The sequence below is a fragment of the Nelumbo nucifera genome, chromosome 4 (genome assembly GCF_055504915.1).
Source record: "Nelumbo nucifera cultivar China Antique chromosome 4, China Antique-T2T, whole genome shotgun sequence".
Classification (NCBI taxonomy): Eukaryota; Viridiplantae; Streptophyta; class Magnoliopsida; order Proteales; family Nelumbonaceae; genus Nelumbo; species Nelumbo nucifera.
The window spans coordinates 79,425,335-79,569,513 of NC_142652.1; the positions used below are offsets into that span (position 1 = coordinate 79,425,335).

At 38.9% G+C, this 144,179-nt stretch overlaps 3 protein-coding genes and 2 pseudogenes across 13 annotated transcripts in view; 2 read left to right on the forward strand and 3 right to left on the reverse strand.

Annotated features, from left to right (window-relative positions):
- LOC148800762 (leucoanthocyanidin reductase pseudogene) overlaps window positions 1-90 on the reverse strand; it is an 838-nt pseudogene extending 748 nt beyond the window's left edge.
- Window positions 91-17,069: 16,979 nt separating this feature from the next.
- LOC104605143 (putative galacturonosyltransferase-like 7) lies at window positions 17,070-20,575 on the forward strand. Its single transcript, XM_010269776.3, has 2 exons — window positions 17,070-18,718; window positions 20,435-20,575. The coding sequence occupies exon 1, from the start codon at window positions 17,596-17,598 to the stop codon at window positions 18,703-18,705; it is 1,110 nt and encodes a 369-aa protein (XP_010268078.1). The 5' UTR covers window positions 17,070-17,595; the 3' UTR covers window positions 18,706-18,718; window positions 20,435-20,575.
- A 9,334-nt stretch (window positions 20,576-29,909) lies between these two features.
- Window positions 29,910-94,022, reverse strand: DUO3 (Homeodomain-like superfamily protein). 7 transcript variants are annotated; one of them, XM_088903265.1, is made up of 11 exons: window positions 93,755-94,020; window positions 93,556-93,609; window positions 83,372-83,516; window positions 64,379-66,088; window positions 63,906-64,269; window positions 53,042-53,126; window positions 52,203-52,259; window positions 48,823-48,882; window positions 48,491-48,706; window positions 45,000-46,565; window positions 29,910-30,617 (listed from the first exon to the last, which is right to left on the reverse strand). In XM_088903265.1, exons 4-11 carry the CDS (start codon window positions 65,985-65,987, stop codon window positions 30,036-30,038), a joined length of 4,539 nt encoding a protein of 1,512 aa, XP_088759391.1. In that variant the 5' UTR covers window positions 65,988-66,088; window positions 83,372-83,516; window positions 93,556-93,609; window positions 93,755-94,020; the 3' UTR covers window positions 29,910-30,035. The 7 variants fall into 7 exon arrangements, 5 of the variants coding, with proteins under 5 accessions (XP_088759391.1, XP_088759390.1, XP_010268079.1 ...); XM_088903264.1 differs by lacking the exon at window positions 83,372-83,516 and adding an exon at window positions 93,372-93,449; XM_088903266.1 differs by lacking the exon at window positions 83,372-83,516 and adding an exon at window positions 44,286-44,386 and having other exon boundaries at window positions 30,400-30,617; window positions 93,755-94,022.
- Window positions 94,023-105,948: 11,926 nt separating this feature from the next.
- On the reverse strand, window positions 105,949-112,890 carry LOC104605181 (rhodanese-like domain-containing protein 4, chloroplastic pseudogene; annotated as a pseudogene).
- Window positions 112,891-135,970: 23,080 nt separating this feature from the next.
- The window catches only part of LOC104605146 (Galactose oxidase/kelch repeat superfamily protein), a 25,406-nt gene continuing 17,197 nt past the window's right edge, over window positions 135,971-144,179 (forward strand). The window contains exons 1-2 of one of the 5 annotated variants that reach the window (XM_010269786.3): window positions 135,971-136,109; window positions 136,646-136,711. In XM_010269786.3, coding sequence (XP_010268088.1) covers window positions 136,674-136,711 — 38 coding nt within the window. In that variant the 5' untranslated portion in view covers window positions 135,971-136,109; window positions 136,646-136,673. Of the gene's footprint in view, window positions 136,110-136,195; window positions 136,555-136,645; window positions 136,712-144,179 lie in introns of those variants that run through there. The other 4 variants (XM_010269781.3, XM_010269782.3, XM_010269785.3 and 1 more) reach the window with 4 other exon arrangements.

Consider the following 144,179-nt stretch of genomic DNA (forward strand, 5'->3'; position numbering starts at 1 on the left):
TACCGCGACGTGTAGGATGATGGTTCCTTTGTGTCGGAAGGCTCCGATGAGTTTGGCTTTGGCCTCCTTCTTCTTCATTGTGCTCACCATGTGTGCCTACCTAATCCGAAGTTTAATATATAATGATAGATGTGTGGCAATCAAAAGTTGGTCGGATGACCCCTAACATGATACAATCATACAATACAATGAACAGCCAATTAAAAAAAAAAAAAAAAATGGTGGGTACTGGGCAATACTCTGTTTTATGGGCTGCTATTTGCTTCTGGAGGCCCAACCCACAAGATGTAAAAAATCAACTAATCAATTCTTGTCATATTGTGGTACAAGTTTATTTTCTTAAAAAACTTTGGCTATTATTCTATCAGAAAGAAAAAACACTCTGCCTATTTTACCTATACCCATGCTAATGTATCATGCACAAAACTTTAAAACAGCTCAAACTGTGTTTTCTAAACAGTTGGACTATCCCCATGAAGGGTAATAGAACAATTGGAAGTAATAGTCTTTCAACCAAAAAGATAAACAAAAATCTGATTAAAACAACATGTATCATGAAGATGAAGCTCCAAAACAACCCGGCCTTTTTAAACAGCAGAATAATTTTCCCTTCTATTTTTTCTCATTTTGGCGCAACAGATGCAAAAGCTACAATAGAAAAATAAATCAGTAATTAAATGAAACAATGCGAAACATTCTATCCTTTCTAGTCTCTCTCCTGTTGAATCCCCTCCTTAGTGGTTCCCTAGCACATTCACCACTTGATAGCCGAGTGTGCAAGTCTTTTGCCACTGTTTTCTTGTTTTTCAATCTCAATTGTCTATTGCACGGCTCATTCTATTGCAAAAATGGCTTGTTCTTTGTCTACCCAAAGAATTTGATAGCCAAGTGCGGGAGTCTTTTGCCACTGTTTTCTTATTTTTCAATCTCAATTGTCTATCGTACGGGTAATTGTGCAGCTCATTCTATTGCAAAAAAGGCTTGTTCTTTGTCTAGCTAAAGAATTTGAATGATGCAATGAGATTTAGCCTACGGGCTTTCATCCTTTCAGTCGAGGTGGGTATGGCCAGTAGAATGTACATCGGGCCGTGCTGAGCCAGCATGGCACGGCTTGTGTGCGGCACGTGCAAAGTGCCCAGCCCGTGGGCCGTGCTTTCCTCCCCTGGGATACCTTGGGGGTTAACACAGAACAACCCATGGCCCAAGCTCGTGAGGGCCTGGGCCGAACCAGGCCAAACTTCTGTTTTTTTATTTTTTATTTTTTTATTTTTTTGCTACTTAGTACTTCACCTTCCTTAATTCAATAATTCATTTGAGCTTTGGGAACAAATTGGAAAAAAAAACTAACAAAGAAATTTAAAAAATACTTAAATAATTAACAAAATACAAAATGGACAACAAATTGAAAAAAAAAATAGGATTTTTATTTCTTGAATTTGAACAATACAATGGTCAATGGACAATGGAGGAATGAAATATAGAAAATGAAATAAAATATAAAAAAATAATGCAATTATAAATTGGAAATAAAAAATTAAATTGTTAACAAATAACAACTAATTTAAATAAAATTGAAAAAAAATACAATACTTGAAATAATAAAATATTGAGTATACAAAAAAAATAAAAAATTGTTGGTTTCATCATTTTTCTTCAAGTTTCACCTCCACCTACATCTTCATCTAATCATCTCCTTGATCCTCATCATCTACTTCAGGTGAAACATCAGGTGTAATGTCATGCCCTCCTTTGTCTTATAATTTATCCTCAACAACCAATCAATCTTTAAGGCAGATGCACATTTCCAAACTTTCATCATTCATACAATTTTTCTTGTCTTCCAACACCCTAGTATCTGTATTAAAACAAGACTCCGATGGAACTATAGACACTAGAGGGGTTAGTAGATCACATGCCATGGCAGCAAAGACTAGATAGTTTTTTTTTTTTTTTCATGTCCTCTCCACCAGCCTAAAGTATCAAAATTACCCCATCCCTTATCGTATGAATCAATTAAAGTAGAAACACTTGGTTGTAAATAAAAATTAAGTTCACTAAATGAACTTGCAAATGAACTGCTAGTATATTTCTGCCTCTTTTGTATTATAGATCGAATTTTGTTTTTTCCACTACTGGAACTAGTTGTTTCAGAAGTGGAACTTGTACCTGTACAGGATTTCCTATGCCCTACCACTCGAGATTCATATAAACAATACATTTCAAATAATAAACTATTAGCTTCTTTTATTTTATTTCCAAATTCAGTATTTATATTTTCACAATATGATTCAAGTAAAATTTCTAAGCCATCTTTCCTAATCCTATGATCTTATATTATAGCTAAGCAATAAAGAGGAGAAATTTTCTCCCATTATTTTTTAAATTTATTTTTCATTAATTATTAATACTTTGAAATTGTGAATTTTTCCTATATTTTATAAAACATTCACTAATTATAACTAATTGATTAGCTAAAAAACAAGTAGTAGAATAATAAACACCTGAAAATTCATTAGTTGCACCATAAAAAAAATTGTAAAAAAAAATCTTTTATATAAATTACCATTTCCCAATTTTCCTCAAGTAAAGGATCATGTGGCATTTTTGCATTATAAAAATCACTAAAAATTTGTTTGTAAGCAATACAACTTTGTAACATAGAATAGGTAGAATTTCATCTATGTTGAACATCTAATACAAAATGTTTATATTTTAAACCATAATTTTGACATAAATATTTAAATCCTTGTTTTTTTGCTCCATAACTTTTAATATATATTATACAATTTCTAATTTCATAATTATGATGAGAAATAATATTCAAAGCATCTTGAATATGTAAATTTAATATGTGGCATGCACAACTAATATGAAATCATTTACCATTTAAACATGGTTTAATTTTAATTGAGATTTTAAAATATTTATTGCTGAATCATTATTACTAGCATTATCAAAATTAATAGAAAAAGTTATTTTCAATTTCATAAATATGAAAAGTATTTAAAATATTTGCAGCAATAATTATGCCAGTATGTGACCATTCAAACCTAGTAAAACTTGAAATTCTTTTATGTAAAAGCCTTTTTTTCATCAATAAAATGACCGGTAACACAAATATAACTTATGTTAAATCTAGATGTCCAAATATCATAAGTAATTGCAATTTTAGAATTAAGATTTGATAACATAGAAATTAAATTTTTTTTATATAAATAAAAAATTTTTAAAGCATCTGTTCTAATAGTATTTCTATAAACTTTTTTAAATTGTGGATTTATAGATCTACGTAAAAATTTTCAAGTTTAGTATCTTCAACTAATAAAAACGGATATTCAGCATGCACAATATATTTTGCTAATTCTTGCCTCATTTTTTTCTTGTGAATATTTAAAAGTACCAAAAATCTCACTTCCTATGTGTTCTTGTGATGTTTCTTTTCCTTCTTTTTCTTCTTCTTTCATCAAATGGCATTTCAAATGTTTGCCCAAGTGGCCAGTACCACCAATACTACTATAGCTAAAATCACTCCTACATTTTTGACAAACGACTCTCTTTTCTTTTCTCTCAACCTCCTCTATTTTAAATATTGTCCAAACTAGGCTAATCAACCCAGTGTTCTCCTTTTTCTTTCCCCTACCTCTAGTAACAGTACTAGGGGTGGGAACGTCAGCAACATCAACAACATCCATATTGGCGTTAACACTATCATATTGCAATTGAACATCGACATTGAGCACATTGGGGATTGGGTGTCAAAAGCTAAAGGAGGAGCTAGCCATTTTTTTAATTATAAAAAAAAATAAAAATTAATTTAATTGCAATTACCCAGATTGTCGGTTTTGAATTTCAACTTGATTTCAATGGTTGAAGCCTCCAAGTCTCCCAAATTGCTAAATTGAGATACCCAAACAAGCCTTCTTCTTGTTGAAATTTGAATCAAATTGAGAATTGGAGAGTAGAGAGAGTATGAGAGTACATGGTTTTCAAACCGTCATTCGGCCTGGGAACTATCCAAGCAACCAGTTCCATTTTACCCTAAACCCAGTCCTTGGCCAAAAACTATTGAATCGCTCAACAATTGGTTAACCTAGGCAGTCGACCCGTTCCAACAGTTTTTGGCCAATTTTTTATTTTATTTATTTATTTTAATGTTTGTTGTTAGAATGGGTCATCCGTTTAAAACAAACAGTCCAACCATCGACCAGAAACCAGTGGCAAGAACGGTTCCATTTCCAGGTCGTTTTTTAAAACCATGTGAGAGTATGATGTATGAGAAGAGATTAAAATTTGAGAGAGTATATAAGAGAGTATGAGAATTGGTGTGATGAGAATAGTGGAAGATAAGGCTATTTATAGGAATTAAAAATAATTTAATTCCCCAAAATATCCTAAAAACTAGCTATTTGTAATTATTGTGAGGGGTATTTTGGTCATTATAAAGGCATTTTTCACTTTACCTAAATACCCCCCTAAACTAGCTGTTTATAGTTGTTTGGGGGGTACCATTATCATTTTATCTCTCGCAAAGTCAAAATACATAAATACCCCCTATATAATTGTTTATAGCTATTGGGGGTATTTCTATAAAAAAAAAAAAACCCAAAAAGTTGAAACTATCCATTGGGGGGTGGGGTCTCCAACAGTAGGACATGTCTTTAAATCATTAGGATAAACCGGTAAAAGACTTAAACTTGGGTTCGAATTTGCCATTAAAGAAAAAAAAAACTTGAGTTAGGATCTGATCCCAACAGCCATTATAACCGTGCATGTGAAGTCATGGCCTGCTTAAAATTTTAAAACCCAAAACCCTATATCCAAATCACATCCTCTGTACCCTTGGTGTGATAGATTTATAGTGGTCTGGTGGCAGAGCTAAGAATTTTCTTTTGGGGGCAAGTTAAACAAGAAAATGAGGAGGAAAGAGAAGAATTGGGTTTGGGAGAAAAAAATAACCTGATTACAGATTCTTTAAAGAAAAATAAATAAGTTATTTATTTATTTATTTTGAGAGTTGGCAGAGCCTTTGAGAGTGATCCTTTACAATTTTAGTTCAAATTTGAAGGAGAGTCAAGAACTCACTAGGTAACGATGATTTTAACAAAAAGTTGGGGGGACCAAGGACCCCCACCAATAGACTTGGCTCTGCCCGCATTTGATAAACAGTGCCAGTTCATTGTCTCATAGGTGTTTATTTTGAAATGTCATTTGGTAAAATATTTATTAAATAAATATTTGTTTTAGTATACCTAAGGCCTAGTCTAAAACACAGTCTTGGGGTAGAGACCATATAGCATCAAGTAAAATAAAATGGTTAATCCCCGGAGGCGGGGAGTGCTAAATTAGCCATGAAGTCCGCACATGGATTGGCTTCTGTAGCAGTGTTTGCTTTGGATGTCCCAGTCTCTCTGGAGCAACTCGTCCACATCCTCCAGAGTATGTTGTCGGTGTGGTTGAGGAGTTATATGGTGGAGAGAGAGTCAGATTCTAGGATAACATTCTTCTGTCCCAGATTTCAAGCCAGCTTAAGACCTTCACAAATAGCCCAAAGTTCGGCCTTAACCCAGTGAGCTTCTGGAGGTTTCCATTTGATATCTTTTCAAATTTTATTGATAGTACTATTCTCAATAGAAATATTAAAGTCTAAAGCAGCAATATAATTATCTAAATACGAATTTGTAAGAAATATCAGAATGGTGGGGCTTGTAATTTTGTTATTGAAAACTGTCTGGTTCCTTGAATTCCAGATCAGCCAGTTATGTAGCACAAAATAGCAATAAGGTCCCTACTCTAAGCTGTTGAAGATTAATTTTCAGCCAATCCTTGAGGGGTAAATGAGGATCTTGAATAGCATTCAAGTGATTTAGCTAGCTCGTTCCAGATGTGTCTGTTAAACTCACAACTTCTAAACAGGTGGCCTAAGGTTTTCATGCTGTAAGAGCAGAATTCACAATTTGTGGGGATCACGAAGCCTCTTTGGTCTAAGGTTTCCATTGTAATGGTATGATGCTTCATCACCAACAATTCTATAAGGCAAGAAGCAATTCACGATAAAGAAATTGATTGATGGGCAATGAAAGACATGACTAGTGAGGATTCAAATGAAACCAATTATAAGAGTGATTCTGATAAGAAGAATGAACAAGTAGATATACAAGTAGCCAGTTTTAGGGATAATATAGCAAATAGGATGTGGGAGAAACATTAGATTGAACAGTTTTAGTTTTAATTTTAGATAATATGGTTAACATATTGGATATGTTTGAAACATTTTGAATTCACTTGTGGTATAATACATTTATTTCCCTTGCTTATGTTAATTAATTGTATCTCATACCTTTGTATTGATAAATCGATACAATGATGGCCAGACATATACGCACACCAATGTATGCTCATTTGGTAAGTAGGCCTGTCAATCATACTTGAAAATCTAAGGTCCAATTTAACATCCAATCTAATAATCTCGGATTCACAAGATGTATTTATGTAATCGAATTGGATTTGGATTTTGTAATCTACATCTTATTAATAATCGGATCGGATTCGGATTTGACTCCATCTCATCCGACTAAAATCCGAATTAGATTATATTATAATAGTTATTGATTTTAATATATAAATTTTATATAATTATATTTAAAATTATAAAAATATATATTTTTATATATTATATTATATATAAATCTATATATAATAAATTTAGTATGTATATTTACATCAATATATTATATATAAAACTTGAAAAGTAAATAAAATTTTTAGTTTTTTTTTTGTATTTTCATAAATTAAAGTTGAGTGGATTAAATTTGAATCTGATCCTAGTCCGTTAGGATTCGAATTCCAATCAAAGGTTTTTAAATCCGATTGGATTTTGGATCAGATTCAGATGCAAGATTTCCATAATCGGACTGAAGTTAGATTTTGCTGAATTCGATCCAATTACAATCCTAAGGCATGGCAAAAAACCAACGCCAATTATGAATAGTGGTTCTTCCGTTGCCCAAAATGGGAGTATCACACAAATTCATTTTATTGGGTAGATGAATTTATTGAATATGATGCTCATATAGCCCCACACAGGAATTATACGCCCCATCATCAACACGTTGGACATCATGCATTATGAAGGCATACCAAATTACACAAGTCAAATATTGTTTTGCTTGCATGTTGTGGGTGCAACATACTTTGCACTATTCTTCTTATCTGCCTTGCAATATTGGTTTGTTATTTTTGTTTAAATACTAACTGTAATGTTGGTGGTTTTATCCACACTTGTACCGGAAACCAATGGACCAACATTTTCATGCTACGCTTGTCTTATAACAGGGTCTTTGTCGTTTGATTAATTTTCATAAATAATTTGATGCTATGCTTGTTTCACAATAATTTGTTATTTCATCTGTTTAAATTTTATTTTAATATTTTATCAATAACATAATAATTTTATTTTTTAAATTATCTTATTATCATTTTTATTAAAATTAATATTTATTGGTATTAATTTATCGATGTTTTTTCCAATTTATTTATTTATCATATAAAGTGTACAAATTTGACATTTATGGTCCATTGTGTAGATCACTTTATAAACTATATATGAGATGCATGGAAGTGTGTACAAAGCACAATTGTGGACATTAACTCATCAAGTTCACACAGTCTATCTACCATTCAAAATAGATGTAAATTGTGGTGTGGTGTGGATTGATTCCTACCACATAGGTGAACCCACCAATCTTATCCACGTTAAAGAACACACCCTAAATCTTTTACCCATTTCTGATTAGAAAGCCCCTAAAAATCTGGAGCTAATTGTGGAGAGAGTTCTAGTCCCAACCACCCACTATATGAGCTCTTATATGGGTGGTTGGGATAAGTACCTTTTAATATGGATCATAGCCACCATGATGGGCCTTAATCCGGGTCTTACATAGATAGTTATGATTTGTAGTTTAATCATCCTATTAAGATAATATTATTGTTTGTAGTCAAACTGATGAAAGAATCCATGGAGGAGCTTGGAGAATCGGTGAGCAAAGTGTTGAATGAAATTGATCTAGAAAAATCACGATTTCTCACCAGCCCGTCTCGTATTTACTTGCTACAAATAGGGGGTGTAAACGGATTGAATTCGAATCAGATCAGGCAATATCTGAATTCGAATTCGATTCAATATCCAATGGATATTAGCAATTAATATCCAAATTCAAATTTGATTAAATATTCAAATATTCAAATATTCAATTCGATTTAAATTCGATTAATTAATTATTTTAGATAATTAATAAAAATATAAAATAAATATTTTATTGATATAAAGTATATAAATATATAAACTATTTATATAACTTAATTATTATGTATAAATTACATACAATATTTATATATTATATAAAAATTAAATAATCAGTCAAAATCGGATATTTATCGAATCGAATCAGATCATATCCGAATTCAACCGATTAAATATTCGAATTATCCGAATTCAATTCGATTATGTCGAATATCGAATTCGAAATCAGATTTTCGAATACCGTTTACACCGCTAGCTAGAAACCTAGGGGCATCCATCTTCTTGCCATCAAACAACAAAATGAGCTCTTAAATTTTCAAGAAAAAAATGAACTAAATCCAAAAGAGTATAACAATGTGATCAATAAAGAATAGGGGTGCAAATGGATGGATCCAATCTGATATAAGCTGTATATATTATTTATATAAATACTAGTAAAAGTTCACACGTGTTGCACGTGGCAATATCAAATGATGATGATGATCATAGTCAACAACCAAATGACCATACTAGTTGAATCATTAACCTATTTAACCAGGAAAATAGACTATAATTAAGACATTAATTCATTTTTTTTGTATTTTAGCCATTTATATCTTTACTAACAATAATTCCTTTTTTTCAAACATATTTTTGTTTAATATGAAGAATATATAATATTAATGCATGTTCAAATTTTTCTATAAAATTTATTTACCAAGATGAAATGCAATTCCAATATATTGTTTGAATATTGGTTTTTACTATTGTGGTCAAATCAATTATATATATATATATATATATATATATATATATATATATATATATATATATATATATGTATGTATGTATGTATGTATGTATATGTATGTATGTATATATTGCATTTTTGTAAACTTCTTATGTGATGAAAATAGTTGAAAAATACTTATATTTTTTTGTTTTTCTTTATTTCAACTATTATATTTTTTTTCCTTTTAATAATTTATGATTTTTTTTATTTAAATTGGATCATATCAGATTCAGATATTCAACATGTTGATCGGATTCAGATTCAGATCACTATTTATGAGATCCGATAAGACCTTCGGATCAAATCAAATTTAATCCCTACCAAATCACTTGCCTACAATGACCTAGCTAATTAAATCATTAAACCATTTGACATGGTTAGTGGGGTCATGTGTTAGACATTAATGCTCTTTATTTTTTATCCCATTTCTACCATTAATGAAAATAATTCTCATTAATCACACTTTTTTATATAACAAATATATAATATTATAGGATGTACTCAAAATTATCTATAAATTTCTATATTTTCTAGAATTTTATGTATTTTATTATTTAATAATAACATCATGTGTTGAACCATTAACCCACCACTTGGATGGAAAAATAATTTTTTCTTTTTTGGTCGATTTTAAATCATTTATTACATTTTCATCATCAATAAAAGTAATTTTTATTTTCACATTTATTTTTACACGTGATAGTATCAAATGATGATGATGATAATGATGATCAACAACCAAATGACCATACTGATTGAACCATTAATCCATTTAAACCAAATACTAACCCACCATCCAAAAAGAAAAATAGTTTGCTTTCTAAGTTGACATTAAATTTTTTATTACATTTTCGTAATTAATAAAATTATTTCTTATGTATAATACTTATTTTTGTTCAATGTAATAAATGTATAAGATTAGAGATGTACCCAATATTTTATTTTTTATAAATATTTAACATTAGATATGTACCCAATTTTTTCTCTATTTTTTTTTTTATTTTTGCAATTCTTTGTATTTTCTATTTTTAAAAACTTTATTATTTGACTATGACATAATTTCATTTCTAGGTTGATTTTAAATTTGGAATTTCATTTTCATCATTAATAAAAATACTTCTTACGTTTCATATTTATTTTTGTTTAATATAATGAATGTACAGAGATATGTCCAATTCTTTTTGTATTATATATTATAAAAATGAATTAATTTTAATTTCTTATTATTTAATTATGGCATTATTTATTAACCCATCTGACCCCAAATGGTTGAATTGCTTACCCACCACCGAGAGGGAAGAAAATGGTTTTGTTTTCAAATTACTTTTCAAAATATTTATCTTTATACTATTAAAGTTAATGTTGTGGCTTTAATCAGTAAAATTTAATGATTAAAAAATATATATCTTAAACATAAGATTTAATAAGAGAGTATATCCAATTGGATTTAAATTTTACGTTCCATTTCCATCATCAATAAAAATATTTCTTATTTATCATACTTATTATTGTTTAATATGTCGAATATGTGATGCTAAAATTTTTCCATTTTTTAATATATATATATATATATTGCATTTTATATATTTTTGAATTTTATTATTTAATTGTAGCAGCATGGATTGGCCCATTTGACCCAAAATGGTTTAATTTCTTACCATCACCTAGATGAGAAAATTATTTTTTTTCTGATAGATTTCAAAAGTATAAGTTTTTATGTTATTGGAATTATTAATTTATTATGTATAGATTTAATTATTAGAACTTAATGATGAAAATAAAAAAAATATATTTTAAATATATGATTCAATGAAGGTGAATGTAAGTTAGTTTCTTAAGTGTTGGATTTAATGAGAGAATTGAATGCATTGAATGTCTTAACATTATCTCTTTTCAACTCATTTAATATCATTAACCGATTACCCTATTTTTATCAATAAATTTAAATATAGAGGGATAACTTTTGTTCTTAAAAAATTCAAGAAATATTCTTGAGGCTATTCATGCTTTTTAAAGTAGTATAGATATATAGATTCAGGCCAAAAAAAATTCCATTCCATGGTCACAACACTTCTTTGGGACCCCAATGAAATGCGGGCACATCAGCTATTGAAATTAAAAATCATTTAGGTTTAAATGTGACACCCTTACACCGTGGCATTTCCAATTCATGTTGTGCCTTAGGGGGTTTTTTGGGCCAAATTCATCTAAACTTGGCTCACAATTGACCCATAACTATAAAAGGCCATTAATTCACATCAGCGCCCCACAATCACCAACGCAAGGGTGGTCATTTTGATGAATTGGGATCTCTTCCAACAAAACACGTTCCAACACCTTACCAATTTGATTGATACCGCATATCTCACTATGAAATTGGAGCCTATCATAAAAGTTGGACCTATCATGTATGAAATCTATGGTGTTAGATGATGTTGGTAGGGTGTTGTAACATCTCACATCAGCACCTCATTTTGATTGGTGAATGATGATTAACATAACAGTCCTAACACCATAGTGACATGATAATCGGCTTCTATCAGGGAAAATCTGTGTTCATAGCGTTCTAACAGCATTTTACAACTTTGTATTGGAAATAACTCCCCATGAAATAAAGCATACAAATACGAAGATATTCTCAATGCAATGCAAGACAATAAATGCTAATCAAATGGGCTTTGCCCTGACTGAAGCCGAAGTCGACTCGACAGCCCACATCTTGGAAGGCCTTTCATGCGGTGGCTTTAGCCTTACAAGGTGGGCCCCATATTGAAAGAAAGCCTAGAAGCTATATTTGGTTAAAAAAACAGGAAAGACAGGATATCCTTTAATTGAGTAAACAGATTTTTTTTTTCAAAAAAAAAATGAGTTAATAGATCAATTATTCCGTGAAGTTATTTTCAATAACCTAACAGGGTCGGGCCTTGGATGATTGTTTTTTTTTTATGCTTAAAGGACACGTCCATATCTTACCTTTAGTTGTACTTTAATAGTCGTTATTTTAAAATTTTAAAGCGTCAAATTGGCTGAAAGCCTGAAACTTCAGCCTAGGGTTCTTCACTTTTCATATAAAACTAAAGTTGACAAAGAAATTGTAAAAATTGACTCACTTAAGCAACTTGTGCTTTACCTAAACCCGTCCTCAAGGGACTGAATCCAATTAATATAATGTGCAATTTTGTAGTTTAAGATTCTAAAGTAGAGTGATCACATTATGGAACATGATGGGTTACCCCCTTCTTAACTTGTTGTGTTCTCCAATCTGGCAATCTCCATTTTAAATGATGGTGGCCTCTGAATTAAAAAGAGATCAATAATAAAAATAAAAATAACAATATTCTTTAAAATAATTAAACTTATATTACTCAATAAGCAATAATTAATTATAGGTGTAGTGGGAGTTTAGTAATAAAAAAGCATGTGGAAGGTTTTGGCTTCGGTGGAGTTAAAAATGTTAACGCAAATCGATTTTGGAATTTGTAAATACCTAAACGTGCACTCTCGATACCCCCTCTACCCGATATATGGTCACTTACTAAATTATACTATGAAAACAGATTGGATCGGATTCGAATTAGGGTAATATCTAAATCCGATTCAATATTGTTAAGAGTTTATATCGAATCTCATAAGTATGTATTTGAATTTGAATAAAATAAAGAAGTCGAATTCTGATCAAATAGGGGGTGATCCGATCTGATTTCTGATCTATTCCTATTTTCTGATCTGGTCCAATCCGAAAATTTGGACACGGGAGATCTAAATCCAACAAAAATAAGATTGGATCAGAATCTGATCCATTTGCACCCTACCAACAAATTAGAACTGTTTTTAGAAGGGGATGTAGATGTGGATGTGGATTTTGATCTTAAATCTCTTTATTTAAAAAAATAAATAAACTTTTTTAGGTCTCATTTTTTCGGTATTAGTGGGTTTTATGGAAAAGAACAAATTTCAAGTGATTCATTTATAGAGGAAGTAATACTCTCCTTAGACTTACATAAATTATTTTACCAATACACATTGAAAATCGCTAGTACATGTTGGAATAATATTACTATTTTTTGATAAATCAGTCATTATACACCTTTACCTGGGGGATAAAAAAACACAGGTAAGTACTCTTATTTGGGTAAGTAATTCCCAGAAAATATTTGTCCCGATAATTACATTTACCTAGGTAAATCATTTTATCGAAACACGAACTAGGCCTTTACATGTACCTAGGATTGTTTTTAACACATCACACTCTCAATTTTCACTTCTAGGGAAATCACTTAAATTTTCTCCTATATTTTCATCCTGACTTACACTCCCCTACTTTTTAAAAAGATCTGAAAATTATGTTAACTATATGACAAAAGATATTTAATTAGATTTGTTTTAATACAATGATAGTCACCTCTGCTCTCAAAGGAGGTTAGTGTCTTAATGGTGGCTCATTCCAGATCTACTGCCCACATAACTCAATTGTCCTGTATTGAGAACATCTACTCATGAATAACAAGGGAGATATCAAACTATAATACCCCATGGGTAGGGATGTGGGAATAATTTGTACATACTATGAGTTCAAATCAGCCCCCCACAACTGTCCCACAATACATTTCTATCTTGTATTAGGAATAAGTCCCGATGATAATACTAGAAATGATGATGTCATCATCAAGAGATGTTTTCAATATACGACACGGATATACTGTGGGATGTTGTGGGGGATAATCTTGTGAAGGGATGATTTATTGTTACACACTAGATCCAAGCCCATTATGATTACCTACATTGAAAAAGGAAAAAAAAAAAGCATCGTTGCAAATGAATTTTGTATATTTTATTTAATCTTTTAAATAAAGTACAAAAAATCTCTATATAAAAAAATATTCATACTATTATAAAGTAAATACTTGTCTGCAAGCTGTAAAAGTTAAATTTGATAACATATTCCTACCGTAATATTTTTACCTTTACTTGTACACATATATAAAATGTGCACTTACACTAGTTAAATAAAATTAATCTAAATTTACAGCATAAATAATAAGTATAAAAAATAGCCGAATATTAGTTTATAAGCTCTTAAACTATCAATATGCCTATATACATTTTACCTAATTCATCAAATAAAATCTGATTTACAATCAGCAAAAAAGAAAACCGTAATCAGTGTTGTCAGACTTGGATTGGACACACACTCGGATGAATTGGGAATCGGAATCTAAAATGGGTATTTTTGGGTTTACAGTTCTTACAAAGATTTCTTCGGTCATTTATACTCCAACTGCACGCTTTTACACCCTTAAGCTTATTTTATTGTAAAATTACTACTTTCTACTTTTCCTATTCTTAATTTCTCTATGTTTCTGCGGAACTTTTTATTTTGAAACCGAACTAATTTTGACTGGTTTGGTGGGGTGGGGTGGGGCTAAACGAAAAAATGAGAAAGGGAGGAGAAGAAGTAGGGATTAGAGAAAAATGGAGTGAGGAGGTTTGGGTAGGACTGTCAATGATATTCGAAAATCTGATTTCGAATTCGAGATTTGACATAATCGAATCGAATTCGGATGATTCGTATCTAATCGGTCGAATTCAGATATGGCATGATTTGATTCGATAAATATGCGAATTTGACCAATTATTTAATTTTTATATATAAGATATATAAAATTTTTAAATAATTTATATATTTATATTTTTATATTAATAAAATATTTATTAATTACTTAAAATAAATAATTAATTGAATTCAAATCGAATCAAATATTTGAATATTTAATCGAATATTAATTTTCAATATCTGTTGGATATTGAATCGAATTCATATATTAAATTTTTTAATCGGATTCGAATTTAGATATTGCCTGATCCGATTTAAATACTGATACCTTAAATTTTTCCAAAAATATTTTATATTATTTTATATATATTTGCATTTATACTCTTTCCAAACTGAGCCAAATTTTTTTAATTGGGTTCAATTTTCTATTTTTCCGTTTGTGATGAACACTCCTACATGTATTAATAGCTTATTTTTGAGTAAATATCCTTCTTTTCTATTGACATTTTTGTGTCAATATCCTTATCTCTTCGTTTATTTGGTAAAATATTTTTGGACCAAACAAATGTATGTGATGGGGGATATATTTCCATTTATTCAGAAGCTAGGGAAAATTCGTATTCTCTTTCTCTTGAGTATCTTGAGTCAATGAGTATGAGGGAGACGGACCACCAACGGCTACAAACACACACATCATCTGTTGTGAAAAATGAAATAAATAAACTAATAAAAATGGCCAACTTTAGTAAAAAGCTCGATGATCAATGCAAGGTCCACTCTCTGACTGACCACGGCTAGCCCCACCGGCCAACATCTAATTCACAACGCGACCGACACCGTCAGATTACGGAGAGACTCACTTTTCAGAGCCCAAAAAAAAAGCCCAGAGCCCAAAAGGGGAGAGAGGCCCAAGAAGTTCACAGACGACAGACGGGTAGAGAGAGTGGAAACCAGGCTGGCGTACATCCGTACTTGTCATACGGATTCGTAGCATATTACTGCCGTTTAACAAGGTAAAGGCTTTGGGTTCTCGGGCGGGCCGGGCGCGAGTATCATGACCTCTCACGCATGCTTCTTGTCGGTGACGGAGCCCCCGACCCCGTACGTACCACTAACTGATACGGGGCTCGGGAGTTGGGTCTCGGGTTGGGCCGGAGTGCCGGAGGACGTGTAAATAAGTTAACATAACACAACCGACACAGTGCTTTCTTTTCATCATTTCTCCGCCACGTTTCCTGTTGATGATGCTCGTCCAGGAACGTAGACCCCGTGTTCCGTCACCCGTGGATCTCCAATTAGACCGACTTCTGTCGTTTTATAAAAATGAGATTCGCCTTTTCCTTTTCCTCTTTACTTAAAAAACTTACATCCTTTGTCTATAATGTCCAACTTGTCCTCTCTCAACTCCCTGATTCGACGTCGTCGTCAACTGTCAACCACGCCCGGATGGCGGGATGGCCGGAAGGCCCGGATCCAATTCCTTCCCCTTACAGCCATAACCTCAACTCTAGCTTTTGCAGGGCCAGGGACAGATTCGTCAATTTCAAAACAAAAATGCATTTAAATTAATTACTAGTATAATAAATAAATTCTGGTATTCATTGATTAGTAATATCATTATGGTAGTGCGTGGTTGCATGGTGCCATGGTTGGGCCATGGAAATTGCTAAAAAGAAAGATTTTAATGATACCATCTGTTAACGTCTGAGATCGCTCAGATACTCCTTTAAAATGTGAGCCACACGTTACACAAATCTGTCCAACTGTCTCTCCCCCGGCCCCCGCACCACACACACACTCAATTAATGCCGCATTTAAGAGATATTTTCTTTAATTATGCAAATAAATGCATAGATATTCTCAAAATTACAGATAGATAATCTTCAGTTCTTCACTCCCCTATTTTTTCCTTTTTTTTTTTTTTTTTTGCTAAAACAAAACCCCTATTTGTATGTTTTTATTCAGGAGGATGAGATATTCCGAAAATTAATGAAGAACAATATTCTCGATATAAATTCTCAAAAGCCGACTTAAACAAATAAACAATATAGATGAAAGAAAGAACTAATTAATAAAGAAATATTTTCGGTATATTTGTTGCCGAATGACTGATTTCTCCCTCGGTTCTTGTCTTGATGAGTTGGGTAGCCACCCTAGGGATGGGGTCTGGATCAACAACATGTGTTCTCATTATAATCGGATGAATTTTTTATTATTTCAAACCGACTAAAATTCGAAACCCGAACAGATTTATTTATGGGCAGTCATTGTAATAATTGTATTATTGACTGGGGACTGGTTCTGCACATTTATAATTTTGCTATTTTATTGATTATTGATTTGATCCGGGATTAGGTCGACCCTGCCCGGACCAGCCCCCAGCCCGACTGACAGCGCTAGGTGAAGAACTGAGAAGGAGCATTATTGTCAATTTAACAACTGAGAATTTATTAATTTATTTATTGAATATTGATAAATGATAACGCTGTGGGTTAGCGCAAGTCCTACGGTATGGTGGAAAAGGCAAAGCTGGAAAAGGGAGGGCTCTACCACTTGTGCCCCCTGCTTCTGCTTGCTTCTTCAGCTTCTCCAACTGCGAGAGCAGACTGGAGAGTGACGGAGACACAAAAAGAGAGTGAGGAGGAGCTGAGACAATCAGCCAACTGTAGAGCACGTTGCCGCAGAGTAGCAGTACTCCGCCCTGTTTTACTCTCGTTAATGGATTCTCTCCCCTTTACCTTTCACAACCCACCCTTTCTCTCTCCAAGTTTGCTTCGTCTGCACGGTGTCTGATTATTAGTGTGATTCTAGCATTCTCTCCTCACTCCCTCCTTCTCTATCTTTCTCAGGCTGGCAGACCAAAAGGGAACCCTAGCGTTCCTTCTCCTCTATCTGTCCTCTCGATTCGCTGATCCTTTCGATTTCAAATCGAAGAAGAAGAAGAGGAGGAACGGAGGCTACCGAGTGAAGATGCTCTGGATCATGAGATTATCGGGTTTCTTCTCTGCCGCAATGGTTATGATCGTTCTGTCTCCTTCTCTCCAATCCTTCCCCCCTGCCGAAGCCATTAGATCCTCTCATTTCGACGGTTATCTCCGTTTCCCCTCCCAGCTTTCCGCCGTCAATACCCTGAATCCTTTTTCTTTCAGAAAGGCATCTTCATATCGCAATGCTGAAGAATGCAGCTCCGCCGACAGAAAAATCTCCGGTCAAAACACCGTATGCGATCCTTCTCTCGTTCACATCGCGATCACTCTCGACATTGAGTACCTTCGCGGCTCTATCGCTGCCGTGCACTCGGTATTGCAACATTCTCTCTGTCCGGAAAACATTTTCTTCCATTTCCTCGTCTCGGAGTCGGAGGCGAACCTCGAAACCCTAGTCCGTTCTACGTTCCCCCAGTTAAAATTCAAGGTCTATTTCTTCGATCCGAAGATCGTGAGGAACCTGATCTCGACTTCGGTGAGGCAAGCACTCGAGCAACCGCTGAATTACGCGAGGAATTACCTCGCTGACATTCTCGAGCCTTGCGTTCGCCGGGTTATATATCTGGATTCCGATCTCGTGGTGGTCGATGATGTTTCGAAGCTATGGACTACAAACCTTGGCTCTAGAACAGTCGGGGCGCCGGAGTATTGCCATGCCAACTTCACCAAGTATTTCACGGAGAGCTTTTGGTCCGACAGGCGGTTTTCCGGCACGTTTGCGGGCAGGAAACCATGCTATTTCAACACAGGTGTCATGGTTATGGATCTAGCGAAGTGGAGGAGGTATGGATACACAAAGAGGATTGAACGGTGGATGGAGATCCAGAAGAGGAGCCGAATTTACGAGCTGGGATCGCTGCCGCCGTTCCTGCTGGTTTTCGCTGGACACGTGGCACCGATCGAGCACAGATGGAACCAACACGGCCTTGGAGGGGATAACGTGAAAGGGAGTTGTCGTGATCTCCACCCAGGTCCCGTCAGCCTCCTGCACTGGAGCGGCAGCGGCAAGCCCTGGCTCCGGCTAGACTCCAAACGGCCGTGCCCTCTCGACGCGCTCTGGGCCCCATACGACCTATATGGACCTTCACCATGACCTTGGATTCCCGGTAAATTCCTCCAGGTTTTCTAATTTTTGTCTTCCTTTTTCTCAATTTCTTGCTTTTTTCCATTGTTTTTGTAACCTTCTCATTTTTTTTTGACAACTTTTTTGCTTTTTGTTCTTCATCACTCTATTGGACATTGTGTATTCTATTCTATTATTATTCGTGCCCCTGAAAATAAAATATTAAATATATATACATACATATATTCAATTCGTTTCAGTTTTGTTGTTAACCATCAGCAATATTGTTAACCATTCAGGTATAAGTACTGTATATAGCAGACTGAATTTGGAAATTCCTGATCAAACCAATGAAATAACAAAACTGACCTCATTAATGTCATGAAATTTGAAAATACTCCCAACTCAAACTCAATAATATTGCCGGTCTGTCCATTTTTGTGGACAAATGACAATTATAATTTGCAGTTGGTGAAGGTGAATTTACTGCCTTGCTTTATTAATTTCTTTTTGGGAAAGACGAATCCGGTGATCTTGAGTACTGAGATGGATTTCGTTGTTCAGTTGTCGGTCTGTGTGGTAAATGAAATACGTTTGGGATGGAGAGAGAATGGGTGTTGGGTTAAGGGTAATGGATAGTGGGGGACTGGAGAGAGAATGAATAGGAAAGTAATACTAATTTGTCCCTTTCGGGTTTGGGTGGCAATCCCTTTCTATTCGGTTTCACTGTTTCTTTCTATGCATAATACTATTTTCCTCTTCATTTATTATTATACTAATACCAAAGTCATTTGCATCAAGGGAGGGACCCAGGCGTCATTGTTGCTTAGAAAGCGTCCAAGGGTGTGGTGAGGAGATTCCTCTTCTCTCTGTTTCTCTCTCCCTCTCTCTCTCTAAACGTGGCCACTTGGCCCTTCGTATTTGATTATAGGGTAGCTTTAATGCTTTATTCTTTCAGGGTTGAATGATTGATTTCTCCCTTTTCGTTCTCATTTTGCAGCTATGTAAAAATATACATACCCTAGATTTTTCTCTCTGTATACAAATATATATATTGGTAGCTAGAATATATGTTTCATCATCAAATATTCAAATTCAAATAATATATTCTAGATGAAACATACATCCTTGTAGGTTTTGTGTTGGTGCTTCTTTTTGTTGTCTGGATTGAACAAGTCTTTTCCGAATTAAAAACGAAAGGAAAAATAAAGAAAGAGGGTATTAGGTCATTAGTCTATTAGTCCTGGTTGGTGGAAGTAGTAGTTTTATAGTTTAGGGGGCCCTAATAACATGGGTGGGAAGTGGGAGCCATACAACGATACACCATCAGTCCGAATTTGACAGCTTCGCTGTCGCAATTATTCTAATTGCAGACCCCTGTGCTTGAACGTGTCAAAAACGCCTAGTTGCTTTTTTTATTTTTGGGCTTGTTGTTTAAGGTTTGGTGAGGGGGAGAGAAATCTCTAATTCTAAAATCTTTGATCTGAGTGAGAGAACCCATAAAGAATCTCTCATCAAAAAAAAAAAAAAAACAGAGAGAGAAGAGAACCTATAATATTTTACAATATGTCTGTCTCTACACTTGGGAGCCCTATCTATCGGCTCTACCTGCTTTGCCACTGATTTGTAACTACCGAACTCTTAATATCTCATATATCCGACTAACAGAAGATGTTACACTTTGTATTAAAATTAAAATGTTTGACCTTTTAGTGTTGGTGAAATTATTGTTGTTTCTAATTTGGACCTTTTAAAACAGATGAGCATAGGGTCCGACGTTGGGGATCAGGCTGTCATTTGTCATCGCAAGTCTTGCAACTCTCCCTCACCGATTCCAATCCAAGTGCAAGTTGAGTGGTTCGTTGGACGAGATGGTGTGGTGGGTCCATCCAGATCCAGGGCGATGAATCTCGGCTACAAATACAATGAAATTCTTTTTTTCCTTTCAAATTGAAGCTGCTGTGTGTACATTTACGAGGTACAACCAAGGACATTCTGCCATTTCTCATGGGGTCTGGGGGCACATGGAGGCTACTTAACACCGATCCACCCACATCCGTCCATCCATCCATCCACCCATCATCACATGCATACTCAGTGGGTCCCATGATGCCTCTCTCTTTTGATTCCTATTCCTAGAGAAAAAATAATAATAAAAAGATTGCCCCAAATTACAGACTTTACTTACAGAAACTTCTCATCTGATTGCATTCATTTTCTATTCTTTTGTGTATGATCATAACTTCATTTAAAATTTATTACTGTATTATGTCCTGTTTGATACACACCTTATGCCTTCCCTTCTGTTTATTGCATTCCAAAAAAAAAAAAAAAGGAAAACCAGCTGTTCATTTGCTGCATAATTCTCGGCCACAAATATCTAGCTGTTCAATTGGTGTTAACCGAAAGTTCAGTATTCACAGTGTTAAAGGCAAAGCTACGGAAATATGTTGTTATCAGCCTCATTACATAATAGGAAACACTGCATATATAAAATCAAAGGCATATGTGCCTTGGGGTGGCAGTGGTGCACAAGAAAACTGCAGTCTACTTATCCCCCTATAAACAATCATCCAGATCTGATTCTTATTACATCCATCAATCACAATCAATCGAGAACAAACACATGATGTCCAGAAAGACAACGACGAGTAGCTCTGATCCGAACCTTTACAGCTAGTAGAGCCTACAAGTAACACGACTAGTCTAATAAGTAGTACCTGGGCTGAACGTGTGGCGACCGCGACCGGCCATCCAATATGGCCGACCACCACTCCCTTTTTTCCCCATTTACTACATTAATAATGAATATACACCTACATATAATCTTTGCAAGTTGGAATTTCTATTAACATAAAATTTATTTTCAGTGATTTTGTATCAATTTTTTTCCACCCTTGCTTCATTTTACTCGGAAAAAGAAAAGAATTAATATGGCTGACCCTTGACCTATACGGATGCATAAAATTAAATTTTTCTGAAAAAACAAGTTCATCAATGGTGCTGTCGGATAAGTACAGCTTTTCATTGCTTGGGGACCTGGGGTGACAATTCAAATCAATCACCCAAGGCAGCCTGTAATTGCTTAGGAGTCATGTACAAGAAAGCACTGATCTGGATGCCTGGAATCAATCAGATTGTACACATACAGCCTTGGTGGTGGTAAGTGGAATCACAGTGTTTCTCATGCAGAGAATGAAGTTGACATTTACTACAGTGCAGTTGTAAAAATAGTTTAGCATTTGGTAATCAATGGTTCTAGATTGTTACTATCGGCTCCTATGAGTCATATTTTTTGGGCTGAGGATCACAATTCACCCACTGGTTGATACTTCCTATGACTTGGGGGCTATTTGCCAATATATCTGATTTTGCTTCTGAAAACCAAACAAGTGCCTCATGTTGATTCTGATTTATACCTGTAACAAACCGTCAAAGTATGTGTTTTTATATGCTTAAAACCTTATTTATAATCAATTGAGCTGTTGAATTTGTGTTAAGATTTATATGGAGTTCTGTATCAATTATATCGTTTCTTCCATCGGATTCTATATACCCTTCCTTTCCCAAGCATATCTCACATAGGTGTCTTGAAACAAGAGCAACCAGCCAACCATCTATTAATTGTTTTACTCCAATTCATCTGTAATTTGTTCTCCGATGATCATGTAGTCGATAAAAGACGAGCCTTGGTTGAGGCTATATTATGAATTAATGACAGGGACTCCAATTGGTATTGAATTTTGGACAGTTCTCACTCCTCGGCCACACAAGCAGGTCAACCATTATAATATATACCCTTCAGCCCCAACCCCCAATATCTATTAATAGTGGGCAGTAGGTCGGATTATTATCAACTTTTTACCGTAGCCTTTACCGCTAGGTGGTGATGAAATGTTTTTGCCTGTCAGTCATCTTTAGCCTATTTGGTTTGTATGAATAGGGGTCTGAAATCAGAACTGGAATGTGCTGTTCCATTCCAACAGTTTGGTTGGGTGGAATCAAAATTCATTTTCATTCTTGGTGGAATGACATTCTCTTATTTGAGAGAATGGTAATTTCCTCCCAGGTTTTAAAAACTGAATTAGACATGAAACCATTTTGGTGATTGGTTCCTGGGCTGAATGATCCGATCGGTTCGAATGGATGGCTCACTCTGATTTAAAAAATAATAATTAAAATAAAAAAAAAAAACTGTCAAAAACTGTTGTTCGCATCGACAGTTCAAGCGCCTGGTTTAGCAGATAACCGTCCAAGTCAATGGTTTTTTGCCCAAAAATAGTTTTAGGGTGAAACGGAACAAGTTATCTAGACAGTTCTTGGGCAACCGGTCTGGTTTTCAAAACCATGACTCCCTCCCCCTCCCTTGGAAATGAAATCCCTTCCAGCTAATTCCAATTCTCAGGCCCCGTTTGGTTCATAGGAATAGGGGTCTGGAATCAGAATCGAAATGGGATATTTTGATTCCAACTGTTTGGTTGGGCAGAATCGAAATCCCATTCCCATTAATTCCTGTTAGAATAGTATTCTTCTATTTGAGGGAATGGTGATTCCCTGTCTTTCCCTAGGAAATGAAATGCCATTCTGCTAATTCTAATTTTCATTCCCATTCTCATTCCTGTCTGAATCAAACAAATGATGGAAATGGACCATTTCGATTCCGATTCTAATTCTGACTGCAAACCAAATAGACCCTCGTTTGAATCCCTGTCTGATCTAAACAAACTATGGGATGGGACTATTTTAATTCCAATTCCGATTCTAATTATAAACCAACAAAATGGACCCTTAGTTCTACGGCCCATGCCGGGGCTTAATTTTCTGGCCGACTGCACCCAAACTGGTTTCAGACCTACACAAGTTATAATTATTGTGCCCCCTTTTCACTCAATTAGTCAGGTCTAATTTTGGGGCCTTTTAGCAGGAAAATACATGTAGTCCATGCATCAGGCAGTGGCCAGTGGTCCATCCTATCTTCAAGACAGATGTATATCATATTTGTCATGGAATCCTTGAAACCACTGAACAAAACTGGGGTTATCAATGTACAGCACGGCCTGTGGCCCAGTTATTTTTATATCTAACTATGTTTTTTTTTTAAAATGAATAATTACAGGCAATTTCCATGGTGCCGTAGAAGGGTATGAAAGCTGTAAAACCTTAATTAATCAGGTCCCACGTGGATATACAATTAGCTGGGCTAGATACTGAGTGGGTCCAGACACAGCCAGGCCAGCCAGCTAGCCACTTTGACTAAGCCCCCTGATGGGGTTACCAATTTTCATATAGTATTTTATAAATTTCATGTTGAGTTTTTCTATGTTTTATCTTTTAATCCAAATATTTCATATATATATATAACCAGAAGGGGCTACAGACGACGGGGGTAGCACGTCAAGATAATGTATGTAACGATACCAAATAAAATCCTGATTCAGGGCTAGCCGGGCCTTCATATCTTTAATGCCATGTTTGGTTTATTATAAAACAGGAGAGAATCAGAAAGTTGAGGGAAGGTTCACAAGAAATTCTGAAAGGACTTTCCCTCAACTTTCTGTTTCTCCCTTATTTTCTAATAAAATAGACAGATTCTACAGTCTGTTTGGTTTCCTAGAAAATTGGTCTGGGAAAGGAAAGGATGGGAGGGCTGGCATGAAAAACAGAAAATTTATTCTCACTGAGGTATCTTTTGTTTGGTTTGGTTTGTTGAGCCAAATATGTGTGAAAATCAAATTTTCAGTGTTTGTTTAGGGACAAAATTTGTAGAAATTTATGATGAGCCCACTGTTGTTTTCTTTTACGTCAAGGCTATGTTTGGTTTGAAGGAAAAAAGTTAGGAAAGGGAGGAAATTATAGAGAAACCTTTTACAAACCCTCTATAGGTTTTCCTTTCTTTCCCTACATTTTCCTTTAAACCAAACACAACCCAAGTGTACTGTTAACATTCTGAAGAAGAAACCACCCAGAGCCAGAAGCAATTCCATCTTGAGATTTGGCTGGAAGTATCGGGGTTTGCATCTGCAACAGTCCTTGCAGTAACTCTGTTGTACCAAAAATGACTGTCTCCAATCCTCCGTCACTAATGCAATTTCAGGGTTTGCATTTGCTTCGATTCCATCAACAAGGTTCTGATGGTGTATGTTCAGAAACTCTTTCAGGGCTTCGAGAGGAGAACTCAGCATTAGTGATAAATAACTTGGAATCTGCCTTTAATCTACAAAATATATAGTTGAGAAAACGTATAGACATACAAAAACCCAAGCATATTAGCAGATCTAGAAGGAAACCCCAACTCATATATATGCATCGGACACTACCGGAATCAATGGCATCTAGAACAGGGTGACCAGTTATCGCCAGCACCCTAAAACAACAACAAAAAACAAAGAAAAAAATGGGCATAAAAATATGCCCAAAGCAACGAGTGTTGTCCCAGACGAATCATTTTCAGAAACAACGAAAACAGTTGGAAGGGGGTAAACATTGGATTGAGAGAGAAAATATCAAATAAAAAATAAGAAAAAGAGGGCTTAAGCGAACCAACATTAAGTGGTTAGAGTTCTAACCATTGGAGGGCATGAAAGGTTGGATCCAGGAAGAAAGACTAGATGCTATTGTGATTTGGGAAGTCCACCACGTTCCAAGTTTTGGGTAGGGGTGCAACTTGGGCGGGTTAGGGTTGAAGTTTGTCAAAATTTGAGTAAGTCCAACCCGAAGCCTAATCCCAAAGCAGTGTAAAATTTTAGGGAAATTCTCTATTAGTACCTTGTACTTTGGGTTTAGTGCCACTTTGGTCCCCAAATTTTAAAACGTGATAATTCAATACCTAAACTTTCAAAATGTGTCAATTCAGTACTTTCGTTAACCAATACGTTAATCAGTCGTTAAGTAATATTTGAAAAGACACAAATGCTCTTTGTGTGTCATCTAATTTTCTTTATCAACCATCCACATGTTGATAAAAATGAACAGTATCAAATCTTTGACTCTTCTATTCAAAAAAGTTGGGGTAATGTCTCAGTAGGCATTATGGCCCAACTTTCTTGAATAGAAGAGGCAAGGATTTGAGACTGTTCATTTTTTGTCAATGTTTGGATGGTTGATAAAGAGAATTAGATGACACTCGAAGGGTATTTCTGTCTTTTCAAATGACACTTAACAGTTGGTTAACAGGCTGATTAATGACAGGTATTAGATTGGCAAATTTTAAAAGTTTGGATATTAAATTGTCACGTTTTAAAGTTCGGATATTAAATTGTCACGTTTTAAAGTTCGGAGACCAAAGTGGCACTAGACCCAAAGTACATGGTACTAATATGGAATTTTCACTTGGGCCAACCCAAGTTGCACCCCTAGTTTTGGGAAGTCGCATCATGTGATTTCTCCGTCTGCCTCACAACACAAACAAAGAAAAGTAGGTATTTAATGGGAATATTCTTATTTTTTATTCCAGTGGCAGTAACCAAACGGACCATAAGCAAAAACCAAAATAAAAACGGTTTTCAAAAACTCAACACCGTTTTATTGAAATTAAAGATGGCCAAAATGCGAGCAAAACAGCAATGCAAGTCGTCTGGGCCCTGGGGCAAGTTCATTTAGAAGATAGCTAGATTCGAAAAACATGAAAAGTAAGAAATGAATTCACTCGAAAATGCTTTGAAAAATCTTAATAGTTTTCAATTCTTATCAACAAAACTAATTTATTAAACTCCTTGATAATGTTTATTGGTTGTCATAATGTTTATTTACTTTTTCCTTATTTTCTTTTATAGACTTGCTATTAAATCATTGCAGTTGTGTGGAGGAGGTAAAAAGGAATTAGCATGATTCTAACAACATTATCCTTTGCTTTGTTCTATAATATTAAATTATTAATGCCATGTTTGAGTTCGAGTCCCACCTTGCTAAATTATTAAAAGAAAAAACCTTCAATCTGGCTACTTTTGGTCCTACATTGACATCTTGTGTTTCCCAATAATACTTTTATAGCAAATGGGGCTGGCAACGGGTTGAATCTGGCTGTAAGTTGGAACTGATTTGATAAGAAATTTTAAGGAACTAATATTTCTTGAATCTAGCAAATAGGATATGTAATTTTAGACGCAGGATCAAATTGATTGATCGGTTCTTAGGACAATCGGGTCTGATCCAATTGACCCAATTATAATAAATCTGCTGAAAATAATATACATTTAATAGATAGATAGATAGATAAATCCAAACCAATAATAATCGAGATAATATATCAAGAACCGAAAGCAACCGATTTGGGACTTGGTGTGCAGTTGCCCTTGATGGGGTTTTGGGACTAGGTCATTATATAATATGATATAAATACTATGTATTATGTATATATAATATATTTTATATTATATATACATAATACATAGTATTTATAATATATATTATATGCTATTCGTGTGTAGGTCTGATGTGGGCCCAGGCCCAGGCCGGGCATGAATGGAAAATCTATGCCCACGCCTGGGCTTCCTGGGGCAGACTGCCTGCAATTGATCACCCCAATTTGCTGTGCTTACTTAGTTACTAGTTACTGCTCTAGAAGAAAAGAAATGATGGAAGGAGAGTTAAAATCTTATGGCCCAATAGAAAATACGTATGGGAGCCTTCTCGATATATCCCTATAAGGGAGTGTTTCGGATCGGCAAATGGTTTAGAGGGCAGACTGGCCTTAAATCGGCCCCTCTAAACTAATTTCGAAAAAAGAAAAACACATTAAAAACAATACCGCTACAGATTAATACGCCCTGCATCAATATTTTGAACCTTGTTGTGAAACATATTTTTTGAAGATATGATACGAGAGAATTATATCCAGCATGAAGCAAGAAGAATCACAACACCAAGTGAAGGAGGTTTATGCCTGTTGTGTGTGAGGAGCGGCATCAAGACTCGAGAACTAGAGCTTCATTTGGTCCTTCCCAAGAGGCAAGAGGCAGGAGAAGGAGTAACTCATAGTGCCCCTCGTCAGTGCAAAACATAGTTTTTTGGGATGTCTTATGGCTTCACTTGGATCTGGTGATAACCCGACCTCAGGTCGAACTTCGAGAAGATGTTAACTCATCGACAAATGGCACTGGGAATCTATCCTTGATAGTAGGTTTGTTCAAGGCTCTGTAATCAATGCATAAGGGCCAATCCCATCTCTTCTTAACAAACAACAATGGGGGAAGAGAATGAACTGTTAATTGGCCGAATAATTCCTACATTCAGCATATCCTGAACGATTTTCTCAATTTCGTTCTTCTATTGATAATTTGATATGGGTTTCTAAACTCACATCAATGGTTCATTGGTTTGGGCGAAGGAAAACCGCTGGTGGATGTTTCGAACACATTTGCATATTCCTCAAACGGAGGATGCACATGGGAATCATCTGCACCCATCTCTTTCCCTTTATCTTCTTAATCAAAAAGTTGCAGAAGGAAGAAGCATCCAATGATGTGGATAACTTTGTTGACTTGTCCTACATTTGCACCCCTTAGATAAACAGGCTCTTGGTTTTGTTATTAGTGGGCTCCCATGAACCCTCTTACGAGAGCGGATTAGATGAAACTTGTAGCAGTGTTTTGGGCTATAGGACCAATGATAATGCCCCACACCAACCTTAACTTCAAGGGCTCCATTCTCTTCTATTGCTAACCCACTAGAGAGAGAGAGATTCAATCCAAGGTTCAAATTATCTCAGTGTCAGTATATATCATACCATATGTATTTGTCATATGCCCACTTATGAAAGTTAAGGGAAAATCTATGATGCGGAAAAGATATGGTATGGGAAAAGTTTTGATCAATCAAAACCCACCCATGAATTTTGATAAATAATACCTTATAGGCTACCACACTTATGATTCTAGTTGACTGGTTTAAAAATTTTAGATATCATATCTTTTCTATATCATAGTCGAACCCAAGTTAACATCCTTCCTAAAGATGTCCTGACTTGATTCTTAATGCTGTGTTTGGTTGCATTGCAATTTTATTTGCACTAGTATAAATGTATGGGAGTGCCAATGAAAAAAAAATGCAAATATTGGTTTAGTTTTGTTTTGAACTTTACTTTATTCGGCTTTAGTTCTTATTTTACTTCGTTTTTAATGCAACCAAATAAAGTAAGGTAAAATTTGAAACAAAAGTAAATCAAAATTTGCAGCTAAATCATTTGCACTACCATAATTTTGCATCAATGCAAATAAATTTACACTGCAACCAAAGTTACCAAACACAGCCTAAAGTGTTTTGATAAAAAAGACTTTCACCCATTTGAATTGCTCAACATGCAACTTTTGCGTATCACACTTATCCATTGATTGAGCCAAGGTTCAAACAAGTGCAGAGATAGGCTCTCGGTAATTGTTTGGGACTGGCCAAGGAGATTAAGCTAAAAAATATTTGTATGACATCGATTAATTCAATGAAGCATCAGAATGCTGAACCTCCAATAGATAATAGCTTATGTTGAAGAAATTATCCAGGAGATGCACCTTTTTTTTTTCTTTTCTTTCTTTTTTCTTTTTTTAACAAGATTTTATTCCTTTTGAATATACTCCAAAAGAAGCTAACAAACACTAATAAAATTATTATTATTATTATCCATTTGACATGATCCGTAGGACTTACAAGTTGTAACTAAACAACCGGTGTCATAAACACGTTAACAAATTCGGTGGTAATTATCAAAATTTATGAGTGGGTTTTAATTGGTCAATTCTCTTCCCGATACCAAGGTTCAAAGTATCGACAGATATTAGCCCGTATCGGCTGATACGTATCATTTCAAGACCTCTCCAATACGCCCCTACAGTGGGTGTATCGGGGATCTGACCGGTTCAGGGGGTGGAAGAGCTCTAAACCGGCCCCCCTGAACCGGCTTTGAAAAAAAGTAAAAAATAAAAAAAAGGTATCAATTCACCCGATACACCCCTACTGGTATATCGATATTTTGAACCTTGCTCCCAACACCATAGATTTTCCCTTTGCTATAACAAGCCTAATATGCAGTAAGTACTCTTTGCCGATGGAAATTGTATTGCAATACAATCGAGTACCTTTTTGTTTTTCCCCCTTTTTTATGCCATTATGTAACCACTGGACCTTAAAAATACAAGCCCATTCCCAACTCACCAATCCATCCATCTGCTTTAACAGTCTAATGGTCCAATTTTTTCTCGGAATGAACCATAATAATCAAACCTGACCTGACCGTTTCAAATTACTTGGGAGATAAAAAAACGAATATTGATTTTTTTTTGGGAGGGGGGTGGTAATAAGCATTTGGATAAAGACCATATTTACAATGAAAGCAAGGAAAAGAACGGAAACTACAAAGGAAGATTGGATCATCATTCTACCTCCTTAGAGACATGAGATCCAGTGTTGTCTCCACTAGTCAAAGAATCCAAGGTAATTGAATTTGCAACCAACTTTAGATCATCTATTCTGGGACTGTCACAAGAATGACAATCAACCAGGTTATCAATATTAGAACAACCAGGGACACCAGTAATGGAAGCATTTCTAACTTTACGCTTTCTAGCTTTACTTGTTGGGGCACCACCAGTGGTACCCGTACCATGCTGTTCTGCTGTACCAGCCTTTGAGTATGGCATCATCTTCCTTGATGATCTTTTGGGACGAGATGGAAGCCCATTTTCTAAACAACTTTTGCCAGTTTGGTCATTTCCATTTCTGCTTTCTTCACTAGGTCTTGGACTGTTGAGATATCCCAAGGGATCTGAAGTTGACTGTAATACTCTGCCTCTGATGTCTTTGCATTTTTTCGTAAATCCTAACTTACAGGAAGCTGTACTGCTTTCGGTGGCATCACAAGCAATTGCTTGTGGACCACAAATTCTTAGTTCACATTGCTGATCATCACAAGCTGCAGTCCTTGCAACATCCTCGACTGCAACAGGCAGAACATCCTATTTACAAGTACCAAATCTTAATTAACAAATTAGAAAATTTGATGAGCACAAATTAAAGTTCATAAAAAACAAACAGCTAAATATTAAAACAAATTGCAATTGCCATTCTAGAGAGATGGATGAAAATTTCAAAATGTGTGCATGAATCATGTTCACCTCAATCTTGCAACAAGAATACAGTTGGCAGCATTGATTATACAAAGAAGCAGGATAATGCCTAGGAATGTATGATATTCTATTACTATACACAGCAGCACAATGTGTTCTGGGCTAAAGGACAAATTTGCAGGTTTTCAAGTCACATTGCAATTGATCTGATATTTTGTTCCCATTCCACTAACCAAATTCACTATGGGAAATTTTCCTGGTCTTTTTCAGCTGGTGTGGGAAAAGCAAGAGAGTCTTTTAGTCCTACAAGGTGATGGTGAATGAAGTGTAGTATCCCCACTTTAGATGTAATATTAATGATTGGGAAGTTGATATTGAGGACAAGAACATTTGGAGTCTGAGCCCATCTCATTCCTTCACGGTGAAATCCTTTAGAGCCCTCATGCAAGGTGGAACTAGCTCCTTTCCTTGGTAGTGGATCGGGTTTCCTCATGTCCTCACCAAGGTGTATTTTTCATGTTGCCGCTTACCTGAATAAAATCTTGACTATGGACAATCAAGGGGAAAAGTTACAAGTCAATGTGTGTATTGTAATTCATCTTGGAGACAGTGCAGCATTGCTTATTCATTGTGAATTTTCTACCAAGGTGTTATGGCACTTCGAACAGCTGTTGGCCATAATTATGTCATCCCTGGTGGCCTTTAAGGCTTAGTGGACTCATGGCTAGCAAGAGGTTTTAGTAGAAGAGGGAGAATCTTTTGGAATTTAACTCCTTTTGCAATTGGATGATGCCTATGAAAAGAAAATAAACAATAGAATTTTGAAGGGAAGAAATCTGAAGAACAGTCTCTGATTTGTTGCATTGAGAGAAGGATCGTCTCATTGGGTCTAATCCTTGGACTTCAAAAGGATGCAGCATTCCAATCTCTGTAATGAGTGGACATCTATTACTTTTTGTTGCTAGGTGGGAATGTGGTCTTATTGTAATTTCTTGAAAGGTTCCCACTTTCCTCTCATATTGCGCTTTGGCCCCAACTTCTCTTCTGAAATGAAGCTCTTAGGGAGCGTTTGATAACGCTTTTCAGAGGTCTGGTGTCTGAAAAACTTGCTTTTCAGACACCAGACCCATTTGGTGTTGCTTCTGAAAACTGATCTGAATTTTGTTTTCAGATCTGAAATCGAAAGTGCACGGCCGGCTCTTAACGCGCTCAGATGCGTTTCAGAGCTAGTGCAAAGTCGAAATTACCCCCCAATATTTTTGAAATGATGCAGTTTTGCCCCTGTTTAAATCCAAACCAAAAACCTAGGTCATTTGTGTTTTCTCTCAGGGACGGGAAAGAAGATCCCCGCTCGTGAAGATTGCTCCAGGTATGTTTTCATGGCTGAAAGTCTTTCTTTTATCTCCTTTTTCTTCTTCTTCTTCTTCTTCATTCGCACACATCTGATTTCTCTGTATTCTTCACTTTTTTTTTATCAATTCTCTGTATTCTTCACTTTTTAGGGGTTAAAATGTCATCCTTGCACAAGACACCTAGCCAAAGGCTAACAAGTGGCGAAGGTATCATCTTCTTTACTTTGATGTTTTTATGTTTAAATATTTTGATTTGTTTGATTTGTTTATATTTTTTTTTTCAGAAGAGGAACTAGTATTGGTGGTTTTTAAGTTGGTTTTCCTCCTTTCCCTGTGTTATGGTGGTTTTGAGAGCTGTGCTGTAGAGGGTCTGTTCAAGTTTTGAAGGTTGAAGGAGCTAATTTGGTGGTCTTGCAGGGAGTATTCGAAGTTCATTCTCCGTCTCTTGGGGATGGTTTCGCGCAATAACTTTCTGGGTTCTTGCTGAATATGTTCGTAGGTTAGGGTGGTTTTGGTGTGGTGTTTGCAAAGTGGAGTTGCTGCATTTGCAGTTTCTGTAATGGAAATATCTTTTTTTTTTTTATGAATAGTCTGTAATGGAAATATCAAGATGTTGTTCTACCTTCTATGGAGGAAAGAGCATTTTGATTGTTTCTGTTATTTATTTTAATATTTTTATTAGATGGGAATTATTTGTTTAATTATTTTGTATTTTTTAATTATTAATTTCATTAATTTTTTATTAATTATTTTAATCCTTATTAGTGTTAATTATTTCAATTTTTATTAGTTATTAATTTTATTTGTGTTTTTTATTAATTATTAATTATTTGTATTAATTTTTAAATATTATTTTGAATTTGATAAATTATTTTATATGAAATAGTACAAGTTGAGCTCAAATTTACCAAATAGTCTATTCTAGGGGTAAAATAGTAAAATCAGGAAATTTCAGATGTTAATGGTTTGGTCCAACCCAAACAAGCATATCTATTCAGAGCCTCTAAAAAGTAGAAAAGCATTTATGCCTAGATTTCAGACAATGTCTTTTTAACTTTTCAGACTTCAGATTTCAGATTTATCAAACTCCACCATAATTATCAAAAAAGGAGAAGAAACTAGCATGCGAATTGTGAAAACGTTATAAATAAGAAAATAATAAAAGAAAACTAGTATCATCATCATGATCTTAGCCTTGTCCCAACCATATGAGGTCAGCTACACGATCCTGTTTCACCATTCTGTTCTGTTCAGGTGTCATATCCATCTTCAAATTACGAACACTTAAATTCATTTCTTACTACAACACATGTCCTTTTGGGTCTGCCGTAGCTCTTCTGGCCCCTTCAATTTGTAACAAATCACTTCTTATAGGTGTTGTAGATTGTCTTTTATGCACGTGACCGAACCATCTTAGTTACTTTGTCTCATTTATCACCTATTGGAGCTACCCCTAGGTTCCTTCCAATAACTTCATTTCTGAACAATCTGAGCAATGTTCTTTGAGCCATTATAACCTCTTTTAGCCAGTAAAATAACAATTCACACATTCCTATTCCTCACAAACTATGAACTCCTCATGGAATTCACTTTCATCATCTCCACTTTCGAGAACCAGAGGTCACCATATCAGATCTAGTGTGGAGAAACTTCTTGCTCACTCCACCATTTGATCAAGCTCACTTCCACAAAAATGAAGTTGGAGAAACCCCTCACTCTTTCAGTAACCCCAAGCACCGTCCTCTTAAGCTTGCCTCCATCAGTCAGTTCCAGATTACTTGGGCCATGGATGATTCTTTATTTTTTTTAGATTGTACCACCCTGTCCATCCTTGAAACATCCTTTTGGATTCAGTTGTTCATTTTCCTTTCTCTCTACTTACATGGTATATATATATACCATGCACAAAATGGATCCCTGATTTTTTATACGGAAAATTTCTAGGTGGCATAACTAATATTTTCATAATTTTTTCTGCCTTGCCCATTTTCATAACTATATATGAAAATGGAAAGCATTAAAATGAAAACAGAAAGCATATCTGCCCCATCAAAAAGATGTTCTGACGTGCTTAGAACCATCCTGTACATCATTCTGCTGTATGTTATTTACCAAATAGCAAATCCATATCAAAAAGAGAACTATAAGGAACACCCCCAAAACATCTATCATTGGATTCACTGCCACCATTGAGTTTATCCTGCCCCATTTGACCTCCTTTGCAATTGAATCTTCCTAGATGAATTTGTTTTCAAAAATCCAAGTATTCCTTTCTTTCCAAATGGTCCAAACCAATACCAGATTACCAGGGGCATAAACCCCAAATAATTTTCCTCCTATTGAGTCTTTCAGCTGCCAAATCCATAAGAAAGCCCCCATGGTTTCTGGGAAACAAGCTTCCACCCCAAAAATGCCCATCATTCTGGCCCAAATCCTTCTGGTAAAAACAACGCAAAAACAAATGATCCACCAATTGCATGCAATTAACACAAATGATGCATACAACATTAGCATACCCTATTTAATTAAATTATCCACTGTTAGGAATTTGTTTAAAGCTCCTATCCAAATTAAAGAATGCTATATTTAGAGTTGCTATGGTATGCCAAACTCTTGAACTAGGAAACTTAATTCCTTCAATATAGGACAACTTGTTATTAAAAGACTTAACTGTAAACTTACCATCGTTATCCCATAACCAGATCCTTCTGTCTGCTTTACTCCTGTTTGGTATAACTATATATTTTCTGCATTAATTCCAATAGAGGTCCTACCTCCCAATCATTGAAACCTCTCCTGAATGTGGGATTCCATACGCAAAGTCACAATGATGGACAAAAACATAGAAATGAAGATCTCTTTGTTCTGGGCCACCTCAAATAAATTTGGATATGCCTCCCTAAGTGTTGCTCATCAGACCAGGGACCCATCCAAAATCTCACTTTAGTCCCATCACCTACCTCATACTTAATCCCCCTTATAAAATCTGAATATGACTTCTGAGCGCCTCTCCACAATGCACAACCATAAGGTTAGAGATGTCAATGGGCCAGTTCTGGTTAAGGACAGGGTGTACCAGTCCCAAACTGTAATTGGTTTAGAACCAAATCTTTTTTTTTTTTTTTTGACAAGTAAACCTAACCAATTATTAATTGGGATAATCAGGTCTGGCCCAAGTAGACCTAATTATACCTGGGGAAAATCTATGATGCGGAAAAGATATGATATGGGAAGAGTTTTGACCAAACAAAACCCACCCAAGAATTTTGATAAATAACACCTGATTGGCTACCACGTTCATGATTCCAGTTGACTAGTCAGAAGTTTTTCAGATATAATAGTTGAACCTATAAAGAGACTGGGTCGAATGGGCCCTAACAGCCTCTCTTGTAATATCTTTTATTTTATGTTGATGGGCCTCACTTAATGGGCCTGTTATTTATTCTTGTTTTATTTTCTTTATGTAACTGCCAAGCTGGCCGCCCACTTAAGGGTATTCTTGTCATCATCAAATATTTAGATATTAATAAAATAGGGTTAGAGGAGAAGGGAGAATTATTCGACTCCTTCTCTTACCTCTTCTCTTCGCCATCTTCCTCTCTTATACAATTATTCAGACCTGTTTTACTCTGCTAATCACTAAGTTTAATCTTGATATTAGAGGACTGATTTACATCTTGGTATCAGAGCGGGTTCAGTTCCTCTTTCTTCTTTCTCTTTGTTCCTGTACACTCTAAAATCAAGAGAGTGTATGGAGAGATAGGTTCTCTATAGTATAGAGAATCACTTGTTGGTAGAAGGGTTTGGAGAGTTTAGTTCTAGCTAGATTTTGCCAAGTGATGCTGTTTTTCTGCTGCCCGAAACCCTAGCCGACTAGAGATTTTCAAGGTTACCAGGAAAGGTGAAGCTTGGGTGTGGCGCTCTGTGCTTGGAAGGTGTCTTGTGACTGCTAAAGGAGGGTGGTTCAGGTTTGGAAGAGTTTGGGTTAGTTTGGTAGGTGCGGCAATATCTTCTCTTCCTCCCATCTGTTGGACGGAGCAAAACCCTAGTTTTTCAAGCACCCGAGTTCTGGTTTGACTTCAAGTAAGTTTACATAGTCAAAATTTTTTGTTCTTTGATTTCCGTTTGATTAATGGAGGCATACGAAAGTGAGTCCAAGCAGGTGCCGGTTTCTGGACCTGCTTCAGTAGATTCCGTTTTGACTAGTGTTACCACAATTAAGCTTTATGGGACGAACTATCTTGCTTGGGCACAGCCTATAAAAATCTATGTTTGTAGTAGAGGAAAACTCGGGTATCTCACAGGCAGTAAGGTGAAACCCGAAGAGACAGACCCTGAATTTGAAATATGGATGTAAGAGAACTATACTGTTATAGGATGGTTAGTCAACTCTATGCAATCCCATATAAGCCAACACTATCTCTGGATGTCTTCGGCTAAGGAGATATGGGACAGTGTAACTGAGACCTATTCACAGAAACTGAATGTAGCCAAAGCATACAAATTGAAAAGTGATGTGAAGAACCTGAGACAGGGGGAGAAGAGTGTGGAAACCTACTACTCTATACTAAAATCCCTATGGCAGGAAATTGATGTTATGGAGACAGTGTTATGGGAGAGTAAAAAGGATGCTGAAATGTAAAGAAAGCTAGTGGAGAGAAATAGGGTGTTTGAGTTTCTCACTGGACTCAACCCTGAGTTTGATATTATCAGTTGCAGAGTCCACCCACAGAACATTTTGCACATGCGGGAATGAAACCAAAGGGCCCTACTGAGAAAAGAGAGCAAGTGTGTGAATATTGCAAGAAACCACGGCATACAAAGGACACATGCTGGAAGCTTCTTCCTTATAGGTTTAAGAACAATAATAACCCTAAGAAGGGCAGTCAGGTGGGAAAATCCAAGACTCCTAATGCTGCTACAGTGACTGAAGGGGGAGGTAAGGAGAGTGAAGAAAAATCAACCATTGAGCAATTGGCTGCAATGAAGCTGGATTTTGAAAATTATGGGAGGTTCCTAAATCACCTGGAAGCTACGGTTTCTTCAACTCACCCTTCCAATAGTACATCATCTTCATCAGCTTTTGCTCACTCAGGTACTCGTGCTTCTGCAAATCATGCTTCAGTTTCAGGTAATCATAAAATCCCTTGGATTATTGATTCTGGTGCATCAGACCATATGACCAGCCTATCTAACCTTTTTTGCTCATATCACCTTCTCTCTGGGAAAGAGAAAATATCCCTTGCCGATGGGTCCCTTGCCCCCATCTCTGGTAAAGGCGATATAAAGACCTCCGACACCCTGTTCTTATCTTCTGTTATTCATGTCCCTAAGCTTAACACAAACCTCTTATCTGCTAGTAGCTTAACAAAGTCAATGAATTGCAACATAACCTTCTTTCCCACTCATTGTGTTTTTCAGGACCTGTAGTTTCAGAGGATGATTGGGAGTGGCCATGAGGCGAACGAAATATACTTGCTAGACACACCAGATCTTGCTTTGGCCACCTCATGGAGTTGCCTTAGAGTCAGTCGTGTCAGAGTCTGTTAACAAAATTTTATTATGTCATTTTCGGTTTGGTCACTTGTCCTTTTCTGCTTGAGTCATTTGTTCCCAGATATGTTTAAAGAAGTGTCTTTATCGAGTCTTCATTGTGAATTATGTGAGCTGGCAAAGCATTGTAGACATTCCTATTCAATTAGCAATAAAATATCATTTTCTCCTTTCCATATTGTTCACTCTGATGTGTGGGGACCATATCACATGCCAACCATGGGGGGTTGCAGGTACTTTATCCTTTTTATTGATGATTATTCATGTTACACTTAGATTTATCTCATGAAATCCAAGGATGAAGTACCAGCTATTGTGAAAAATTTTCATGAACTCATCCTCACCCACTCATATCAAAATATTCCGCTCTAACAATGCTAAGGAGTATTTTGAAAGAACCCTCTCCACCTATCTTGAAACTTTCGGGGTTATTCAAAAAAGTTCTTGTTCCTACACTCCACAACAAAACGGGGTGGCGGAAAGAAAGAACAAGCATGTGGTTGAGGTTGCCAGATCCCTCTTATTTGCATCCCATGTTCCTATAAAGTTTTGGGGAGATGTTGTTCTTACTGCTACCTTTCTGATCAACCGTATGCCCGCCCGGGTCCTTGGCTTTAAAACTCCTTTTAGTCTTCTCTTTCCGGATGAGGATCTCTTTTCTCTTCCTCTCCGTGTGTTTGGGTGTACTTGCTATGTGCATATTCATAGTCACCAAAGGCACAAGTTTGAACCTAAGGCTCATAAGTGTGTATTTCTGGGATATGCTTCCACACAGAAGGGTTATTGCTGTTTTGATCCAGTTCGTGGCACCCGCTTTGTATCTCGGAATGTCACCTTTTCCGAGTTGACTCCCTTCTTTAGTATTCCTCCTGAGGGGGAGAAATTTGATGAGTACTTTGCTATGTCTCCAGCTGTTCCTCTTCCCATCCCTTGTGAGTCCGATCATGGGGTGTCCACCTCTTCCACTGGACCTACCTCTGATATCCCTGCTCCTCCTCCTGCTTCTGCTCCTGCTCTCCAAAGGTGGTACCAAAGGCAGAGATTCAGACATGTGCAGGTTGTTTCCACTCCTTCAGAAGAGCATCTTGCCACTCCTATCATTCCTAAGGAAGCAGGTCAGCCCTCTACTGACCCATCTCTGACTGTCCCAGACCTTGACCTTCCTATTGCTCTTCGCAAGGGTAAGCGGAAGTGTACAACCCATTGTATCTCCAAACACTTATCTTACAACCTTCTCTCTCCTTCCTACGACTCCTTTCTTGCCTCTGTTTCTTCCCATGTGATACCCAGGTCTGTACCGGAAGCATTATCTCAACCTGAATGGAGGAATGCTATGATGACCGAACTTGATGCATTGCATAAGAACCATACCTGGGATATTGTGGACTTGCCGGAAGGGAAGGAACCAGTGGATTGTAAATGGGTGTTTACCATTAAATATCACTCTGATGGCTCTATTGAGAGGTTTAAGGCTCGGTTGGTTGCTAAGGGTTACACCCAAATGTATGGCATTGACTATCTTGAGACATTTGCTCCTATAGCTAAGATGACTTCAGTCAGGGTTTTACTTTCTCTAGCAGCTACTTTTGACTAGCCCCTACACCAGTTTGATGTTAAAAATGCCTTCTTGAATGGAGACCTGCATGAAGAGGTCTATGTCTCTACCTCCAGGAGTGTATGGGAAAGAAATGAAAGGCAAGGTGTGTAAACTACACAAATCTATTTATGGTCTCAAACAATCTCCTCGGGCTTGGTTTGAGAGATTTCGGGCTGCTCTTGTCTCCTTTGGCTACATTCAAACACAATCTGATCATACATTGTTCTTGAAGAGAAATGACTCTCTGGTGACCTTCTTGATTGTTTATGTTGATGATATTGTGGTCACGGGTAATGACATTGAAGAGGCCAATAAACTAAAAGGATTTCTCAACTCTGAATTTGAAATCAAAGATTTGGGAGATCTTCGGTATTTCTTGGGCATTGAAGTTGCTCGATCTAAGGATGGTATATTCATATCTTAGTGCAAATATGTCCTTGATCTTCTTGCTGAAACTGGTAAACTTGGAGCTAAACCCATCTCTACTCCCATTGATCCTAATCATAAGCTTTCTGCCACAGATGGTGAACCTTTGTCTGATAAGGGAGTGTTTCAGAGACTGCTTGGGAAGTTGTTATACCTTTGCACGACTCGGCCAGATATTTCCTATGCAGTAAGTGTTATTAGTTAGTTTATGCATTCTCCCAAAGATACTCATCTAGCTGCTGCATAAAGGGTTTTGTGCTACTTGAAAGGTACTCCAGGGAAAGGTATTCTATTTGCTAAGCATGGTCACATGAAGCTGGAAACCTTTACTGATGAAGATTGAGCAGAATGTATTGATGATAGAAGGCCCACCTCTGGTTATTGTGCTCTGGTTGCTGGGAATATTGTGTCTTGGAGGAGTAAGAAACAATCAATAGTTGCTAGATCCTCAGCTAAAGTAGAATATAGGGCAAGGTCACAATTACTATGGCTACGATCCCTTCTAGAGGTATTGGGGGTGGACTACGAGAAACCAATGATGCTCTATTGTGACAACCAGCTATCAACATTGCACATAATCTTGTTCAACATGACAGAACTAAGCACATTGAGGTTGATAGGCATTTCATAAGGGAAAGAGTCTCTTCAGGGGAAGTTTGTTTACCATTCATCACATCAGAAGAGCAATTGGCTGATATCTTGACCAAGGGAGTTCCAAGGGGGAAATTGACACACTACATAAGCAAGCTGGGCATGATTGACATCTATGCTCAGCTTGAGGGGGAGTGTAAAGAGACTGGGCCAAATGGGCCCTAACAGCCTCTCTTGTAATATCTTTTATTTTTTGTTGATGGGTCTCACTTAATGGGCCTGTTATTTATTCTTGTTTTATTTTCTTTATGTAACTGCCAAGCTGGCCGCCCACTTAAGGGTATTCTTGTCATCATCAAATATTTAGATATTAATAAAATAGGGTTAGAGGAGAAGGGAGAATTATTCGACTCCTTCTTCTCTTACCTCTTCTCTTCGCCATCTTCCTCTCTTATATAGTTATTCAGACCTATTTTATTCTGCTAATCACAAAGTTTAATCTTGATATTAGAGGATTGATTTACATCTGAACCCTTATACCTGACATCTATAATTACCTATGATAATAACGACCTAAACCTTCATTTTTGATAATATAATCTTAATAAAAATGACAGTAAAATAAAGTTTATATGTTGATAAAACATGTGTTTTTAACCAAATGTATATTGTAAACTGTCTGAAATTTACCCTTTTAAGCATAAAATATAACAAAAATTACAAGAAAACTAGGTACCTATATATATTATGAACTATATAATTGGTTAAGTCTTCGGGTCTTAATCAATTTGAACAGCAACAACCAGGACCGACACAATTATTAATTGAGACGAAACCATAGAACCAAAACCAACATAATCGATTCAGTTCAGTCGAGTAGGCCTCACCCATTGACATTTCTACATATGGTGTACTTACACCACCTGTATCCCAACTCAAGTTGTTTGTCTAGTTGGAGAGAATTATTTGTCTCCATATTCTGTTCGGCTCCTCATTGTATCTCCAAAACAATTTGCCTAATAGTGTGTCATATTGAATGGTTTTAACATTTTACATCCAAACTACCATTAATCCTAGGGCTGTACACCTTGTTCCAGCTTGTCAAATGGGTCTTGTAGTCCTACCCCTGCCATTAGAAATCTCTCATTCTTTTTTCTATCACAACAGCTGCACTAACAAGTATTCAGAATAGAGATAAAGCATAAGGTGGGAATGAGCTTAACACCCCTCTAATAAGAGTAAGGTTACCACCTTTCAACAAATTTAACATTCCAAGTTGCCAACCTTCTGTCCGATCTTTTCAGTACGCTACTGGCTCCCAAACTGATTTAGAAATACACTTCTCTCCTGAAGGGAGCCCAAGATATTTTGTAAGAAGCTTCCTGGTCATGCAACCTAGTATCTCCGCCAGCTGGTTGACATTACACTGATCACCCACAGCCATCAATTCACTTAACGTATATTGATCTGCAGTCCAGAACCACCTCAAACCATTTCAAAATGAAACCAAGATGAACTGTTTGATCTTGTGATGCCTTGCAGAGAAACAGGACTCATCTGCAAATCATAGTAAACTACCGAAACTATCAAATCATTATTTTGTGGCTTTCTCAGATGAGATGCTCCACCATTTCAATTCTGACACCATAATCATCATTGCAATGTATGAAACTTTTAACATTCTTTGTGGACAAGTGCCCAGAGTGATTATGTGAGAAAGGCAACTGGTTACGTCAGAATGGTGACCCTTTTTTATTCTCTCATGACCAGTACATCATTGTAAGAAGAGAAAACAAAGCATTAGACATGATTAAAGATGCAGAAAATGCAGCTAATCAATTGAAAACAGTTCAAGAAAGAGTGAAACTACTAAACTCAAATGCACATAAAAAAGCAAAATGATTAGAAGTAATGCACATAGAAAAGCAACCGTTTACTCATTAGTGTAGTGCTAATGAGTAAACAGTATATGCAGGCTTTCACAAACTACTATATATACCCTACAATATAAATCATTATGGAATGGAAAGTAAAACTAGCTGGAGAAATATATTTAACTTGAGCAGAATTATGAACTTCACAAGAACTTGTATTTGCAAATCAACCGTTCCCTCTTCAGACAAGGAAAAAAGGATTATGTGGCATTGCACTAGGGTAGAAATACTATGGAGTATTTAGTGTAAGGAAATGCAAGAATATTTTAAAACAAAGAAGAAAATGATAGATCTTAGCACAGTTAGAACCATCCATTAGGTATCATCTAGTGATGAGTTCAAAGGCATAACTATGTATAATCTCTTAAGGGTGGCAACACTGCATAAACCTGAGCTTGGAAGGTTAAAATTGAACTTTGATGCAGTCTCAGGAATCCAGGTATCACAGTTGTCAAAGGCGATGCTAGGCAACAAGGCGCCCTTGGAGTCTCACCTCGCCTAATTGCCAAGCAGTTTTCTATAGCGTGTTATAACAAACCTTTGTATTCTTAATTTTTTGGGGTTATAATCATAAAATAGACATTTTTAAACTAAAATTTCATTTTGTGTTTATATACTAATTTCTTTTTGTTATTTTCTTATTTGTTAGGGTTTAATCAACACAAACATTGCTAAATGCTGTATTAAACCCTCAAAGACTTCAAAACCTGAACCAATAAGTAAGAAAGAACATAAAATGTTGTCCAATCAACACATTTTCTTCTTTTTCTTTACTAATTTTGTGTTTTTATATACTATTTTCTTCTTCTTCTTCTTCTTCTTCTTCTTCTTCTTCCACCTTTTCTTTTCTTCTTTTCCTATAACAGAAATAGGGGTTCAGCCCCTATATTTTTTGAATTTTCTTTTCTTTCTTCTTTTTCTTCTCATGAATATGTTGGAAAATGTTGATTTTCTATACTTTAACATGAAGTTTATACTTTTCTTATGAAAATTATGGATATTTATAATATGACTATGGAACCAAGGGAACTACCCTAAGATACATGTTTTTACTTGAAAAAAACCCTTCGCCTAGGCGACTAGGCACCCCCCTGTTGCCTGCCTCGCCTTGGCGCCTTGAAAACTATGCCAGGTATGTCAAGCATAGAGGGTATAATCAGAGAAGAAAAGGTACAATTCAAAGCTTCAATAAACCAGCTGGTTCTGGAAATTCTTTAGGGACATAAGTTCAAGCAGTACTTCAAGGCTTAAAGTTTGCACTGTTAGAGTGTTCTAATCATGCATTCATTAAAGCAGGGGTGGAGGGGTATTCTGTGAGTGATGTGGAACCTAGGGAGGTGTTTGCCATTAAAATTGCATTATAGAATATAATGGATCTGAAGGAGGCTTGCCTTTGTTTGCTCAGTGATAACCAGACCGTCATTAGGCACATTAATAGTGCCGTGGAAGTTTCATCCTGGCTTAGTTAACATATTATCCCTGATATTTATTGGGCTGTACAAGTCCTTTTCAACTATTTCTTTTGATTATGTAAAGAAAAATGAAAATGTTGATGCCCATTGTTTGGCAAAGAATTTTTGTGGTTCTTCTGAGTTTGTTTCATGGTCTGGTTGGCCTCCTGATTGTTTTTCACTTTTCTGAATAAAATCATTTCTTTTAAGTGAAAAAAAATAGACATCAATTGGTCATCTCTTGGGCCAAAAACATCACATCAGCACCTTGGAAGCTCAAGTTTACTTTCAGAGAAATTGACACATTTGCAAGGAAGTTCAACTCTCAGTTTGGTTGGGTTAAAAGGGATGCAAATGGGATGGCGGATACCCTAGCAAAACAAGGGGCAAATAGATCTTCATTGTATTGGGCAGAATTGTAACTGATTGCTGGAGATTGCAATTTCCTATGCAATCTTTAGCTATTGTATCTTAATCTTTCTGTTATTAATTAAAGATTTTTACTGATCAAAAAAAAAAAAAAATAGACATCAATTTTTTTATCTAATGTTGCCTTCAAGTGATCAAACCAATCACCCTCCATGCATGTGCACCCAATTCACCAAATTGATTATCAGCTTCTTCAGTTTTGTGGACAATGAACTTTTACTCACCTTGTTAACAGTACACAGTGGTGGTGGAAATGGAGGCGGACCAAGCATCCCTCTCTGCTCGGAAGCATCAGAACTACCTGACTTTGTGTACTGAGCAATGTCTATCGAACGACAGGAAGGGAACAGAGTTTTAAGGCCATTGATGTAAGGAACAAAGATGGGTTAAAAAAAATCATCTATAAATGAAGTCACATGCAGAAGGAACTTGACAGATTACTAACAGAAGGGAGGTCTTTGTCCGATGACATCACCCAAAAGGGGATGCCTTAGTCAGTTAGTCCATTTTGAAAAGAGGGGAGGTTTCTGTATTTACGAGAAGCGTCAAGGGAGATTTAAGCCATTTACCCATTTTGGCTGAAATTTGGAACTGATGTACCTTGTATTTAGAGGTTTCTGATTAGATAGGTATGAGCTTTGGGAACAATGTTGTGCTCATTAAGGTGGACTTCCAGGTCTGAAAATAGTTTTGCTTATTTACTTGCTAGGTATGGAATCTCTAAGGAAACCTTGTGTTGGGGTAAACTTGGACTAGGGAGGATCACTTAAAGTTTTCTGGTAGCATGTGGAAATGAGTTTGTTAGTTTCTATATGTTGGCTTTGTAATAATACCTTTTATTCCTCATCTTTATAAGATTATTCTTTACTGGTGATTATCAAAAAATTAAAAAAAAAAAAAATCAAAAGAACTTGCAAGAGCTATAGAAGCATTTGTACCTTATTTTGTATGTTAAGGAACTGTTCATGGTCTGTTTCCTCTCCTTCAGAGTCGGCCATTTCCTCACACTCAAACTGTACATTTTCCCCGATTTCATCATCAGAGTCACTTAGCTCTTCCTGTTCCATTACAATTTCAGGAAGAGACTGGTCCCCTGTGTTATCTTCAGTATATATGTTTATGTTCCTGCTTTCTTGAACCATTGCGCGAGTACCCAGAGCATGTTCCTTGTTGCACTGTTTGTTTGAAACAGAGGCTGCAGTATAATGTTTGCTACTTTGGTAAGATGGACTACTGACCTTTCCCACCATAGGTCCACAATCTAGTGCACTAATTTGTTGTCCCTTAGACCTATGTTCAGTTAGACCTCTGCATCCAATTCTAGATGAAGAACTTAGGTGGATCTCCAAGTCGAGTTCATTCGCCTTCTCGAAAGAGCTAGTTGGTACAGTACCAGTAGCCAGTTGACAACATCTGACTTGTGGATCAATCAGCACACAATCAGATGGATTTTGTGATTGAGCAGAATTGCCTTGAAATGAGGTCAAGTTAATGGAAAAGTTAGTGGTTGAGGATGCATCCACAGAATCATTTATATTATCGGTTTTTCGCAAGAGTGGGTGGAAGTCAATACATGAGCTCAAGGAGGTTTCCTTTGACCTTAGAGATTTGTTAATAGAATCAACTTGGGGATTGGGATGGGGCTTACAGAGGAGATTGAGATTTGTTTGAAGTTGATTTTGTGGTAAGAAAGCAAAAGCACTAGAAGCCGTGCCACACTTTAACGGATAGTATGGAAAACTCCCATCTTCAGGGGCCTGGAATAGTAAAGGATGCATCTGAAGATCGGGCTCAGCACCTTTCTCTTCTGGGATATGTTGTTCCACAGGTAGTCCTGGATCTTGTGGACAAAGACTTGCAGTTTTGTCATTGGAAACGACATTTTTTTCCCCAACATTTACTAAATGGGTAAAACCTGATTTTGCAATATGAAGTCTTGGAAGCAGATCTGTTCCAGCAGCACCCACATTCCCACCACAGGCACCACCAGAAATTTTAGAAGAATAAGATGATCCACAGTGGTAGCTTTTGAAAGCAGATTGAGAGATCACACGAACAGATGGAGGAAGATTTACAGGAGGTAAGTCAGGTGCTAACTTGACCACCTGGACAAATTTTCTCCTACGAACTCGGTATGGCCGCAAACTGACTTGGCTTCTGGATGATGTAGAGATTCTCTCAGAAGACAAATCAGTAGAGGCTGGGGTTAATGATGTGTTATAGCTAACTTGAGTTAAATGGGATGCATTCTGCAGATGTTGGGAGTAACTCAAAGCAGGCAGAATTTCATGTGTGGACCCAATTTTTTGTTGAAGTTCTCCTTGCCCACCCAACTGCAAGTTTCTATTGCCAAGGCTTGCCAGAGGATGTTCATAAGATATGTCCTTAGAATTTCCAGGTCTCCAATCTGCTAAGAAGGCTTCATGAACATAAGCTTCATCTTCATCATCTGTGTTACCATCTCCACTATTATTTCCTTCATCAGCATTATCAACCTGAAAGTCCTGCACCCAAAATAAAGTCACCATGAGGACACTAAGTCAGTTTATTAATGATGCAACTGAAGTATTGAACATAGTTCTGTGATAGATTGCCTATTGCATTATTATTATGGTAATGGGCCCATGGCTGTCAAAACTTTAACAACAGCACAAATATGCACATCAAGTATATATTAGACATTCCTATACCCAAGGTTCAAAGTATCAAATCGTTTCGGGACCTCTCCGACACTCCCCTACAGTGGGTGTATCGGGGGTCTGACCGGCCCAAGGGGTGGAGGAGCTCTAAACCGGCCCCCCTGAACCAATTTTGAAAAAAAAAATAAAATAAAGTAAAAAAAAAGGTATCAATTTTCCCAATACGCCCCTACCAGCGTATCGGGCGTATCAATATTTTGAACCTTGCCTATACCTATAATAAAATTGAGGATGGTAACAATGTTTCGTCAAAAAACCTAATTTCCCTCCCCCTTTTATCCCCTATGTCTTTTGTCTTCCCAGTATTTATATAACCTATCATTAAGTGGGCCATACACTGCCAGCCAAAATTTTTTCAATAAAGTGACAAGTACTAAATGTAAACATAGTTGTATCCTTTCATTTTTACCCTCATCAATTTTTGTTATTCCAATGTTTGATCTCTTATAAATGGCCATGCATACTATCCAGTGAAGACCCTCATGCCACCTATTATTTTCATGATTAAAACCCATTGCAACATATTGTCAATTACACACAGGATACATAGGGATTGCTAAATGTTGGTTGGAGATCTCATAACCAATAATTTTACCATTATTTATGTTTTTGCTTAAATCCTATATCAACTACTCTATAAATCCACCCTGATATTTAGAATAAAAAATATAAATTCATGAACCTCACCTAGGATTAATGTAAGGCTACGCTATCTCATAACCAATGATTTTACCATTATTTATATTTTTGCTTAAATCCTATATCAACTACTCTATAAATCCACCCTGATATTTAGAATAAAAAATATAAAATCATGAACCTCACCTAGGATTAATGTAATGCTACGCTATGTCAATCAATGTGTTAAATCATCTACAATTCCATGATATAAAAGTCATGCATGTGGAATCATCTAAACACCAAAACTTGAAAAGAATACAAAAGACACCTCTTATTGAATTAATATTAATTTTAATTAGATAATAAGAATTATGATATTAATAGTAATTTAGGGTTGATTGCATAAGTTTTTTTTTCTTTTTTGAAAAATGGATGAAACATAATAGTAAAGACTCAATAAGAAGGCTTCAATTATTTATTATAGCCATGTTATGGTTGTCTAGAAAGGGGATCCACATTCAATGGACCATAAGAAATATATCTTCTTCAAAGAAGAAATCAACTATAAATATGATTCATACAAAGTTATTCTTACTTGATAGCCAAATTGGGAGCATATAAGAATTATGAATAAGAGCAAAATGTGAACACAACATTATTAAGAAGGTAGATATGCAAATTGCAAACTAGGGCACGTATAAGAATTATAAATCGAACTAAGCATGTGAGTATAGCATATGAAGATAGGTGCACATGTGCAAATTGACTTGTGTTTGAGAATTACAAAATTCTGAACCATGTTTTGTCATGAAGTAGTGAAAATGTGCAAATTAGAGACAATACAAAAAAGGGCATGAAGATGGTTGAGAATACGCATACAAACGGATAAGAAAGTGATAGCAAAGAAATAATCATAAATTGTCAAACATCAATCAAACCACTTTCTATTGGCCTAAATACAAGTCCTTCCAAAGTTGGGGTCAAGTTGATATGTTGCAGGATCAATGTCGTATGCATGCCATCTCAGGTCAACACAAGTAAAATTGAGACAAAACAAAGGACCCTTGGCCACCACAGGTTTTCTAGACACTAATCATAAATAAACTAACCTCTTTGTCAGATATAGTTTGCCACCTGGCCAAAGCTGCTTGCTTTCTTCTCTTGGACTCATATAATCTCCGTTTCTCCTTTTTCGCAGCATCTGTCTTATATGATTTCTGAGTTCCAAGAGCAATACGCCACTGCCGGGGTAGTAAGGATGGATCTCTATAAGGGACAATATATTTCCATATAGACATCCAATCAAGCTTTAGGACCCTGAGTCCCTGGAATAATTAATAAATGCATGAATAGAATAATGAAAATAGCTTGCTAGGTACCACAGAACTGGGCTATTAAATGGTAAAAAAAAATGCAACAAGGGAACCTAATCATATCACACCTCATGAATGCGTGCCTTCTCCTCTACTGTTAAGGGAGATGTTTTCATCCGTCGAACAGCCTGGACAAAGTAAAGCACAGCAAACTTAATAGGGTTATAAACAAGAGAAAGAATCTGAAAGCTCAAAGATCCATATGGTACCCAGGTTTAATTCTGAAAATATAGATGTGGTATTTGCTTATTGGTTAGGGCAATCCACTAATAAGTCAACACTGAGCTGCATAGGGATTAAGTATCACATCAATTTGATAATTGTGACCATCCAATCAATATAAAGTCTATGGGTCATTTACACATGCTGAGAGTGAATATTCCAATCACACAGTGCAAGCCAAGAGATGAATCAACTGTACAAATCGTGCTGGGAGTTTATAAAGGAGAATTTCATGCTTCAGTAGCCTTGAAAAGAAGCCTAAAAATTCTACCTTAATTACACTCACACCAAAGAAGGAAGGGGCTGTGAAGCTTAGAGACTACAGACCCATTAGTCTTATTGGCAGTGTGTATAAAATTAGAATAATCTCCAAGGTACTAGCCTAAAGACTGAAATCAGTTTTGGGCGACATAATCTCTGACAGACAAGGAGCTTTTGTTTATGGAAGGCTGATGATAGATGGGGTGCAAGTGGCGAATGACAATGCAAATTGAAAGCTCTTGGACTATATATTAAACAGAATGAATATATTTTCTCTCAAAAATATATTAAGCAGAATGAATTTTGGTTCAAGGTGGAGAAACTGGACAAAGGCGTGTATCACATCTCTTTTCTCAGTGATGGTAGATGGGGTAGCTTTTGGAAGTTTCAAGAGTTCAAGAGGACAAGATAAGGGGATCCACCATCCCCCTTCTTATTTGTGTGATGGAAGCACTTAGCAGAATGGTGAAGAGGGCAGTGAGGGAGGTTTTGTAGAAGGTTTGGGTGAAGAGGGGAAGTTCCCATACTACAATTTGCAGATAACACTTTTTTCTGCAATGTATCCCAAGAACAGTTGGGAATATTTATGGCAACACTTGCATGGTTTGAGATAGTGCAAGTACAAAACTCGAGGCAGTGAGCAGAAGAATGGGAGTGTAAAGTGGGGAAGTTGCCAAAAAATACATGGATATGCCTTTGGGAGCTAAATGCAATTCAAAATCATTTTAAAAATCTACTCTTGATAAGGTTGAAGACAGGTTGGCATCATGGAAAACTAAATATCTATCGAAGGAAGATAAGACCACCCTACTAAAAAGCATATTATCATGTCTTCCCATACATCTATTTTACATGTACCCAATCCCAACAGGTATGGCAGCAGCTACTGAAAGAGTGAAAGGAAAGAGAGAGAGTTTATGTGGAAGGGATGGAGGGAAGAGAAACATCTTGTCAAACTAGCAAAGGTGTGTAAACCAAAGAAGCATGGAGTGTTGGCAGTAAGAAGATTGAAGGATGTGAATAAGGCCTTGCTAAGTAAGTGGTTTTGGAGGTTCAGAGAGCAGCAGGGGGTTATGGACGAGAGTGATCCAGGCCAAATGGATTGGAACCCTGGAGATCTGAACCAGACTAATGGATGCTCAGTTTGTACAAAAAAAAATGAGAGTTTATTCCGCAGGCAAGTTCGATTCAAGATCTGAATAAGGAGAGAACTTTATCTCTGGGGATTTAGATACCAGTTCAGGGTGTCCATGAGGATGTAGTCTTCTGTTGAGAATATGCAAAATGTTGTAAGGGCTTTTTCTTCTTTTGTATTTGGGCTCCCAAGTAAGGGCAAACTTGTACTTTTCAGCATAACATAAAAGATTTGTCTTGGCTGTGAACAGTAACTGAGACACACCATTCAAACTCTCCTCTTCTTCTTCTTCTTCTCTTCTCCCCTCTTCTCCTCCCTTCTCTTCTTTTTTTGGCTTTACATTAGTTGACTTGGTATCAGAGCAATACCTGGATTCAGGTAGGCTTCTGCTGGTGTCCATTACCCTAGAGACAACCTGCTGTCATCAAACCGTCACCAAATAACATCAGCAGTCAGTACAAGTGGTGGCAATCATCCTTGAGACTGGTATTGTTCCAATCGCCTTGAATTTAGGGATTTTTTGGTGTAGGTTTCACAGCCAAGTGAAACGTCCATGACTTGTTATGATTTTTCCAAAAGAAAATTCACAAAAAATTCACATTTGAGTTTTGAAGCTGTTTCAACGCCTTTAATGAAGTTTTCTCTTCTATACCAATTTCATTTGGCTTGTTTTATATTTCTAGGAAGACAGGAAGATGTCCCATAATTTTCTGAACCCAGAAAATTTTTTGGGCCTTTTCTTCTTATATTTTGCCGCCCATACCGTTTTTGGGATTGTTGTTGCTTCTTAGTTGTGTGTTGGTTCTTCTCTTGGCCTTGTTGTGTGCCAGTGGTGCATTGGAACTCTTTGTGACTCTCAAAATTATTCCTAGTTAAGAAATGGAGGCTTCTAAGTATGTTCACTTGGTTTCCGGAGTGCTTCCAGGAAACATGGCTACCTCCAGTGGCATGATAACCACTGAAACTTGATGGAACCAACTTCGTGGAATGGTCCCAGTCAGATAAGGTCACCATTGGAGGAAGAGGTAAGTTGGGTTTTATTACCGGAAAGGAAACCAAGCCTAAATTAGAAGACCCAAAGTTTGCTAAATGGGAGCAAGTCTGTATATTGTGTATACTTTGTCTATGTACAAGAATATTCTGTATGAAGTAGAATTTTTTGTCTAGGTAAATTTTTTGCATAAATTCCCACTAGAGATGATCTAAGGAGAGGGATGAACTTCACAGCTTCTCTTTCGTGGTATGAACCAGAATTTTGGCTATGTTTGGTGTAAGAAGTTGTTTCCAGCAACTGTTGGGGAGTTTTTAAAGGGAAACGGTTTTCAGGGATTGACTTGTAAAGAGAAAATTTCTCGGAGCATAATACCAGCAGCTATTTTTTAAGTGATTTGGCAGGATAGAAATGGAAGAGTTTTTTTCACAACAGGCATAGTTCAGTTGATACGGTTGTTCAGAAAGAAGTAGGAAAGCTATACTCTTGGTTGGGTATACATAAACTCTTTAAATGAACTATAGCTCATTTTTTGCACATGAAAGTCTTTTTGTAAACAGTCAAGGGATAGTATCCTTGTAAGGAATGGGGAGGCTTTTTTCTATTTTCCCATTGTACAGCCTTTAGTTGTACAGGGGTCTTGTTTTGGATATAATGAAATGACAATACTTTGCCTTTTCTCAAAAAAAAAAAAGATAATCAACTATTGGATGGTACACTTCATAATTTGAACAAATTATTATCCATTTGGAGAGAATTTCAGAGTAAAACAACAAAAGAAGACCTATCACTGTTCAGAAGTTGATTGCCCCCTCTAAGAGGGAAGATATTATACATACCTTTATAGGATTTTCAGGAGCTTTAGAAGAGCAGCGATTTTTCTGCCTAACAAAGATCTACAATAAAATACATGCAAAATAGTTGTTAGTCTTCTGAAAAATAGTTCAACTTCCTCCAATTACACTGACACCAGACTTAAATTGGATTTACCTTTTCTTATTTTTGAGTCAATACAATTTCTTAATAATGGAAAAGATCATTTCAATCAAATTTCTACCCACCAAGATGGAGATCTCTAACATATGTCTTGGTCCCAAAATATAAATATCTCCGCATGACCAATAAAAAATGAATTATAAATCATTAGCAAGTAATTTAATCATGCAATTCATTGCTAATATGGTTCAAGACATTGGCAAGGATAAAAAGTTGTAATAAATGCATTTGCTTTTTTTAGACTAGCTACCAAATTATTGCCAATATATCAAATAGTTTAATACATAAAGAAATATTTTAATCAACCACAGTATGAATTTTATAAACATTTGATGTTACAATGGAGAAATTAAAAGTATCTAGTCAATATAGTATTGACCATACCTCAAATCGCCTCACACAGTCACACTGTTCTATCTTATTAACCATGCAAAATACTCATATATAGCCTTATTTATTTTTTCAACGTATACCTAATTCAATCATTAGTTTTCAAAAAGAAAAAAGAATAGTGAGATAACTCATAAGCCATTGCATGGTAAAAGAAATACTATCATAGAAAAACTGAACTACATTACATCATTTAGCTCAAGCAAAACTAGGGTAAGATTTCGATTGTATAATACCACAAGAAAACCTAAAGTGCAAAGAAAGAAAGCATAAAAACAGAAAAGAACTAAACCTGATGTTTAGATTTGCAAGGAAGAAAACGCTGTTGAATTGCCTTCCAGTCAGTGTTATACTCCATTAATCCCATAGCCAATAATCTGTGTCACAAACATGCAGAAAGGGGGAAATAGGGAAAAGAATAGAATATTAGAAAACAAACTTCATAGCATCTGGCCTCCTAAAAGGAAAAAAAAAAAAAAAAACCAAACTTGGCCCCTAAAAATGCTAAGCTAGATTAGACAAGAAACTTGCAACACGAAACCAGCATTCATCAAAGGATACATAATCTCAAAAAGCCCCAGGACTGAATGGCAAAGCCAATACTAAAAATGTAGATACATATGAAAATCATGCATATAACACCTCCCTACAGCACCTTTGTCCCATGTTATTCAAGATCCGAGTTCTACAGGTGTAGATTGCACTATTGCAGTTGAAGGGTTCTCTTGGTAAAGATTGTTCATTAATTGATCAAGGTCTGGTTTATGGCAACAATTGATTCATGACACCACAGCGCTTTCTAGACATAGAAAGTGGTTTACAAAGGATGAAACAATTCTACTGTGGTTGTCCTTCCCTCGAATAAAAAGTTGTTTGGTCAATTTTATCACTTCCTTTCATGCTGTTTTTTTCAGCAACTAAAACTTCTTTTAAGTGCATCAGAAACATATAATGTATTTGTAACAGTAAGTACTCTCTCTACAGCGTACAAATGCACATGAAGCTAGCCATACTGCTTCCACCTTGCTCCTTCCAATCACTGAATTAGTGAAAAACAGATTGTCCCGCCACAAAGCCTTTCAACTAGCACCTTCACAGGCTAGAGAATCAGCAAGTGTATTAGCAGATCAAGGAATCCAGTAGTTATCTCTGCACCCAGATTTGCTGCCATTTGTCTTGCTTCTCTTAACTGATGCTGAGTGTCCATTGTTCAGCCAGCTCACCTTACAATAAGGATTTAATGGTTTTACAGTTCCCTTTCACAATAATATCAATAAATCCAGAAGATACGGCCAATTTCAGTCCTTGAAGCACAGCATATAATTCTGCTTGTATGGAATTGTGAGGTCCTCTCAAGTAGATGTTTAAATGAAGCTCATTTGAACTGGAAGAAACTAATCAGTTAAATAGGAAGATTGATTTCAAGAAAGTGGTTGACAGTTGAAGTTCAAGTCATTACAAAATTGACTTAGTTTGTCGGAATGAAATTGCATTTGAACTGGACAAGGAAGATACATAAAGAGAACTAGTACATGCTCAAATAATTCCATATGATCAAAATAGGGATGTCAGGTTAACTCACATGAACTGGAGGGGAAATGGTGTTCCAGGGATAGAGAATTTTAGTGGGCATGCTAGCCCAGGGGTCATGAAGGGAAGATGTGCAAATTGGGTTGCTCAATTTGAAAAATTCAACCCAACCTGACCCAAGTTGCACCCTAAGGGAGGGTAGCAATAAAGCATTCCAAAAGTGGGGAAAGTAGTGTCTCAAAAAATGGGAAATGGGTGTTTTGCGAGAATTTTGATCTAGAAATGGTGAGAAACCCAAAGTTGCTGATTGAGACATTTGAGGGTAATTCAACTTTGAGAATCAATTGGAAATGAAAGCTGAAATGTTGTAGCCGAAGCAGTAGAAGAGAGAAGAAGACCAAGAGATGCTGAGAATGTCGAACTGAATGACCCAGTCGACAGTACTATTATTTATATTAGAGTACAGTACAATGTTACAGGAAATGACTGGAATGCCCCAGATTAGTGATGGGACACCCAGACAACTTAAAACACTAAACAAACTTAGGCCCATTAACACAGGCCCAGTACATAACAACTTAAACTCAAATACAGGCTAATAAGAACTCTTATCATCCGAACCATCAATACATGAAAACCTTCAACCTAACACTCCCCCTCAAGCTAAGTATGGATGTCAATCATGTTTAGCTTGCCAAGAAGGTCCATGAACTTTGCTGCAGCCAACCCTTTAGTCAATACATCTGCAATTTGCATCTTAGATGGAGTATAAGGAATGTAGAGTTCTCCCGAGACTATTCTCTCTCTCACAAAATGTCGATCAATCTCAATATGTTTTGTCCTGTCATGTTGCACAGGGTTATTTGCAATGTTAATGGCAGCCTTGTTGTCACAATACAGTCTAAGAGGACCCTCAGCTTTAATGCCAAGCTCATTAAGAAGGGTCCTGAGCCATAGGAGTTCAGCAACCCCGTGAGCCATAGCTCGATATTTTGCTTCCGCACTTGATCTAGCAACTACATTCTGCTTCTTACTACGCCATGTGACCAGGCTCCCTCCCACAAATGTACAATATCCTGAAGTTGATTTTCTGACAACATGCATAGCATAAGCAATATCTGGCCGAGTGAGAGATAAGTATATCAACTTCCCTACCAATTTTTGGTATCTTTCTCTATCACAGTAGTCCTCCCCTACTGATTCCTATAGGCCATGATTCTGTTCTATTGGAGTATCTACTGGCCTACACCCTATCATGCATGTTTCCTCCAGGAGGTTAAGAACATACTTCCGTTGACATATGTAGATTCCTTCTCTTGACCTAGCAACTTCAATCCCAAGAAAATATCTCAAATGGCCCAAGTCTTTGATCTCAAATTCCGAAGCTAAAAACTCCTTCAGTCTTTTTATCTCTTCCAAGTCATTCCCAGTAATCACCATATCATCCACATAAACAATGAGTGTCGTAAGTTTGCTATCCTGTCTCCTTATGAACAAGGTATGGTCTGCACCGCTCCGAGTGTACCCCACTTTCTTCATGGCCCTACAAAGCCTCTCAAACCATGCACGAGGAGACTGCTTCAAACCATATAATGCTTTCTTTATTTTACACACCTTTCTACCAAAGTCATAGCCTGGTGGAGGTTCCATAAAAAACCTCTTCATGAAGGTCACCATTTAGGAAGGAATTCTACACATCCAGCTGATGAAGTTCCCATGAAAAATTTGCTGCTAGTGACAATAGAACTCGAATTGTGCTGAGCTTTGCTACTGGGGCAAAGGTTTCTTTGTAGTCAATTCCTTCTTTTTGAGTAAACCCCTTTGCCACAAGTCTGGCCTTGTACCTTTCAATGGACCCATCCTCCCTGTGCTTTACAGTAAACACCCACTTGCACCCAACAATGCTCTTCCCCTCTAGCAGATCCACTAATTCCCAAGTTCTTGCTTTCATTAGGGCTTTCATCTCTTCATTCATAGCTTCTTTCCACCTTGGATCAGACACGGCCTCTGAGTACCTAGAAGGAACACGTATAGAGGAAAGAGCAGACACAAAGGAGTGATAGGCAGGAGATAAATGTGAGTAAGAAACAAAATCAGCAATGGGGTGCAGAGTGGTACAAGAACGGATAGGCTTACGGAGAGCAATAGGAAGATCCAAATCAAAAGTATGTGAGTTGGAATTAACTTGGATTGCTGAGACAGATTGATCCGAGTCCAACTGGTTGTTGTCATGAGGTTGGGGGCCCTTTTTCCTTCTGTTGTATGTGAGTATCTCTTTTTGTTGCCTACTAGAGCCTTCAGGGACATCTGCAGCATCAGGAGAGGTAACCGATACAGTGGGAGCCTCACTAGGTTGACCCGGGATGCCACAACTAGGAGTAGAAGAAGAGGATGGAAGGCCCGAGGCAGATAGGGGAACAAAAAAAGAGGGAGAATGAGAATCCTCTTCCATCCCACTAGTCTCCCCCTGAAGAGGATTCTGAAAAGACTGAAAATAGGGTTGAGACTCAAAAAAGACCACATCTCTAGTGACATACTTTCTCTTGGAGACAGGATCATAACACTTGTACCCCTTTTGTGTAGGAGAGTACCCCAAAAATATTCCCTTCGTAGCCTTAGGATCCAGCTTGGTCTTCTTTGGATCCTTTACATGTATGAAACATATACAGCCAAAGACCCGTGGAGGAAGAGGAAAGTCTGGAAGAGTGGGACACAAAACAGAGAAAGGGGTTTTCATACCCAACACCTTAGATGGCATCCGATTTATCAGATATGATGCAGTAAGTACAGCTTGAGAGGGTAATTAGAAAGATCAAGCTCTGTTAGGGAAATGGTTGTGGAGATGGCCTTTGGAAAGAGAGAGATTGTGGCATGAGGTGGTGGGAAGCATTCATGGGAGGTCAGAGAATGGATGGGATGCTAGTGTATCGAGGCAAGCTAACCTAGCAGCACCTTAGAAGGCTATTCACAACACCCTTCCTCAATTCCTCAATTTTATCAGGTATGAAGTTTGTTCTAGCAACTCTATCCTTTTTTGTGAGGATATTTAGGTAGGAGACTCACCGTTAAAGGATTTGTTCCCCTCGCTTTTTTCTATTTCTTTGTACAAAAAAGAGGTGGTCTCAAAATTTGTCTCACCCTTGGGAACACCCTTAGATCCTACTTGGGATTTTGGTTTTCGTAGAGGACTTAGGGATGCTGAAATTGAGTCTCTTTCTTTTTTGCTTGGGTGTCTTAATCAGGTTTGTTTGGATCCCTCCAAGCCAGATAAGAGGGTTTGGACTCCTAGACCCAATGGAACCTTCACTTGTGCTTCTTTTTTCAAGTCCATCTCTCAACTTTCTACTCACCAACCCTTTCCGTCAAAAGAAATTTGGTGTAGGCCAATCCCCCCAAAAATTATGGCTTTTTGTTGGGAAGTTTTCCATGGGAAAGTAAACACTTTAGACAACCTACAAAAGAGAATACCTTTTCTCTGTATTTCTCCTAATTGGTGTATCCTCTGTAGAGCTCACGGTGAAGATTGTTACCATCTATTAGTATCTTGTCCCTTTTCTGCAGACCTTTGGGCTTGGCTACTTTCGTTGTTTGGGGGTAGTTGGAGTCTACCAGCAGAAGTTCACATGCTCTTCAACCATTCTACCTTTTATTGGCCTACAAAAATAGGGAGAATTATGTGGAGATGTGCTCGTGCTGCCTTGACTTGGACTCTTTGGGAAAAAAGGAATCTCAGAATTTTTCAAGATAAGGAAAGGAACAGCCAAGATTTGAAAGACTGTGTGTTAAACAGGGCAATACATTGGCTGAAGACTTTGGAAATCTTTCGTCAATTCTCCTTTAATGACATTTGGAGAAATTGGTTAGCACTAGCAAGGTGCTCATCTTTAAAGGCCAAATCAATTACAAGCTGGTCTCCTCCACCCGAAGGCTCAATTAAGTTGAACTTTGATGGAAGCAGCATGGGTAATCCAGGATTATCCGGAATGGGGGGTGCTTTGAGAAATGAGAAGGGAGAGATTTTGTTGCTCTACTCAGGTCCTTTGGGAATTTGGAATTCCATCAGGGCAAAACTTTTAGCTGCTGTACAAGGGGTCCAATTTGCAAACCAGCTGGGGGTACAACAACTAATAATCGAGGGGGATTCCAAAGTGGTGGTGGGTTGGTTGAAAAATTCTGAAGAGGCTATGTGGCAATACAAGAATGAAATGAAGAAATTTAGTTGGTTGACAAGGAATATGTTGGTCACTGTACAGTGGGTGGGGAGATCAGCAAATACCTAGTCAGATGTGTTAGCTAAGCAAGGGGTAAATAGGGAAGAATTATTTTGGGCTCAGTTGTGATTCTTGTTTTTCTTTCCTAGTTTACTTGTAAGTTTCAAGGAGGGGTTGCAGCTCGCGCCTCTCACTGGGATGATGTATGAACTCACTCTAATTTGCTTCTGAATCAATAAACTTACTATTATTCATCAAAAAAAAAGTACAGCTTGAGACCAGTATTGCTTGGGAACTTTGTGCTAGAATAGTAAGGCTCGAGCTATCTCCAATAGATGTCTATTCTTGCGCTCAGCAACCCCATTCTGCTGAGGGATATTAGCACAGGATGATTGATGTAACATGCCAGCATCTTCCATGAATAAGTTCAAGGATTTTTCAAAATATTCAGCAGCATTATCTGATCGGAATTGCTTAATCTTCTTATCAAACTGTGTTTCAATCATCTAGCAAAATGCCATAGTTATCCATGGTACTTCATCCCATCCTTTTAACAGGTAGATCCATGTGCATCGATAATAGTGCTCAATAAAACTGATAAAGTAACGGAAGCCATCAATGGAAACAATGGGTGAAGGGCCCCAAACATCAGAATGAACCAAATCAAAAGGAGCTCGAATTTCATTACTGGAAATTGGATAAACAGTTCTACATTGTTTTGACATTTGACATACTTCACAAATTAAACTCTAACTTGAAATGCCCTTAAACAATTCGGGAAACAACATTTCTAATGAAGAGAAAGACAAATGACCTAGCCTAGCATGCCACAGATGCAACCTATCTATTGACTCCACACTCTCCGAACTACTAGCAGTAGATACTTGTAAGGCTGAACCGATGTCTGCATCAAAATAGTAGAGGCCTCCATACTCACGACCGCTCCCAATCGTTCCCCTCGTCAATCTGTCCTAGAAGACACAATGAGTAGGAAAAAAGGTTATACTACAATTCAAATTTTTTGTAAGTTTTGAAATAGACCAAAGATTTGAGGTAAGACTGGGAACATGTAGAACTGATGATACGAAGAGAATACTAGGACTGCTGAAATCAGTCCTCAACTAGACAGTTCACTTGAGCTTCGAGTACTTCAACTGTAAAGAGAGTTCTCCCCCTTACGGCCAATACTAGGACTGCTGAAATCAGTCCTCAACTAGGTCTGTCCTATACAGACCTCTCTTAGTAGCTGAATAGATACTAACTACTAGAAACAGTCTAGTAGGACATCAGCTTCTGGGTCTTACTTCCCTTGCGCCCTACAACCAAGGGAAACCCTAGGTTCAAACCTTGTGTTGTTCTCCTACAACCCTAGGGTTTCACGGAAGCAACCCAGATAAAAAAGGAAAAGAAAGACAGCAAGAGAGAAGAGATGGCGTCGGCTGTAACCAGGAAGGTGCCTAAAGCTCTGATACCATGAAAGCTGAAATGTTGTAGCCAAAGCAATAGAAGAGAGAAGAAGACCAAGAGATGCTGAGAATGTCGAACTGAATGACCCAGTCGACAGTACTATTATTTATATTAGAGTACAGTACAATGTTACAGGAAATGACTGGAATGCCCCAGATTAGTGATGGGACACTCATACAACTTAAAACACTAAACAAACTTAGGCCCATTAACACAAGCCCAGTACATAACAACTTAAACTCAAATACAGGCTAATAAGAACTCTTATCAGCCGAACCATCAATACATGAAAACCTTCAACCTAACAGGAACAAAAGCAGAATTTCTAGAATTAATTTGGAGGAAGAGGAGCTCTTAAGCTTTGTAGAGGTGTTAGGGTGTGAGATTAGAAGTTGGCCTATTACCAACCTTGGCCTACCTTTGGCCAAGGACAGAAGGATTCCGGAAGCCAGTGGTTGAAAGGTTTGCAAAGAAGCTGGCCACTTGGAAGAGAACTTATTTATCTTTGGTAGGAAGAATTACATTGATTAGGACCACTTTAGCAAATCTACCCATATACTTTCTTTCCACCTTTCATATGCTGGCAAGGATAGCAAAACAATTAGAGAAGTTCATGAGGGATTTCCTTTAGGAACCAGGGGAGGAAAAAAAGGATCACTTAGTCAAGTGGGAACAAGTTAGTAAGCCAAAAGAGCAAGGGGGTCTAGGATTAGGAAACATTGCCTTAGGAACACCGCATTGTTGGGTAAATGGTTATGGAGATTTCCCTTTGAAAGAGATAGGTTGTGGCACAAGGTAATTGCAAGCATTCATGGTCTAGAATCTAGATTGCAATGGCTGGGATGCTAAATTGGCTCATCACTCCACTTCAGCCTCTCCTTGGAAATCTATTCACGAAGTCTACCCTACATTCTCTAGTTCCATCCGTTTTGATGTGGGAAAGGGCAATAGAATCCATTTCTAGGAAGACCTTTGGGTTAGGGAATCACCACTCAAAGGTCAATTCCCTGACCTTTATGCCATTTCTGACTTCAAGAATGAAACCATTTCTAATTTGGGTGTGGCTTCCCATTCAGGTATCAACCGGAACCTTGGTTTTAGAAGAGGCCTTAGGGATAGAGAGTGTATCTTATTGACTGATCTCCTTGGAACCTCGTAATCAGTTTACTTAGACCCCAATTTGGAGGATTCTAGAATCTAGGTAATCTCCCCAAATGAGTTCTTCTCTTGCTCCTCTTTCTTCAGTGATCTTGCTTCTACTAGAGGCCCCAAGGGGTGGTTCTCCCAATGAAAGAAATTTGGATCAGATCTACCCCGCCAAAAATCCAAGTTTTCTGTTGGACCCTTTTCCTTGGTAAGGTAAATACATGTGACTTGCTGCAGAAAAGGAGGCCATCCACTTGCCTCTCTCCTCATATGTGTTTTCTTTATAGGGATGGTGGAGAGTCCCTCTCCCACTTATTGATATCCTGCTCATTTGTACGTCGTATTTGGGAATTTTTCTGTTCTTTCTTTGGCTGCAAATGGGCCCTCTAAAAGAGGTGACAAACATTTTCAATCCTAACTTCTCGAGACAACCAAAGAAGAGAGGGAGAATAATGTGGAAAGCTACCAAAGCAATTCTTGCTTGGGGAGTCTGGGAGGAAAGAAATAACAGAGCTTTTGCCAGAAAATCTAGAACTTCGGAAGAGGTCATTGACAGCATAAAACTGAGGGTCGCATTGTGGATAAAAACCTTAGACAGTTTTCAAGTTTTCTCTGTAACTGACATCCTAAGGGCATGGAAAGAAATAGCACAATCCTCTAGAGACAAGGAAACTCTAAGAGTCAAGTGGAAACCGCCAAAGGTTAACAAAGTAAAACTCAATTTTGATGGAAACTCTATGGGCAACCCGGGAGTGGCAGGAATTGGAGGAGCAATCAGAAATGCAGAATGCAAGAATATTGGCTCTACATTCTAGGCCAATTGGTATTACAAACTCAACAAAGGCTGAATTACTGGCTTTATTATAGGGCCTTCGATTGGCAAAACAAATGGGTTTTCGTCAGGTGGAAGTGGAAGGGGACTCAAAAGTTGTAATCTCTTGGGCAAGAAGTAATAGGCAAGTCCTATGGACCCTCAAGCATATCTTCAGAGAAGTGGAAAGATTATCAAAGGATGACTTTTGGGTGGATCAGGAGGAGTGCAAATGGGTTAGCAGATACTCTAGCCAAACAAGGGGTTGCAAGGCAGCATCTGTGTTGGGCCTCGTTGTAACTTTGGTTGTAATCCTTGGGGATGACTTTTGGGTCATTGGTCTGTAATTAACTCCACATATTTTAATTAATGAAACAATCTTTTTTTCTGATCAGAAAAAAAGAGGGGATTCAAAGTTGGTGGTGGGCATTTCTTGGACAAGATGCAGTACACAAATCCCTTGGGTTTTCTGGTACAAATTTAGGGAGATTGTAAACTTAATAAGGAAGTTAAATGTTTCTTTTAAATGGGTGAGAAGAAGAGCAAATGGTTTGGCAAACGCTTTAGCTAAACAAGGGGCTTTAAGACAGCAGTTTTGGGCAAATCTGTGATCTCTTGTTGTTTGGGGTGGATTTTACACCCACCCTCTTGTAACTCTAAATTTGCCTTAATTCAATTACTTTCTACTGATCAGAAAAAAAAAATGGTGGTGGGGTGGCTAAAGGAACCAGAGTCTATAATTTGGTGTTACAAGGATGAGATGAACTTTAAATCGCTCGTTAGAAATATGAATTTGAGGATGCAATAGGTGAGGAGACCAATTAATGAGATGGTGAATAACCTAGCTAAGCAAGGGCTGAACAAGGATCAATTGTATTGGGCTCAGTTGTAATCTGTAATTTTTTCTTATTATGAGGGGAGAGGTTGCATCTTGTGCCTCACTAAGGGATGCTTGTATTGTCTATATTTCTTGATTAATAAAATTTCCTTTTACTTATCTTTAAAAAAAAAAATTGTGTGAAGAGGTTATGCTTTAAGACTGAAGAGCATGGTGAGCTTCTCATTTTTATGTATTTTTAGACAGTCGGTCTGAATGATGATGCATCCGAAATTTGGTGAGGTGGAAAGTTCTCTCTCTTCCTTTTTTTTGTGGTTGATTAGCTCATGTATAATCTACATGTTTATTTTTTTGTGGGTTAATTTGTTATTCGGTTTGAGCATTTTCTCAACACTCTTCTATACTTTCTTTTAATTTTCTTTATTTTCAATAAATGCTTTTACTTACTGTAAAAAGTTTACTCAACACCACCACAACCAAACTCAACAAAAAAAATAAAAAAAAAAAGTTTTACAATTTAAACATCACATGGAATAAGCAATTAATGAAAGTCCACATGCAACATAAAGTATATAACACCATTACAAGGCACCGCCTTCATTGCTGAGTCTCTTTTTTCATGTTCCTGCTTGTCTGCTACTTCTGTCTGATGTTTTGTGGTTGTTTATACTGTATATAGATTCCAAATCATTTCCATCTTCTGTACTTTCTTCAGCTTCTTTTCTCTTCCCAATCTTTATCAATATTAATCAAAAGAAAATGTCACACAGTATTCTGCTACCCTGTTAACATCATATCAAGAATAACTACTCAAAGAGACTAAAGTAGTTTTAAAAAAGTTTTTTTCCTTATGTAACAGTCACACACTGACATTGACAATATTAGAAGCTATTGCTTTTGACAATCAATTTTCCCACCGAAGAAAAATGTTATTTATTATTCTGGATATAGCATTTCAAGAAAGCAACAACCTCACTAATCAGCATATTGGATGTCATAGAACTTCTGAGACAAATTAAAGAAGATAGGTCATAAACTTCAAAGTTAATAGTTGCACATCCTGCTGTCAACAGGAAATAATAAAGCACAATAAAATTGGATGCCATAAAACAAAAAAAAAAAGAATAATAATAATAATGATAAGGAGACTCACTCATCCTCTGAATCAGTAAAAAGCACCCGATTTGCTACAGCTGCTGGAGGTGGCTTATGTGGAAATAGTGCTGAGTTAAACAGTGGAAAAAACCTCTGTGCTAACTTTGCAATTTCTTTTGGAACAGGTGCAACAGATTGCTTCTTGGTACTTTCAACAAGTGAAGCAGCTAAAGTCTTCTTAGGTTGTTGATGAGCAGGCAAAGAAGACGGTACTGTATTGGGACCTTGAGGGGTAGCCCCTCTAGAAACTCCAACATTAGCCTCAGGAAATGAATGAAAATTAGGAAGAGGAAACAGTGGTTCTCTCTCAAAATGATTAGCAAATTGAGCTTCAACATGGCGCTGTTGATACTTTTGAGCAGCTGTCAAAACAATTTGAAAAAAAATATATATATAAATATCAAACCGTTGAGAAAGCATAGCATTCCATTTTAAGCCAGGTTTATTCTGAGATCTGTTAACTTGACCTACCAACAGAAACATCAGTCATGTATCCCCCAACCAAATTAAGTGGAGCTACATCAAGAATGGATAGTATGGGACCACTTATCAGAGGCATCCACAAAGAAACATCTCTAGCTAGAGAGGAATCCACTTGTCTATCATAAACATTCTCATCATGTCTTCCTTCAGAATGAGAAGAGTTAAGAGAAACTGCCATAGTATTATTATTTGTAGAAGGGCAATCACTTTGCACATGGGATGGGAAAGAAGAATCACCAGTGTGCTGCACCTGACGAAATTTGGGAAGCTCATCTGAAACTGAAGGATGAATATAAGGAGGGTAAAAGAAAATTCCAGGATATGGTATATTCCTCCGAGCTAATTCATCATTGCGTTTATGAACCACCTCTGAAATCATTCTCTGAACTTCACTTGCAATGTGTTGTCGAGAGGGCTCAAGCACACAAAGAGAGAATACCTGAATAAGAAGTTGTATGTGTTCATGTATTAGACAATACAATTGCCCTATTTGATGAGGAGTAAAACCGTTTATTGAATCCACTTGGGCTGAGGAAGGAAAACGCAGGCCACCCTCAGGAGTAATCCTAGACCAATCAACAGCAGAGGGTTCCATTGGTTTGTTCGGCACAAATGGCAGTAGAGGGCGTAAAGGTCTCTTGACCTGTCCTAAAAGCTTTCTTCTATTTTGAACAGAAACTTTTTGCCGTTTATTTTGCCTAGTCTCAGGCCTTCGACCAACTCCCTCATACTTTTCTTTCTGATCTTTATCCTGTGTAGTTTCATCAAGGTCACTTTCCAGTGCTTCCTCAATCTCTATATCAAAGTCTGCATCATTTTCTTCATCTTCATCATCAACATTTTCATTTTCCCGTGTCATTGAATGACCTTCACCATCTCCACCCTGTAAAACAGCTGTGAGAAATTTCCGGTATTCTTCTTCATCATCAACATTCTGAAGGTCGTCATCATCATCTGTTTCCTGAAGAAAAGTCTCCAATTCATCAAGTGTAAAATTGGCAAGTGAATAACGGGCTCTGGTTCGTCTGCAGATAGCATCTTCATCATCTAAATCGATTATGGGATTTCTGGTGTTTTTTAGATCTGGCAATTCTCCATTAATAACATCAATATTGGAATCAGATTCACTGATTGAAGCATTTTTCTTTCCTGAAGAAGTTCCCATATTTGGTTGATCCAAAGCCGATGTCCTATTACATTTTCCTGGAACAACTTCTTCCGACTCTTTTGTAGAATCTCCTTCAGGAGAAACTCTAGTTTGCATCACAACTTCCTCATCATTATCAGAATCTCTGCCGGCAATGTCCTGCATCTTATTGGTTAGTTCTGGTAATAAATTACTATTCTTGGAGGCAGGAGGACTTGCTGCATTGTCCACCACATCAGCACCTAAACCTTCATTTTCAGAGCTCAAGCTAGAAGAGGCTTCTGATGGACTTTCCTTGAGAAAAGGATTGAAATCAACATCTTCATCTTCATCTTCCTCAGGCTCCAAATGCCCTTCACCGTCTTCAGACAAATTCGCATTAGACATGGATGATTTCTGATGACTGCCACCCCCCTCTTCCACACTTTGTACATTTGAACATGAAGACATATCGAAGAAACAATTAAATTTAACCCTGGATTCTTGGACACTTAAGACTGGTTGCCATCCTGACCATCTACAAGAAGCAAACTATAGCCCTGGTTGCCATCCTGCATTAGAAGAAACAGCAAAAAAGCATCTTAAAAAATGTGAAGTATTTGAGCCATAAATAATTCAGGAGAACAGGTCTAGCAGATCTATTCTAGTGATTTTTACAGCAAAAATCACCCAAACTGCTTGAGAAATTCGAGAGAATGAAGACAACAAAGTGAAGATAGAAACAACTTTCTTAAGCTTGAAGTAATTGAATATCCTCCTTTTTCTTCTTTGAACAGCAGCTAATAATGTTCTTATATAGGGGTTCTATTTAGGTCGGCAGCCAATAAAACCCTGAAATTATAAAAAATACCCGTCCCAAAAGAGTAAGGAAAACCCAAAAATATACTTATCATTAATTGAGTGAGAAACAACCTAGAAAATCATCAAAACAAAATTAAAACAAGAAAATAGCTAAAGCATGTGAATGCTCACTTTCTTGTTCCTTCTAGATTTGTCACGCGTTTCTTCATAATTAAATGCTGCAGCCTCTACATCAGTAAACCACTAAGAGAACCAGTATGATTAAGTGGTCCATTTCATCTTATCAAACTCTAAAGGACTTTTCTTATCAGAAAAGAGATTTTATTAATATATGAAAGAGGAACAGTTTGAGATTTTCCATACACCCAAGAAAAAACAAAGGATTCACACTAACAATATAATCTTAGAACATATACCAAAGCAGAACACTAATATAATTAACTATGACTGCATGTAGAATATTGGTAAAGTGTCTATCCACTTCTAAATGCTTCGTCCTATCATGCTAAACTGGGTTGCGGGCAATGTTAATTGCTACTTGATTTCACAATATAGCATAATAGGTTCTTCGGCCTCAAATCCAATCTCCCCTAACAAGGAACGGATCCAGAGGAGCTCTGAAACACCATGTGCCATGGCTCTGTATTTAGCTTCTGCACTTGACCTTGCCATAACTGTTTGTTTCTTGCTCTTCCATGAAACTAAATTACCTCCAACAAGAGTGCAAACTCCTGATGTAGATCTTCTGTCATCTAGACACCCTGCCCAATCAGCATTTGTGCAAGCCTTTAACTTACACTATCCATGGTCAGCAAACAATATGCCTTTATATGGGTGTCCCTTCCAATAGTAAAGTATCCTGTTAATAGCCTCTCAATGCTGAACTCGTGGGGCATGCATGTATTGACTTACCACACTAACTGCATAAGAGATGTCTGGTCATGTCATACATAAATATAGCAACCGCCCCACTAACCTCTATTACCTTCCAACATCCTTCACTAGTTCACCTTCTGAAGCATTTATCCTATAGTTTTGATCAATAGGTGTATCAGTTACCCTTGCCCCAAGTTTTCCCGTCTCCTATAATAGATCTAGAACATACTTCCTCTATGAGATGAAGATCCCATGCTTGGACCTTGCCACCTCAATGCCCAGTAAGTACTTCAGCTCCCCATTCCCCAAGATCCTTAGTCTCAAACTCTTTGTGCAAATTCTTCTTCAAGGTATCAATCTCACTCAAATCATTTCCTATGACTACAATGTCATCCACATACACTATCAACACTGACACCATTGACCCCCTCCTCTTCACAAAAAGAGTATGATCATATTGAGTTTGAGTTTAGCCAAATACAACCAATGTACTTCTGAACATGTCAAACCAAGCTCTAGGTGATTGCTTCAAACCATATAGAGACTTTTTCAACCTGCATACCTTTCTTTTTTCCACATCATTATAGAAGCCAGCTGGAAGATCCATATACACCTTGTTACGATCCATTTGTCCCATATTGGTAGTATGGGATGCTAATGTGAGGTATCCCACATTGGTAGAATGGGATGCCGATGTGGGGTATATATGTGCTTGGGTTCCCTCCCTCTAACGGCTAGCTTTTAGGGGTGAGTTCTCCTAAGGCACATAACACACCTCTTGCAAATCCCCATTGGAGAAAAGCATTCTTCACATCATTTTTCCACATCAGCCTTGTACTTCACTGTATAAACCCATCTGCATCCAATTGTCTCCTTGCCATCAGGTAAAACCCACAATCTCCCAGTATGATTTTTAATCAATGCTTTCATTTCCTCCTACATAGTTGTCTTCCACTCAGGCTTGGAAAGAGCCTCACTAACACTCCTAGGTATAGACACAGAGTCAAGGAAGGAAAGGAAGGCTCGGTAGGACCGTAGGAAGGAGATAATCCACGGTAGGAAAAATAGTATGAGATACAATGAACAATACACTTCCTCTTCCCTTTTCTGAGTGCAATAGGGAGATCGAGGTCATCTGCAACAGTGTTAGGAGCAAGGGTAGTAGTATCAATAGGAACTAAACCATCAGAGGAAACAAGAGGCATACCTAGGTCTGGTTCAGTTGAACTTGAAATCTCTGATGAGCCGATAGGGAGTGACGTGGGTTCCTCTGCTATGGAATCACCCTCCCTGTGTTGTCATAGGCGCTGCCGTGTAAAAAATTGAGAGACAGGATGCAATGGAGGTGGCAACGTGGGTGGAGTAGGTGGGTTAGACACTGGAGTGGACAAAGGAGCTGGAACAGGAAGTGGTATAGATTGCTCACTTCCTTCTCCAAAACACTCCCCCTAAGAAGAACCCCCTGAGAAAAAGGTGTGGACTCAAAAAAGGTGACAACCATAGCAACATACCAACTCCCAGAGACCGGATCATAACAACAATACCCCTTCTGATTCCCGCATACCCAAGGAAGACACGTTTGTACAAACTTGGGTGGGGAATGCACCTCTTAAGGACCAATTTCCTTCTTTGTATGCACTTTTTGATTTTAAGAATAAGCCAGTTTCCTCCATGACCCCTTCCTCTTCCATGTCTGGGTTTGGGTGGAATTTGGGTCTAAGAAGGGCTGTGAGAGACTCCAACCTAGACAATATTTCGAGTCTCCTTATTCTTGATAATGTTTTCTTGGACCCTACTAAGGAAGACTCTAGAATTTGGACCCTCACCCCTACTGGCTTTTTCTCCTGTGCCTCTTTCTTTAAAGTGCTATGCCAGCCTTCCAATCTTGTAACCCCCCCCCCTTCCCTGTTAATGAGGTTTGGTGTAGACCAATTCCTCCCAAGGTTGGTAGTTTTTGTTGGGAAGCCTTTTTGGAAAGATTCAACACTGGTGATCTGCTCCAAAAGAAGAGACCCAATGCTTGTTTGTCCCCTCATTGGTGTGTTTTTGTAAAGCTAATGGGGAGACCGGTTTTCATCTTCTAGTGTCTTGCCAATTTGCAAAGTCTATGTGGGAGTGGGCTTTATCTCTTTTTGGGTGTACTTGGATTCCGCCATCAAATTTGCAAGGCCTTTTTGCTCCTTTTTTCAGGTGGCAAACGAAAAGGGGAAAGACTATGTGGAGAGGACTGAGGGCAGCAGTATGTTGGTCTTTGTGGGAAGAAAGAAATTCTATAATCTTCTCTGATGTAGAGAGAGGGGCTGAAGAGTTGAGGGCCCTGATCCACATAAGGGTTATTCAGTGGATGAAGTCCCTAGAGCTGTTCACGGAATATTCAGTAGATGACTTGCTGAGGAAGTGGGGTGAGATTGCTAGCTGTACCCAGATTAAAGCAGGGATGAGTGTGTCTTGGACTCCCCCACCTATGGGTTTCATGAAACTAAACTTTGATGGAAGTAGCAAAGGGAACCCCAGACAATCAGGAATTGGAGGTGTCTTCAGGGATGAGAATGGGGTTGTTTATGCCATGTTTTCAGGCCCAATTGGTGTGGGTGACTCTCTCAGAGCTGAGATCTACACAGTTTTGGAAGGTGTCCAGAAAGCTAGGGAGATGAAAATTAGAAAACTCATAATTAAAGGGGACTCGAAGGCGGTGGTTGGGTGGCTGAACAAAGAAGATAGCAGCTTATGGAATTATAGTAATTTGAAGAGAAAATTCAGATGGCTGGTTTGAAAAATGAAAGTTAAAATTAGTTGGGTTAAAAGGTCAGCTAATTCTTTTGTTGATGGACTAGCTAAACAAGGGGTGGACAGGGATGTAATGTTCTGGGCAAAGATGTAATTTAAATTTCTTCGTTTTTGTTCTCTCCTCTCTTGCTTCCTCTTTTGGGGCTCTTGATGTTGCTGGAAGACAAGAAAGTTTTGTCTTCCTCTCTGTAACTTATTGTGATAATTAATGAATTATGTTATTGATTAAAAAAAAAGGAAGACACATTTCTTTGCCTTAAGATCCAGCTTTGAGCAATGAGGACCAAGAACATAGACAAAGCGTACACATCCAAACACCCTTAAAGGAATATGGAACGTCTCCCCCTAAGGAAAAAAAAAAAGTTGAACAGAGTGCTATATCCAAGAACACGAGAAGACACCCGATTAATCAAGAAAATTGTTGTAAGATCACTCCAAAAACGAACTGGAACAGTAGAGCTCAACATCATGCTTCTTACTACTTCCACAATATGCTTGCTCTTCCTTTCTGCTACACCATTCTGTTGTGGAGTGTCTATAAACTGCTCTGATGGACTACTCCATGCTCCAATAGGTATGATGCCTAATTTTTTTCAAAATATTCCTTAGCATTGTCTGATCTAAACACTTTCACTCATACCAAAATTGTGTCAGCACCATTTAATGGAATTGTTGAACCAAAGACGATACCTCATCACGAGATCTTATCAAATATATCCAAGAGTATCAAGAATAATCATCCACAAACAGAAGAAAATACTGATAGCCACCCATAGAGGAAACATGGTGTGGCCCCCACACATCAGTATGAACAATATCAAAAATGGAAGAACATCTTTTATTACTCACTTTAAAGGAATGTCTACAATGCTTTCCAAGTTGACAACCCTCACACTCCAAGCTGGAAAAACTGACAGACTCAAACAATTTTGGAAACAAAAAAACACAAAGAAGCAAAAGGCAAATGCCTTAACCGATTATGCCAAAGCATAATTTGACTCACTGACTTTGACTCAATGTTCCTGCTGACATGATGACTCTGATAACTGGGAAGCGTATCAAGAAGATAAATTCCATTCACCTCACGACCACTCCCAATCATCCTCTTTCATTCTAGATCTTGCAAAACACAATGACCAGGAAAAAAAATCATTGAAGGACAGAAGGTAGAGTAATGGTATCGGTTATCCTAATACACCCTTTCCCATCAATGAGAACATGTGATCCATCGGCCGTGGAAACTCTATCTCTGCTAGAGCAGAGGTGGTATGAGGAGAAAATGGTGGAAATGTTGGTCATATGTTTTGAGGCTCCTGAGTCTATAATCCAAGGAGATCCCCCCTTACCTGTAGTGAACACATAATTTACAGTGACATGTGAACTACTTGTATGTGCAAATGAAGTAGAATGGCTACCTCTTGATCCATCTGCACCTTGTTGTCCACCTAATGAGTTGGAACTAGTTGTATCCCTCTGATTTAAAAATTGCCCATATCTCTCCAATTCGACCCTCACTGCAGCTATTGCAATAGACTCTAGAGAGGTTATAGTAGGTGGTCCTGAGCCACTGCCATATTCACATTTCTCTTCTTGTTTCTAAGCTAGATCGATACAAGGTGTGGGTAAAGCTTCCAACAGGTATCTCTAGTATGTTTAGGTTTCTTACAATAGTCACAAATCAGATCCTTCTTGTCCTCCTTCCTCAGTTCATTTCCACCCTTGTCATCACTCGGCTTAGGCTTTCACTGTGCTAACCATCGTTGAATGCTCAAGGCCTAGGTTCCTCATCATCACATTCCTCCTACTCTCTCCAGACACAAAGGCATATACTTGAGAGAGAGTTGCACTGTCTCGAGAAAGAATATGTTGTCATGCAATGTCATACTCAAGGTTAAGTTCAGCTAGAAACTCAAAAACCCTATTCTTCTTTACCAACTTCTAACAAGTTGTTGCATCTTTGCTACTTTCCCAAACCACAACCTCCAAATGATCTATCTCCTGCCTTAAGGTTTTGAGGGCTAAAAAATAAATAGCAACAGACTTGTATCCCTGCCTAGTAGCAATCACTTGGTTTCTCAACTGGTAGGCTCTAGCAGCATTCTCATTTTGTGAATAGGTTTTTGCTACTCCATCCCAAATCTCCTTAGTTGTGTTAGCCCATAAAAAGTTCTTACTTATATGGGGTAACATGGAATTGCACATCCAAGTCATCACCATGTAGTTCTCCTGTACCCACCAGGAGTGATTAGTTTCAGATTTCTTTTCCTCATCGGTGACATACCCCAATTTCCCACGAGCCCCAATGGCTATCTTTGCAAATTATGACCATTCTAAGTAGTTTGTACCATCCAACTTGACTGTAGTGATGGTCCCGGCCCCAAAGAGGTCTCTAGCACCTCCTTCCCCCGATCCCACTTCACCTGTAAATTTGTTTTCAACTCCACAGCCCTCCATAACTCCCAAAATAGATTAGGAAATCAATTTGAGATGAAAAGAAAGGTATCTATCTCCTTTAGAAACCTCAAACACCTTCCTGGTACCCTAGAAACACCTCCCTCCAATGATTCCCTTTACCGTGGGAGCGGGAGAAGAGAGAAAAGAGGCTACCGCTCCCTCTAAAGACCTCCAAAAAGGCTGGGACTTCAACCACCCATTTTAGAAAAACTCAAGGAACCTTGGAAAACTAGAACGCCACTTCCTAGGTCAGAATTAAAGAGTCCTACTAAATCAAAACTCTCCACCTTTCTCCAGTTCTTTCTAATTTTGGTGTTAAACCCTAGACCAGCTACAAGGGATTGCAAATCCACCAAAAAATCCAAAAACTAGGCTTACCTACAGTCTTTGATCATCCCTTTACCTAGTGTTTTAAAAGCACAGGGCACAAAAAAAGCACAAGGGCCAATTTGAGCCTGAGGAGTAAGGCAAGGCACGTGCCTTTTTAAGCAAGGCGCAAAATTACAAAAAAAAAAACTAAAAATTCAAAAAAAAAGCCAAAAAATGCAAAAAAAAAAATCAAAGAATACTAAACATAATGTTAATAAAAAATATAAACTTAAATTTTAAAATAAATGTTTTAAAAAACCTATTATCTAAAATTAAAATACATAAACATAACATGTAAAGTGTATTCAAATGAAAATTTAAAAATGAAAGCAAACATATAAAGCATTTTCAAGCATGTAAAACCTACAATCTCTTTTTCTCCTTAATTGCATTGCTTCAAGTAGTTAATGTGATGTAAAACATATTGCATTCTTGACTCTATGAGTCGCCTTTGTACTACGCCCCTCGAGGCAAGCCCGAACAAGTCTATGTTAGGGTCTGAAATTCTTACTTCTCACATAAAAAATAATGATTTTATAACTTCCATTGCCTTTAAGAAGATATTTTATTGCAATGAATGAATGAACAACATTAGCAAATAGGGGTTAAGAAAATATTTTATTCCCGCAGAGCTCCCAGCACGTGTCACGTGTATGTCTTGAACGTTGGCAGTGGGTATAGAACAACTTGTTCTTATCATGAACTTTCTTGGAGTCATTTTTCTTTCCCATATTATTACCACCCATTGTAGCTAATGCCATCTGTTGCTCCCCCTCAATTTTAACCATCACACTCTGCCTACTTTCCTCAAACTGAACAAGGGCATACACCTCTTGAACTGAAGGTAACTCTTTACTTCCTAAAATCTGAACTCTAAGAGGTTCATATACAGGGTTTAATCCCAACAAGAAGATAAAAGCCCGCTTCTGAGAAACCAGCTTAATATAGGCTTTAGCATCATCATCACGTTTCCATTCTATAGCCTGATAGTGGTCCAATTCCTTCCATACTGATGTAAGGGTTGAATAATAGGTTGACAAACTACGGTTCCCTTGTTTACAGGTCGAGGATTCAACTTGTAATTGGTAAATCTTGGCATAGTGCCTTTGCTTAGAATAGATGGTTTTGGCCTATTCCCATTATCTCACTAGCAGCGTCTGCCCACATAAAGTTCTTCTTCACAACAGGTTCCATGGTTGCAAGGAGCCAAAACATCACCATACTATTTTCTTGGTCCCACCTATCATGCTCAACTGTCTCACTCTTGGGTTCTTTCACTCTTCCATTTATGTAACTAGCTTTTCCCCTTATTGTTACATAAAGCTCTACACCTTTAGCCCACTCAAGGTAGCTTAGGCCATTTAAAGGGGTAATTGGCATAGGAAACATCATGTTCTCAACTCCCATATCAGCTATACTATGGGATGATGTAACCCCGGATGAAGCAGAATCATCATTTGCCATTGAGGGAAAAGATCTACACTACAAAAAACAGAACCACAAGAGCACAAGACCAGTCCCCACCCAACTATTACCGCTCACAGTCACAATCAGGGTACTAAACACCAAAACCTTCTACTTCTGAAATGAGAAATGCACTGCCGAAATCAGTCCAGCAATTAAAGAGACCACAGAAATAGTCCAGCAACAGTCCAACCATTAAAAAAGACCACAAACCAACCAATTACAGCACATACCTATGACGAAGGGGATCACACACCCTGGTACAGCACCTGTACAAAGGTGAAAACCCAGAGAAGAGGCCTTCACAGCATCGGCCAAAGGAAAAGCAAACCTTCACAGCATCGGCCCCCTCCTACTAGGGTTACCTTGGTGCTACGACCAAGGAAGAACCCAGAAAAAACACTAACAGGGTGGTCTGACCAGTCCAATTAGGGTTTCTTGCCTTCACTGTCCAAGAAATCAAGAAAAAACTGGGAATGAATGTGATTCAGGAGAGAAAGGAACCCTATAGCCCAGAATTGAGCTCTGATACTAAGTTTTCTTTCTGGGAGAGAGAGAGAGAGAGAGAGAGAGAGAGGAGAGGAGAGAAGAGGGAAGAGGGAAGAGGAGAACGAAAGAGAAAGAAAACTGTTTGAGAGTCAAAAAAGTTCTGGCTGTCGGTGCCCAACTTCTTATTTATAATAGCAAGAAGTAATTAATAGAAAAGAAAATTACAAGCATGCCCCTGGTGGAACACCCTAATAATAAAATAATTAAAACAAGAAAAGAACATGCTGACAGCACCTAGACTGAACAGCACTCTTAACAGCAAAACAAAGAACAACTCTAACAACAGTCTTAAAGCAATTAGAAGTTGCTTTGAATCAGTTGCCTAGTCCAAATTGGAGTATGTAAAGGGACATCTGAATTCATATGTTTTTTTATCAGTAACCGTTAAAATTTTATTAACCGGTGGGGGTATAAGTGTAATTACAAGTATAGAAGTAGCTAGCCTCAGCTAACTACAATTCCCCCTTAGGGTACTAGATCCCCAAATATTTGCTCCCTTTCAGCCCCTTGTTTTGTTAATCCATCTGTAGTCTGTTTGCAAACATGCATACCCATTAGACTTTTGATCCCAAATCCTGCATTAGAGCTCTAACTTCTCGCCACATTACAACCTTTGAGTCCTCTTCCATGCTTATTTTCCTGCAGTTTAGGAGTTTTTTTTTCTATCCTATACCCCAAATCATTTGCTCTCATTCTTTTATAGTTAAAATATCAAATTGTCATTAATTCAAAAACAGATTACATGAAAAGTCCCTTGGAGAGGCACAAGTGACTGCCTTTCCAAACGGAACACACAGAAACTAGCTGAGCCCAGAACAAGACTTCCCTATTTGCCCCTTGTTTTGCCAAAACAATAGCGAAGGCATTAGTTGATTTTCCCACCCACTGTATTGTTACAGACATATTCCTTGTCGGCCACTTGAATTTCTTTAACTCATTCTTGTAGCACCATACAAAATCCTCAAGATTCTTCAACCATTCCACCACTACCCTAGAATCCCCTTCAATCATTTGCTCTCTTTCAGCCCCCTGTTTTGATAATCCATCGGCTAGTCTGTTTGCAAATCTGTATACCCATTCACCCTTTGATCCCAATTCCAGCCTTAGAGCTTCAATTTCTCCTAACATATTTCATACTTCCAAGATCCTCCTTGTTGTTTTGCAGCTACCTTGTTATAACCCTTGACTACCCTTCTATGATTATGTTCCTGCATTTAGAAGTTTTGTTTTTTCTAACCCACACCATACTACACGCAACTCATCCCTTGTTGAGTCCCCCAAACCTATGGTTCCTGAATGCATAGCGAGTATGTTGCCTTCATTATTCCCTCCTTTTTGAGTGGCTGAAGCAAGGGTTGAATGTTCACCCAACTGTGTAGGGGCTTCTATCTTCATTTCTTTCCTCCAAATTTCCTCATTTCTAACCAAATAGAATATATGCTGCAAAGTAAGAAGTTCATCTCTCCCCAAAATCTGAGATTTAATACTATCATAGGAAGAGCGAAGTCTGGCAAGGAATTTGAACACTCGCCCTTCTTCACTTTGTTTTTGGTACATTTCTTTGTCATTAAAATTCTTCCAATCAAATGATGATCATGTTCCTCCCAAACCTCTCAAGAGTGGCAAAGTTGCAACTAACAAATTTCCTTCATTTAAGGCTGCAATGTCTTGTGTCAGTCTATAGACTCTTGCATTCTTTTTCCATTGTCCATAAAGGCCTGTTCATTTCCTCTTAACTCTTACGTCTTAAGAGGAATCTTACAACTTTAAGAGGAAAATGGGTGTCTGTTTCCTCTTATCTCTTAAAGAAGAGTCTTACAACTTTTTGTTTTCCAATGATACCCCCAAAACACAAACAAAAATTCTCATATGGGGTTAAAATGGATATATGACAATTTTCAGAATTCAGAATTCAGAACAACATTCTCTACATTCAGACTTCAGAGGAAAGAAAAGTTCACCGTTACCAATATACCTCTTAATACAATTATTGTACTTTCAGACATCAGACATCAGAGCAAATGAACAGGCCCGTAAACATGTTAGACTCTCACAAATTTTATGGGTTGTTAGGTAGTGCTGAACTGTTCTAGCAATCTTTGGTGTTATGGAAGATAGCAACCATAACATAACCAATGCATTTTTCTCTGTCCAAATCTCATATGTAGGTTCTTCAATCTTTGGTTCTTTAACCTGTCCATTGACATCACCACAGCCGTTGAAATGACGCTCGGCTGAAATTGACCACTCTTTGAAGCTATATTTATCTAATTTCACATTTGTGATTTGAAGACTAGGAAAACTAGGGTTTCCACTATAAAGAAATCCCCACTTGACTAGTTCTCTTTAGAAGTTACCTCACTAAAGTTTGAGGGCATAATGGATCCTTGCTGGCTTGAAACTCACACAGAAAAAGCAGACACAATCAGTATCTCACGGCCTATAAGCTGGGAAATCATTCCCAATAGACAGCTAGAGAAAGAACAGGAAAAAACTTGGGCTGCAACACTAATTGAACGCCTGGTCTGCAATTCCTGCAACAGCAAGATACTTCTTGGCTTGCAACCTGTTACCACTCAGCCTCTAAACACTTTAAGTAACAGGTCAAAGAACTATCACTCACTTCAATCCAGTAGAAGTCTGCACAGGAACATGAATTTCCCACAAATGTGGTCTGAACTGCCTCTTGAACTGCACATGCTTGCAGTTCACAGTCTCAACCTGCCTAACACAGGTCACTCTAGTAGTCCAAAAACTACTCAAAGAGTCACAGCTTGTCTTGCCCTAGTAGGACATAACCGAAACTGTTTTGGGTTCCCTTGGACCTTCTCCCAAGGGAAAACCCTTGGAAAGAACTAGGGTTTAGAGCACCACAAGCAGAACTAGGTTTTCTTTAACAACCCAAAACAGAAATAAGAGAAACAAGAAAGAAGAGACAGCAAAAATCTAATTATGAACCTGTGATGATTTATATTCGTCGGTTTCAGATCTGTTATTGCTGTAAAAGAGAAGAAGTAAGAGAGAGAGAGAGGGATAAAAGAAGAGAAGGAGAAGAAACTTGTTCGAACCCAAGAGAAGAGAATAGTTCTCATTCTCTCTTAGGTCGGCCAGGATATATAGTTTATTAAGATAAATATCAAATGTCAATTATGCCCCTATTTAAGTTGGGACACATCAGCACTTAACTAAAAGACACATCACCATATTAATAAAACCCAAATGACTATTCTACCTTTATTTTAGTTGACACTAACACTCCCCCTCAAACTGGAGAGTATATATCATATAGTCCCAGCTTGTTACATATGTAATCCACTCTTGCCTGACTCAACCCTTTGGTGAACAAGTCTGCCCATTGACTCCCTGTATTAACATATGCTGCACTTATCATTCCACTAAGAACCTTTTCTCTCACAAAGTGAGAATCAACCTCTATGTGTTTTGTTCTCTCGTGAAAAACTGGGTTAGAGGATACGTGAACTACAACTTGGTTGTCACAATATAGCTTCATCGGAGTGGTAATCGAGTACCCCATCTCCTGTAGGAGATTTCTCAGCCACACTAGTTCACAAGTTGTATATGCCATGGCTCTATATTCAGCTTCTGCACTACTTCTTGCTCTTCCATGTCACCAAGTTACCCCTAAGGAAAGTATAATAACCTATAGTAGACCTTCTGTCAGATATAGATCCAACCCAATCAGCATCTATATATCCCTCTATTTCAATATTTCCACCACTCTTATATAGCAAGCCACGACCAGGAGCTCCCTTCAAATACCTTACAATCCTTAGGACCGCGTCCCAATGTGGAACCCGAGGATTCTGCATAAATTGACTCACCACTCACTACAAATGAGATATCTGGCCGTGTGATAGTTAGATAGTTTAGCTTGCCCACCAACCTTTTGTACCTTCCTGGATCTTCAAACTCCTCACTCGTATCACTGTTCAACTTGGCATTCAATTCCATGGGTGTTTCCGCTGGTTTGGCACCCAATAAGCCTGTCTCCTCCAATAGATCAAGAACATATTTCCTCTAGTACAAATCAATACCATACTTGGACCTTGCCACTTCTATTCCTAAGAAGTATTTCAATTTGCCAAGGTCTTTATGTTTGAAAATGATCATGCAAAAATGTTTTTAACATGTCAATCTCGGGCCTGTCACTGCCAGTAATAACAATATCATCAACATAAACCACTAACAAAATCTTCCGCGATCAGAGTCATAGCTGAATATTGCATGGTCAGCCTGACACTGTTTCATGCCAAACTTCTTTACAACTTCACTGAATCTGCCAAACCAAGCACGAGGGGACTGTTTAAGTCCATAAATAGCTTTCTTGACCCTACACACCTTACCATCCTCCCCCTGAGTAACAAACCTGGGTGGTTGCTCCATATACACCCCTTCAAGAAGATCACCATGCAAAAAAGCATTCTTAATATCAAGCTGAAACAAGGGCCAATCATGTATAGTAGCTAGGGAGATCAAAACACAAACAGAACCAATCTTGGCAACAGGAGAGAAGGTCTTTGTGTAGTCAATACTATATAACTGTGAATAACCCTTGGCAACCAACAATCTCTCAACACTACCATCAAGCAAATACTTGACCGTATATACCCACTTACAACCTACAGTATGCTTACCCAGGGGAAGAGTGATGAGATCCCACATATGATTATGAGGTAGAGCGAAGAGTTCTTCCATCGCCTAACACCACCCCAGAGAGATAAGGGCTTCCTGGACATCCTTAGGAACAGAAACAGAAGATAGCAACGAAACGAATTGTCGATGGAAAGGAGATAGGTGAGAAACAGAAACATAATTGGAGATAAGATGAAGGGTACAACTACATTTTCCTTTCCGCAGGGCAATGGAAAGGTCAAAGTCAAAAATGGGGGGTGATGGTGTTGTGGAAGTCACTTCTGGATCCGTCGACAGTGAAGAAGCTGGAGGGGCCGGTGCATGTCAATGCGTATACACTTGATGGATAGATGGTTGTGTAGGAGGAAGTGGCACTAAAGGTGAAGACTTAGGCGCAGCTGGAACAAGAGGAATAGGGTCTGCAACAAGAACTGGAAGCGGAAGGAAAGAAGGGAACGAGACATCTGACCTAGAAAAGAACGGAACCGACTCAAAGAAGGTAACATCGGAACACACAAAACAATGTCGAAAACTAGGATTGTAACACTTGTACCCTTTTTGGGTCCTAGAATAGCCAAGAAAGACACTTCGTAGATCGTGCATCTAATTTGTCCAGTCCGGGACCTAGATTATGAACAACGCACACACACCCAAAAACCCAAGGAGTAAGAGGAAAAGGAGACAACGTAGGAAACAGAACAGAGAAGGGAGACTGACCATCAAAGATGGACATAGGCATTCTGTTAATAAGAAAGCAAGGTATAAGCATAGCATCACTCCAAAAACGTTCGGGTACATTCATATGGTGCAACAAGGACCGAGCGGTTTCTAAGAGATGATAATTTTTCCGTTCAGCTACCCCATTTTGTTGGAGGGTGTAACAGCAAGAGGTTTGATGAATAATACCATGTTGTTCTAAATATTGCTGAAAGGGTGTATAAAAATATTCTCAGCCATTATCGGAACGTAGGATCTTAATGTGAATACCAAATTGAGTGCAGATTTCAGCATGAAACTTTTGGAAAATAGAAAATAATTCACATTGTTTAAGTGTTTTAAGAGACGGGTGCCCAAGTCTACAATGCCACTGGAGATGGGTGAGAGACGACTGAAGAGCTGTTGAAGAACCACCACCACCACCAACAAGGTAATACAGTCCACCAACTTCATGTCCTCCAATCTTCATCCCCGTCTCGAGATCCTAAAATACACAAGATGAAGGGTAAAAGGTGATAGAGCAATTAAGAGACTTGGTCAATTTATTAACAGACATAAGATTAAAAAAAAAAACTTGGGTGCATACAGAACTGAAGACAAAGATAACGAACCAGTTTTAACATCACCAATACCACTTATGGAAGAAGTGGAACCATTAGCAAGGGTGACAGTGTGGGTTGTAGAGGATGAAGAAAGTGAAGAGAACACACCTGAAGTCCCAGTCATGTGATCGGAAGCTCCAGAGTCAATGATCCAGTGGGAGGGTTTGGATACTAGCCAAGCCATACCTAAGTGGGCAAGCTAAGAAGTAGCCTGAATCAATCGCTCATATTCAGTACGTGAAATACTCATCATCTCTTGTCCGGAGGCATCTATAGGTGAAGGTGTCTGACCGGGTTGTTGACTCCCTTGTTCCATATCACCACTTGCCACTACATGATTTGCCTAGGAGACGGTGGGCCATGTAGATCATAGCAAAAAATTAATAGTGTGCCCATCCATACCACAATATGTACACTTTCTCGGACCATGATTACATCCTCTACCACGAGCTCCCCCTGAATCTCGACCTCCAACACACCCACCACCACGACTGTACATGTATCCACCTCCACCACCATGGCCACCCCCTCTAGCCACCACAACGGCAATCTTATCGGATATGGTGGGGTTCTCTAGAGAGCCAACAGAACTCCGAAGACAGGCAAATACCTCCTCGAGAGAGGATAGGGCAGACCCACCTAGTATCTGAGCCCTCACCAGTTCATACTCAGGCTTCAGTCCCACCAGAAATCTGGTTACAACAAGTTGCTCTCTCTGTTGTTGCTGAATTTTAACATTAGGTGTAAGGGGGTGATACACACTCAACTCATTCCTCAAATTTCTCAGACTAGCATAATACTCTTCAAGACTCTGGTTACCCTGTTGCAGACTAAAATACTCTTGATAGACCTGATATACTCTGGTGGTGTTATCCTACCCTGAATAAAGCTTCCTTGCATGATCCCAAGTTTCCTTGGCTATGTCTAAGAACATGAAGTTTACACTAATCTTAGGTTCCATACTGTTCCATAGCCAAGTCATAATCTGTGCATCTTCTTGCTCCCAATCACCATACTCCTGGGAATCAACTGGGGGGTTTTCTTCTCTTATATGCTTTACTTTCTTCTTGGCTCTGAGAAACATTTCAACAGATTTGGCCCAAGGTACGTAATTTTCTCCATTCAATTTAATTGAGGTCATTTGTACATTCAAGTAGTCTTGAGGGATCATAACCAACTTATGTTCATTATCTCCCATGGCTGTAAAAAAAAACTTTTTTCTTTCCGTTTCAACCTGCCTTACCCAGTAATCACTACACTGCACTCCAACAACATTGTACTTCACTCAAGTTAACCACTCACCACCATATGACTGACCATTGCTAAAACATACACTGTCACAGGTTTCAGCAATGTTAACCCCCACTATTGTCAGTTTCGGCACCTCACAAACACATCACAGACAAGAGTACCACACATCTGAACCTACCACCATACGACTGATACTAAACCTTCGACCCACCACTGATCTGAACCACACATCTGAACCTACCACGAAACCTACTGTTGCAGCCCTCTTCGTTCCATCGATTAGAGGGTTCTCTACCAATCACCTGAAACCACAACTTCACAACCAACCGAATGCATTAAAACCTCCAGAATGAAGATACGGCAACTCCTTTTCAGCCCTTTTACGAAACTCCAAAAAAAAAGGAGGAAGAAAACTGAGAGATTACGAACAGATCTGGACTGACTTAACCTTGGCGCTCTGATACCATGTGATGATTTATATTCGTCAGTTTCAGATCTGTCATTGTTTTTTTTTTTTTTTTGATAATTGTTTCAGATCTGTTATTGTTGTAAAAGAGAAGAAGTAAGAGAGAGAGGGAGAGAAGAAGAGAAGGAGACAACGAAGGAGAAGAAACCTGTTCGAACCCAAGAGAAGAGAATAGTTCTCATTCTCTCTTAGGTCGGCCAGGATATATAGTTTACTAAGATAAATATCAAATGTCAATTATGCCCCTATTTAAGTTGGGACACATCAGCACTTAACTAAAAGACACATCACCATATTAATAAAACCCAAATGACTATTCTACCCTTATTTTAGTTGACACTAACAGAACCAATAGAAAAGATCGTATCAGTGAAGAAGGAAAGGTTTGAAAGGAATGGGCGGCTCACTCTAACCAGCCCCCAAACTGTTATTTATATTAGGGCATTAAGATAGAGATTACAATGTCAAATCTGCCCCTGATTAGTAGTCAGTATTCAGTAAGAAACATAAGAAATACAAAAGAAATTCAAGCCCATTAAGTCCAATAAGAAGACACAAATATAACTAACATAATATAAACATAAAAGGCTCAAGCCCATAATGTTAGGCTACACAACATTCATAAGTATTAATTTTCATAAAAAGACCTCCCAACAAAAAGCCCTAATATTAGGGGGAACTCATCAACCCCAAATAGCCTTAATATGAAATGATGCAACGAGAACAACCCAAGATGAGGGGTTTAAAAAGAAGGCATAAGTAAATAAACTAGAGGAATTGAAAGACCAAACTCTGCAAGCCAAGGACAAAAAAAGAGTTATCCTAAATTTGGTGGGGAAACTTGCCTCTTAAAGAACCAATTGATAGCAGATTTCAAACTCCCAGCAAGAAGAAGCCTAATGCCTAAATTTAGTAGTGCGAGTAAAGGCATGTTAATACATTTAACCAGCCCTCATATCTGGTTCTGTTATGGTCCACTCGATGCAAATACTGCAAAGGATGAGATGATGGCTTTACTTATGGGTTCCAGAATTGCAAAAAAAAATAAAAAATGCAGCCTCACTTGCTTTCAGTTTGTGAACTCAGTAAATGAAATCGGATGGGCAAAAGAATAGGCTCTGGCTCATGAAAACCAGTAATTATCTCAAACACACAATTTGAACTCATTTACTACATCTTTGAGATGGACCCCAAGATATCAGAATTGCGCGGTTGATGATATCTCTTTCCCTTCCTATTGTCTTTTGTGTAGGATGGGAGCTCAATAGTTTTTTTTCTACAGTAAAGATTCCCTCATTTACATCCTTTTTCCATAACATTTATGAATATTTATCATTTACTTCCTTCAAAAAGAAAGAATCATCTCAAGAAGATGCATTCAGATGATGCCACTCTGGATGCTTTGAGCAAGTCCCTGCTGGCTAAAAGCAACAACAACAACAAACTTCTAGAATGGATGATGAGGAAGGTTGCTTGATGAAGTCCGAGAGGTCAACATATTAAATAAACATTGTTGTTAGCCTCCTTCTAAGTTTATTAATGAGATTCTGAAAGGAGAAGAAAGGTTGTGACAGAATTGAGTGTGTGAAATACATTAAAGCTGAAAAATGAGAAATTGCAGCCTCAGCCAATGAATCAGCAACCTCATCAGCATGTCTGTATTAGTTTTGATTCATGCCTCATGTTGTCACATCATGGTTCACTTTTGAGAAATTCGAACTCCTAAAAAAGTTCCCACTGAAAATACAGATTGCCTATGTTCTTTACAGATAAGGAACAATGTGGACACATTTTATGCCATAAAATACAAAGATTTTTTTATCAATAACTGCATGATTTCATTAAAAATTAAGAGAGTAGAATAGCACAAAGAGTAAAGATACAGTGTAAAAGCACTGAGAAATAAAACCTCTTATCACTCCCCAATACAGAACCCCTCACTTACAGTTGTGCCCAGAAAAGAATCTCTCTACTCTCTCCCCACCCCTTGTTTGGCTAATGCATCTGCAAATGAGTTAGCACTTAGCTTACACCATTGAAAATTACTTCCATGTCTCTTGTTAGCCAACTGAATTTCTTCTTTTCATTGTATATCCACATCTTCATTTCCTCACTTTGTAACCAATACTCAACCAATTGTGAGTCCCCCTCAACAATTAATTCCCTAATGTTTAGTGTCCTCACCCTTTGAATTCCTTCCATCATTGCCAAAACTTCTGCTCTAAGAGAGTCTCCCTCCCCAGCCACTCCTGAGCATAAAGCAATTATCTTCCCCTCTTCATCCCTAAGTACACCTCCAATTCCTGATATTTCTAGGTAAGTTTGAAAACCCCTCTTTCTGGTGAAGACCAAATACAAATAACGACAATCTTGTTTGAAGCAGAAGCCACCACTTCCTTCTAATTTCTGAGAAAATCATCAATTGAAACATTAGAAAATGTTTCCAAGGGTTTGAGCCAATGAGCCACCCTAATTTTAATTGTTCCTATTATGCCTTCCTTGCTTCTTTCCTTTTCCAAGAATAATTTTGAATTCCTTTCTTCACAAACTGTCCATAATGTTGCCGCTCTAGTGCATCTCCACATAAGTCTTCCCCTTTTCTTTGGCCATGTGAACATAGTTCGAGCAAAAAGGTTTTTCACAATTGCATGTCCACCGAAGGATTCCACCTACACCCAAACAAAGAGAGAAACCACTCTCAAATAAATGCAGTATAGGGACAGGAGATAAGTAATTGGTAGCAATTTTTTAATCAATAAGATAATATTTTATTAGAGCCAAATAAGAAAGTTACAACAGGGTGAGAAGGTTCTTCCCCCAAAATACAGTTTTACAGCTTTGTCCAAAGCATTTGATGTCTCATAGCCCCTTGTTTAGCTAGAGTATCCACCATCCCATTTGCTGTTCTTCTCACCCATTTGAAATTAACATTCAACTCCCCTGCAATGCTCTCAATCTCCCTAAATATATGCCTATAGATCCAAGGGATTTGGGTGCTACATCTTCTCCAAGAGATGACCACCTGAGAGTCCCCTTCCGCTTCCAAATTAAGGAATCCAAAACACTTGGCAAATTTTAGTCCATTTAGAAGTCCAAATAGTTCTTCTCTCAGTGTACCCCCATTTTCTAAAGGCCCTGAATACATAGCTAACACCTTTCTTCCTGACTCTCTGAAGACACCTCCTAAACCAGCCACATTTTGGTTACCAAGGAAACTTCCATCAAAACTAAGCTTCACAAAGTTTGTTGCTGGGGGTCTCCACTCCACAAAGATTTGTTCCTTTCCTTGGGCTCATACAGCCACTTCCTTCCAAGTTTTCAGAATGTCATTCAATGAGAATATTTGAAAGTCTTCCAAAGTTTTCACCCAGTGAGCGGCTTTTAACTTTACTATTTCTAAGATTTCCACCTCTGATCTGCTTTTTTCATTGAAGATTCTTCCATTTCTCTCTTCCCAAATAGTCCATAACAAGGTGGCCCTAGCTGTTTTCCATAGCAATCTTCCTCTTTGCTTTGGTTGCCTCATGAAGCTAGGATCAAAGAGGCCCACCACCTCCTGTGGAGGGTTCCACCTACAGCCAAAAAGAGAAAAAAGATGTTCCCAAATACAAAGCACAAAAGGGCAGAATTGAAAGACATGGGAAACAGTTTCACCATTGCATTTACATAAGATGCACAAATGAGGGGGAAAGGCACTTATTTGGCCTCCTTTTCTGCAGCACATCATAGGTGTTGATCTTTCCAATGAGACTTCCCAAGACGAGAACTGAATCTTAGGAGGGATTGGCTTACTCCAAATTTCTTTCACCAGGAAAATTGCCCCCAAGGTAGATGGCTGAATTAAGAAGTTAAGGAAAGAAGCACAAGTAAAAAAACCAAAAAAAAAATAAACATTTGGGGAGATTGACCACACCCTGGAATCCTTTACATTTTGATCCAAAAACAAAACAAGTCCAATCCGGCCAAAAGAGAGATGAGACTCAAATTCTGATTCCCTAAGACCCCTTCAGAACCCAAAGTCCCAATTTAAACCCGAAGCAGAGAAACTCAAAATTTTAGAAATGGGTTCAGATTTGTAATTGGAAAGTGCATAAAGCAAAAGAAATTGGACCTTTAATGGATGTTTACCTATCCAAAGATCCTCCCAGAACAAGACTCTTAGACCATTTCCTACATCATACCAAATGAGGTTAAGGAAAAATGAGCAAACCTCATAAATTGCTTTCCAAGGTGAGGTTGGATTTCCATCCCAACCATTGTCTAAAATACCATGTATGCTAGCAATGACCTTATTCCAAAGCCTATTGCTTTCTAAGGGAAACCTCCATAACCACTTTCCTAGAAAAGCTAAATTCTTTTGGACCAAGTTTCCTAGCCCAAGCCCACCCTTCTCTTTAGGCCTATTAACTTATTCCCAATTCACCAAATGGTCTCTCTTATCAACTCCCGATTCCCAAAGAAAATCCCTCATTGATTTTTCCAATTGCCTGGCAATTTTGGCTTTGGTCAGGGTTATCCTTCCTCCCAAAGAAATGTAACTCCTCTTCCAAAGTGTCAATCACTTAGTAAATCTCTCAACCATAGGTTTCCAAAAACTTTCATTTTATGGATTTCCACTCAAGGCGAGCCCTAAGTACTCTTGGGCCCAATTTTTTACTTCACAACCTAAGGACTGTTATTATGATGATTTCCTCTTCTTGTAAATGCAAGTCCACAAGACTGCTTTTCCACAAATTGACCCTTAAATTGGATAATTTCTAAAAGGAGCTAATAAGAAGTTTCAAGTTCCTAAAGGCCTTAGGGCTATAGTCATCACAAAAAAGTATTAAGTCATCCACAAACTGCAGGTGGGTAACCACAAGGTAACCTCAGCCCTTCCCACCCTCTAGCCCCTTATTGAATTATCCAAATCGGCATTACTAATCATTCTACTTAGAACCTCTGCAATCAAGGTGAAAAGGAAAGGGAATAAAGGATCCCCCTATCATAATCCTCTTTTAGCTGGGAAGAAATCTCTAGTAGTCCCATTAACCAAAATTGAATAATGCACTGAGCCCATGCATCCCTTAATTCACTTTCTCCACCTTTCTCCCAACCCAAACTTCTTCATATCTTCAAGATGGAAAGAACAACCCACCAAGTCGTATGCCTTCTGAGTCCAATTTACAAACAAAACCTTTCCCTCTTTTTTTCTTCTTTTCAGCTACACATTCATTTGCCACTAAAATTTGGTCAACAATTTGTCTTCCCTCCACAAAAGCACCTTAATGTCACAAACATAATGGGTTGTTGGGCTAGAGGTTTTCTAGATGTTTCTTGAGGCTTTTAGCCAACTCTACATGTTTTTAGGGTGTTCTGGAGCATTTTGGGGTGTTCTTGAGTGTTCTCCATGTGTCTAGATGTTGATGGAACTCTCTAGAACCTTGTGGAACAATCCGGGTTGGTGTGGAACAACCTAGAGGGGTTGGGAGCAATCTAGACTTCCTCTAGAGTGTTCTTGTATCTTATGGAGAAGGCATCCCCTAGAAGAGTGTAGAAGGTAGAATGTTCTAGAGGTGCTTCTAGATGATGCCAAGTGTACATAGTTCTAGAGAAATCCTTTAAGGAGGTGGAAGTGCCTATAAAAGGGGACCCCCTCCCTCATTTGCAAGCAACCAAGCAATCAAGTGTTGTATTCCTCTCTTGAGCAATACAAAGAGTACCTTTGAGTTCTCCATCTCTCTTTCCTTGTGTGCTTTGTGCCTTTGTTGCCTAAGTGTGTGCCTTAGTGTGAAGGACGAGTTAGTAAGCTACTTGGTCTCAGGAGCCAAGAGAGCCTCTAAGCAGGCTTGTGGAGCGATGAACTACTGCCCAAGTGCCGCACGAGATGCTAGAAGAGTTTAGGTCCGTGACATTAAACTTGTGAGATTATTGTAGGCAACACCCTTTTTAGCCTACTTGAAAGAACTTTTGTGATTATATATAAAGGCTTCCCACAAAACTAATTGGTCTAAAATCCCTTGGGGTTTTGGCTTCCTTTTTCTTAGGTACTAACACAATGAAGGTGGCATTTGTTCCTGGTGAAACCTCCCCTTTCTGGTAAAACTCATCAAACACTTCCTTTAGGTCCTTTTCTAGAATCTCCTAACACTCTTGAAAAAATGTCATGGTGAAACCATCCAGCCCAAGGGCTTTTGATCTTCTTTCCATGGAGAAGACGTCCTCTTTGATTTACTCAATATTAAACGGCTCCTCCGAGGTACTAGATTGAACATCAATCACCCTATCCCACTCAAATTCTGGTAGTTCTTGCCTATTCCCCTCCATTCTAGAAAAAAAATGCCTTTAAAATGATCAAGAAAGACCTTAACTACCTCCTCCTCCCTCCTAACTTCACTACCATCCACTTCCACACTTGTTATGAAGTTTTTCCTTCTCCCACTTGCTAAGGAATGAAAGATAAGACATGCTAATGGGGGAATAAGCACTACTTTTGTTGCTTTTTTTGAAGCAAATCACAAAAAAGATCCAATCCTAGAGGGAAAAGGCTTACATCATACCTCCTTGACTGGCAAAGAAGGCAAAGAGCTAGTGGAGGGTTATGACAAGGCATCAAAAAAGGAAGCACAAGAAAAAGATTCATAAGAAGTAAGTCCAAATTCGGCCATCAAGCTTGGAAGGGTCAAGGAAGACTTCCTCCAAAAGTTGAAGTAAATTAAGAACATTCTAAAGTTTGGAATCTCTTATACCCAAACCATAAGTCCCAACTTAAGCCATTGCTTAAATTTGAAGAAACAAGGAATTTGGAGACAAACTCATGATGCTATAGATTCACCGATGATGCAACTGCCTTGTTTGCCATGAAATTATCATGTATCTCAGGTTCTTCTCTTTCTCCTCTTTAACATTTTCATTTTATTTGTCAATTTGAAGAGAAACGACAATTACACTGTTATCAAGTTCTTGCATGATTTTTTGGCCATATTTATGTTTTTCTTCAAATATGTCCATTGCATTATTGGCTTTGTTACTGATTAAAATAGTTTATTATTGATATTTTTGTATCAGTAGAAGCTGTCCTCTCATTATTCTTGGTTTAGAGTTTTGTTTTGGTAGTTTAAATGCAATTGAGTATGCCACTAACATACCTGTTTTTCTTCATTTTTGTTCTATGTATCAACTGCTTTTTATTTCTTTGGTGAAAATGTATCAACTGTTCTAGTTCTGTGATTAATGCAGAGGATACAGTATGCAAAGACAAAATCTTATATTATAGCAAAAGCTGATGGTACCTTCGTTCTGCGAGAAAGACGAAAGTGGCATGAAGAAAGAGGTATGGTGGTTCTTTCTGTTTACTTGTCTTCATTGGTGTCTTTTGGCACACATTATTATTTCAATTAAAAAAAAAATTGTGAGGGAATACCTTCCTTGATTGCTCTTGATATACTTATGATTGTTTGAAGAAAAATTTTGAAGGGGTGTGATTCAAGAAAAACCATGTGATGCTTGAAGCTACTTTCTTGATTTCCATGTTTGTTTTGGGCCATGAATTGGACAAAATCCATTTATGGTTCAATACATCACATCAACCAATTAAGTCTAGGGGGGTCATGTTGTGGAATTGTTCTAGTGTTCATATGCCATATAACCAAGTCCAATGGCCAAAAGCATTTTTGTATAGTTAAGTGTAGATTACATTGGTGAAACATAGTTTTTCCTTTTCCTCTTTTCCTTTTTATAGGTGAAGATGTTTTTACTAGGTATAATAGTGGAGAAGCAAGTTTTTTGGTTTAAAGATTAAGTAGTGCTTAAAAAGCCCCATATACAAGGACTATATGTGAGACCATGTACAGTACAAAATATACATGTTCAGCTCTATACATTAAAAGAATTAAAAATAATTGAAACCCATTGGCTACCATTGATTTATCCATCACATAGAGAAAAATATTGGACAGCTGATCATCTGAAATCCAGAGGTTTTAATATGGCTAGAAGATGATGTCTATGTGAGGAGCAGGAAGAGAATGCTACTCACTTATTCATCTCATGCAAGTTTTCAAACTTCTTGTGGAAACGTTCGGGGTCTCAGGCTTTCACCCAACCTCAACAGCAGAGATTTTCTCTACTTGGCCCAGGCTGAATAGAAGTAAGAAGGTGAAAATGCTATGGAGGTGTATGCCATTTGCAATTTGCTGGAACATTTCGAAGGAGAGGAACAGGACTTTCGAAGACAAAGCTTACAGCATGGACAAGATGGTTGCAGCTGTTAGTAGATCAGTGATAGATTGGCTGCTGATTCTTCCAGATTTCAATCAACTAGAAAAAGAAGACTTTGGTTTTAGGTTAGGAGAGATCCTGGTTGTATGTGTAAAAGAATGTGGAACCATGTGAAGATGTTCTTACAGATCTATTCAAGAAGCCTGATTTAGCATTTGGGAAGTTTTCATTTATATTTGACCCTTCAGCTGAAGATCCTAAATCTCTGGGGCTTATGAAAGTTACCATTGGGAAGTCCAGAAGTGGATATTGGCAAATTCAGTTCTGGACAAGAATTACAAAAAAGCTCCCAAGAGTCCTTAACGCTACCATTGCAGCTGTACGCTGTAGCCACCTTTTCTCCAATCCATATGGCTTTTGACATTTATGTAGGTTATGTTGTCTAAACCCCACTTCATGTAAAACTGTGTACTGTGCTTTACTGGGTGAACATGATACTAATGGATGGATCCCAAAAGTAGTTCTAGATGGAAGTTTGACAATTATTAGACCTTTTGTTTTTCCCCCTCTGGAATGTAAACTATGTTTAGTAGAACTTTTGTATCCTAACATTTCTTTGATAATTAGATAGTTATTTCTTTAATTTCTCATATAATTGATTAAAATTGACTAATGTTAAAGTTACATAATGATGAACAAACACCAAAATGTTGCATGTTTTTGTTGACTTGGCTCTCGTTCTCAGTTTAGGGGACCACTTCATTGGTATTTGAAGATGAAGTGGCTATACTAATTTACTAGAATACATTGTGATTTCATTGAACTATGTTTTTTTCTTGCCTTTTTAATAGCTAAATGTATAGGTTATATTCCATTCTTTAGAGAGAATCACCAACACAAAACTTCTAAGAACATCACCCTGTAAAAGACAGATTTCATATAGTAGAGCATTGCCAATATCGGCATGGAAGTTCTTCTCTGAGAACAGCTGTGATTATTCTAGAGAACTTAACCAAAAATATTTTGGGAAAACTTGAATTTTGGTTGCTTTTGGAAAGTTCGGGAACATGGATAAATACTACAAGTTTATATTTTTGAGTAGGTTACTGTTTTGACTAGACCACTTTTACCATTTTGAGACGCCATTATGTCTTAATAGGCAATGGTTGTCTTCTTGTTTTTTTTTCCTGACAACATTACTTGTTCGTTTGTTGCTGGCATTTGGGAATGGCTTTTTTCCTTATTTGAATGCAGGTGGACACCTCTGGCTGACATCAAAAGTCTCTTTGATCCAACTTTCTGTCCATGGCCGAGGAAGATAGGTAACATCATGTGGAAGAGTGCTAGGGCGGCAATAATCTGGGTAGTGTGGGAAGAAAGAAATGCAAGAATTTTTAGAAAAAAAGAAAAGAACAAAAGAGGCCTTGATTGAATCAATACTGATTAGAGTGGCTCAATGGCTGAAATACTTAGAAAGCTTCTCACATATATCCACTGATGACATCATTAGAAACTTGAAGGTAGTGGCACTCTCAAATGTCAATAAGCAGCCTGTTATTCCTATCTGGGACCCTCCTGAAAGAGGATTTATAAAGCTTAACTTTGACGGAAGTAGCATGGGAAACCCAGGAAGATCAGGAATTGGAGGTGTATTCAAGGATGAGGAGAGTAAAGTGTGAGCATTATTCTCAGGCCCAGCAGGTGAAGGAGACTCACTAAGAGCGGAAGTAATGGCAGTTATGGAAGGGATGCAAAGGGCTAGAACCATGAATGTTAGAAAGCTAATCATTGAAGGGGATTCCAAACTGGTAGTGGCTTGGCTACTGGATGAGGAAAGTAGGATGTGGAAATACAATAATGAGAAGAAAAAATTCAGATGGATCACAAAGGGTATGGAACTGAGAATACAGTGGGTGAAAAGAACAGCTAATTCGATGGCTGATGCACTAACCAAGCAAGAGGTTGGGAGAATTCAAACATTTTGGGCACAAATGTAATTTTAATTATAACTAAAGTTAAAGGGGAGAGATAAGAGGGCTTGTCTCTCTCCCACTTTCTCTTGTGCACTTTATTTTAAATTCAATGAAGCAATCAGTTATTCATCCAAAAAAAAAAACATTCTTGTATTGTTAAAATGATACTACACTTGTCTCCTACTCGACAAGTCTGTATGCATGTTTGCTACTGTTTTACCTTAATGAATTGAAAGTTTTGTCTATCTATTTGAAAATGTTTCTCAGTATAGTCAGATGTGCATAAGATAACTCTATATTTGATGTTTGCTTTAGCATCCTGTGACATAGATTTACTTTTACATCCTTTGTTCCTGGGTTTTATCAATGGGAAGTATCATTTCATCAGTAAAGTTTAGTGTAAAACTATTTTAGAATAAATATGTTATAATGTTAAGTAGACTCTATGATTTTAGCAGGTTGTCTCTATGATGTAGACATGTAGTATATAGGTCTTATTTCAATTATATTAAGAAAAAGGGAAAAAGACAAATAAATATGATAAGATTCTAGAATGGAAATCACCCAAAACCAATCTAGTTCAAGAGGGAAACAATAGAGATATACATCTCTCAATCAATAAACAGCTATTTGTGTTTATTTAGCTATTTAAGGCCTAAATTCAAACATTTACCTGATGAGATTCTTCGAATTGATTTGTGAATTTTTTATTGCAACGCCAATCAAACTACTTCCTGATATATAAATTCCCCTAATAGTAACATAGATTGGGAAAGGATAGGAAAAAACTCCAGAATGATTCCAACACACAAATACCAATAATGAAAATAATGGAGAGACAAAAATTGATAAAATACCTGAATCGATGCTGCTTGCTCTTAATGGTTACAGGGCCGAGATTGGTGGTCGACCTAGAAAACGAGAAAAAACAGTGTAAGAAATAGATAAAAAGAAGAAGTAGTATCGAACTTACCTTCACTGTTAGCTTCATGCTCTGTGCGAAGAAGAATAAGAAGATAAGGAACAAAAAAGAAGAAGAAGAGAGATCGATCTTACCTTCACCGCAGCAGGGAGGTCGATCTTAGCTTCACTGAACCGTAGAGACATCAATTTTACCTTGTGCACAGAGAAAGAGAGAGAGAGAGAGACGAGGGTTTACGAATATTTTTCGTGACGCAAAATACATATGAGTTTTGCCAGAGACCCAAGGTTCTTCATTCAGGGAAGAATCTGAAAACTTAGTTCTTGCACATTCTTTTTGTCAGAACCGGTAACTGCTTTAATTCATGTCAAATCAAGCGTAATTGGTTTGCATTTGGGTCGATGGAATGGGCATCTAGCTCCGATTTTTATTGAGTGTAATTTACAAAAATTTAGTTTAATTCATTTTATATTATTTTTATCATATTATATGATCTGATTCATATTTTTTAGTTATTTATTACCATTATTTTTTCCTTTTTACATTTTTGTTGTATTTATAGTGTTTTTTTATTAATTTATCTTTTTGCAGTACTTATTTTATACTACTTCTACTATTTATTATATTTATGATCATTTTTACTATTATATTTACAACACTTTACTATTTTATCTTTTTTACATTATTTTACTATTTACAAATCCCTTTATTATACTTTGTATTATTTTTTATTATTGCTAACTTTTAATATATATTTAAGTTTTTCTTGTCATTATTATTATTTTCTTTTTCTTTATTTTTATTATGTTTTCTAATAATTTTTACTATTTTATCATTTTTAACATTATTTTTAAATTTGTATTTACATTATTTATTATTCTTATTGTATTTTATACTTTTATTATTTTGTAATGTCTTTTGTAGTATCATATTATTTTAATCATTCTCATTTAATTTAATTTAAATAACAACTTTAGAGGTAAATTTGTAAAATGTGAACTTTCCAAACTTCGCAATATTCAGATTACAGATAACACCACAATATTTAAATATATTGAAAAGAGAAAATTTTTCATTAAATGCTTTTCAGACGAGTTTTTTTTGTTTTGTTTTCAGACTTCAAAGTTCAAATCTATAGACGCCACCTAACTGTCTTAACTTGTGTGAGTTTTTTCTAAATCAACCAATCCATTTGTTGATATATTGCAACTATTTAAAGGCCCATCATTCCTAATGGTTGCCTTTTAGCCAACAGTTAGCAACCCTTATCCAAGTATTAGCTAAGGTTCCAACAAGATGGTAGTTTTTGACTTCTGGAGTGGCCTTTGTTTTGGCCAAAATATTAGTTTTTGAGTTTTGGCACATCCAATTGACCTTTGTTTTGGCCAAAATCTATACTATCTATAAAAGAACCCACTTAATATCTTAATTAGTTTTTGGATAAATGAAATATAAAAAATGATCATAAATTATAAATACTTTTGTCTTAGAGATATTGCCATGTATAAATGCACATACACGTTTACTAGTTATAAAAAAGTATGAATGAGGTTGTGGAACTTTTCTTAACTAAAATGTTCACATTTGTTATTTAGTCCATCTCTAATTATGAAGATTGAAAATGTAATTTCAATTAATGTTTTTCAACTCATTTAATCCCCTCTCATTAACTCTCATATTCAAGGCATTAACTCTCATTCTCTCTTATTAAATCCCATACTTAAGTTAATTTTTCACTAATAAATGCTACTAATTATATCTATGTCCAATATTACCATTACTTTTAACATACAAACTCATATATTTTAAAATTTACTCAAAAACAAAAGCATTCTTTATCCAAGTGATGACTAAACAATTCATCAAATATCCAAATCAAATTGGTAAACCCATGAAGTCATAGTCAAATAATAAAATTTTTAAATAATATTAAATATAAAAAATTACAAAAATATAGAAAAAATAGGCACATTTATGATATTTTTTATTAATCAAACTAAAAAACAAGTGTAATAAACAACAATTATTTTTATTAATGATAAAAATGAAATACATAATCTAAAACTAACAAAAAATTAAATTATTTTCCTGTTTAGCAGAGATCAATAGTTTAACCTTTGGGTCAAATCTATAAACCTTTAATGTCATAATTAAATAATAAAAATTAATAAAATATAAAATACAAATTTTACAAAATAAAAAACATTTGGGCACATGTATAATATCATATATTTAATATATTAAACAAAAAATAAGTATAAATAACAATATTATTTTTACACACATAGAAATAAAAAATATATATATAGAAAAATTGAACACATCTATAACTCCATATTTACACTATTATTAAAAATATTGTGGAACTTTATTTTGACTAAAATACCTTTTTTTTTAATTTAATCCCTATTCAATTGTAAGATTTAAAATGTAGTTTGAACTATAGTTTTCACCTCATTTAATTCCCCCTCTTTAAATCTTACATTTTTTTATAAATAAAACAAAAAAGTATACACTAAGAATATAAAACATTACAAAAAAGAATAGTCTAGCCAAATAGGCCTATCGATGATACCTAAAACTTTGTAGCCCAATATGAGGTGCTTATGTAATTAGGTTCAGATTTTTCAATCTACATCTGATTAATAGTGAAAAACAAAAAATATAAAAAAAATGAATTTTATAGAAAAACTTTGCTATATTATTCATATATCATTATCATCATCTAGAATTGCCACGTGCACACTTACTAGTGATATTAAAGATGACAAAAGTACATGCAAGCTAAAGGGGAAGAAAAATCTAGAACGACAATGTCGGCATTTACAAATTTCCACAAAATGGTCATGATCCCAAAATGAGTTTATGCAATCCAATAACTCCTTGAATGAGAGAGGAAGAGCCACAAATTTAAAATAAAAAATAGTGCATAACCTAACAATATTACAGTAGTGTTCAATCGTTTTGTGGCAATGGTCTACCTAGATTAAGACTGGCCTTTATGTCTAAGAACTAAGACTTCATCAAAAAGAAGAAAAAAAATGAATGTTAACGTTAGGGACTTGGGATGAGAGAGGGGGAGTAAGGGATAGATGAGCTAATACCTTTTATCATCCATTGGGATTAAGAGTCAACAAGGAAAATTTTTTGTTTGTCATCCATTGGGACTAAGACTTAGCAAGGAAAAAAAATTATTTTTATTGCAAAATCCTGAATTTACCTAAATTCTCAATTTGAAAATTTTAGGTAGGGTTGTACACGGGTTAGTTCGGTTCAGTTATACATAGTTTTATCAACCGAACTGACTATATCAGGTTGAATACTAAATCAACCGAAACCGACCCAGAGAAATAAAAAATGACTTGCAATAAAAATTACCGATCGGTCGGTTTGTTCGATTTCAACCGAAACCTTGTCTCGAAGTCATCAAGCACTTCGTCTAACTTGATGTTGTCACTTGCAAGACGGTTGCAGAGGTTGCAGCCCTTCGCTCAATATGAGACTGAACAGTTTCATTTGGTGAGAAGCAGTGCCTTGGTTGCATGCTTTTTCTAAGGCTGTCATATTATATCTGAGAGCTAGGCCTACGGCTACACAGTAAAATAAGAAAAAGTAATTAAATATAATACATATAGAAAAAGAAAAAGTAATAAAATAATACATAATAGATGTAGAAATGTCCTATTAACATTTAAAACTTCAGACTTGTTGTACTATACTTGAGATCTAGGCCTAAGGCTCAGATTAGACTTCTTACTACTATCCTATTAGCATTAAAAATCCAGACTTGTCATACTATATCTGAGAGCTAGGCCTAAGACTCAAGTTAGACTTCACACTTCCACCCTCTTGCATGTTATCTCATAAAAAGACTTGTCTTTTTTGCTTTTTCTTTTTGCAAATATTAAACTAGGACATGCAAGCATCATTCATATGGTTGGTTCGGGTAGGTTAACTTTGGTTTACAAAGTTATAATCTACAATCGAACCGATCAGTTGGATTATGCATATTTCTAAACCGAAACCAACCAAATTAAGTTAAAAACCGGTCACATCGAGTCGAATTGGGTTGGTCTATTTGGTTTGGTCAGTTTTTGACATTCTATGAACAACCCTAATTTTAGGTGGAAACTCCATCATTCTCCCATTCAAATAGCTACACTTAATAAATAATTCAACATCTTAAAACCTACAAAAGCAAGAAAGGAAAGATGGGCAATCAAGTTGAACATGAGTAAGGTTTATAATAAAATTGAATGGGGCTTTTCTTAAAGGAGTTTAAACCAAGCTATAAGGTTGCAAATAGGGTTGGGTTAGGTTGCGTTGAGGCCAACTCTAACTCAACCTTAAGTTCTAAATCTCCAACACTAACCCTAACCCAACCTAATTAACCTACCCAGCTATAACCCTAACCCTAACTAAATTCCTTTAACTCTAACCCAACCTATCTCAACCGGAAGTTGACTTCCATTTGGGCCTAACCCAAATATATATATATATATCATATGCTTTATTAGTATTTGTTTGTTGATGTTTTTATTGATTATTTTAGTGCAAATTAAAAAAAAAAGTGTTTGAAATGACTATAGTTTATTATGGATTATGGCTTATGATAGATCTTTTTATGAGTAGCAAACTGTGAGCGACAAATAGTAGAAAGGAGATGAAGAATAAAAATATTCAAAAAATATAAAATATGTTATTAAGGTTTTAGTCTTTCTTATTAGGATTAAGTGAAGTGATTATTTTAAAAGAAAAACATGACAGTATGTGGTTGGGACTGTACAACTATCATGCATTTAAACAAATCAATGTATGATACATAATATATAAAACATATATTAATTTATACATGACTTTTACTATAGAGTTGGGTTCAAGTTGGGTTGGGTTGCCCAAGGGGTCAACCTTAATCCTAACGAAGCATCAGCCTGACCAAACCCAACCCGACCAGGGTTTGGGAAAAATGGATTGGTTGGGTAATGAAGTGTGTAACTTTTGTTTCTTACCAACTGTCAACAAACGGTTATTCCTAGTCAATCCTTCAAGCCTCATAAAGTACTTAAAGAGACCCCTGTCTCCATGTCACTTGTTGCTCTTTTTAGATGTTTTCTCATCGAAATTGCTCTCCTTAGTCAATCAAGGTAAGTTTTTAAGCATTAAATTGAACCATTTTTGCTTTGTGATCTCACATTTTCTTTTTGTAGATGATAGCTATATTTTCACTTAAACACATATTAAAGACAGTGCTATGTTGGTGGAAGCTCCCTATGAATATGAGAAGGCTTTGGGTAGACAAGTGAATTTTTCTAAGTCTAAAATTTTCAATCAAAAACTACACCCTAGATTGAAGCAAGTCACTATTTCTAGCCCAAATATTAAAAAAATGGTCTTCTTATAGATTTTAGCGAATCCAAAATTTTTTATGTTTAATAGTATCCTTTAGAGGGTTGGAAACAAGGCAAGTTCATGGTATGATTTGATTATCCCTTGCGGGAAAAGAGGTCATGACCAAACCCGTCACTATTGCTATTCTTGCATATGTGATTTTTTGCTTCATTCTCTCCAAGTCTTTGTATGATAAAATCTCTACTAGCGGAGGGGGCCCTGTGTTGTAGGGGCTCACTCATAAACTATTAGGCTCGAGCTCGATTCGAATTAGAGACTTGAGCTTGAGCTCGAGCTCGAGCTCGGCTCGAGTCAAAAGCTTGGAAGTTCGATCTCGACTACCTTTGATTGCAGGTTTCTCAAGCAACCAAAGTTCCGAGCCGAGGTCTCCCTCAATTGTCGAGGTGCCAAATCGAGGTCTCCCTTACCTACTGAAGTGCCGAGCTAAGGTTTCTCTAGCAGAGGAGGTGTCGAGCTAAGGTCTCCCTTAGTTGACAAGGTGTCAAGCCGAGGTCTCCCTTAGTGGTCAAGGTGTCATCTAGCTCGAGCTCAATTCAAATTAGAGACTTAAGCTTGAGCTCGGCTCCGCTCGAACTCAAGTATCTTTGACTGTAGGTACCTTAGCAGCTGAGATGCCGAGCTGAGGTCTCCCTTAATTGGAGATAGTGGCATTCTTGTAATTTATAAGGAGAGAGAGAGAGAAAGAAAGGGAGATGGCATTCTTGTAATTTCTAAGAAAAAGAGAGAGAGAAAGATTTGGTAGGAGAGAGTGGCATTCTTGTAATTTGAAAGAAAAAAAAAGTAAGAAAGAGTTGGTAGGAAATAGTGGCATTCTTGTAATTTCAAAGAAAAAAAGCAAAAGAGAGAATTGGTAGAGAGTGGCATTCTTGTAATGTTTTGAAAAAAAAAGGCAAAAAAAACTGTTAGATTCCATTTCCCTCATCCTCATGCCTTCTTATGTACACATTTTCAGCTTAATATATTTATATTTTTGTATGATAAAATCTCTATCTTGCAAATGAATTTCTGGTGGGGGAAAGAATTCAAAAGGCAACAAGAAAATTTACTGGTTACATTAGAACCATACTTGAAAGGGAAAAAAAAAAAAGAAAAAGGTGGATGGTGGCCTTGGCTTTTGTGATCCCCATTCTTTTAACTTGACACTCCTTGCGAAGGTAGCTTGAAGACTATCCACAAAAGAGAATAACTTGTGGACAAATGTGAATTCAGTTAAGTACATAACAAATAAAGACTTACTAAGAGATGTTTTTGAAATGGAAGAGGCATTGAATATTCCATACAAACAACAAATAACAAAAAAGAAAACAGCTTATGCATTAAAACAACTCAAATTCTTAAATTCCTTATTACTTTCAACACATATAGACCTTGGTTAATTATGAGTTCAAATACTGACTAAAAGAAATATAAGTTCATTTTCTAGCAATCACCAATATTAATTCACATAACAATGGAGATGCATATTAACTAATTTTTAATACCTTAACCAATGAACAACATACATTTTCAAAATGTGGAATAGTTAAGAACCTAAATGGTTACATTAATTGATTGTACATAGATTCATTCAATTGAAAGCTACCTTAAAATGTATGAAGAAATTAAATTTAGTTAAATCCTGGTAAGAAATCAAATAGCTGAAAATAAAGGATGAAAGACTTTTTCTTAAAAGCTATTGCACTAATAGATTTAGGATCTGATATAAACTATACAAAAGGACTTATTCCTTCTTAATATTTTTATAAAATCACTCAACAAGTGAGTGTAGTAGATTAGATAACAAGTCAAGAATTTCTTTTCTTACATATTCCTAATAACCCATTACTCATTTGGATGGGTATGGCTTTAATAAGATTTTAGATTATTGAAATCCTTCTTCACAAGGCAATTCAACTATATGCCTTTTCCGATGCCAAAAAGCACTAGGAGTTTATACACAATTCTCTTTTTCTATTTAGGATTGAAATCTTTCAATCTCAATTTGCATCTTACTGTCTTTTAGGATTTAAGAGGGCTATCTTTCCTATATCTCTATTTGTGTTTTAGGGTTACTTGTCATTTTAGGTTTTTGGCATAATTCATAAGTGACTGTTATTTCTCCTATGATAGTGGTAATCTTTGAATAATCTATATGGTAGGGCAATAGTGATATCAAAAAGGGAGTTCCTAAAATTACCTCTTGCCTTAGATCCACTACCACAAGGAATGTGGTCTTTAAATAGGTTCCTTTATTCCATATATGGGTACTAGGAATTTTGTATACAAATCCTAACTTTCTCCCATTTATTGCACTCATTTGTTGAGTGATTCTCTCAAAATATTTAGATTGAATAAGTCATTATTTTATGTAGTTTGTACCAATTCCTAAGTTTATTAGTGGAATAGTTATTAAGCAAAGGTCTTTTAGCCTTATTGTCACTTTAAAATTCCATTTTTGATATGAAACTTCTTTTATTGAGTAAATAAATTCCTTATCTTGTCCCACAAATTTAGCAGGTTCTACAAATTCTGATTCCAAAATCCTTTGTTAGGTTACTAGGTCTTTATAAGACTATAGCTGTTTTACCCATGTTTTTAGTTATTGTATTTTCTTTTTAAGTGTTTGCACTTCTTACTTTAATTATGTTAAGCTATATTTAGTTTAAAGGAAAAAGGTAGGGAAACCTTTACAAGGCTTGCTCTTTCCATTATTTTGGTGTATGGAATTATATTTTCTAGTTTTAAGCGTTCCTTTCTAGATTTTGTTACTTTATTCTTTTCTTTGTTGCTTTGCATCAAAAAATGTTTCCATTTAACTTATTAGATCTGTAATATCTTCCAAAATATCTAGAGTGAGTATATTTATGCTTTCAAATTTTCATATGTGCTTTGTCTCGTATTTACAAATACAAAGACAATCTTCTCGAGTGCAACCGTTTTCTTGGGATGATGAAGATGGTTCTTCTAATTTTGTTGCTCATTCTTCCTCGAGGTTTTCTATTTCATTAACCTTCTTAGGATTTTTACTACAACACTTATTAGCGTAATGTCCCATGTTCTCACATTTATAATAGGTAAGGACCTTTTCTTGTTTTACTTGGTTTATAAACTTTTCCCCTTTTATCATACTTCTTATAATATTTTTGTTCATTCTTTCTATGGGTGTTTTAATAATAGGATTTTCAAGTTCTACTCCAAAATTGGTAGTATAAATCCCCTATCTCTTTATGGAAGTTTGACTTTTATTTTTTGAGTTACCTTTCAAAGCTTAAATAATTGCATAGATCCATTCCAACTTGTTTTATACCTGTATTTAGGACTACAAGTCGGACCAACTTAGTCAGGTCGACCCAACCCTAAGTTATAAACCCTAACTCTAACCTTAACTAAATTCCTTAAATCCTAACCTTAACCCTACCCAACTTTCTTCCCATCCCTTAAAAATCTCGTAGAACTTCTTAATGTCAAATCTTAACTCAACTTTCACTACATATATTGATCTTATGTTTTATTAATATTTGTTTATTGATGTTTTTATTGGTTCTTTAAGAACAAAATCCAGAAAACAAAAAAGTGTTTGAAATTACTATATTTTATTAAGAGTTATGACTTATAATAGATCTTTTTATGGAAAATAGGCTATGGGTGGCAAACAATAGAGAGGAGATAAAGAGTAAAATATTCAAAAAACATAAAATATGTTATTAAGGTTTTAGTATTTCCAATTAGGATTAAGTGAATTCATTATATTAAATGAAACAAATGATAGTATGTGGTGGTGGCTATACAACTATCATGCATCTAAACAAATTAATGTATGATATATTATATATATACCATATATTTATATATGATATGTACTATATAATCATGTTCTGGTTGGGTTAGGTTGCTTGACGAGTAAACCCTAATCCAACCTGGAGTAAAGTCGGGTTCATAAATTGCAACCCTAATCCTAACCCAACCTAGTTGCAGCCTTACCTGTAATAGGTATCCAAAAGTATAATTTGTGTACTAAATCTATTCTCTTCCTAAATTCCTTAGGTAATTGCAAATATTTTCAGCAAAAAAGGGGAAGTCATGAAATAAATTGTTCCTTCCAATAGTTCCCTTGAGGGTTATATAATTTTTAAACCTTAGACAAAAATACGTCTTTGTACCATCTAAAATTAGATAAAATTTTTCATTTAAGATTTATAAGTTGTTATCTTATCATTTTTTTCATGTCATTGAAGTTGCCTATAAAGTGGGAAATGATGTTTAGAATCAAGGTAGTTACGACATCTTGGACTGAGATGCCATACCTATCTAAAATTATATCTTTACTGCCATCCCGCTTGACTGCATTAGGATAAAGCCTCTCTCAACCTAGGTTAGATAATTGTGCCATCAGCCCTTAAGTTAGCTAAAAAATGATTCGATTATTACCATTGTTATAATTTTTTCTTCATTTTCCACTAACTTACACTTACATACATAGACATATGACATAAGTCATTAATCTAATATTTAGACTTTTCATCTAGAATCCATTCATAAAAAGTATTTTCATCATAACTAACTTGGCCTTTTAATGGGTTCTTTAAATAAAATGTCAACTTAAGTATGCTTTTGGTAATAAGGCTTTTGACTTTTATATATGGATTAACTTATTTATCTCAAGTATGGGTTGGTTAGTTGATTCATTTTCTGATGTTATCTTACTCAAAAGGTTAACAAATCGGAAATCATTAAGCTTGGATTATGCTTTTGATGATTGCTTTTCATCATCTATTTTTATTTATTCCTTTACTAGTGGTTGTTTCTTATAAGGTGCTTTTAAGGATTATCCTATTTTCCAATTAGAGATGTTTTGGAATGAAATCATTTTTGTTGCCATCTCTCTAAAATCTGTTTTAAACAAATCCAATCGTTCTTTCTTTAATTTCATTCCTGTTGGAAGCTCTTGAAGGGCTCCTAATGGTTTTCCTCTTTTAAGTGTAATAGATTTTTGTCCATGTAACTTTTTGGAGTTCAAAAGGGTTTCCATCATATTTCTTTATTTCTCAATCAATTATAGGTAAACATTGGTATAGTTATTTTGTTATATTATTAAAGAACATTGTTCATGAGTTAATTTCTAAGCTTTTTTATGGGTGTGGAGTTTTTAATAGGACTTGCCATTAGCTTGTCTTTCCTCAGTTTGAGGACTTCCATCAGAGGATGTATTGATCCCATAATTTTTCCTATAGTCGTTTTCCATGGCTTAGATAATTTTTCAGTGATACATAACTCTAAGTCTTCTTCAAGTGGCCTATAATTAGTGGGTTTTCTTTGCTTAGAGAACTATTCCCAAAATGATATATATTTTCTTAAACCTAGATCATCTATGTATACCATGAAGTTCTCGTTTAGTCTTTTTCTTATTTAGAGAAAATAGAGAAGAACCATTGCTTCTTTTTTATTAGTTAACTAAAGTTAATTCATGGTAGAGTTTTAATAGCATAAGGGGGCCCGTGCTAATTATAGGCCAATAGGCTATCAATGGGTAGGTTATTTATCTACAACTAATCAAAGTGTGTAACATTTTTATAATAAAATATAAAAAATGTGGATACAATTTTCAAATAACAAAAGTTAATCCTTCTATGTTATGTTTGTCAATCTTGGAGAAAACACTCAATCAAAAATTAAAAATATAGGAAATAAAACCTCAATTGAATGAGGCAATAGTTTCCCTTAACCTATTATAGTAAGAAAAACCAAACCTTCGCTGAATACTTGAATCAAAATTGGTCAATTCCTCGTCTCAATCAAAGCTTCTAACCAATGGTCTTTGCTCCTTTTGTCACACTAACTGCTGAATAAGGAAAGAGAGCACCATTGCTTCGAAAAAATGGAACGACCACAAAACTTAGAAGTTAGATCACCATGATTTTTCTTTGGTTTGGGTTTTGCACCGAGCCTTCGGCTAGTGTCATGACAACCTTGAAAAGAAAGAAAACAATTGGTTAGGAAAACCTATACTTAGAAGAAGAGGGAGAAGATAACATCAATTGTGCGCCATTGCCAATTGTTCTTTGAGGTCATCCGAGCAGATAGTCACATTGGTCATAATTACACTTGCATATCTTGAGGCACACGTGGTAAACCATTAATTAATTCTCACATGTATATGTGTCCACGTGGAGAGAATTGAGAGATGTGGCACGATTCTAAATAACATCAAATTGGGGGCAAATGGAATAATAACAATTATTGGGGCAAATTTGGGAATTAAATAAAAATATGGTCATATTTGAATTGGTGGGAATTTAATTAGGACCCACTTGTTTTCCCCTTGAAATTACTTAAGTTGAAAGAGCTAGATTTTTTTATTAATAATTAATTATAAAATAAAAATAACTGTTTATTTCTATTATTGGTCACATGTGAACAATGGGAGTTTTATGTGGGACCTACGTGTAAATTTTCAAAGATTTGTTTTGTAAATGATGTCATACCACTGAACCTTGTTATTTTATTATGGGCAAATTTCTAAAAGTAACCTTATTGTTTAGGAAATTGATTAATTCTACCGTTATTGTTTAATATTATCTCAAAGTATCATTAAGTTTTCACGGAAAAAAAATGTTGAATTTGCCCACCACTATTTCTCAAATTTTCAAAATAAAACCCAATTAATAAAAAATTTCAAAAACTAGAATTTTCTCCGCTCTTGTTGGTCGATTCAGTCTTGTAGATTCTCCCTATGGGTCCTTTGCTGAATGTATATATCATGTTCTTGAGGCCAACCAACAACGCTGGCCTCTAGTCATGGGTTGCCTAGATCTATGTGCGTAATGAAATTATTCTATGTTAGAAAAGTCTCATCAATTATTGAGTAGCTTCTTGTATTTCTGGGTCAGACCATTTGTCCGTTGTAGAAACATACTCTTGAATCTCACGCTGCAAGAAAATTTTAGGGGGGCGAGGGGGAAAGAGGTGTTGGGGGCTTGAAATTCGGATAATGTGGGTATAGAAAGAATGATCTTGATAGTCCATAATTGATTTTGCTTTAACATTTGTTTGGGGTACTAGATTGACCACTTGACTAGGTTATGCAGTTTTTCTAATTTTGGCTCAATATTCAACTCTAGAACATCTTTAGCTTTCTTCATAGTATTAGGTGCTCTTTCCACAGGTGTTGGTAGAGCATTGGTATCTATAGTGTTAGAGAATATAACCCACATGTCAAATCTTGTAATGGGCTTCTTGGCCCACTTGTCAAAGACTATTAATCTTTTACTGAGCAGTTGTCCTGCATTTATGTAAACAATGCTCCATTTAATGAAATAATTAGTTTTCTCCTCCCAATCATTATTCTTGATACCAAACTTTCATGGTATCAAAACAGTAAACTCTGCCATTTTTAGCAATAGTCTCACAGTTCATTCATGGCGATGGAGGTTGGAGCTTCAAGTTTCACGGCAACACAAATTATGGAACAAAGTTCGCAGCATTTTCTTCAAGCCTTAGATACTCTGGACACCATGCTCGTTTCTTGCCTGCTCATTAGAGATAACTATCCGATGTGGTAGCGAGCAATGCGAACAACCCTTTGGGTGAAAAAAAAAATCTATTTCATAGATGTGACTATGCTTCGACTAGCCATCGGCTCACCTAATGAAAATGCCTGGTACAAATGCAATGCAATGGTTGCATCTTGGATCTATAATTCACTGGCAAAAGACATTTATGAAAGCATTGCTTTCATTGAATCAACAGTTGAGATTTGGAATGAACTGAGTGAAAGATTCGCTCAAAGCAATGTTCCACGAATTCATCAGTTAAAGAAAGATATTGCTGCACTTCAGCAAGGGGATTTAACTATGACTGCATACTACACCAAATCAAATGCACATTGGGATGAGTTCGAAATTTTAACTTCTACACCAGATTGTGTTTGCGGTGCAAAATTCTTTGCTACCAAATGTGGAAAATATTGCTTACATCAATTCTTGATGGGGCTTAATGAATGCTTCAACACAATTCGCACATAAATCATTGGGACTAATCTTTTACCACCTCTCAACAAGGTGTATGCACTGATTCTTCAGGAAGAACATCATTAAGTGGTTGCTTCTCTATGAGGATCATCTACATCGGCGACAACAACCTTTCCTATCACTCGACCAAGCCAAAAACTAGGAACCACATTAAGACAACCTTGATCAAAATGTCATTGTGATTACTGCAAATGAATAAGACATACAGAAGATAGATGCTATGAGCTACACGGTTATCCACCTAAAAAGACCGACCAAAATAATTCAGATAAGTCACAAACTCCTCATCGTCAAGACAAATGCCCAATTCGGTCTGATCAGTCAAGTAAATGTGCAACTACTGAAGTTGCAAATCAATCAGCCATCATAGATTTTTTTGCACAACTGCAACAAACTTTGTCTATTCTAAGCAAGAAAATCCTCTGGAATTGTCTCAACAAATGCTTTTGGCAAGGTTTCTGGTATTTTTGAGTGGATCATTGATGGTAGGGCTTCTGATAATATGATATCCGGCCCCAATCATTATGCTAAATACATAACTCTTGAGCATTTTGACGAGTTCACCTTTCTAATGGTGAATCAATTATGGAAACTTATCAAGGCATTGTTTCCTCCGATCCACATGTTTTGAAAGATGTTTTATATGTCCCATAATTTACTTATAACCTCTTATCAGTTAGTCATCCACCAATATTCTAGAGCCAACTTCTTTTACTCAAGCTGTAGCTGACCCTCAATGGCGCACAACCATGGTCGATGGAATATCAGCATTAGAATGTAATAACACATGGATAATTGTGAATCTTCCTCTGGGTAAATGAGCCATTGGCTCTAAATGGGTTTACTAGATCAAATACAAGGTGGACGGGTCCATAAAAAATTTTAAGGCCCGTCTAGTTGCCAAAGGTTATACATAAGTGGAGGGACTAGATTACTATGACACCTTTGCTCCCGTGGCAAAACTTGTCACAATTAGATGCCTTCTTACTGTAGTAGCCTTAAAAAATTGGGAGCTACATCAATTTGACGTAAAAAATGCTTTCTTGCATGGGGATCTCCGTGAAGAAATTTACATAACAATTCCCCAGGGTTTTGCAAAGGAAGGTGAATGTCATGTTTGTAAACTTCAAAAATCCTTGTATGGCTTTAAATAAGCTTCTCGTATGTGGTTTGAGAAGTTCACCCAAGCACTCATTTCTATGGGTTTTTGACAGTCTACATTGACTACCCTCTTTTCACAAGGAGCCATGGAGATTCTTACATTGCGGCCCTAGTCTATGTTGATGTCATAGTAGTTGAAAATGATTCCGTTTGCATTGCCAACTTAAAGCAATATGTCCATAACAATTTCAAATCAAAGACCTTGGTCCTCCCAAGTTCTTCTTGGGCCTTGAGGTCACTCGTTCCACATTAGGAATCTTATTGGGACAGCACAAATATTTACTTGATATCCTATCAGATGTTGGCATGCTCGATTGTAAACCAAAACCTACACCTATGGAAACGCAATTCCATTTCAATGACACCTCTAGTCCATTACTGGAAGATCTTTCTCAACATCGATGCCTTGTAGGAAGATTGGTGTACAGTGACTCAGCCAGATCTCTATTTTGTTGTCAATACTCATAGTCAGCACATGCATGAGCCCCACAAAAAACATTTTGATGTCACACTTCGTATAGTTTGATATCTCAAAGGCACTACATCACACAACATTTTTCTTTCTTCAACAAGTAAGCCTCTCCTTTGTGGCTTCAGCGACTCAGATTGGGCTTCTTGTCCAATTACACAAAGATCCACAACTGGGTATATTACCATGTTTGGTTGTTCCCCACTCTCTTGGAAGATGAAGAAGCAAAACATGACTTCACGTTCATCTACTAAAGCCGAATATCGAGCAATGGCATCTAGCACAACTGAATTACTTTGGCTATTATGGGTTCTTGCTGAGCTTACCTTTCCACTAAATTCCCCAATGCAATTACATTGTGATAGCAAGACTGCACTTCACATTGCCGCGAATCCTGTCTTCCACGAACGTACAAAGCACATTAACATAGACTATCATTTCGTACCTGAACATGTGCAAAGTGGAATTTTCCAAACACATCATCTATCCTATACTTTCACGCTAGTAGACCTACTTACTAAGGCTTTAACCTCTGATAAGTTTCATCATTTTCTTCCCACATCGGGCATTTCTCCTTTACATGCTTCAACTTGAAGGGGGTGTTAGAGAATATAAACCACGTGTCAAATCTTGTAATGAGCTTCTTGGTCCACTTGCTCAAAGATTGTTAATCTATTATTGAACAATTGTCCTGTATCTATATAAACAATGCTCTATTTAATGAAATAATCAGTTTTCTTCCCCCATTCGTTGTTCTTGATACCAAAATTTCATATAGTGATGGTAGAAGAGCCTTCCCAATTTGCTTTGTTTCATCAACAAGCTCCTTGAGAGAACCCTTTGTGTTCAAGAACTCATTGACTTGTTTTAATGCCACCTTTTTTGTCTTCCGAAAACAATAGTTTCTTGTTGACAAACTAAACAAGTGCAGCTGAACCAAGAAGTTGGAGTATTGTTTCTATCTCCGAAAATGCCAATAAACCTAAACTAGTTGTTGCTGCTATTCCAAGTGTTACAGGAAAACCATTAGAACCTTTTCTAAATGCACCACTAATAACATCTGTCAAATTGCCAAAATCAAAATTGAGTGCTCTTTTTGGGGATCCATGGTAGACCGCTATTCCAGCCATCATTGAGGATCCTTTGCACTATCTTTTTATAGCATAAGCGCCTTTGAGACCATTTGTAATGACCCCCATCAAACTCGTCTAAAATGAACAATGTGGTATTTTTTGGTTCCTTGAACTTCAAAGATAGCCTCTTCAAGAACCCTGGCTTGGCTTCATCTTTGTATGCAATGGAGAGAACCTTCTTCTTGAACCCCCTAATATCTAGCCTACCCACTTCCTTAAACTCCATCACTTCTCTCGTAGCAAATAATTGAGCATCAACATCGGCTAATTTCGCATCAGCATTATTTGTAGACTCAACACCCTATGGCTTAGGCTTCTTCAGGACCTAAGACAAAACTAATGGAAGCACTAAAATGGTGGCTCCACCAACTATGATGGCAGGGTTCTCTATTGCAAAGCCAACAACACTGTCAAAAAGACCACCCACATCAACATGATATATACTTAGTTCATCTAAACTTATGGTTTCTAATCATACTTAGTTCATTCTTTTCAGCCTTTCAAAGATGGAGTGGACTTAAGACAATTTATCAGAAAGGGTATTTTATGATTTTAAAAAAAAAAATACATCAATCATGTGATGTCACATGTAGAAAAATGTTAACAACGATGGAAGTTTTAGACAATTGTTAGAAAACTCAAGGGTACCTTAAGACAATATGCAAACAGTAAGGATAGAGTTAGTCAATTTCCTAAACCATAAGGGTACTTTAAGAAATTTGCCCTTTTATTATAGGTCTAACGTAACTATTAATAATGGTGTCTCTAACATTGTCAGTTTTTACTTTAATATGGCCTTTTTCACCATAGTCTAAGGACGAAAATGGCATTTTTTAAACTTTAGAATCAAAACAGGCCTTTCAAAAAGTTCAAGGGCCATTAGAACCAAAAATCATAACTACACCCAAAAAACATGGCTGTTTTTCCTAGGATGAACGGTTTAACCAACTTTTTAAAACCTTGCTTATAGGAGTGCAAATCAAGTGGGCTGAATCAAGTTTTAGCTCTTCAATCCTGGCTCAACCCTAAGAATTGGGTCTAAAACTTGAGCTTGACCTAAGCTTTAGACCAAGATCATATCATCTAACCCAAACTCAGCCCACACTAAAATTTGATGCATATGGGTTGGGGCTGAGTTTTGGTTGATTAATCAAATATACATTATATGCATGATTTATTAAAAAATATGTATATGCCTGTCTATCTATATATATAGCAAGATGGTACACGTCAGCATGCCTCTCCTTGCTCCATTACCCCCACCTTGCATTCTCCTTGACTCTCTCTCATCTCCCCTTCCCACCGCTCCCATTAAGTCATGTCACCATTCCCAACCCAACTAGTTAAAAATATTCATAGAATCTCTCTCCCAAGGCATCTCCTCTAAGCCATTTGGAACATATCATGTTACCCCACTCTCCAATCAATTCCTAAAATCTCTTCCCCCAATCATTTAAATATTCATATCAATTAATAAATAGTTAAATATGGTTAATATTTAATTCAACCCATATTCAATGAGTATTAAATAGTGTTATTAACAAAAGTTAATAAATATGATTAGTAAATTACCAAATGGGGAATGGACCTCCTCGACCCCTTTTGCCATCGGCCTGCAACATTACTCTCACCCCTCAGCAGCCCTTGGCCCTTCACCAAATGGGGAATGGACCTCCACGGCCCCTTTCCTCAGGCAATGGGGGGCAGGAAATACCTCGTCGCCGCCGTAGACTACTTCATTAAGTGGGTCGAAGCCGAACCCTTGGCTATCATCACAGCTCAAGCAATCTAGAGCTTCTTTTGTAAGAATATCATCTACCGCTTCGGCCTCCCCCACATGTTAGTCACTGACAACGGAAAATAGTTTGACGACATTAGGTTCCAGGAATGGTTCGCTTCCCTCGGCATCAAGCAACAATATACCATGGTTGGCCATCCCTAGATAAACGTCCTAGCCAAGGTCACTAACAGGACTATTTTGGACGGACTAAAAACCAGGCTCGACCGAGCCAAAGGCCTATGGGCTGACGAATTGAGCAACATCCTATGGATATATCAGACCACACCTCGGACGACCATGGGAGAGACCTCATTCGGCCTAACCTACAGAACCAAAGTAGTCATGCTAGTAGATATCGGCCAGCTGACGCTTCGTATCGAAGCGTATGATGAAGCTGAGAATAGCGAAGCACTTAAAGCAAACCTAGACCTGCTGAACAGGCACAAATCAGGGTGGCCGCTACACCAACGGGCGGCCCGCTACGTCAACTCAAGGGTGAAGGAGAGGCACTACTGAGAACGAGACCTCGTCCTCAGGAAGGCCATGGTCCCCGAGCCTAGTGTAGGTAAGCTCGACCCCAACTGGAAGGTCCGTACAAAGTTAAGTAGGTCATCGGCCTCGACACCTTTTGCCTGGAGCACTTAGATGGAAGGCCCGTCCCTCGGATGTGGAACTCGGAGAATCTTCAAATGTATTACTAGTGATTGTAAGCTTTGACGACCAAACAATGAATGACAAATGCAAAGTTCCTCTTCGGCTCAATGCCTAGTGTGTATTCTTACTAAGTCCCCAGGACCCCTCGACATCGCGACCAATCGAGGTGCACAACCTCCCCTGAAGACTATGCGCTCGTGTTGGACCGTCACCAGGGTATATGGCTCCCCACGGGCCAATAATGAACACCCAACTTCAACACCTCGCCAAACATAAGCATACTAGGACAGCCGAGGCATTGCACGACTCACCACCCGCCTTGGTGGCAGATGACCTCCTGGTTTTACACACTTAACGCGATAAAAGAAAGATTGCTACCCTGACTAACTCGATGGTTCACCTCGGCCTAAGAATTCGGTCACCTCGATGGGTCACCTTGGCCTCGCCAAAGCAAGCACTTGGGAGGGAAGTAGACCGGGCAAGCTACACCTTGATCACACAGTTCTGCGTCGGCCTCTCCCCCTACTTCGGCAGGCCGCCTCAACCTTGTCACAGTAAGCACTTAGGAGGGAACAAGCTAGGTAAGCTACACCTCGGCCGCATAACTCTGCCTCAGCCTCTTCCCCCTGTTACCTAAAGCGAGCGTGTAACGAGCCATTATGAGCTATTTTTTGCCTTGTGATCTAGAGAGAGAGAGATAGAAGAAGAAGAAAAAGGGAGAGAACACTATGTAGAAAAAATGGTCTTCATTTCATTCATTTGGACAGTATATATTTACAAAAATTTTTCTTTGGCCGCAAAGGCTGAGCACATACAAAAAAAGGGAGAGAGAACAAAGGTAGTACAAAAAATAGGAACAAAAAGCTAGCTAAGCAACAGAGTCCTCGACGCCATTAGCATCCCTATTGGGGACCTCGACAGTCTCTTCCGGAGTGGGAGAATCCGGGTACCCCTCCAACTCATCCACCTTGAAGTCTGGCATCACCTTCAGGATGGCCTTCTTGGTGTCCTCGATGCCCTCGAGGTAGGACGCAGACCCGTAATCGGTGAGGCACTTCTGGTATTTCCTCATCTGCTTTGAGTTCTTGACGGCTTCCATCGCTTGCGCCTTAGCATCCGCTATCTGCTTTTGGGTCTCCATTGCCACCCCGTCGAGGTGAGCCCGCTCCTCCTCAGATTTCTTCAAGGCCTCCTGCGCTCGGCCAAGCCGAGCCTGCTCGGCCTTTAGATCGTCCTCCAACGTCTGCTGGAGTTGCTTCTCCTCCTTCAGGGCAGCCTTGGCCTCGTCTTGGCTACTCTCTATCGTGCCAACCCTTAGTTGGAGCTTCTTGTTTATCTTCTCGACCTTCACGATACGATCTTGGAGGATCCCCACTCGGTCCCTTATAACTATGTAGTTTGATGCCTTCAGGGCATCATTTCAAGGGTATTTTAGGCCTTAGAATAGTCAAAATGTCCCCTTTTCCAAGTTAAATTCAAGATTGTGACCTCTGAGGGTCTCTGTGCAAATCTTAGGGAAGATTAGGGAAGTTTCAAGGCTGAAATGCAGTTTTTGGGAAGCTAGTGTGAAGTCCAGCAAAGAGATGGAGTGTTTTTGTGAAAAACTGAGCATAGGAGGGTGCCTCCTATTTTATAAACCCAGAATGGCACCCCTCCTATTGTATTAGCATACTCCCATCTCCTTAATAAACCCTAGGGCACCTCTCCACTCATTCTTTTCATTTCTAACAAACCCTATCTGTCCCTAACTGCTAAATCCCCACCTTCCATCCCTTCCAAATATCTAATCTCCACCCTCCATTCTAGGGCACCCTCTTTTGTGTGCATTCTAACCCTAGGGCACCACCTTAATTCTAATCCTCACCATTCGGCCTTTAGCCACTAGATCTCAACCCTTTTTTTCACTTTCTATCTCAGACATTCACCCTAGGGCGCCACCCACTCCTTTTAATCTCCATCTTTCAACCCTAGGCGCCTAAATCTCCACCATCCAATTCTGAGTGCCCAAATCTCAACCCTACATAATATTGGGCACCCTCTCCTTTTCTTTTTAGCCTTCGGATCACCTTAGAACAATCCTAACCCTCCATTCTAAACCCTAGGGCACCCATATGTCTACAAAAACCCACCTGCAACCCTTGTCTATAAAAAGGACCCCATTGGCCCTTTTCTATATAAAAAGGACCTCAGCTGCAACCCTTGTCTAAACTCTAATCCCAGTTTTATCCACCGTTCTCTATGAAAAGGACCCCAGGGGCCCTAGAGAAAAGGTTGGTCAATTCACCTAATTCACAAGGATAAGGTTTCTTGAGGAGTTCAAGGGTTGTAGAAAGGAAAGATGCCCAATTCTTGTCAGGAAGGGTTCCTGCAAGCAGTCCAGCCAATCTACAACAACCGCCACTGGATCTGATCAACAATCATTTTATTTTTTCTCTATTTTCTTTCATGCTATTTTTATTTCAACAATCTTTTAGATTTAATTTCTATTCGTTTGTGTGTTTTGCATTTCTGAATTCGTCCAATTCAAGGCTAAGGTGTCTCGAGGGGTTCAAGGGCGGAAGAAGGGAATGACACCCAGATCTTGAAAGGAGGGGTTCCTGCAAGTTGTCCAGCCAATCTATAGCTACCGCCATTGGGTCTGAATTTTGGATCACTTTTATTTATTTCTTTTGTTGATTTCAGTGTTCTTTTATTTATGAATTTTGATTATTGTCTTGTTTAATTCCGAACCTTTAATTTTAGCATTAATAAATTTTATTTTCTTATTTTTTGCAATCCCCAGTTCCATTTTCTTTTATTTATCCGGAATGAGAAAATAATAAGTTTTCCCTCACTTCCCTGTGGGTTCGACCCCTTCCTCACCATGTACTACGTTGTTTAAGGTTACGTGAGGATTGGAAAAATTTATAAATCTTTAAACTTGTGTTCTGAAGTAGTTAAGGACATGCTTCCGGCTACACCAGTCCCCTATGCCAATGAAATGACGACAGACATGTACCAAGCATTGTCAGTAAAGCAAGCAAAATTCAAGACACAGCAAAATACGAGATAGGAAACGTACCTCGACCAAGTAGATGAGCCCATTGTTATGGATGAGAGTGGGATCAGTTTGCATCATGTCATATCGGTCCCTCAGAGGGGCCACCCCGCTCATTAGGGCCTTTCCAACCCCCTCCTCGCCGATGAAGTCCCCCTCTCAGACCTGCCATCGGGGATGGAACAACCGAGTGACGCGCTGTCCCTCATCGGCTGGGTTTTGTGCTGACATCGAGGTGGACGAAGGACCAATGGGACCACCCTTCGTCGTGGGCCTCTTCACCCTTGCGACCTTGGATGGGCGTTCCTTGTGCGCCAGCTTCTTCGATGGGGGCCCGTGCTCCGCGTCAGCAAGCCTCTTCCTCCCGCTCTCCTCAGCCGGCCTCTTCCCTCGGTCCCCTCGGCTGGCAGAGACTTGTTGTTGGTGGGGGGGGGGGGGAAGCGCCTGCTCACCCCTTGCTGCTTCTTCGGTAGGCCTCCTTAGCTTCTGCCCACCGGATGTACCGCTACCTTGGGCTTTTGTCACGCGCGGATGCTCTCCAAAATCATTTTCTTTGCATCCATGGGGACCTATACAAACAAACAAAAGAAAAGTCAGTAAGCCGAAGACGAAGGGCAACATGCTAAGAGACTACGCGACCTCTCCTACCGATTGGAGCAGGGCTGAGCCACGCTAACAACAAAGGGAGCTCCACCTCCACCAAGGGCTTGGCCCAAACTCTCCCAAGCACGAGTAGGTGGGCTATGACAGTGGCCTCCTCGTCCTGAAGTGGAGGGGGACATCTCTCGACTGTCGTACAGGCCTCTCCCCACCTCGACCTAAATGACTAACCTTCGGGGCAGGAAATGTAAAAGAACATGCGGTTATGGACGAACAAGGGGTTATCAATGGGTTTCCCCGTCCATGGCTGAAGGTAGTACTGCTACCTTCAGAGGAATGCTTCCTCGGCACGTACATGACACGAAACAACTTCAGCATTAACTCCACGTCCTGAAGCCGAAAGAACACTAACATGGCTATTATGGTCCTAAGGGCATTGGGGACAATCTGGCTTATGGTGATCCCTTACCACTTTAGAAACTCCAAAATCAAGGGGTGAAGGGGAAACCTAAGGCAGAACTCTAGAAAGTGTTGATATACACAAATCTCCACTTCCTCAGGGGTCCACGGCCGGTCACCAATGTCGGGCACCCTAAGTTTGTAGGACCGTGGTATATGGAACCGCCTGGCTAAGGATTTAACCTAGTCCACGTCCAAAAGAACTCTATCAAACTCTGAACGTGGCAGGTGATCCAGGGTCACTCCTCGGGCACCGTAATCAGCTACCGCCCCAAGATTAAGCTCTAGGACCGGGTCCTCATTCTGAGGAGACCCCTTCGGCTCCCTCGGTGCCACAGACGCGGTGCTTTCACAGGAAGGATCATCGTCGAGCCCTCGGCACCGTCGGAGGAGTGAGCCCGCTCCCTTGGCTCCCTCAGTCGGAGCAGAGGCCCTAACATCTTCGCCCTTCTCCCATGAACAGAAACTGGACAGAAGCATAAGCGGGACGAATGCGACGCCGCTGCAGGGTACCCTTCGCCAAATTATCCTAATGGCGCCTACCAGGATCGACACTCCTTTCGGCTGAAGCCGAAGCCTTATCCAGACTCCGCTTCGGCCTCGGGAGTGGGAGGCAAATGATATAGGCGCATTCAACTGGGACAGCACAGGGCTGACATGTGTCCAGCCGATAAGCGCCATCAGGGACTTCTTGCGGAGCATACGGGGCCGCTCTGTGCTAACCATGCTGGTCCAATTATGGGACGCCTTGTGGCCCTGCTAATGATCGCGCCCTACCCTCGTAAAACTCACATCTGAGCCATCCGAGCCCAACTACCTCCAAGCGGCTTCAAGTATAAATGCAAGGCACCTCCCAAAAGGTAAAGGATTTGAAACTTAAGAGACTCTTGGTATTCTCATCACCAAGGACTTAGTGCTTACAAGTGACCTCTTCTTGGCCTCCTGCACCAAACAAGCTACTTGCCCTGTGCGAATACTAACTGAAACGTGAAAATCCCTGCCTCGAGTCTTCACCCGGGGCCTCTGACACCTTCTTCCTTGCAGATCAACCTCTCAGGGCTCCCTCAGATCCCTCGTACGCACGGACAAGCATCTTAACTTCAATACCAACCCTCCCGAGATCATCCACCTCTGCCACTAGTCCTCAACGTCTTCAGTCTTCAAGGAGGTAGTCTGCCTTTGCCTCTAGTCCTGGGCCTCGGCACACCCCTCTGAGCCTCAATCAGCCCTCGACTTTGGCACCCTCTCAAAGTCCTTGGAGCCCTGAAGCCCTCGGTTTTGTCCCGGATCTCAGGAGCAGATTAATTGTGTTGCCCTTGGCCAATCCGAGTGACAACATTAATAAAAATAAATATTTAGTAACAAATTAAAATAATTTTCAACAAATCTCCATAATTACATAAATGTAATAAAATTTTCCATAAAACTACATTTTTGTAAAATAACATTTTGGAAATTAAAAGATATAAAAATTTTGGAAAAATAGTAGAATATTTTGTAAAATGTATTAAAATTTGAACCATTAATTACATAAATTATAAAGATAAATTAATATAAAATAGGAAAAAATAAATTATTGATTAATTTATTTTAGAAAATATAAGATAAATTTGTGTAATTCTTTAAGTAAACCACTTAAAAAGTAAATAAATTATTTAATACTAATTTAAAAATAAATTTGAATAAAGTTTCAAAATTACAAAAATGTAATAAAATTTTCATAAAAGTACATTTTTGAAAATTAAAGACAATTTAGTGTACTTTTAAAAATTTATCATGTGGTTAATACTCAATATATCATTTTTGTAATCAAATTGAATATTGGGTTGTCAAGTAGTGGGTTTCTTGCCTTGAACCCACCCGACATTGGGGACAGGGTGGGGAAATTCAAGGATTCCCCATTCTTGATGAGGAATGGGTGCCTTACCCTGAACTCACCCGACATTGAGGACGAGGTGGGGAAATTTGAGAATACTCTGTCCCTAACGGGGAGCGGGTGCGTTACACTGAACATGCCTAACATTTGGGATGGGGCGTGGATGGGGTGGAGTGTCTTGACTACAAGGTGGGGACAAGGATGGGGTGCCCCGCCTCGAACTCACCCTATCCTATATAATAGTTAATTATTTGTGAAATTAATAAAAATGTTAGCTTTTGTAATTATTTCTATTTATTTAAAGTCAATTAAAATTTCATTTAAAAATAATGAAAATAATACCAGTTGTTAAAATTACTACAAAAGATTAATTTTATTAAAAAAATATTTATTCATATTAAATTAACAATAATTATATTTTGTAAATCAACATTAAAAGATAAATACAATTATTAAAATTTTAAATATTAACAATAACTTTGAATACTTTTAGTTAATTCACAACAAATTTTGATTATTAATTTATAAATTAATTAGTAGTAAATAAAATTATTCAATCTTTTAGATTTTCTAGGTCCTCACTAATATATAAACTAGTGGGGCCCTATGTGGTGCTTGGGATGGGGCATTCCTCCTTGTCTTTCGCCCCCGTAGTCAAGACACTCCTCCTTGATATTTTACAAATAGGATTGTCGGAATTTGTTGATATTTTACAAATAGGATTATCAAATACCCATCAAAATCTCTTGCTTTGTGCAATCTACCTTTGGGCATAATTTAATACCCATAAAAAACTTTCGCTTCGTGTTATACGCCTTCGGGCATAATCGATTACCCATCGAAAATCATTGAAATCTACCGCTTCATGCAATCCGCCTTCGAGCATAATCGAATACACATCGAAATTCATTAAAATCTCTCATTTCGTACAATCTACCTTCGGGAATAATTAAATACCTATCAAAATTCATCAAAATCTCTCATTTCGTACAATCCGCCTTCGGGAATAATCAAATACCCATCAAAGTTCATCAAAATCTCTCACTTCTCGCGATCCGCCATTGAGCATAATCGAGTACCCATTAGAATTCATTGAAATCTCTCACTTCGAATGATCCACCTTTCAGTCATAACCGAATATCCATAGAAATTCATCAAAATATCTCATTTCGTGCAATTCGCCTTCGGGCATAGTCGAATACCTGTCTAAATTCATTGAAATTTCACACTTCATGCGGTCTACCTTCAGGCATAATTGAAAATAATCGAAATCTCTCGCTTCGTGTAGTCTACCTTTGGGCATAATCGAATACTCATCAAAATTCGTCAATATCTCTTGCTTCGTACGATTCGCCTTCGAGCATAATTGAATACCCATCAAAATTCATAAAAAAAAATCTTTTGGTTAGTGCAATCCGCCTTCAAACATAATTGAATACCCACTGAAATTTATCAAAATCCTTCACTTCTTGCGATATGCCATCAGGCATAATCGAATACCCATCGAAAATCATTAAAATCTCTCGCTTCGTGCGATCCGCCTTCGGGAATAATCAAATACCATCCAAATTCATCAAAAACTCTTGCTTCGTGCGCCTCTTGCTTTGTGCGATCCACCCTCGAGCATAATCAAATACCCATCCAAATTCATCAAAAAGTTTCACTTCGTGCAACCCACCTTCAGGCATAATCGAATACCCATCAAAATCCATTGAAATCTTTTGCTTCGTGCGATCCTCCATTGGGCATAAACAAATACCCATCAAAATTCATCAAAATCGTTCGTTTCGTGTGGCTCTTTCTTTATGCAATTTGCCTTTGTGCATAATTGAATACCCATCAAAATCTCTCACTTTGTGAGATCTACCTTTGGGCATAATTAAATACCCATTGAAATCCATCAAAATTTATTACATTGTGTGGCTTGCCTTTGTGCAAAATCTTGGAATTAGTCAAAAGCATTCACTTGGCATAATCCAAACAAATAATCCCGTGTGAGATACCTTTGGGTAAATCACTAAACGAAAAAAAAACTTTCAGTTCGACCCATGACATCATGAATTAATTAAAAAACAAAAATATTTATATATAATAAACATACCACAAAAATTAAATAAAATACATAAAATATACAGAACAATGTAGGAATATACCATAAAAATTAAGGCTTTAAGTTTCGAATAAGTTAAAAATATACCAGTCCAATTTAAGCTTCAAATCAAAATTGAAAAATAGTGGATGTGATTCTCAAATTCTATTATGGCTCTCGACTCCAATGGGGTGGTCATTGATGCAAATGGTGATTTGGTTCCTTCACAAGAAAATAATAAATTATAATATTGCAAAACAAAAATAAGTTAATGGATCAATGAACATATCAAATCATTTAAATGAGATATTACAGAAAAACGAAAAAAAAAACAGACTTATTTACCTGAATAGTCATAGTTGTACTCCTTCTAGACTGGTCACCAACAGCTATAGTGAAGATTGATCACCAGAGGTTGGATGCCCATTGTGGTCACTGCCGCCCCCTTCAAGAGATGTCATTGGGCCATTCCTTTCAAGAAATAAGAGTTCAGTTCAAACTTCAAAGATGTCAGAACTTTGGTTGCTGGTTTCCGCTGCAACTTTAGTCACCGACGGGTGCTTGTTCGGATTTCAGGAAGGAAGGTGTCGGTGTGTCACCATCGTCTTCTTCGGTAAAGGCTCAAAGCTTTGTCAAGGACATAAGAGTTTTGGGCTTTTGGGTTTGGCAAAACAAAACCCAGAGGAGAGTCATCGAATGTAGTTAACCATTTCCTAGGTCAACCGTTTGACTGTCTAGGTTGATTTTTTTGACTTTTTCAATAGTATTGCACTAGGGGACAGTTCGGAGTAAACCTGGAACCATTCAAGTGACTGGTTTTCGGTCCAAAAGGTTCGACCGTCCAAATCAATGACAATTTGAAAACATTGAGAATTAGAGACAATTTAGGAGAAAGTGGTGCCACTTGGCTAAACATTAGAAAAGCAAATCCCTCTTCCATTATGCTTGTTAGAAATAGTTAAGCCTATGCTATTTCCTTATTGGTTTAATGGATAATTATGTGGAATTAAAAAAATAGAAAATTAAAAAGGGTTTTTTTAAGGCCATTAGAAAGGTGGTTAGGAGCAAGGAGAGGTGATGTTGCACGATCTGGGCACTCTTAGCTAGCTGTGACTTGGTTTCCAACTGGAACGATCGGCACCTGTGAGGAAGGAGGAAGTGATGGGTTCCCGGGGAGATATCCCGGTGGGAACACTCCGACGGCTAAGTTAGGACTGGAGAAGAATCTCAAAGAGAGAGTAGAGAGTAAGAGTGCTGAAAGTGCTCAAGCTTCAATACCTTTGCTTTGCGAGGGTGGTGGTCCTTTTATACCGGAGGTCGGTCACATCAGGTGTAACCGTCACTGCCCTAGCCGTTAGTGCCAGGACTGAGGTGGCAGGTGCAGGCCGCCACTACGAGCTGCTGCTGCAGGGTACGGACTCATCAGGCGTGCTAAGCATTTCAGGGACAGCGGGCACGACGCCGCCTGGCAAGAGATGTGTGCACTGCCACCAGATCCGGCAGGTATGGATGTTAGGCGGATCTTCCCTACAGGCTGCCGATCCACTTTGATCCGTCAGGTACGGATTCTGCGGGTGAAGTCCCGAGGTACTTCTCCCTCGGAACACTTAGCCAAAAGCTGAGATGCCCCCTCCTCAAGAGATCGGGGCTCCCAAGGAGAGGAGAGCTCGGGGCTCCATAGGAGAGGAGAGCTCGGGGCTCATGGGGAAACCGGGGCTCCCTAGGACAGGAGAGCTCAGCGCTCAAGGGGAGCTCGGGGCTCCCTAGGAGAGGAGAGCTTGGGGCTCGAGGGGAGCTCGGGGCGCCTAGGCCTTGCACTCGGGGCGGGCTGAGCCTCGCTTCCTAGCGAGTCGTTACTCCTACCGAGTCGTTTGGTCGGGCTTCTTCGAGCTTGTTACGCCGGGTTGTGGCCAGGCTGCCATGCTGATTTGTTTTTCATGCCAGGTAATGTCCACATGTCCTCGTGCTACGAGGTCATGCCAAATCACCGTACATCAATTGCCCCCCACTTCCTAGGGGTGTTGACCCAGTGCGGGGAGTCCGAGGCCTGCCGGGTGGATTTGGCTCGAGGTCTTAAGCCTTCTTCTCCGCCAGCTCATCGGTTGGAACGGTTCCCTCCTCAGTTTTGCCAGGCGCAGCTCGGATCGCGAACGGTTTACGCGCGGACGTCATGCGATTCATAGACTCTGCGTACGCCAAAAACGCGCTAAATTGGTTTCGTCTCGAAAGTCGTGCAGCCGGTTTTCAAGAGGGTCGTCAGATTGCTTTGATCTCAACCGTTGATGCCCGCGGATAGTGACTATAAATAGTGGGGGTCCTGGTCATTTTCCTTTGCCACAAATCTTCAGCTGTAGTCTTGAGCTCGCGTCCAAAGCCTCCAGCTCGGGTCAGTTCCTTTCCACTCCGGTCTTATTTCTCTTTGGTGAGTCATCCTAGCTCTTCCTTAGTTTCAATTATGTCTTCCTTCGATAGCCTTTTGGATGAGCTCGAGGTGCCCGAGGTGGGTACCTCGGCTTAGGATAACCCTCCCGAGGCACGGGAGGCCTCGGGTCACCAGGCATCCACCTCTTATCGAGTTCGGATGCCTGATAGGTTCGGACCCTCCACCATGACCTTGGAGAGGCTCCGTGAGCACATTCGGCAATACAAATTGCCAGGGGAGTACACGTACAGTTTACCTGTGGGGAACTTCCCATGGGAGCACAACCCTGACGAGGTTGTGATCTTCCGAGAGCAGCTCATAGTCGGGCTGCGTCTTCCCTTCCATCCACTCTTAGTGGAGGTCTTGAAACATTTCAACGTTACGATAGACCAGCTTCACCCGAACTCGGTTCATAACGTGGTCGGGACCATCTCTCTTTGTTATGAGTATGTCATCCCCCTTGACTTGGACATACTCTGCTCCATCTTGACCATCAAGAAGAGCGCTTCATGTGTTCTTCCCGAGCACAGGAGGGCTTACTACTTGTCCACCCACCCGGGCTTTAAGCTAATGCACAAGCTTCCTAGCAAGGTCCCGGCTTGGAAGTAGGACTTCTTCATTGTCCGGAACCCCGCGGGGTGGCCTTTCCCTACGCACTGGAGGGCGGCTATCCAAGACCCTGGGGTCATACTCGACAAGAAGACCAGGGAGGCATTCCAATCGTGGGCTGAGGTTGGTTGTGATTTCAATGACTATATCAAAGAGGGTATGCTCTTCCAGGCCAGCTTGAGCCCGGGTAGGTAGTTAGTACCTTAGTTGTTTGGCCTACTCTTCTTTTCCATCTTTTACTTGAGTACTAACGCCGAACTCTTTTGCAGGTCCTATGGAGGCAGATAAACTCAAGGGAGACCGGCTCTTTAAACACATGAAGGGGATGAAGAAGCGGGCCGCCAAGAGAGCTCGTATTGAGTTGCCGCCTGCCCTCGCTCCCGAGCCCCAGCTTCCACCGGCTCCAATCTCTCAGCCCGAGCTCCCTGGGGCTCCTCCGATCATCGACTAAGAGGAGTCCCTACCACTTAGGGAGCCTGGGGCCTCGGCTGAGACCGTAGAGAGGTCGGCATCCGAGGCCAAGGTTGCCACCGGGGCTGCTAACATTGCAGCCAAAGTCTCCGCCGAGCCTATTCACACAGCCGAGACGGCTGTCTCTAGCTCGGGGAGCCCAGATGGGGTCCGAAGCATCTTGCACCCCCAATGCGGTCTTCGGAAGAGCAAGGGGGCCACTTACTCCGAGGAGATTGCAGTTTGGGCTGACATGCTCAATCCTTCTCAGCTCGGTGCCCGGGCTGCCACCCACACTATGGTGGTAAGCTATCTTCTCTTTCTTTTCTTTTTTGTATGTGTTTCTCAGGTACTAACTAGCTTCTTTGTCAGGCGAACTCCGCCGTACACGCACTTACTCTTCAGACCAAGAGGTACCTAAAGCGGGCTTTGACTGTCGAGGAATCTATATACTCCGCCGTGCACGCACTTACTCTTCAGACCGAACTGAGGATGACTCATGAGCAGATCCACCGGTTGGAGAGCAGCGTCATGGCACAGAGGGGCGTCATTACAGCGCTGACGGAGGAGAAGGACGGGCTAGCTCATGAGAACAGCGAGCTGAGGGGTGAAATGGAGGCCCTTAGAGCGGAGCAGACACACGAGAAGGGCATGCTGAGGGGCGAGTTGGACGCCCTTAAAGCAGAGGCGGAAGGCCTTAAGGAAAAGGTGAAGGTTCTTCTGCACGAGGTGGAGTACCTCAAGGCGGACATCCCAGAGAAGACTGAGATCTTTACCCAGGAGATAGAGGAGATGCCGGTCAAGGCCGTCTTTGAGTATATTCAGTCTGATAAGTTCGATACCGTTCTGGGGGAGGCCTACCGCAAGGGGTTCAAGCTCAGGAGATGGTTGATAAGGCATACGTACCCTGAGCTTGACACAAGCACTATCACCACCTCGCAAATCATGACTGAGATAGCTCGTCAAGCCACGGAGGATCCGGACTTAGAAGAGGAGGGTGGGGACAAAGAAGCTGATACCCCTGACCAGCCTGAAGCTCCTGGGGGTGGAGAGCCCCCGAAGTAATTACCCTTGTATTTCGAGCCTGCGATCTCAGTCCTTGTATTTTGTTTTTTCTTTTTGTTGAGCTCGTTGTATAAAAATTTACATGTTAATGAAATTGACCCTTTTCTAAGTGATTTTTTTTCCACGTATTGCCTTATCCGAGCTTGTCATGGTTGTGTGTAGATTGGTTTATCGTAGTAGAGCATAGTAGGGTGCATGTTCGAACTATCTTGCGGCATACACCGAGGTGATTGATATAGTAAGGCTGTTATGGTCCCGCGTGAAGGATCCCGTCACAGGCTGGTCCACGGTGCGAAAGCCCTGCTTTTCCTTGCACCTTCCCTTGCGTGCAGACCCTATTGCGGCAATCGCGTGGGTGATTTGTCCAAGAGATCACCCGAACTCTCCTAATGGGTGATCTGTCCAAGAGATCACCCGAACTCTCCTTACTCTCTTTCTTGACTGTGAAAACTGAATGCTTTATTTCAATTCGTAGCTCCTTAAATAGGAGATTACAGAAAAGAATTCCTTGTTGGATTCGGCTAGGCTAGGGTAATCCAACTCAAACTAAAACTCCTAATTTCCAACTCAAACTAAAACTCATAACTCTTACTTAAGGAGATAAAATAAGATAAGGATAAGATAAGATAAGGGATAAGGGATAAGATAGGGATAAGGGATAAGGGATAAGATAAGCTGGTGGCGAGTTGGCTTGACGTGTCCACATAAGGGTGCGCCCACCCCTATGAGCTGTCGTGTGGGCCCTGCTCATGGTGTCGCTGCTGTCGGGTGCGTGCGCGCGGCTCATGGTGCCGCTGCCGCGCGGTGCATGCGCGTGACTCATGGTGCTGCTGCCGTGCAGTGCCGGGCGTGTGCGCGGTGCGTGCTATCGTGCGGTGCACGCTGCGCGCTATCGGTGGTGCGTGCTGTTGTGCGGCGCTGCCAGGCGGTGCCTGCTGCTGTGCGTGCTGCTGCCTATGACTGCGCCGCAGTGCGCTGCCGGATAGTGTGACCATAACAAAGGCATAGTAAGGTGTGTGCCTGAACTGCCTCATGGCGTACACCGAGGTGGGCTTAGCGTCGTAGGGTCTGCTCGTGCCCTTGGCGCGGCGTGCTATGGTGCCGAGCTCTTTGGTCAGCTCGGTTTTTTGGCTCCTTGGAGCTCTGAGAGTGACCCATGGTCTATTCCGTTATTCATATTTAATACTGTCTTAGGTTGACAATATTGCACGCCCGAGGTACTTGTTTCCCTTCTAGGGTTTCGAGCTCGTATGTTCCTTCCCCGAGTTTTTGCTTTACTCGGTAGGGTCCTTCCCAGTTCGGACCGAGTTTGCCAACGTCGGGATCAAGCACCATAACCTTGCGGAAAACCAGGTCGGCAACACGGAGAGACCGCTTTTTAACCCTAGTGTTATAGTACCAAGCTACCCTTTGCTGGTAGGCCGCAGTCCTGATGTATGCGAGGTCCCGTACTTCGTCAAGCAGGCCAAGGTTGTTACGTAGCTCGTCTTCATTTGCCCTGTCATCATATGCTTCTAATCTTAGTGAAGGGACTTCAATCTCGACTAGAATGACTGCTTCAGTGCCGTATGTGAGGTTAAAGGGGGTTTCTCCTGTGGCAGTCTTTTCCGTGGTGCGGTAACACACTGGGCAGCTCATCCGTGAACAGTCCCTTAGCTCGGTCCAGGCACACTTTTAGCCCTCGAAGGATTGCCCTGTTTGTGACTTCCATTTGTCTGTTTGCTAGAGGGTGCGCCACTAGGGTGAAGCTCTGCTGAATCCCCATATCTCGGCACCAGTTATGAAATTTGATGTCTTCGAACTGCTTACCATTGTCGGAGATCAATACCCGAGGTAATCCGAAATGACACACCATGTTCTTCCAAAAGAAGTTCTGCACATTCCGGGCCGTGATTGTTGCGAGAGGTTCAGCTTTGACCCACTTTGTGAAATAGTCAACTGCCACCACTAGGAACCTCCTTTGTCCTGTTGCTGGTGGGAATGGCCCGAGTAGGTCAATCCCCCATTGCGCAAATGGCCATGGGCTAGTGAGGTATTTTAGGTCAGCAGTAGGTCGGTGGTGAATGTTGGCATGCTTCTGACACTTGTCGCATTTTTGGACGAGCTCGGTCGTATCTGCTTTCATCGTTGTCCAATAATACCCCTATCGTAGTGCTTTCTGAGCGAGGGCTCTGCCCCCCAAGTGTCACCGCATAGGTTCTCATGAGTATTGCGGAGGATGAGCTCGGCTTCGGAGGGTCGCAGGCAACGCAGGTAGGGGAGCGTATAGGATCTTTGGTATAGTCGTCTGTCAATCATGAAGTATTTGGTTGTCGAAGGCTCTACCCTCCTGGCGGCATTACGATCTGCGGGGAGGGTCCCGTGTAGCAGGAAGCTCATGAGCGGATCAATCCAGCTCGGCTTTGCTTAAACGACGGGAGCAACCTCTTTTGAGATCGTCGAACGCGAGATGGCACTCTTCAGTCCACTCAAAACCTTTGTTTTTTATGGCCTTAAAAAAGGGCAAGCAACGATCTGCTGACTTGGACATGAAGCGGCTCAGGGTGGCTAGCCGACCGTTCAACTTTTGAACCTCCTTTAATTTTCGAGGTGGTCTCATCTCAAGGATGGCGTTGATTTTGTCCGGGTTGGCCTCAAAGCCTCGGCGGTTAATGATGTACCCTAGGAATTTTCCCGATGTGACACCGAAGACACACTTGTTTGGATTTAACTTCATATTAAATCTACGCAAAATTTCAAAAACTGAATGTAAATCTTGTACTAATTCATGTGAAAATTGGGTTTTCACGACCATGTCGTCTACATAACACTCTACTTTTTTGCCAACTAGTGGCTCAAACAGCTTGTTTACAAGTCTTTGAAAAGTGGCCCCAGCGTTTTTCTGCTCAAAGGGCATGACCTTATAACAGTACGGGGCGAACTCGGTTATGAAGGCAGTTTTCTCTTCATCAGTTGGGTCCATCTTGATTTGATTATAGCCTGAATAGGCGCCCAGGAAGCTAAACAACTCGTGCCCCGAGGTCGCGTCCACTAGACGGTCGATCCTGGGAAGTGGAAAGCAGACCTTCGGGCAAGCTCAGTTCAGATCGGTGTAGTCGACGCACATGCGCCACTTACTGTTAGCCTTTTTTACCAGAACGGGGTTGGCCACCCAGCTCGGTTAATGGACTTCCCTAATAAAATCGGCTGCAAAGAGTTTTCCGACCTCCTCGTCGACTGCCCTCCATCGCTCAGGGGCTAAGTTGCATTTCTTCTGTCTGTTGGGCCTAAGTACAAGATCAATGTTGAGTCTATGAGTGATTATGTTGGGGTCTATGCTGGGCAATTATGCCGTTGACCATGCAAAAACATCTAAATTTTCAAGTAAGAAGCTTACCTGTTGAGACCGCAGGGGCTCCTTAACAGAAGCGCCGATCTGAAGCACCCGAGCTGGGTCTTCTGTCGAAGTTGGGATGGGGATGGTCTCCTCGGTAGGTGCGGCTCGCTCCGCGAAATGCTCCGCAGGTCATTCTAAGTCGAGGTCGTTAGCTACCTTGGCCTTTCCTTTGAGGGCGGCTACGTAGCACTTGTGGGACTCGAGCTGATCACCTCATGTCACTCTGACTCCAAAGTCTGTAGGGAACTTCATCGCCAGGTGGTAGGTGGAAACTACCGCGCGTAGGGTGTGGGTGATGGGCCGTCCTACTATTGCGTTGTACGGGGAGGGGGTCGCGACCACCAGGAACTCGTGAGTGAGTCTCACTACACTGGGCCAGGTACTGACTTCTACCGGTACAGTGACTCTCCTTAAAGGCCTAACCTCCTTGCCGTTGAATCCTACTAGTGGAGTGCTTGTGGGCTTCAATTCACTTTCCGGGAGCTGAAACTGGTCGAAGGCTGCTTTGAAGAGGATGTCTGTCGAGCTGCCCGAGTTGATTAGGATGCACTTGACCTCGAAGTCGATGATCTTGATCTTTATGACGAGTGCATCATCATGGGGATAATGGACCCCTCGCGTATCGTCTTCGGTGAAGAAGATCGGTTCCTCCATCCTTGGTCATTTTGTGGGGTTAAGCTCTTCTCTGGCGGCCTCGCGGGCTGATGACCAAGTTGCAACCGAGGTGCAGCCCGCGACAACCGATCCTCCGACGATTAGATGGATGGTCCCCCTGACTGGTCTTTTGTTAGGAGGCTGCCTCTGCGGAAGCTCAGCCTGCCTGCTGGACTTGGGAGCTTCTTTACTCCGTTCCCCTTGCTGACCTGCTTTATTGTTGCTGCCATGATGTACAAAATTTCTCAAATATCTACGACGGATGAGTTCTTCTATCTCATCGCGGAGGTTATTACAATTTTCGGTGCTATGACCGTGATCTCTATGGAAACTACAGTACAAGTTCTTGTTCCTAACATTAGGATCAGCATTGAGCCGAGGTGGCCACTTTACATATGGGGTGTCCTTGATCGCCATGCGGATCTCGGCCCGCTTCATGTTGAGGTGTGTAAACACCCCTTCTGCTGCTAGAGCTCGAAAAGGCTGAATTTTGCCCCCTGAGCTTGATCCTTCTTCTTCTTTTAGTTGTCCTCGCCCTTCTGGTTGATCTCCTCCTTTGTCCCTATGAACCGATCTGCCAGTTCGAGGAACTCGGTCACGGTCTTGGGTTGGTTGATAACCACATGACATCTAAACTCCTTGTGGGTGATGCCCCGCTTGGCTGCAGTGAGTCGAACTGCAGGGTCTAGGTCGGGTATCTACAGGCAAGCGTCATTAAACCGTTTGATATAGTTCCGGATGGACTCCCCATCTCTCTGGACTATGCTGAGGAGGCTTTCTTGGGTCCTTGGGCATCTCTTGCTAGTGACGAAGTGGGAGGTGAAGACTTCACGAACTGCACCCAGCTCCTTATTGAGCCCGGCGAGAGGTTCCGGTACCAAGTGCGGGCCACCCCTTTGAACGTAGTAGAGAAGGCCACGCACATGCAAGATTCACTTGCCCTAGCCAGATGCATCTAGGACTGGAAGGCGTCGACGTGGTCATTGGGGTCGAAGGACCCATCGTATTTGTCCAACGGGGGGAGCTTGAAGTCCTTGGGCATGGGGACCGCGGAAAGCTCTGAGGACATAGGAGAGGGGACCAAGAGGAGTGGTGCAGCTCTTACCTCTCCCGAGCTTATTTCTATTTTTCCCTTGAGCTCGGGCAGGTTGTGGACGGTGGTAGTTTGGCGAGACCGGCGACGTCTTCGCTGCTTCTTGGCCGGCTTGGCGTTGGTGTTGCTGGCTTCAGCATTGCTGAGCTCGTCGGACCCAGGGGAAGGCAGGGATGGTTGTCGGTAGCTGCGGACAAAAGAACCTTGTTCCAGGTCGCCAGCTAGCACCACGAACCTATTCTCCACAAGTAGAGCCTCGGACAAAGAGTGCTAGGGTAACGCCAGCCTAACCGGCTAGGAAGCCCCCGACCTGACCGCGGGCAGCACGGCGGGGGTAGGAAGCCTCCCCTTTCTTCCGTGAGACGATGCTGAAGTCTCTCCCCAGTGGGAAGGGAGTTCATTGCGGCTTTGAGGCTTAGTTGGCTGCGTCGCCGGATGTCGGGGGGAGGGAGTGAAGGGAATTGTTGTTGATATTGGTACTGGGACATTTGGTGCAACACTTGCTGCTAGTGGGACTGGAGTTGCTGGAACTGTTGCGTCTTAGCCTACATGGCTCGCATGCACTGCATCAGATCCTCGAGCTAACCTTGGCTGGCTACCGGAGGGAGGATGGTGGGTTTAGCAAAGGTTGTTTCGACTGTACAGGGCAGTGGAACAGTCACGGGTGCCACCGGGGGGAGGACGGTCAGACTAGGGACCCCATCCACAGAGAGAGGGATGGTGAACTGGCCGATGCAGACGGTGGGTAACTAGAGTTGTTCCTCAGGGGTGTTCCGGCGTTTGGTGTTGCTGGAGGAAGCCATAGGTGTTGATGATACTAAACAGTTCTTTGAAAATAGTTGTACAGAAGTTACAAGAAGGCCTTTTGAAGCGCTTCCCACAGATGGCGCCAAATGATGCTGCACGATCTGGGCACTCCTACCTGGTTGTGACCTGGCTTCCGGTAGGAACGATCGGCACCTGTGAGGAAAGAGGAAGTGAAGGGTTACCAGGGAGATATCCCGGTGGGAACACTCCGATGGCTAAGTTAGGACTGAAGAAGAATCTCAAAGAGAGAGTAGAGAGTAAGAGTGTTGAAAGTGCTCAAGCTTCAATACCTTTGCTTCACGAGGGTGGTGGTCCTTTTATACCGGAGGTCGGTCACATCCATTGTAACCGTCACTGCCCTAGCCATCACTGTCAGGACTGAGGTGGCAGGTGCAGGCCGCCACTGCGGGCTGCTGCTGTAGGGTACGGACTCGTCAGGCGTGCTAAGCTTTTCAGGGACAGCGGGCACGACGCCGCCTGGCGGGTCTTCCCTACAGGCTGCCGAACCACTTTGATCCGTTAGGTTCAGATTTTGCGGGTGCAGTCCTGAGGTACTTCTCCCTTAGGACACTTAGCCAAAAGTTGAGATGCTCCCTCCTCATGCCCTATGTCGATGACATGTTGGTGAAGAGCTTGAAAGCCAACGAACACACCTTGGACCTCAACGAGACCTTTACAGTGCTGAGGAAATACAACATGAAGCTGAACCCTAGCAAGTGTGCCTATGGCATCACCTTGGACAAATTGGGATTCGTCGTTACTCAGCGAGGCATAAAGGCCAACCCAGAGAAAATTTAGGCTATACTTGACATGAAGCCACCTTAGTCCATCAAGGAAACACAACTCACCGATTGAGTGGCTGCCCTTAGCTGGTTGATGTCGAAGTTGGTCAATCATTGTAGACCCTTCTTTCGAGTCATCAAGAAGCCGAAGGACTTCTAGTGGACCGATGAATGCCAAAGGGCCTTTGATGAGATGAAGTCCTACCTCGCCTCACCCCCACTACTCACATGGCCCCTCCTGGGAGAAACTCTGCTCTTGTACCTCTTGGTCGGGAATGAGGCTGTCAGCTCCGTTCTGGTATGAGAAGATGAAGGAGTATAGATGTCGATCTGTTATGTTGGAAAGGTCCTTTGTGATGCCAAGGCCAAATATCCCGTTGTGGAGAAACTAGCCTTTACATTGGTGAACTGGCAAGTAGCTCAAGATCGGCCCTCGGTTGAACTGTACATGTTGAAAAGCTTGCACGACCTACCATTGAAGAGAAGTAGGTGTGTTCCATCCAAGCTTGCATGACCTATCTGTAGCACGAGCAACTCTCCTCCAACAATAATGAAGCAAGGAGAGTCCGACGGTAGGCAGCCCACTACACCCTGTGTAGGTACATAGTGGTCACAAACACTACACAAACGCTTGCAATGAATCAAGAATCCATCACAGATTTGTGATATCCGTAATTGCGATGAACTCATACCCGGGACAGGTTGCGATGAATTTTGGCTAGCACGAATCTGCGATAAAGCTAAAACACACGCGGGTTTGCGATGAACCCCGGACACACACGGATTTCTGATGTACCGAACACGCATAAAGTTGCAATGAACCCGACACCATTACAGAACCGCAGAATCTCGATAGATCTGGAATAAATTCCGATTACACGTGCATCTTTAAATTATGCATGCATGCTCAATAAAAGTATGCCTACCAAGCGATGACGTTATCCACGCCATGTCAGTATAACAGGGTCACATACGGAGAGAATCTGGAAGGAATAAGATGCTCTAGAAATGATCCCTTAATAGTCAAACTAAAGGAAATATTTCCTTTCCTAATAGAAAAGATTCCCTTTTTTCCTAACGGGAAAGAACTTCTTCATTAACTTCCTCTCTATAAAAGGGAGAGAGCAATTCTTCCCTAGATAGATAACACAATCATAACTCTAACTTAGGGTTTATCACACAGGGGTCCTCCCTTATTTCTTATCTTCTCCTCTCTTCCCCACATCTTCTCCCTCTCTGTCCCGCCGCCATCTCCAAACCTTCAAAGACTGACCGACTGCTAGGAGTCTACAGTGAAAACACCTTGCTCGAAGGCAAGCTGTATAGCAGATCTTTCACCTTGATCTACCTCCGATGCCCTCGCCGAGATGAGGGCAAGTATGTGATATGAGATCCACAAAGGCATTTGTGGCAACCACATCAAAGGTAAAGCCTTGGCACAAAAAGCACTAAGGTAAGGATATTTTTAGTGGACCATACAGAAGGATGCCGTCGAGCTAATATAGAAGTGTGGCCAATGACTGAGACACTCCAACATCTCTCGTTAGCCTTCCACGACCCTCTTGGCCCTCATCTGTCCATGGACTTTTGCTAAGTGGGGAATGGATCTCCTCGCCGCGGTAGACTATTTTACTAAGTGGGTCAAAGTTGGGCCATTGGACATCATCAGGCTAAAATGATCCAAAACTTCTTCTAGAAAAATGTCATCTACCGCTTCAGCATCACCCACATGCTTGTCACTGACAACGACAAAAAGTTTGACGACGCAAGATTCAGAGAATGGTGTGCAAGCCTCGGAATAAAGTAGCAATACACTTCGATTGGCTACCCCCAAACCAATGACCTAATCGAGGTCACCAACAGAACCATATTAGAAAGATTGAAGACAAGGTTAGACAGAGTCAAGGGTCTTTGGGCTGATGAGCTATACAACATCTTTTGGGCCTACTGGACGACACCTTGAACCGCCACAGGTGAGACCCCGTTTAACCTGACGTACGGGAATCGTCCCCAATTGCTGAATCTGGGTCATCACATTGGCCTCCTCATTGTTATTATATGGCCATACCTTCTTGGCCACGATATCCAACTTCCCCCAATTTGACCTGAAAGGCTAAACCTCTGGACAGGACACAAAGAAATACTTCTTCTTTCACTTGTGAATGGACGACAGGTTGTCCCCCACTCTACCCCATTGGCCTTGGAAGTAGAATAAGTCGGCCCCAACGGGATGCTTCCAAAAGGCGAACATGCATCGGAAGATGTTCACGGTGACATACACACCTCGGAGGCGGGCCATTACCAGCACAACTATAATAGTCCTAACGACATTGGGAGCTAACAAACTGAGGAAGATGTTGTAGAAGTTAAGGATCTCGAAGACACTTCCCCCTTGGGTGGCTGCTACGGTCAGTCGTTGACGTTGGGGACTCTAAGACTATAGCCCCCAGGAATATGGTACATTTCAGCAAGAGCCCTCACTTGCTCTTTGTTGAGTTCGTTGTCCAGGTTAGAACATGGATAATGCATCAACGTCACACCTGGCCTTTGGCTTTGGCTAGCTCCTTAGGAGTGGGGTCCTCGGCCTCCTCCGATTCAACCACCTCAGGATGCGTTAAGGCATTCCTTGCAGCATTCGCCCCTCGGCCTTGTAGAGCTGATACTTTCATCGGGATATTCCTCTCCCCGCCAGTTACACTCGACACCTCCAGGGGTAGTCCTTTCCCTTAGTACCTGGACTCCAGGCGCCCGAGGGGAGATCTCGGATTCACTACTAGTGTCCTTACTGCTAGACAAGGTGGAACAAGGGTGCTGGTGTTTGTAAGGTGAGGAAGCTCATTGCACTCGGGAGTGGAGTCTGAGTATGACATGGTTCCAGGAAGAGTCCTTTACCTAACAAGCTGAGTTTGAGGAAGAAGGCTAAGGTAATGATTGGTTTGTGGCCGAGGTCTCTGGAGATATAGGTGGAAGCGAAGAAATGGTAGGGAGCTACTTCTACCAGTGCCTTTATTTAAAGAGAAACGAATGGCTCTGATTGCTTCAATCCAATAGTTGTGGAGCCATCGACTTGATAGCTCGAACCGATGCGTGCCACATGGCATCAACTTCGGGAATATGAAACGACGCCAAGCGAATTAGCCGGTCCGCCCACCAACTCTGGGCCAGGAGTGGCCCAAACTGAGCAATCCAACGCCTATCTCATGCACAACCACAACCGATCAATGCCGATGCTCGTCTCGCACATGGATCCGTGATGACACTCGTATAGAGCATGGTCGATGAACGTGAATGCCTCGCACCCTTGCCATGCACGGCATCGCCCCCTCGCTCGACATGATCTCCAAAGAGGCAGAAAGTCTACAAGGAAACAATTGCCATAGGGTTACCCAGGAAAGCTCTCAACAGTCAAGGCCGACAGCCTGACGCCTCCGCATTGCTGTATGACGCCCTCTCCAATCGAAGCCGAGGTCCTTACCAAACGTTCCATCATATGCCTCTACAAGGTACTATAATGCTCTCTTCGGCCAAAGATAAGGTCTCAACCCATCACACTATTCGACCTTGACAACCATGACTTTGAGAGTGGGGGGCAAGTGATGTAGGTGCATATGGCAAGGCCTAGGACTGTACCACATGACATTGGTCGGATGAGATCCTGACCGTCCGTTCCTAACAACCCCTAACCATTCCATTGCAAGGTCAAGTATAAAAGGGGGTGCCCAGCTTTAGTTTCATTACGTAACTACTACTAATTTATTTATAAATTTATTGGTTTCAAATCTTAGAGTCTTAAACTACTAAGAGTACGAGACATGCATAGTTTCCATTGCCATGCAATCCTCCTTCCGGGGAGACTCTTTATCGGTTGGAATTGGTATGCTTGATCACTCATTCACTCTCTTGTAGCATTAATGGCTATAGTTTAGGGTTACATTTTTGTAGACTTTTCTTTTTAATCCTTTCTTTAGTTTGTCCATTAGAAGCCAGAATGATAATGTTTAATTTTCTTAATCTATTATTTTTCTTGGCTTTGCAACGGATCGTTATTAGTTCGTTTCTAGTTTTAAAGGAATAAGATTATTTGATAAGTTTTATATGTTTGAACTGTTTAACTTTTCATTATAACAGTGTTTTGGCTCATGGTTTTTAAAATCGAACTGGTCAGGGTCCGGTTACCGGTTCGAATGGTCTGACAAACTGTTATGGTTGGCCCATTCTAACAAAAAAATACAAAAATTGAAAAATGGTCAAAACCGTTCGAACGGTTAACCGACTGTGGTTCAGCGGTTTACTGACCAAAATCAACGATTTTAGGGAAAAAAGCGGTTTTGAGGAAAAACGGAATTGTAGGTTTTGATCAGTTCTCAGTTTTTTCGGTCTAATTGTCCAGTCTGGTCCGATTTTGAAAACCATGTTTTGGCTCGTAACATGAGCTAGTGGATCCGAAAAGAGGGCCAAGGGTTTAGGAAGTGGTGATGAAAAATTTTCATGGCCATCGAAAGGAGGATGAGGAGGAAAGAGAAAGATGAAAACCTGAGGTGGGGAGATTTATTCAATGGTATGAAAGAAGAAAAAGATGAACAATATTTCTACCCTTTTTGATATTTTTTTGAGAAAATAATCTTACTTTAAAAAAATTATTTTTATTGATAATAATACCCAAAATTTGCCCTTCTCAGCTGATCCTTGTTTTTTCTATATATGTTTATTTTCTCTCTTTTCCTTTCTTGACGCTAAAATCGGGGCTTCCCCCAATCCTCCCCCTTATTTCCATATTCGAGAACATGACTTCGCACAATCTTCTCCGCCTCTCTGATAGGAAAGAGGGACTTTGCCACTCATTATTTTTATGAAGTCAGGGGGTTCGCCCCTTTTCTCCTATTCTCAATCATCTTTTTTTTCTCATGTGCATTTCTACACTTCGTCTTCCTTTTCTTCTATCACCGTCGATTTCGTTAAAACTTTTACAAGGTCACATGGGTTTCGGCCAACCCTTTTTCTGTGTATGCGTTCTTTAGTCTCCATTAAAGAGCAAAGCGAAGACTTTGGATGTTTTACTAACCTGTACGTGGTTTATTGGTTTTGTATTTTCAGGAGCTCCTTGAGCATTGCTCTTCCTTCCATGTTGTCTTCTGGAATATCTGGACCTACTGTTGAAGAGTATGCATTTATTACTCTCTTTTGAATAATTTATTTATTTACCTTTTGCTTATGTTTTGTAAAATTCATGATTGGGGATCATGTAGTTCTTGAATGGTTGCATGTCTTGGTTTACACAACGTAGAGATATGATGCCCATTAATGCTTATTAATTTATTTATTCAAAATTGGGTTTTCTTTTTTTTTTTTTTAAATTATATAATTACTGATTGCTACATAAAGATATATAATTACCCTATAATTCTAGAGATATGATGCCCATTAATGGGTTTTCTTTAGTCCTGGAATTCCAAGTACAATGTAATATTATCTTTTTTTTTTTTCACTATATTATATAGTAGATATCTTACCACGTTCCCATGCTGACCTCTACTAGACGTACATATAGAATTTCCAAACTCATGTCAGTTTCATATACATTGTTATAGTCCATGTAAGCCTTACAGCCTTCTCTATGAGATCAAATACGCAATTCATGAATTATTGAGTTATAAGTGAAAAACCAAAAAAGATCCACCATGTATGTAACTGTAGCTCTACTCCCTGAAGTATCAAACACAACTTTTGCATAATCAAAAAGTAGATTATATCCTCAAGTGCTTTTAGTCTTTCTTTTCAATTCCATTCTCTTGCAATTCAGTGTTATATTGGCATTTTCATATATAGACTGAAAATCTTGTAGGTCATATTGTTCTCTTTTGAGATTAAGGCATTAAGCCCCAACTGATCTTTCTCTGCTGTTGTGATTGAAGGAGTCCCAACTCTATGAACTCTAGGTCCATGACTTAGCTCAGTAGAGGCTTCAAATTCTCCATTCCTATTAAACCTATCTCTCAACTTAAATCTGTCATTGTCTGTCCAAGTCCAGTTATTTGGTCTGTACTTCTGCTTCATGGGACCATTATGCAGAAAGAATACTCATCCATGGTTATACACACACACACATTAGGCTCTCCTCGGAACCTCCCCCAAAACAAATCCCTCTTATGCACCCCATGTTTAACTAAGGCATTATCCATACAATTTGCACCCATTGGAACCCAAAAACTCTGAGTTATCTTAAATATGTCTCTATAGCTCCAAGGTCCTTGGTAGAAAATAAATGGAGCTTTCTCATGGGGTAGCATCCTTTCACAAATCCTGCTAAATTAGCCCCCAGTAGTGGCTTTGCAAAATTTATCAGTTTATGATTAACAAATCAAAGTCATTAAAAGAAGCATGAATCAATTTGGAAATAATATCTCAAACCCACTTAGGGGAGGGTCTTTTTGACAAAAATAAATAAAATTTCACAAAAAAATGATAAAAAACAAACAAAAAGTATCATCATTGTAATTTCATTCAAATAATTTAAAAAAATTTAATTCCTTGAATTATGCATATATTTTAGAAGCTATTTGATGACTTCCGGTGGCTGAACTGGCTGTTGATTTTCTGATTTTGTAGTAGTGCCTCCTTATACCTAGTTTGGTGATAGAGGAGGTCCTGTGGCTTTAAAGGCTTCAAGTAATGACGTTAGTTCTGCATTGAGGGATGTTGGGTATGGTGTGTGACAAGGTATGCTCATAGAGCTAAAGGATAGGCAACTTACTTAGGCCTAGGTCCATTAGCCCATGCCGATCCAAGGGTGAAGTCATAGTTGCAGAAACTAGGGTTTCAAGAGAGAGGAAGAAGAGAAGAGAAAAGAAGAAGAAGAGGAAGAAGAGAGCAAGTGCCGAGAGGTGTGTGTTATTCACTGTTCACACCCTCAAAAGATTTTTTTATAATTTGAGAAAATAAGAATTACAAGAAAGCCCCTATATGGGTGCCCAAATACTGAAAGAGTATAAGAAAGGAGAAAAAAACCAAAAACACCCCTGTCTAGCCATTCTCAACACTCCTCCTCAAGTTGAGCATATTTGTCAATCATGCCCATCTTGGCAAGGTCTTTGCAAACTTTGGATGGTGAACACCTTTAGTGAGGCAATCAGCTAGTTGGTCTTCTGACCTTACAAAAGGAAGGCAAATCTCTCCGCTAGCAATTTTTTCTCTAATAAAGTGTCTATCCACTTCAATATGCTTTGTATGATCATGTTGGATAGGATTGTGAGCAATATTTATGGCTGCTTGATTGTCACAATATAGTCTCATTGGAACATCTACTTGGATGCCCATCTCAGTCAATAAGGTCTTCAACCAGAGTAGTTCACACACTCCATGAGCCATTGCTCTGTACTCTACCTCAACACTAGAACGAGCATCCACAGATTGTTTCTTACTTCTCCAAGAAACCACATTGCCTCCAACTGAGGCATAATAATCGGATGTAGATCTTTTATCATTGATGGACCCTGCCCAATCAACATCTATGTAAGCTTCAATCTTTAGGTGGCCGTGGTTGGAATACAACATCCCTTTGCCAGGGCATCCTTTCAGGTAGGCTAAAATTCTATTAACTGCCTGCATATGAGATGTCCTGGGTTCATGCATATATTGGCTAACCACTCCAACAACATAGGAAATGTCAGGTCTAGTCAAACAAAGATACAGAAGGCGTCCCACTAATCTCTGATATACCCCCTGTCTAGAAGAACTTCTCATTCAGTAGAGTTCAACTTGTGGTTGGGATTAATTGGAGTTTCTACAGGCTTATACCCTAATTTCTCAACCTCATGAAGCAAATTAAGTACATATTTCCTTTGTAATAGAAAAATCCTCTTCTTGGATCTTGCAACTTTAATGCCAAGAAAGTATTGGAGATCACCAAAGTCCTTAGTCTCAAATTCAGAAGCAAGGAATGACTTTAACTGAGAGATACCTGTGATACCATCACCTGTCACAACAATGTCATCAACATATACTATCTACATTATTACTCTACCATCAACTCTTCTAATAAATAAGGTGTGGTTAGCCTAAGATTGAGAAAAATCAATCTTTAAGATGGCATTCTTGAACCTATCAAACCATGCTCTTGGAGATTGTTTTAGCCCATACAAAGACTTCTTCAAGCGGCACACTTTTCCATCACTATTAGGAAAAATTACCCTAGGTGGTAAGTCCATATACACTTCCTCTTGTAAGTCCCAATTAAGGAAGGCATTCTTTAGATCCATTTGATATAAAGGCCATGAGTAATGGGTGGCAAGAGACATGATCACACGAATAGAGTTCATTTTAGCAACTGGAGCAAAGGTTTCCAGATAATCAATGCCATAAGTCTGAGTGTATCATTTGGCTACAAGCCGAGCTTTGTATCTTTCAATTGGGCCATTTGTCTTGTGCTTAATAGTATAAACCCACTTACACCCAACATGAATCTTATCTTTGGGGCAAGGAACAACCTTCCAAGTCTGGTTCTTTATTAGGGCCTCCATTTCTTGGTTCATTGCTTCCTTCTAGTGGGGGGCACTGCATTGCCTCTTTAACAATGCGAGGGATGAAAACAGAAGAGATAGCAGAAATATAGGCACAATAGGAAGGTGAAAGAACATCACAAGACACATAGTGATAGGATACTTCCTACATGTCCTCTTCCCTTTTTAAATGGCAATAGGAAGATCAATGTTAGAATCAATAATAGGATTATCAGGAGGTTCAAGATTACTTGAGTCTGAGAAATTAGATTGTGATGGGCATTCTGCTTTAGGAGCCACCCTCTTACTGCGCTTGATGAAAAACTACTACCAGGACTGAGGTTGATACACAGGAGGAGGAGGAGAAGGAACAGAGGTAGGAAGAGAGGGAGGAATAGATGTAGGAATAGGAAGGCAGAAGGGAGTACAATCTTCACTTGCATTCTCCCCCTGAAGAGAAGGACGGGGTGACTGGAAAAAGGAAGAGGATTCCAAAAAGGTAACATCCTTAGAGACATATCTCTTGCCAGAGAGAGCATCAAAGCATCTATAGCCTTTTTAGACTGGATAGTAACCAAGGAATACACACTTAACTGATTTAGGATCAAACTTGCGTCGGGCAGGACTCATATCATGAACAAAACAAACACAACCAAAGACCTTAAGGGGTAGATTAAAAAGAGCTTCATCAGGGAAGAGTAGTTGATGAGGAGAGTGAAGGTTAAGGACCCTTGATGGGAGTCTGTTAATGAGATATGCAACTGTCTCAACAACATCACCCCAGAAATGAGTTGGAACAATAAGCCTCAAGCAACTTCAACCACATGCCTATTTTTTCTTTTAGCCACCCCATTTTGTTGTGGAGTATGACTACATGAACTTTGTTGAATAGTGCCCCTGTCTTCAAAAAATCTATGCAAGTGATGTTCAAAGTATTCCTCAGCATTGTCCGATCTTATTATCTTAACTCTTTTCTCAAATTGTGTCTCGACCATATTCATGAAGTTTTGAACAATCAAAGGAACTTCATCTCTACTTTTCATCAAATAAAGCCATGTATACAGATCGTAGTCTTCAATGAAGAGAATGAAATATTTGTATCCCCCCTAACAGAGGACAACATATGGGTCCCAAACATCAGTATGGATCAAGTGGACAGTAACATTACTTCTTTTACTACTTGCAAAATATGTGTTTCTACATTGTTTGGATAAATGACAAACTTCACATTCAAAATTCAATTTGGACACAGAATCAAACAAGTTTGGAAACAAAAACTTGACAGAATTGACAGACATATGACCAAGGCGACAATGTCATAATTTCAAAAGACTCATTTTCTCATTGGAACAAGACTCGGTTTGGCTTGACAATCCATGCTCTGAAGGTCCATCTAGGAGGTAGACTCCATCCACTTCATGCCCACTTCCAATCGTCTTCCCCATGCTTAGGTCCTAAAATACACAAGAGAAAGGTCACTGAGCAATTGTGGGATTTTGTTAGAGAACTAATAGACAATAAATTTTTTTGTAGCTGGGGCACATGTAGAACAGAGTCAAGAGAAAGGTTATTAGTGATTCTGATTTCACCCTGATCTGTGATTGGGGTTTGAGATCCATCAAAAACAGTAATCTTGCCCTTCCCTGGGGTTAACTTATATGAGGTAAAATGTGAAGGCATACCAGTCATATGGGCACTGGCCCCAGAGTCTATAATCCATGGGCTAAAGGAGGTGGAACAAGCAAGTGTAGTACCTGTCTTGGCATATGAACTAGATAGATTACTTAGTCCAGAGCCAGATGAGGAGGATGTACCACCCTTCTCTAGCTGCAACAATATATTCTTGAGTTTGTCCATCACATCAGAGGAGTCAAGCACATCTGAGGGCTGAGCATCATTACCAACTATAGCCAAGTGAGCATTGCCCTTCTTCCCGGTTTTGTACTTCTCCGGCTTTAGATGAGGATTGAGCTTCCAACATCTTTCTTTAGTGTGTCTTGGTTTCTTGTAGTACTCAGGTTCTTCGACTTTCTTCCCCTTGTACAAGAGAGTAAGTAGTAGCAAGAGAGACAACACTTGCACTAAGAATGTGTTGCCTAGTGAAATCAAACTTTGGGTTTAAGCCTGCCAAAAAATCAAAGACTCTATTCTCCTCTATGTACTTCCGATACTGCTCACCATCTTTAGGGTCCTTCCAAACTAGAGATTTCAAGTGATCCATTTCTTTTGTAATTTCAGGCAATATGATGTTGCATTGAGCAAATCAGCCATGACATAACAAGGGAGTTGTCCTGTTCCCACCTTGCAAATTTCGGGTCTTTAGGACTCGACTTCACTTCCCTTCCTGTGATGAATCCTAGTTTACCCCTCCCAGTAATGGTAAGTTTAGCAGACTGAGACCACTCTAAAAAATTAGTTCCATCCAGTTTAACAGTAGTTATCATACCACTAGAAATATCTGCAGTTCTCAGGAGCACACCGGGAACCATCTGAAAATTCTTAGATGATTCCATATTCTAAGAAGACACATTTTCACCAACCAAAAAGGACCCCCATCACTTTAACCGAGGTTCTAGACCCAAAAACTAGGTTACCACACGGTTAAGAACCAAAGGAAGCCCAAAAAAACTAGGTTGGCAGCAAAATAGAAGGAAAAAAAAATCTCCCAAAAATCACACAGTGCTCAAAAAATTACGGGACCACTTCCCGTCAATCCCAAATTGAAAAACGACTTGAATGGTCTAGGTTTTACAGCAGAAAAATATCATTAAACCTGCTGTACATGGCTCGACATCAGATCTGGAATTTCTGCAATTTTTTCCTTAAAAAATCCACCAAAAATCATAGAAGCTTCTTATGATGACAAGAGTCATACCAAATTTTTTCTAAAATCAGGGCAAATCAAACTGTGCAGGTTTCATAGACTGCTGCCGGAACCTGTACGGACTGCTGATGTCAGCAGTTCACCTTTGGGTAGGAGATCAGCAGAGAACAACTCCCAAATGCTTCTACCCGCTTTGATACCAAGTTGCAGAAACTAGGGTTTCAAGAGAGAGGAAGAAGAGAAGAGAAGAGAAGAAGAAGAAGAAGAAGAGGAAGAAGAGAGCAAGTGTCGAGAGGTGTGTGTTATTCACTGTTCACACCCTCAAAAGATTACTTTATAATTTGAGAGAATAATAATTACAAGAAGGCCCCTATATGGGTGCCCAAATACTGAGAGAGTATAAGAAAGGAGAAAAAAACCAAAAACACCCTATCTAGCCATTCTCAACAGTCACCCATCACACAACAGTTTTCTAGAAGACAGAGGGGACCAACAGCCACGACAACAGATCCGATTCCGGAGTCAGTTACCTCTGCACATGGGAATATTTGATTCACATGATGTCATGATGAGTTAATTTAGCAAGTATAAAAGGCTCTCGAATATGTAATAACGACATGAATAGAAAACCCTTCTTCTTCCTCTATTTTCTCTATTTCAGGAGGCTAGTCTCCCTCAGGCTACTGTGGTAGGCAGTACCTACCAGTGACGAAGTCGGCAAAATTTGCAAGGAACTTTGAGGATTAAGGTGATTTTTGGGATTGAAGCTAGGTCATCGGCAAAAGGTTGTGGGGCTTGATCAATTGGAGGTAGAATTTAGAATATGGAGGAGACTATTGAAGGTTTGGGAAATGACAATGCCTTACAATAGATAAGATGTTTAAGGTCTGATGGTGGTGGGGGTTTACGTTGTGGGCTTATAGAAGGTTTGGTGAAGGAGAGGATTAGTGAATGTGGCGAGGAGGTTGTTGAATAGGAAGCAAAGGAAAATGTATCAATTGAGATATCAGGGAGTTGTATCAATGGGATTCATGAAGTCTTGGGGAGAAGGGGGGGGGTAAGGATGGCTGCGAGAAGGGGTCGGTTCAACAAGGAGCGAATGGAGTCTTGTGGGTAGAAGAAACAAAGGAGGCTGGAGAAGTTGAGGGGGGGAAGAGGTGGTTGAAAGGGATGAAGAGTTGGACAATGGAGATTTTGTGGATGTTAGGGTTTACAAGAGAATTTATAGAACTAAACCTTTAAATGAGGAAGAAATTGAGGTAGATTTTGAGCAAGGGGATGATTAGTCAGTTGAGGTGGTTATTGATGA

Coding starts and splice junctions, on each gene's coding strand:
- LOC104605143 (XM_010269776.3), top strand. CDS start 17,596: ATGCTCTGGATCATGAGATTATCGGGTTTCTTCTCTGCCGCAATGGTT.
- DUO3 (XM_010269777.3), bottom strand. CDS start 65,987: ATGTCTTCATGTTCAAATGTACAAAGTGTGGAAGAGGGGGGTGGCAGT. Junction 52,260..53,041: donor CTTGCAAATCTAAACATCAG/GTTTAGTTCTTT, acceptor ATTTTATTGTAG/ATCTTTGTTAGGCAGAAAAA. Junction 30,618..44,999: donor TCCTTAACATACAAAATAAG/GTACAAATGCTT, acceptor ACTTGTAAATAG/GATGTTCTGCCTGTTGCAGT.